General features: G+C 32.5%; 4 protein-coding genes, 1 long non-coding RNA gene and 1 other non-coding gene across 14 annotated transcripts in view; 5 read left to right on the top strand and 1 right to left on the bottom strand.

The window, feature by feature from the left end:
• The window catches only part of LOC144569869 (uncharacterized), a 7,710-nt gene extending 331 nt beyond the window's left edge, over positions 1-7,379 (top strand). For 2 of the 6 annotated variants that reach the window (XM_078320341.1, XM_078320343.1), the window contains exons 2-14: positions 603-863; positions 1,306-1,480; positions 2,143-2,226; positions 2,759-3,000; positions 3,501-3,741; positions 4,557-4,636; positions 4,741-4,825; positions 5,284-5,415; positions 5,681-5,794; positions 5,879-5,926; positions 6,129-6,213; positions 6,349-6,405; positions 6,803-7,379. In XM_078320341.1, coding sequence (XP_078176467.1) covers positions 607-863; positions 1,306-1,480; positions 2,143-2,226; positions 2,759-3,000; positions 3,501-3,741; positions 4,557-4,636; positions 4,741-4,825; positions 5,284-5,415; positions 5,681-5,794; positions 5,879-5,926; positions 6,129-6,213; positions 6,349-6,405; positions 6,803-6,945 — 1,743 coding nt within the window. In that variant the 5' untranslated portion in view covers positions 603-606 and the 3' untranslated portion in view covers positions 6,946-7,379. Of the gene's footprint in view, positions 1-536; positions 864-1,305; positions 1,481-2,142; positions 2,227-2,758; positions 3,001-3,500; positions 3,742-4,556; positions 4,637-4,740; positions 4,826-5,283; positions 5,416-5,680; positions 5,795-5,878; positions 5,927-6,037; positions 6,214-6,348; positions 6,406-6,802 lie in introns of those variants that run through there. The other 4 variants (XR_013516171.1, XR_013516170.1, XM_078320342.1 and 1 more) reach the window with 4 other exon arrangements.
• A 747-nt stretch (positions 7,380-8,126) lies between these two features.
• On the top strand, positions 8,127-8,199 carry TRNAR-CCG (transfer RNA arginine (anticodon CCG)). Its single transcript has one exon. It is a non-coding gene; the product is annotated as a tRNA-Arg (tRNA).
• A 3,971-nt stretch (positions 8,200-12,170) lies between these two features.
• Positions 12,171-17,786, bottom strand: MEE22 (maternal effect embryo arrest 22). Its single transcript, XM_078320340.1, has 8 exons — positions 17,566-17,786; positions 17,369-17,441; positions 15,842-16,767; positions 14,506-15,383; positions 14,028-14,158; positions 13,218-13,831; positions 12,766-12,878; positions 12,171-12,615 (listed from the first exon to the last, which is right to left on the bottom strand). The coding sequence occupies exons 1-8, from the start codon at positions 17,617-17,619 to the stop codon at positions 12,327-12,329; spliced, it is 3,078 nt and encodes a 1,025-aa protein (XP_078176466.1). The 5' UTR covers positions 17,620-17,786; the 3' UTR covers positions 12,171-12,326.
• Positions 17,787-21,426: 3,640 nt separating this feature from the next.
• Positions 21,427-72,144, top strand: LOC144569228 (uncharacterized). Of its 2 annotated transcripts, none has more exons than XM_078319474.1 (18): positions 21,427-21,595; positions 21,775-21,847; positions 21,951-21,994; positions 22,189-22,231; positions 22,303-22,488; positions 22,881-22,970; positions 23,410-23,475; positions 24,489-24,533; positions 24,636-24,709; positions 24,816-24,880; positions 25,078-25,144; positions 25,515-25,628; positions 25,990-26,063; positions 26,159-26,256; positions 26,603-26,659; positions 26,735-26,803; positions 71,501-71,554; positions 71,793-72,144. In XM_078319474.1, the coding sequence occupies exons 1-18, from the start codon at positions 21,516-21,518 to the stop codon at positions 71,856-71,858; spliced, it is 1,365 nt and encodes a 454-aa protein (XP_078175600.1). In that variant the 5' UTR covers positions 21,427-21,515; the 3' UTR covers positions 71,859-72,144. The 2 variants fall into 2 exon arrangements, with proteins under 2 accessions (XP_078175600.1, XP_078175599.1); XM_078319473.1 differs by lacking the exons at positions 71,501-71,554; positions 71,793-72,144 and adding exons at positions 26,924-26,977; positions 27,217-27,636.
• On the top strand, positions 67,229-70,236 carry LOC144569556 (uncharacterized). Its single transcript, XR_013516085.1, has 4 exons — positions 67,229-67,361; positions 67,451-67,529; positions 67,891-68,544; positions 68,755-70,236. It is a non-coding gene; the product is annotated as an uncharacterized LOC144569556 (long non-coding RNA).
• Positions 72,145-111,052: 38,908 nt separating the features above from the next.
• LOC144569380 (interactor of constitutive active ROPs protein) lies at positions 111,053-116,029 on the top strand. Of its 3 annotated transcripts, none has more exons than XM_078319702.1 (10): positions 111,053-111,483; positions 111,766-111,834; positions 113,011-113,064; positions 113,156-113,219; positions 113,681-113,749; positions 113,971-114,222; positions 114,714-114,759; positions 114,870-114,948; positions 115,455-115,564; positions 115,653-116,029. In XM_078319702.1, exons 1-9 carry the CDS (start codon positions 111,169-111,171, stop codon positions 115,545-115,547), a joined length of 1,041 nt encoding a protein of 346 aa, XP_078175828.1. In that variant the 5' UTR covers positions 111,053-111,168; the 3' UTR covers positions 115,548-115,564; positions 115,653-116,029. The 3 variants fall into 3 exon arrangements, with proteins under 3 accessions (XP_078175828.1, XP_078175829.1, XP_078175830.1); XM_078319703.1 differs by having other exon boundaries at positions 111,081-111,483; positions 115,663-116,029; XM_078319704.1 differs by having other exon boundaries at positions 111,081-111,483; positions 115,660-116,029.
• Positions 116,030-119,488: the final 3,459 nt, after the last annotated feature.

Here is a 119,488-nt window from a genome sequence, read left to right as displayed (position 1 = left end):
TCCTAATTTTGGCCATCCCCTCTCTCGTCTCTGGTTTACCGATCGTTTGATTTTTTTGCTAAATTTGACCTTTTTATCTGGAAGTAATAAATTTTACACAAGTGAGGGTCAACTGGGTGTCTCATTGATCCACAGTCTAGTTCAATTTACTTAATATCTTAAATGCTATTTGGAGCATTTTTACCCTTTATAATTTTACTCAAGGAATTAAATTACTCTCTCCCTTCCCTACTTATGCATTAGTACAGTTAATGTACTACCAAGAGTTTATTTTTTGTGCAAAATTAATTTGGTTCAGTAGATGGTTTTGTGAATTTTGAATTTTGCTTAAGCTTTGAGGACAAGTATTTGGTATTCAAAGGTTGCTTTATTCATAAATTAGAGCTGCTATAATGATTCTGTTTTCTCTTTGGATCTTGTGCTGTGTCTGTTTTGTAGCTGGTCGGCTCATTTTTGAACTGACTGGCCACATTAACTGCAAGAGCACCATGAGAATTTCCCCATCAATCTGCTACTGATGCAATTTAGTAATGCAGGCTTGATCAAGTGAAATTAAATCAATATTTCTCTTCCTAAAAGTTGTAATGGATTCATCATCGTAGAAGGATGGATTCGGCAAGGAGTTGGTTTCATAAATTTCAACCGAGAGACAAGACTCCAGCTGGGGATAAATCAAAATCACCGACAAAGAAAAAGGACGAAGGAAATGGAACGGGAAACAGCAATGGGAAGGAGCTGGGGAAGCCACCGACTAATGATGAGGCACCGTCTAATGTTACAAAGCAGAAAGTGGCAGCTGCAAAGCAATATATTGAAAATCACTATAAGACACAGATGAAGTCGTTGCAAGAAAGGAAAGAGAGGTAATATTGAATTGAAAAACTATAAGATGTGTTGTCCTTTTTCACGGTACACAGAAATTAGTTACATGGTCCTACATGACAATTTCTTTGAAGCTTACGTGAAATGCGGGGAATAATCTAAGGGTATTATATAAGTATATAACTACTATTTTTTACATGAAACATCTCCAATGTAATAATCCTTTCTATGATGAAGAATAAAGGGGAAGGTTGAATGAAACCAAAGTATCTTTAAACAAGGGGGCAGACCATGGTGCAAAAAAGTGATCTTTTCCATGCATAATTCCATCCATCTTTAACAACTTCTATCCTTGCTCCTCCCATTAAGTAAGCATGTGTTTAATTTAAGTGGCAAATGTGTTGATCTGTAAAATATCTTGCCTAATTTAATTTATGTAATGGTTAGGTGCTTTTGTCACATACTTTGATATTTTTCTAATAGGCGCTGGGTTTTGGAAAGGAAACTAGCTGATGCAGAGGTATCAAAGGAAGAGAAAAATGATATTCTGAAAAATTTAGAGAAAAAGGAAACGGAATACATGCGCCTGCAAAGACACAAAATGGGAGTTGACGATTTTGACCTCCTGACGATTATAGGTAGAGGTGCCTTTGGGGAGGTAAGTCTAAGGGTGTTCTAGATAACTCTATTGATTTACTGTACTTGTTGATATACCCAACATGTCTCAGTTTCAGAAAGGGGACTAATTTGCCCCTGATGTTTTGATCTAAGCTCAAACCAAACTGCCCAGATCTTGCCATTAAGACATAACTGACAAATTCAAGTTTAAGATTTAGAAAGTTGGTTGCTAATCAGTTCCATTGAATTCAGAATCAAGTGCTAAACCTTCTATTAAGGGCATGCATGTTACTTTTTAAGGCATGTGAATATTTGATCTTCATTGCACTAACTTAATGGTTAGGTGTTATCTTCATTTTATTTTTTTATCGGGCGTTGTGAATATGATAAACGTTTGATGCTAATTGCAAGTAACTGAGAATATTGTTTGCAAACGTATGCAATTTTTTTTCAGTAGACATATTCATACTTCATTTTATTGACATAACTTTCATTATCCATGTACATTCAGGTGCTTTGTTAGACTTAAAATAAAGGGACAATAAAACAAAAGTCACTAGGCAATAAGGACTCCAATGCACACTCTTGAATCTTACTATCTTATATTGAATCAATCTGTAGGGATCTAGATTTGTATATATTTATCTTATTCTAATCAGTGGCCCTTTTATTTTTTCCCTTTAATTTGGTTATATTTTTCAGGTGCGAATTTGTAAAGAAAAAACTTCAGGAAATGTATATGCTATGAAAAAGCTCAAAAAGTCAGAAATGCTTCGTAGGGGACAGGTAATATGCTGTCTATCCTTCTTAAGTTTGTGTTCATCTTTCTGCATGGATTAGTAATTTTGCACACTCCAAACGTTCATGGCCTGTTGTTAGTTTTTAGAATGAATGGCCAATTTTATTTTATTTTTATTTAGTTTATTGGAACATAACCTAAAAACAAAAATACCCCTCACTATTCCGTCCCTACTCTTTTGCATAAATACTATAACCAAATTATCGACTGTATGAGAAAGGGGAGGTAGCACAATTGGCTAGGAAAATGTCCTAGAGTTGTTGTACCCAAAGGTTGAGAGTTCGATTCCCCTTCACGACTTCGCAGCCTCTACAAAGGTTTTCAAAAAAAATATCGACTGTATTCTACATCCTGAAATAAACTATATCATGAGGAAGTAAGGATAATGTGAGTATTTTATTGGCCGATGGGGCAATTGGGGTCATTTCAATGTGAGCTACCCTTTTTTTAGTTGAAATGTCGTGACATCTATACATTCCAAATGCCTTCCTTTGATCATACAAATTAAATAAATTTTAGGTGGAGCATGTAAAAGCTGAGAGAAACCTTCTAGCTGAGGTGGATAGTGCATACATAGTGAAGCTCTGTTACTCCTTTCAAGACGAAGAATTCCTTTACTTAATCATGGAATATTTACCAGGCGGTGACATGATGACTTTGCTTATGCGTAAAGATACATTGACCGAGGAGGAGGCAAGGTTTTATGTAGCAGAGACAGTGTTGGCTATTGAGTCCATACACAAACATAATTACATCCATCGGTACTTAGTTTACATTTATGTTTCTTTGGTTTGTGAATTTATTATAAAGGTTAATTAAGGATTCCTTCTTAATTGGTACGGTACTAGTATTAGAGCCCGGAACTATTCCTTTAAACACTAATCTTTGGTTAACCTCATCTTTTTTAGTCTTTTGTTTACTTTTATTATTTTTATTCTGTTTGTACATTCCAGATGGAACATAAATGTCTAGGACCTTGTTTTCGGTAATGGTGTTTTACCCTGCAAGAGTTATTAGCGAGGATGTTTCAAAAATTCACAATGCTTTTTCTTAGTTGCAATAACTAGCAATTGCAATTATATACATTTTTTCTTGGGTTGGAATCTGATTGCTGTACACCTTTGCAACTTTAACATGTAAACCTGGCGGGTATTAGTTTTATTAGATTAAATAGTGGGATTAATTTTCAAAGGACTTGGCAAATGAATAATAGCGATACTGATTCATATTTTTGCTATTTCCTCCTGATCCAACTTTTTAGGGATATAAAGCCGGATAATCTGTTACTAGACAAGCAGGGCCATTTAAAATTGTCAGATTTTGGTCTGTGCAAACCGCTCGATAGCAATAATTTCCCTAACTTAAACGAGCCTGAGAACTCAACAGGAAAAGTTACAAGACCACCTCTGGATGGAAACCCTAATCGTGTCAGCACCTCCTCTGTGCCTAGGCGCACACAACAGGAGCAGCTTCAGCACTGGCAGAAGAACCGTCGTACCTTGGTAAGCAACGGGGTATTTTTATTTATAACCATACCCCTGCTAATTTTACTATCGATGATTAACAAGGATTGATGCCTTTATAGCCTGCTTGTACCATAAATAACATTGGTGGGTTTGTTTGTTAGCAAGTAGCTAAGATTATGTACTGGTTGACCCCTAATTTGTAATTGCCTCGTTCTGTTTAATTTATTAGTTGACCTCCCAGCCGAACAGTTAATTCAAAAGGGAAAAAAAGGACATGATCTGGTCGATATCTTGACTTGATAGTCTGACTACCTTTTCCAAAACAAGTATAGGGGATTTTAAAAACTATTTGGATTTGTCATGGGGATATGCATAGCTTACCTTTTAAATTTTATGCAAGCTGAGTATTTTTCAGAAACCAGCTAAGGATGATAAACACATAATTTGCAAATTTCAAATATTCGATGCACTGTAAACATGCGTTGGATCTAAATCTAATGTTCCTTATGTGCATGATACTTAATATCGTATATATATTACATCAGAACATCAGCATTGTAAGTGAGCCCATTGTCAAGATTGTCAAGTTAAAAATGGATTGTGAACACAAAAAGCAAAGGATAGTTCTTAATGGAACTTGTCATGCACTGTTTGAGGCAAGCAACTCTGATATTATCATTTTGGGTGACTTTTACCAGTTTCATGAGATTCATTCTCAAGACTGTAGGAATCACTATGTGCTAAGCTGTCCTGTTGAGATTGTTTCTTTCTTCATAATTTATTTTATCCTGTACTAGAGGCATCCATTTAATATCATCATTTCTTTTGCTTTTGGTTTTTGGTAATAACAGGCTTACTCTACTGTGGGCACACCTGATTATATTGCTCCAGAAGTTTTACTTAAGAAAGGATATGGGATGGAGTGCGATTGGTACGTGCTGCTAATCTTTGTTGCTTGTTTTGCATCTGCACCCTCATATCTGTTTCTTGTACGTTTATATGGGAGAAGCCTAATTATTTTTGTTTTGTTATCAGGTGGTCGCTTGGAGCAATAATGTACGAAATGCTTGTGGGTTATCCTCCATTTTATTCAGAGGATCCTATGTCTACTTGTAGGAAGGTTTGCATAACTTTTAGTATGCTTTCAAGTTCGCTGAGAGCTATCATATTTAGTTGGTCTGAAACATTTTCCAATTGCAAGTTTTGATTTGTACACCAAACATTGAAAAGGACTTTTTATCTTATTAAGAAATTGCAGAACACATTTTCTCACCTTTGTTGTTGAACTATCGATAGGTCTGGAAAAAGAATTTACTGTAATGGGACCTCTATTTACCAGTCATAAAGTTGAATGAGTACTGTAGTTAAGACTTCGGTACAGTATATTTGTGTTGTAATGTTTGTTTTCTTGTTTATTATAGTCAACTAGTTACTAACTATATAATGGAAAATGGTATATTTAGAAACTGACTTGCAGCACCTTTCAGTTCAAAATAAAGCAGATTACAATTAACCAGAGGGAGAGTTGCAGCTTATATTCTACCTTTTTTCATTTTAAGACTTGCTTCTTCATGCCAGATTGTAAATTGGAGAATGCATCTTAAGTTCCCTGAAGAGGCAAAACTTTCCCCAGAAGCGAAAGACCTTATCTGCAAGCTTTTGTGTAATGTGGAGCAGCGGCTTGGGACAAGAGGTGCCCATGAAATTAAGGTAACATATAAGCAGTACAGGTGAATTTCATGCATGCCCTGCAAAATTTCAAGATTCAAAGTGAGTATAGGTGGGTTATTTGGGTACTTTTGGAAGAAGTCAGAGTAGCAATGGTATAGGTTGACTTCTCGAGGTTTTTACAGAGCTTTATCAATATTTTTCGTTGTGTAGGACGGGAATGGTATTTCTAGGGTGTGTCATATACATGCATATTACTTCTCATAATATTTCATATTTCTCTCATGTTTACATGTTGAAATAATAGGCGCATCCATGGTTTAGAGGGATGCAATGGGAAAAACTATACCAGATGGAAGCTGCCTTCATACCAGAGGTCAATGGCGAGTTGGATACTCAAAATTTTGAGAAGTTTGAGGAGGTGACTTATATTATCTTTTTGCTTATACTTTGACCATTTAATCAGCACAATTTGTTAAGTTTGAAATTTTTTGTTCTAATGCAGGCAGGAACACCTGGGCAATCCTCTTCAAAATCTGGTCCTTGGAGAAAGGTATTGGGACTTCCAGTACTGTTTGTATTTGGTTCTATAATTATTAATAGCATTATTTATTATATTTTTTTTTGCATCAACATGGACTTTATTTGCACTAAACCCTTTTAGGAAAACACTCTCAAGTACTTTTTGATGATGCTTTTGTTGACTATCTGTTTATTTGCTCTGGATGATTTTAAAGACACTTCCAATGTAACAGATGCTTCCGTCCAAGGATGTCAACTTCGTTGGTTACACCTACAAGAACTTTGAAATCGTGACTGATCATGAAATCCCTGGAATAGGTTTGCACAAACAAATATTCATTCAGGATTGTTTAACTCAAATATTTGGAAGTTAATGGCTTGTGCTTTTAACAAACTCACACAAATTTTAAACACATGATATTTAACATTGCTTTCTTTTGTAATAATTTGCAGCTGAGTTGAGGAAAAAAAACAACAAACCAAAGAGGCCAACCATCAAGTCGTTGTTTGGTAATGAATCACCAATTTCATTTTTAGTTATTTCAATTTGTTTTGGTTTAATTTATGGTTAGATAATAATTACACGAAGACTGCCTACCTTCTTGTTGCTTGGGCCTAATATGTATAGGCTGATTGGATACATATGTTGACCTATTCTCCTCATCTGAATCATCTAAATGCACACGTACATGTGCAAGCACACAGCTGAGAAAGTGACATTCAAAATAAAAATTCAACTATGAAAATCAATTTTTGTTGTTACTGACCAGGGTATAGTTAAGGGACTTGCTTATATTAAAAACCGGCACTGCTTGTGTTTACAGAATGGGACTTGCTAATATCCTTGTGATATGAATACCATGTAATCTTAGATATATGAAGTATGCTTATTTTTACATTGGTGCAGAGAGTGCAGATTCCGATGAGGTGCCTTCACAAGGAAGCTTCCTAAACCTATTGCCTACACACAGAGAGGTACCAGAAAGCCTCGAGCCATCGCCTCATTCAAGTATTTCTTCTCCTGATCATCCCCTCACTAGGCATAAATAGCCCATTTGGTGGGGTCCTACAAGAAAAATACTTTATCATAGAAAAAGATAAAATAATCTGAGAAAATAGAAAAAAGGGAATTTTTAGCCTTTGTAATTCGACTGTATGGTTAATTCCTCCTTACCCCCAAGTTTTTTGTAAACAATAACCTAACGGCTGCATGCATTGGAGTTGATTTGTTTGTTGTTTTTTGTTGTATATTTAATTCTGATATTTGTTGGATGGGAATTATAGGTGTAGCTAGTATGCAGCCTGTGTGGCGTAGTGTTCTTTTTCCTCTTTTCTTATTGGTTATTTGTATCTTAAGTTCATGTAGAGTTCTTCTTGCAAAAGGTTATTGTATTCATCAAAGTCGAACTATTGGGTGCCTACTGCATGCAAGTACTTTGTCCAAAGAGTGTATATGATATCTTTATGGAAATATATTATATCTTAATGCATTCTGAATGTATGTTCTTTTTTTGAGTAAAGATTGGAGGTCGAGCCACCCAACTATTTAATATCCGTGTAATACAACAAATGATTTCTTCTATTCGGGTTTTAAACCGATGACCTCTTATGTAGAGATCATGTGCTTTTGTCATTAGATTAAATGCTAGTTCTTTTGCATTCAAAGGAGAAACCTGACCAGTGTATGGTCTTAATATCTGTTAATATCCGCTTGAAGGAGAAACCGAATTAGTCTAAGAGATATTTGATCTTGTTCAGTGGTGGAATTTTATTCATTCGAGATCATTCTTTGAGTGGATTAAATCTCTTTAAAATATGCCTTTGTGGAGTTTTAGAAACCACTTGGGTGTATTAGCTTGATGATAGTCTAGCTTCTCTATAGACCTAGCAAACTATGAAAGTGAGCCTGTACCGCCTCTTCAGATTAAAAAAAATAAAAATAAAAATAAGGTTGTTTAATTATATCGCAAATCCGGAATCCTTACCATCAAAACAAATGCTCATCTCGGATCCACGGTGGATAGTGTGTCTCCTTGCGGTAGAAATAGAATGAACCAGCCCAGCTATAAAAAATTCGGACCTACTAAAAATATAGGTAGGGGTTCATTATAAGATTCGTAAAAACTCAATTCAACGGTTCGGATCCACGGTGGAGTTTTTGGTGGTATGCATATAAAATTGTAACTGAAGTATTAGTAGAATATAATATTATGTCACATGAAAACAACAAGGATCGCGTGGCCTAATGGATAAGGCGCTCGCCTCCGGAGCGGGAGATTGTGGGTTCGAGTCCCATCGCGATCGTTTTTCTATTTTAGAAAAGCATTCATCATCAATAAACTTTTCCTGGTCTATTTTGTACTGGCCGTTTTTGTGAGTTCAAAACATCCGGGTTAGTGGATCAAGCACCGAGAACAAAAGTGGATTTTGACCTCTTCTAGTATCAGTAACGTGTAATATTTTTTGTTACAGCGGTCAGGTCGTACTCGTACAGATGTGCAACAAATGGATAAACAGAGATCTCTTTCCTTAATTCAAGTACAATGGATATACACTCTCTCCGAATTTTTTATTAATAGAAATAAAATTAAAAAAATATCGAAAAACGGGGTTACTTTTGAATATTTGCGAAAAATAGATAGATCGGGTTGTCACAACCCGTCCCACCGGACGGGTCTAATTAACCCGTCCGTTAATCTGTGATTACACCAACCAAATCAACCTTCACGGAAATTAAAAAAAAAACAAAAAGCCGGACGGGTTAAGGCGTCCCGTCCCGACCGAAAAAAAAAAAAAAAAAAAAAAATCCTGGACGAGTTAAGAGGTCCCGTCCCGGATCAAAAAAAAAGAAAAGAAAAAGAAAGAATATCCGGACGGGTTAAGTAACCCCGTCCAGGATATGATCTTATAATATAATATAATATTATGTTGCAAATCCGGACGGGATATTATATTATATTATATTAGGATTTTATATATATTATATTATTTTTTATTTCTTATATTATACTATAGTATGATTTTATATATATTATATTTTTTGTTTTTTATATTATATTATTGAGTTAGGCTAATATGACACTAGTGTTATATCAAACTAAATAACACCACATCTTAAACCCTTAGATCTGCTTTAAGATTCGTACAAAATGAAGTGCTTGAACAGTAAAAGCGGATAGTACGAATCTTAAAGCAGATCTAAGGGTTTAAGATGTGGTGTTATTTAGTTTGATATAACACTAGTGTCATATTAGCCTAACTCTATATTATTATATTAATATACTTATATATATATTATATTATGAATAGAACTAGTTTAGTTGTGCTTAAGCTTACCCAAGTGTTTGGTGAGCTTAACTCCAAAACTTATTAAATCGGTTTCAAATGACGAATCCAAACCGTTAGAACCTGCCTATCTTGCAAGTGATGCGTCTACATGTGAAAATTTTAAACATTTGAATTAATTTAGTATAAAGTCAATCGGTCAAAATTAAAAGGTTAATAAATTAATTTTAGTGCATTTATTTTTTGAACGTTTTTTTACCGCTTAACTTTATACTAAATTAATTCGAACGTTTAAAATTTTCACATGTAGATGCATCACTCGTAAGATAAGCAGATTTCAACGATTCAAATTCGTCATTTGAAACCGATTTGATGAATTTTGAAGTTAAGCCCACCAAACACTTTGGTAAGCTTAAGCACAACTAAACTAGTTCTATTCATAATATAATATATATATATAAGTATATTAATATAATAATATAATATAAAAAACAAAAAATATAATATATATAAAATTATAATATAATATAATATAAAAAATAAAAAATAATATAATATATATAAAATCCTAATATAATATAATATAAAATAATATAATATAATATCCCGTCCGGATTTGCAACATAATATTATATTATATTATAAGATCATATCCTGGACGGGGTTACTTAATCCGTCCGGATATTCTTTCTTTTTTTTTTTTTTTCTGATCCGGGACGGGACCTCTTAACCCGTCCAGGATTTTTTTTTTTTTTTCGGTCGGGACGGGACGCCTTAACCCGTCCGGCTTTTTGTTTTTTTGTTTTTATTTCCGTAAAGGTTGATTAGGTTGGTGTAATCACAGATTAACGGACGGGTTAATTAGACCCGTCCGGTGGGACGGGTTGTGACAACCTGATCTACCTATTTTTTGCAAATATTCAAAAGTAACCCCGTTTTTCGATATTTATTTTATTTTATTTCTATTAATAAAAAATTCGGTACATTGTACGAATATAACTACCATATTTGCAACAGAATACGATTGTTGATCTCCGGCATAAATGCATCATGAAATTGAATGGCTGTGTAGGGTGAAAAAGGGAGGCGAAGGCCCTTTGAAGGCTACACATTTTACTAGAGAAACTTTACATAATACATTTTTTTTTTTTAAACAGAGAACAAAATATTTTCTTTTCAAAATTCTTAATAAAATATCTTTGTGGGTCTCACTATTTTCAGAGGTAGATTCAGGATTTTCGTCGGAGAGAGGAGTGGCAAAATAAATACCGAATCGGATTTAAATAACTAATTGGGTACTCAATAAAAAAAAATGCTTTGACTTATATTTTTCAATGTCTGACTTGTAATTTCTGATGTTTTAATTTATAATTCTAATTGCCAATTATAATTCAAAAAAATTATTTTGATTTTAACACTAAATTTAACCCGAATTACAAATCAAACATTCAGATGGGAGCAAAATTTTTTTCAGGAGAGATAAAGTCGATCAGTACCGATAAATCACCACTAAAATTCAAAATCTAGATAGGAACGGCTGCCCCTCGTTACATGCTGGGTCCGCCCCGGACTATTCCCCTCTCTCCCCTTCCCTCCCACTCTTCTCTTTTTACTCCTCTTTATTTTTTGTTTAAGTAAGAAATACAAATATATTGTTTTTATATGTATACACATTTGTAGACCATCTTTTATTTATTAAACTTTGTAATTAGATGCGTAAAGGGGTAAATGTGCATTATTTGTGCAAAATAAGTTATATTAATATAATATAACAGCGTTGCTTCAACAATGTACTGCACCGATCAGGGGTAAAGAAGATGGAGAACAATTTCGTTGCAAATAATTTACATTTTATTGTTTTTTTAGACAAATATTTTACATTTTTTTGTATTTAAGATGTACTGCTAACAATAGTAATTTTCTTTAAGAAAATTTCTTAATAAAAAATTCTATTTATCATTTTAAAATTGTCTTATACTATGAGATAAACAATTTGTATTTTTGCTCAAATCTAATTTCTGCACCTTGTGATAATTTTTTTTTCTCAATTTAAAATTGTTTATATATTAAGTTTTGCCCAAAAATTTATTGCATTTTCAATATAATTTGACTAAAAGGTAATTTTTTTTAGAGGGATCCACTTACACCCTTTTTTGGTGACACTGAATTATACCTTACATTTTCAAAGTTTTCGAAGTCCAAAAAGTCAATCCAAACTGTTCAACATGATGAATATATTAAAATGTGCTTGTAGATCAAATTTTACATTTTTTTTTGAATTTTTACTATTTATTAAGTATTTTTGTACTCATCTTAACAAATAGTAAAAATTTTTTTAAAAAAAATATAAGATTTGATCTACAAGCACATTCTAATATATCCATCATGTTGAATGGCTTGGATTGACTGTTTGGATTTTGAAAATGTATTGTGTAATCCGGTGTCACCAAAAAAGGTACAAGTGGATCCTCCTGAAATAAATAAAGGATGTTGAATTGTAAAAAATTGTATTGAATACGCATATAAATTACAAATGTGTATAAAAACATCACATTTTAAACATTTCAAATTCTCATTCTCATTTTCTATATCTAAAAAGATCACATTTGTATTTTTTACTGGAACAAATAATAAAGAGGAGTAGAAAGAAAGTAGTGGGAGGGAAGGGGCAAGAGAGGAATAGTGGGTCCACAAAAGCATTTTGTTATATTTTTTGGAATTTTGTTCTATATTTAAAAAAAAAATATGTTTTTGATAAAAAAGGACATTACGTATAATTTCTCCATTTTACTACAGTAAAAGATGTTACATACTTTCATGCCACAAAATAAACATTACCAAACAGCTCTGTCGTCAAACTTATTTTAATGCAGGCATGCAGCACACTTCTTTATCCAGTGTAATACTTTTCTAACACATTAAATCATACTGCGTTATAACTTTTCTTTGATGATTTCTTGACCATAATTATCATATATATGGAATCAAAATAATTGGCAAAAATGATGATAAATCATCGAGATTGACATGCAACAAAGTGTATATCAGGGTCGTTCTACCAACAAAATATTTTCTAACAAAGAAAAAAGTTATGATCAAAGATACAAGCTACAAAATTGACAATCTTTCCACCACATGACCAACTATTAAGCCCATGAAAAGGCTTGAAATGCACCCTTTTGTTCCTTGCTCAACCCAGAAAACCAGGTTTTTATTTGACAAATTTCCCGGTAGAATTGACCTTTATCAGATGAAAGATCATCTGCTTCCATCAATATCTGCTTCACATTCAATGGTATAAGATTAAGCAAGGCACTGATACATGCAAATTGAACAGCGAGTCCAAATTTATCTTTTGTTTGGATAAAATTTGACAATTTTTCTCTCAGCTCTGACACTTGGTTCTGATTGTAGCTGCCTTCATCCAAAACAGACCTGATATAAAGAAAATTAAGTTAGCGAGAGCCTAGTAGTCCTTAGTAGACCAGGCTTCTGGTCAAAAGCACCACCATTTGTACCAGTAATAATTACTGCAATTTAGTAAAATTCTGTAATATTACTTGTTAATTTTGCCTGAAAGGTTACCTTGACAAATGGCCAATTAGCACCAAAATAGAAGCTGCTGATTCTTCATGCCCACACGACTCTAGTATCTTCCAAAGACGATGAACGACCTTCTTGTATGCACACTCCCATGCCTAACAATAGTATCCAAAAAATAAAAGAGATCATTGGTTAGGAGCCATGTCACAGTAGCTAAATATAAAAATAACATGAAATTCCTGCCTTCACACATAAACTCCCCCATAAAGATAAAAGCAGCAAAATTATCTCCAGATTCACAGCAGTCTCTTAGGTCATCTATGTTATAGCAGGTATCTTTATAATTTTTTCTGATTTTCAATCATTGAAACAATAAATGGCTCAAAGAGTTGGTCAAAACTCAAAAAGAAGCTCTTCAAAGTTTCCACATAAAGAGACTAAGAGAGTACATTTCCATTTTTCCTAAAATTAAGGAGTGCAAAAGAAGTACATACCATGTAACTCCCGACAAGCTCAAGCAAAGAAACAATCTCTGTGAAATAGCACAGATTATTTCTCTCAGCCATATATGTACTACAATGCTCACCACACATAAAATGTGGTTCTTGATTCTTCAGTAGAGAACAAGCTTCTAATTCATCCAACAGAAAATCCACGAACCCCTCAGCACCAGCTGCCTCCATTTTAAAAGGACACTGCTGACATGGTGCAAACCCTAAATCCTGGGTACCACCCTGCTCAATACGGTACACAACCCAGCATAATGCATTTTGAAGAAGTCTCTCTTCATTATCGCCAAACAATCTCTCTCCGCAAATGCTTGCAAAAATGTGGGTAGATATTAAAGCATGGGAAATATCACTTTTACCCTCGAGAAGAATTTTATAGGCTGTACCACGAATAAGATCTAATTGGTTTGTTTTTGCACAAATCAAGGCGAATATGATGCAACTTGAAATGAACTGACTTTTTGTTGAGATGGTAGAGCACAAATCTCCACTTTTGTAAACAAGAACTTGCTTGAAAATGAGAAAATCCTGGAGGAGGGAGGTGATATTTTCTAGGAGATTATTCTTTATGAAAAACTGAAGCATTTCTTCTGATAGAACTGCACAAAAAAAAACCATTCAGTTAGCACAAGTAAATAGAAATACCTAAAAAACCGTTAATTTAAACAAAGAACTTTATGCTACAAAAGACAAACAAGCCAGTGCCTATACTAGTACTTGAATTATTAAAAAAAGGAGGTTTTCAACAGTTACATGGAACTGCAAAAATCATAAATAAAAAAAGTGAAGAGTAACCTGAGCAAGTTTCTTCTGCAACGGTGCTCATATATTTATCAACATCAAAATTGGAAACACCTATTGAATGTGATATCAGTACCCGGCATACTTCAGATGCTAACAATGAGCAGATGACATAGATTTTGTCCCTACATAAAATTCCCATGAAAATAAGAACTTGATGAAAAATAATCACACTAAAATCATATAAAGGAAGCTATCGACTAAGGAAGAACACAAAATGAGAATTAGGATTAACTGGCTCCAACTATTTATTTGGTCTGCGTTGTCGGGGAAAGTTAAAACATTTTTAGAAATGAATAGATGTTCTATAAAAAAATTCTCTCCCAAGAGTTCTGTAAAAAGATCTTCACAAATTCCTAAAAGAATTCCAAATTGGAGCAACAAGAGCAGAGGATTTATTCCAACCAAATACCCAACCAAATTGTTCCTGAAAAGGTAAAATCAAAAATAGATAAAAGAAATGAAAACATACTCTGGTGTAACTTCAGATTTTGAGGCATGTTGTAACACCCTAGCAGAAAAATCATTCATCTGAGAAACACCTGAATCTTCACCAATTATCTCTTTCCATAATCTTCCAATTCTTGCTATGGTATTTTCACTCAAGTTTGAGAATACAATCAAGAAGTAATGAGAATGCTTCTCATTTGCACCCTTAATTTTTTTTCCATTTCCATTTAAACACCGAGATCTCTCATGTCTTTCTTCATCTGCTTTCATGGTCTCCATCAAATTCAATCTGCTCTTCAAATCAAATTGTGGTATCAAATGCTCATCTTCATCTTTACCTTCCAAATTATCTCTATCCCCTTTATAAGACACTTTAACATTTTTACGAGGGGCAATTCGAGGCAAATTTGGTGAGAGGAACCCCTCCATTGCAGACCTAAATCTTTTCTCCAGGTCTTCATTTTCAAATTCAAGCAATTTCAAAACACCACCTTCACGAACCTTCTTCTCAAACTCTACAACTTCAGAATTCAAATGATTGTTTACATTTTGAATTTTCACCTTTTTTATTGGATCCGAGCTCTCCTTCCTCTTTCTTTTACGGCTCAAGGGTTCAAGTGAACTTTTTGTACATGCCTCTGTGTTCTTCTGATTTTGAAACAGAAGGGGGGATGAAACTGAAGCATCTCTTTCTCTGTCCTGTGGGCCCATGAGGAGCTTTTTGTCAGAACTTAATGCAAAACTTTGTTGATTTGGTAGCAATGACTCAGAGCTAATACCTGAGACTGGCCTAGACTGGCTCTGTCTCGACATGTAGTGGGCCACACCTTGTCTTAAGAAAACATGAGGGTCAGTTGAAACTGCAAGTGGGGCAGCTGGCTCAGAAAGTTTAAAGATGACCTGAGTAAGGTTGAATAAAAACTTGTTAACAGCTAAGATCTAATAGACCAATCATAATTTAAAAATAAATGAAAACACATGCACACTGACAGAGACGAAGCACAGGCACTCCATTTTGACCTTTCACAAAATCACCTGAGGCTCTTTACATTTTAAATTCCCTGCTTTATCAATATATATGTGTGTGTATTGGATTATGATAGGTACTTAGGTAGTAACCATATTAGAGACCTACAAAACCTTTCTAAGCTTAATTGTGCATATATATGACAAGGCTGACCGCAATTCAAGTCTAGTTTATTTCAAGATGCTTGTGATCAAACCTCTGACAAATTTTTGCACTCCTTCAATATACTAAAATAAAGACCAAAACACTTTATCTAGTGAAAAAATGAGCTTAAGCTGAAGATTTTGCAAAATAAAAATAAAAAATAAAATAAGATGGTAAAAATACAAACCTTTGCCAAGTCACCAGTACCTCCAATGTTGAGATGTGAATCAAGTACCTTAAACCGGCTTGATATTTGTATAAAATCTTGCTTAAGGAGGCTGACCTCTTGCTTAATTATATTATTCTTTGATTTCTCCAACTTCAAAATCTTTTTTACATGTTTTAATTGTGCTTTTCTGAGCTTAAGTTTCTCTTTCAAAAGCTTAACATTGAGATCTTCCTTTTTGACAGACACACCACCTTTCGGTTTCTGGGAACTTCCCTTTGCAAGTTTGGCTTTAAAATCTTTCCTTCCTTTTCTCTCTTCCTCTAACTTCTTCGATAAATCTTTGGTCCTCTCTCTTTCCTCTTCTAACTTCTTCAATAAATCTTTGGTTGTTTCTCTTTCCTCTTCTAACTTCTTCAACAAACTGTCAGCACGGCTTTTCTCTTCAAATGCTCTTTTCTTCTCCCCCTCAGCATATTTCTTCTGTTCTTCTAATTTGGCCTTTTCACTATCAGCTCGTCTCTTCTCTCTATTTGCCTTTTGCTTTTCTTCTTCAACCCTTTTTGCTGATTGGCCCCTTAATTCTCCAAATTCACGTTTTACCTTTTCTGCTGAAGCACTCAACTCAGCTGCCCTTGCTCTTTCCATCTGCACAAGCCCTCTCTCTTTTTCAACCTTACCTTTTTCTATCTGTAGCAAGTTCCATGCATTTGCTGCATTCATCTTCTCAGAAAGTGTCCTCTTTCTCTCTTCCTCTAAAAGCTCTTTAACTCTCTCGACTTGGTCTCCAGATTTGTCTGCCCCTGGTAGGTTTTTATTTTCTTGAGAAAGAGAGGCTATCTGAGCTTTCAATTCACGAATATCATTTTCAAGAGTTTTTCTGATGACTATCTCCTTTTTCTTAGCCTCTTTCTCTAATTTAGTTTTCAATTTCTCTTCTTTAGTCGCTGATAAAAGATAAACCAAAGAACAGAATAATTAGACACAGAATGGTTAAGGGAACAAAAATTGTACTACATCCGACTAGTAAATATAATACCGACTATTTTACCCACATAATCCATTTATACCGTACTTGGATCAGATTGTATCGGTACGTTAAAAAAAAATCCTCGCTATTCGGTCCAAAGTACTCACTTGAGGGCTCACAACTGATTCAATTATCAGTCCGAAAGAAATCCTCCTTATCCGATAGAAATTATTTTACTCAGATAATCCATTTATACCATAATCCGATAATATATGTATTGGATACGTCCAAAACAAACCCTCCCTATCAGATCCAATGTACTCACTCAAGGTCTCAGACCTAATTCAGTTGTGGAGGACTGACCATAGGTCCCAATTTAAAAAGACTGTACTACAAACTTTCCTCGGATGCAGGATATTATTGTAACTCAGTGCACATACAAATCTATCCTTACACAGTCCCAAAATATACTGTACCACAGAAGTTGTACCACTTTTGACATGTAACAGGATATTGCACATCTAATCTAATTAATCACAATGAAAAAAAAAAAAAATACATAAAAAAATTGGGCATACAATTTTGTTCACGCTCAATCAGCTCCAAAAGCCGCTTCAAATCTGCCTTCTGCTTTTCATACTTCTTTTTCACCTAACAACGCAAATAATTAAAAAAAAAGAAACAAAAGTTACCGCAATTTGTACCAAATTCAGCTATGTTTTTTTCAAATATAAAAAAATCGAAGCAGAAAGCAGCAGTAGTAGTAGAGTGGTACCTCGGCGCAGCAAGGGTTAGAGGGACCAGAGGGAACTGACACGTCAGCAGCCATGAGGAGAGATCGAGATTTTGGAAATGGGGGCAATGGTCCGAATTAGGGTTTAAGAGAGGTTCTCCAGTCTGCCATCGGTCGAAGAGGAGAAGGAGGTCGGCTGGTTAGGATTTAGGGAAGTCGGGTCGGTGGAGCCGTCGATGTAGTATTGGCGAGGGTTCTATTCCCACGTGGCAGACCACTTCTACGCAGATACATTCTAGCACCTCAATCATACTTGGGCCTTCTAGTTTGGGCTAGTTAAAACAACCGGGCCTATAATGGGCAAAACTTTTACCAGGGTACTAGTGGAGATTTTAATTTTGATAATTGAAAGGTCTTTCAGTTTCTATTAAATATTGATAAATGATGAAATATTGCTGTCAGTTTTACATTTATTGAACTTCATTAATTAATTAAGCACTGCATATTTTTATAGCTTGGATTTCGAAAGATAGATATTCATTCAAAATTTTAACCGTTTAAATTTTTTGTACAAACACAATGATAGTGGTCTTGTGCATTCTGAATATGCACTGAAAAAAGAGTGAGTCTGTGGTACTATGCATATCACGGATTGTTACCGTGCTACGGCTCTATATTCGAGTTTTCAAATCCTAACGGTCGATCCGAACCGTTCATCTTGTTCTCCATATTAATATGTGTTTGGAGACCAAATTTTACATTTTTTGAAAATTTTTTACTATTTTTTTTAGATATTTAGAAAATCACTTGATCTGAAAATTCTGGACCATCCAAAAACAGTGATTTTCAATAAATCTAAAAAAATAGTAAAAAAATTTCAAAAAATAAAAAATTTGGTCTCCAAACACATATTAATATGGAGAACAAGATGAACGGTTCGGATCGACTGTTAGGATTTGAAAACTCGAATATAGAGCCGTAGCACGATAACAAATCATAATATGCATAGTACCATAGACTCACTCCTGAAAAAAAAGTTGGCACCGGTTTAAATTACACTCTAATCGGAATAAAAACTAACAAGGATAGAATTCAATTTAATAGAAAAGAGAAGAGAAGATTTAATTCGAAACTGTTTTTTTTTTTATCGGAAGCTTCAAGCTTTCAAGTATTGATTGAGAATTCATTGTTTAGAAGCACATAAAAAAGTCTACGTTTTTACTTAATTTACAAAAACTGCCATTAAATCTAGCAACTAGGATTATAAATTAATATGAAAAATTTATAATAGAGTACACTATTGATAGTAATACAAAATAATGCAAAGTTGAGAAGATGAGGGATATCCAATTGAATTTTTTTTTCTCCTCTTAAGTGCATATGAGCACCTTTACTCTGTCTGTCGGAGTGGTCAAACACATCGATAAAATAAGAAGAAAATTCTTGTGGAAAGGTAATAAGTTATGTAAAAGTATAAATTGCTTGGTAAATTGAGAAAAAATGTGCTCCCTAAAGGAAAATGAGGGGTTGGGATCATGGATCTCGCCTGCCAGAACCAAGCTTTGCTTGTCAAATGGTTGTGGATAGTAGAAAACAAGTAGGACAGCTTATGGTCTCAAACTGTGAAAGCCTTATATGGCTGACAGGTACCCGCGAGTATAGAATCTTTGAGAATGGACAAATCGTTTTTCCTCAGAGATCTGACTAACTTACTGCCATTCTACAAGTACTCCGTGGAAAAGCTAGGACTGGACATGGTGTGAAAGTGGACACCCTCGAGGGCATTCTCCTGTTCTTCGGCGTACATAACCTTGCACCACACGGGAGTTATTTCGGTGACTCACAAAAGGCTATGGAGAATCAAGTTGCCTGTGAAGGTTAGGATATTCATCTTGCTAATGCTCGATCGGAAAATCCTAACGTAGAGGGTCCTAATGTCGAGAGGTTGTACGGTGCCAACGGGTTGCCACCTATGTCATATGGCTATGGTGGAGAACATGGACCATATAATGTGGAACTATGTATACACGGCACGTTTTTGGAGAGGGTTGCTGGCGCATTACAACATCTCACCACACAGAGGAGATGTAATAGGTAGAGTTTGGGTGGCCACAGGTAAAACCCTAGCCACAGAATTTGGGCGGCAGAGACATGGGCCTTATGGAGAGAGAAAAATAGAAGGTTGTTCTCAAATAAACAAAAGCAGGTGGGCCGCCTGATTTATGATACTACTACTAGAGATTGACAGATGAATAGCCACACAATGAGATGTAAATAAATATGAGAGATGCCAATGGTTGACTCAGTGTATAGGAAATTAGAGTGATCAACTGTTACATCTATTTGGCTTATGTTTTTCTTCTTCGTTATTTAGATCTTGTAATTAATTTTTTTTATCAATATAATTGTTGCCGGCTAAGCCAGCAACCATAAAAAAAAGTGCATATGAGCACTATATCTTAATTATGTATGAAAAAAAGTACGAAGAAAAAAGAATTCAGAGTTATTGAGTCTTAAACACAGTTTAAAATCAATTCTCGTCAAATATCTCCACTTTTCATATGATTTCACCAAGTCATTTTTTCGTCCTCAAATTCTATCAAATCGAATTTCTTACCTTTAATCTTTACTACGGATCACAAATGCCATGCAAATTTCTTTTCCATTTCACGTTTGTGAATTCACGCTGCCATTCTGATCAGAGGTAAATTAACTCAATGTTCGAGATATCTCAGAGATACGGACTCGAGTTTGAGGAGATGCGATGGTAATTGGTAATGATACTCGATTAGAAGTTTCTAAATTTTTCCAGTAAAACATGCAGCACAGAGATCTGCTATACGAATTTACACACTATCAAGTGGCTTAAACAATCAGAACAACAGAGAACGATGCACGGTCATCAAATTTGGGCGTTCCTGGAATCCTGGCACATGAACCGCGGATCAGAGTCCGCTCCTCTTGGTAACATAATATTTGGGTTTAGATCCGGACCTTCCGGATTGGTCCGGCGGCCCTGGTCCGAAGTGGAAAGCACCGGATGCCCTTAATATTCGTGCAAAGCAGATTGAACAGTCCAGATCAAAAATTTAACTTTATGTTACCTCAGGTGAATGGATTTCTCGGATCCAAAAAGAAAAAAAACAAAAAAATTTCTCGGATCACGACGAGAAGGCCTCCCCTCCCCCCGAATTCGTATCCTCTGAGATATCTCGTATCTTGCGTGATTTAATGGAAAATCTTAACCGTTCAAATGCGTATGCACGAATCTCAAAGTTAAATAATACTGGCCCCATGCACTATCCCCGAATAGGCACCGGACACGTCGGTCACACAAAATATAAGATATCTCAGAGGATACGCACTCCCCCCGGATCTGAGGAGCGCGTATCATCTGAGATATCTCAACTTTTGCATGACCGACGTGTTCGGTGCCTATTCGGGGGTGATGTAGGGGGTCAGTGTCATGTGGGCTTTGAGATTCGTGCAAAACGTCTTTAAACAGTTAGGATTTTCCATAAAGTCACGCAAAGTTTGAGATATCTCAGAGGATACGAATTCGGGTCTGAGTGCGTAGATATCTCAAACTTTTGCGTGACTGACGTGTCTGGTGCCTATTCGGGGGCGGTGTAGGGTCAGTATTATGTGTGCTTTGAGATTTGTGCAGAGCGTATTTAAACGGCTGGGATTTTTCATAAAGTCACGCAAAGTTTGAGATATCTCAGAGGATACGAATTCCCTGGGTCTCCGGTGTCGGAGAGTATCCTCTGCTGAGAATTTTCTGCGGAGCTTTTAATCTGGGCCGTTCGTTTTGATCGAACGGACCAGATCAATTTTGAGATCTGATCTGGTCCGTCCGATCAAAACGAACGGACTCCACACAGCTCCGCAGAGGATAGCGTTCCGACTGCCTCTCCCCAAATTGAACAACAGAGAGGGGCAAAAGACAGACCGAGACAGAGAGAGAGAGAGAGGAGATAGAGACGGAGAGAATGGGGGAGCGTGAATACACTAAGGAAGAAGAAGAACTTGAAATCCAATCCCTTGGTCGTATAATCAGCGCCTATCTGAAGTATAGCGTCTCTGATTCCTATCTCTCAGTATTTAACTGGAATACTTCTAGCGAGGATTAACTGTTGTGTCACCATTCTACTTCAAAAGAAGATATTAAGAAAACAATAGAAAACAATTTCTCGTATCTCTTTTCCGAATATATTTCTTTTTGATTTTATACTTTGCAAATACTGTTAGTTACCCGGATGCTGCTGAAAAGGATGTCAGGAGGTACGAAAGATCATTCAAGAGGCTCCCACCAGCTCATAAGGTAAAACAACATAAAATTTGGTTCAAGAAATGGTTTTCTAAATTCTTTCCTTCTTTTGTGGGGGTTGAACTGATAAATTTCATTTCCTGCTGTTGCTGTGCAGGCTCTTCTCGTCCATCTTCCCCTAAAGTTTCAGAGAATTAGATGGTATGCAATGCTTTTGTACTGGCACTTTCTTTTTATCTATTGTAAAAAAAAAATACCACCCTAAAAGTACCAAATTATTATTAACATTGGGGAAAGTTTTTAGCACTGTTATTGTAGCACTAATGGTATTAATAAACAAAGGACACTGTTTTGGTGCATTAATATTATTATCTAAGTAGCTTTATACTTTTCAGGTGTATAAACATGAATACATCTTTCATCATGAATATGCTTCAGGTATGTAGTACATAATATTATGCATATCTTGTTCTTCAATTATTTTGCTGATTTCAATCATGACTATGTAGGCATTTGAGCCTCCATTTGAAATGAGCCAAGATATTGAACCAGATCATGTCAACAATACAAGGGATACACATGAACATTCTCCCTCTGATATTTCTCCTATTGGCGAGAGGAGAAACATCACTATTAGTGTAAGCGAATCATCAAACTTTCCTAATGAGCCGGAAGCTTCATGTCTTGATAAAGAGGTGTTTGTTCTTTTTACTATTAAACTTAATTCTTGTGAATTTTTTTTGGTGTTATTTTCAGTTCGGGATTTGGGGTCGATTTTGTTGTGGAAATTAATTTGTTATTTGGGCTCTAATTGGAATTCTTACTACAGCACAAACGTGAAACCTGTTGAGGTCTTTTCCAACTGAACATGTAGTGATGCTGCACTACTTAACAAATTGAAAATCAGGATTTATTGATAGTGATTTGTTGAGGTGCGGGAATTAAGGGAGGCCCAATTGAGTTTTAGTTGTCCATTGTCATCCATAATTAGGGATTTTAATTGAGGGTCAAATGAGGCTAGTTTGGATCAATTTGAACTCAGTTGCACACTTTTGTTTGTTAAGTTGATCTTGGGTGAAGTAAACAGGAAACACATGCGGAGTGCTCGTTGAAGTCTGTTACACGTAGATGTGTAGGTCTGACCTGTGATGATAAATCATGTAACGAGGGTGAAAAAGTAAGTCAGTTTATATTTTCCAATCTTTTTTTTTTTTTTCAACCTTTTCTAACTTCATCAAAAGTGCGGTGCATAGTTTTACTACATTGGCCATGTCAATATTTTGGAAAATTTAATCTGGCCCCCCAGTGAAACCTCAAAATATCATTTAATGAGAAATATCTTATATAGTACCCCCATCCTCTCATTACCTTCTATTTTTTTTTTCCCAAAAAAGATACCAATACTACTCCACTATCTCTTTTCAAAGTAGAGAGAATAGTAAAGAAGCTCGGGGCATTTTCTTTAATTGTTGGAAACTTCGGTTATAAGGAACACCTGTGGTGCTTTACCTGTGCATATAGATTTTTCTTCTTTTGCTAGCAATATATGATGTTTTGCGAATTTTCAGGTCTTTTCGTATCTTGATGTTCTAATGAACTTTCTAATATCTAAACAGGCTAGATCATGTGATCGGAAGAGTCACACTTCATTGTTCAGTGTCCCTCTAGTTGATGTTGACAAGGTAAAATATAACCTCTGATAATAACAGTGACAGGTAGTTTGTTATAGTAATATCCAAGGTTCTAAATAGCGTTTATCGCGTCATAGCGGGAAGCCGAAAAAAAAAGCTATAGCGAATAGCGTCGCTATAGCGAAAGCTATGCCACATAGCGTTTTTTTATTTTTATAAAAATTATATCATATATTTGTACTAAATATCAACATTATATAAGTCTCATAAAATAATAAATAACATCAAATTGATTAAAAAATTATAGTATTCATATTGAACCAATACAAAGTCCAAATTGCGACTCAAAATATCCATAGTATTACTAATATCATAAACTATCGATCTTTTTCTATTCAAAATATATTTAGCATCATGACATAATCTATCTTTTTTCTATTTAAATTTCAAAATAACCTAGACATCATGGCATAATTAATTATCTTAATCTATTCAAAATATTCAAACTACCATATAGTAAGTATCATTTTGTTACTTCAAGAAATATCTTAATATATTTAATTTGAGCCTTTATTTAAAGCCCATATAAATTAAAAAAAGAAAAAAAAAACAGCTCATGTTGCATAGCGCGCTGTAGCTTCCTTATTTGATCTCATTTAATAATTAATAATTTTTTTTATTAAAATAATAATTAATAATTTAATATAAAGCTTAGTATGTCAATTATAAAAAAAAATCACGATTAAAATCCAATCTGAGCCTTTATTTAAAGCCCATATAAATTGAAAAGAAAAAAAAAACAGCATGTTGCATAGCGGGCGCTATTTGCGCTACACGCTATGCGCTATAGCGGACCGCTATTACCGCTATAGCGTCTGTAGCTCAAATAGCGTGTTTTAATTGTATAGCTTAGCGTTTTGGGTCCAAAAACGCTATAGCGCCGCTATAGCGCACTATTTAGAACACTGGTAATATCTATGATAATAATTTCATGGAAGTATTTAATGATACAAGAAACATCATCACCCCCCATTCTTGGTGTTGAGAATTTTTTTTGTTTTCAGGTTAGATGTATCATAAGGAACATTGTGAGAGACTGGGCACAAGAGGTGCTAGATAAGTTCAAATTCACCAAATGATTAGTTTCTGTTACGCCCCTGTTATGATGCTTTATTTAAACTGGCAGATTTTTATTAAATTATGAATTTTAGGGGCAAAGGGAACGTGATGAGTGTTATAAGCCTATTTTAGAGGAACTGAATCGTCTTTTTCCAAATCGCACTCGGTTTGATATCTAATCCTCCATTCATTTATCTTATTCACAAGATTTATTTCCTGTTGATTAATCACAATTTGAGTGCATATTTTCTAATAACTGGAAAATTCTACAGCCCCCCTTCTTGTTTAGTGCCAGGTGCTGGATTGGGAAGGCTAGCTCTGGATATTTCTTCTCTTGGTAAAAAATAAATGACAAAAAGGGATATTTATTTAATTTTTTGAAAATTACACAGTTTGTAGCATCCTTACAAACCTGGAATTATTGATTTAAAACCCTGGAAAAATGAAGAAAATAATTTCCATATGATAATCTTCAGATTTTTCATGGCATGGGAGATCCTCTTAAATATTGTCTGTTTCTTCCTTTGCCTATAGGGTTTGTGAGCCAAGGAAATGAGTTCTCCTATTACATGATGATTTGCTCGAGTTTTATTCTGAATGAGTAAGTCATTGCATAACAGTTCCCAACTGGTTTTCCTTTTTTGAAGAAGCATCTGCTCTTGCTGATGCATAGATTTAACATATCATGTACACTCCTGTAAAATTATAGATGGCTTATGTTTTCTTCTAAGATGGGAAGTATAACACATGCCCTACTCTCCTAAATTATATAAACCATAAACATACAAACCCTTGTCCTTGCCTTGTTTTATGACTTGAGAAACAGCAAAGGACCTTCATGACAATTCTCCTTGTAGATTTATATTATTTAAGGTTTTTCAGTTTCCATATGACATTCAGCCCTTTTTGGTAATTTCCTCTGTTTCATTTTGCAAAGATTGTTTTTAACAAAAATTTAACATACAAATCAGTGCTAGAGAGGCCTGCCAATGGACAATATATCCATGGATCCATTCTAATTGCAACAGTCTTTCTGACGACGACCAACTTCGACCTGTTTCATTTCCTGACATACATCCCGCCAGGTTCCTCTTTGTCTTGGAATCTCTGCTGTTTCATTATTTATCATAGATATTGTATCTTCATGATATGCTACTTTTTTGCTGTATGGTAATCCATGCTACCCAGAGCAAACCTAAAATAGGCATAATATAAATGGAAATTTTGTGAGCTATTAGTATATAGTGTACTTATAATTCTAAAATCTGGTTAGTATTCTGCCCTTGGTATGGGTGATACTATATCATAGCTTGGGAGACCTGTATTTTATCTAGAATTATGTGAAATTACAAAATGATTATATTTGTTGATGTTGACTCTTTAGACATCTAATTTTTGTATTAAAAATGCATTAACCATTATTGCTCCCTTTTCCTTATCAAGCAGTGCAGGGATCACCGAGGGATTTTCTATGTGTGGTGGCGATTTTGTTGAAGTATATAATGATGAAAGCCAAGAGGGTATATTTTGAGAGGATGGAAAAAAGGAATAAAAAAAATTCTGCATTTCTAATGATAATATCAGTTTCAGTCATAGTTTTTGGTTTTCAATATAGGTTCATGGGATGCTGTTGTCACCTGCTTCTTCCTTGACACAGCTCATAACATTGTTGAATATATTGAGATAATATCAAAAATTTTAAAAGATGGCGGGGTAAGTTTTGTTAAATTCTCCTTCGTCTTCATTTAGGATTTGCATCTTTCTCCTAGCAGTGAATAATAGAAATCCCAAGGAGGTATCTACACTGGCACCAGATACTGGCACCTGGTGTTTTTTACTGGCATACATCTCAAGTTGGATTAACACAAATTAAACAAAACAGACAAAACAAAAAAACATAATAATTACTTCAACATCTGTGCACTACCATGATGTTATGCACCATTACCGGCACATTGCTGGTGCTAGATACTGTAATCCACAATAGCTCATTATTCCTTTCTGAAAAATTTGTATCTGTAGCATTGAACTTTTTTAATATGAAAAACTTAAAATTCAGGTATGGATAAACTTGGGGCCCCTTCTATATCATTTTGCCGATTCCTACGGTGAAGATGTATGTAATTCCTTCCATTAATCTATAATAGGCTGCCTTTTTTTTGTTTGTTTTTAATAGTATTTGTTGTATCAGGAAATGTCAATTGAGCTCAGCTTAGAGGATGTGAAAAAGGTTGCTTTCAACTATGGTTTTGAACTGGAGGTGTGGGCTTTTAGTTTCAACTCTATTTGTTCTTATTCTATTAATAATTATTGTGTAAATATACTTTGAAATGTTTCTATTAATATTTATTGAGTGTTTATATTTTGAAATGCTCTGTAGGTCGAAAAAATGATAGAGACTACTTTTAGTGCAAATACCCGTTCATTGATGCAAGTAAGCATAAGTTTTGAATAACTTGTTATATGTACATGATATAATGTTATATGTTGTTATTATTTTTTCTAATTAGCCTAAGATTACTTGCAATTTCTAGTATTCTGTACCATACATCTTGGATGATATAGTGCATCCAAGTAAAAGAAATTTATTTCTCCTGAATTTGTGAACAAAAGATATTGCAGTAGTTACTGTCTTATCTTCTTTTTGCCTTTTCTTTTGTTGTTAATTTGCAGACTCGGTATTTTGCGGCCTTCTGGACTATGAAGAAAAAATCAGGAAAGCAAAGCAGTACAGACTGACAAGTAACTGACAGGCTTCATCAGCTTTTCTGCGTGTTCATTAAAACTCATATTTTAGCATTGATGTGATTTTGTTAATTTTTGTTTGGCGAAGATCTTTTCTAGTTTAGCGTCTATATCAAGATGACAAATTGTGTGCGCTGAAACTGGCATTTTACCATGATATCATTATACATGTCAGCATGTGCTTAATGGCATGGGAATTTTTAGGGATTAGGAACTCATGCTAGACTTTTCTTGTTTTCTTTTCAAATTTGTGATCTGACCTGAACAGGGCGCTTTAACATCCCCTTTTCAGTTTGGTGAGAATGTGAAAGGCTTATTGGTCTCGTCAATAAAAAATATTTTTATTGATTTGCTTGTAGTCAAGAAAGAATTTCCATAAAGGTAGGAGGATAAATTCCCCTTTTCAGTTTTAAAGACAATAGAGTCAGGTACTTGTTTACTCCTTGCATCTCTCTGATGCAGATTTTCTTGGAAATAAATCTGCTGCGATTCCAAGGAATTGTAGGTCCCTGTTATTCAAAATTTAACCTTTCATTTATTTTACGATTTATGTATAAAAACAATTTTTCAATAGATTCGTACATTCTAAAATATGGAAAATTGGATTTGGAATAACAGGGTCCTGCATTTCCTTTGGATCACAGCATATTTATTTCCGATTTTCTTTCTTTTGCTTATCCGTTTCAAGTTAATTTGCTTCTCTCGTTCGTGATGTATTTGAGAAGGAACCAATGGAGGAAGAGGAAAAGGTCGAAATGTCTTGATAATCTGAGTCTGATCACATGCAACGTCACAAGCGAGGTTCTGCGAAAGAACTGCGAAAATATCCAAACAAAGCATCACGGCGGTAGAGAAAAATAAGACCTATAGGATTTAATATGGGAAGTGATTTAAGGATCATGTTTGGTTGTTGTGAAGTCAAAATGTAGAGTAATCTATTCACTTTACATTTAAACTGTTAAATGAAGAATATAATAAAATCAAGATGAAATAAAATTTGAGTTAATATAAAGTACGTTGCTTTATCTTTTGAGATGGATTAATTTATTATGCACTTATTTTGTATGTAGGATCTATTATATCTTGAGGTGTCAATAATCTGAATTTATTTTAAATACCATAATAAAAGAATAAACCAAAACACCTCCGTTTTGAGGGAATTTCATGAATACTCATGACGTAGAGTCAATATGCGGTCCCAATTAATGGGGCCCCAAGACTTAGATCCACAGATTAAATCTGCGGTCCCATAACCTTTTTTTTTACACAAAATTTATTAAAAAAATAAAACAAAAAGTTCGATTTCTATGCCATAAAATACAAAGGGAAATCTTGATGCCAGAAATAGATATCGATGCTAGAGCGTCTCACGCGCCTAGCGCCCTTTTATTCAACGAATCTTGATCCTCTAGAATTCATACTCTGTAATTCACTAACAGGCGAGTTTGCCAAACCTCTGAGCTGGCCTCTCTTTTCAACGATAGTTGTAGCTTGTGACATACAATGTTGTAATAATTATGTTGCAGAAAATCGATAGAGTACTTCTCCAGTCCTTTCCATACCAGCAACATCTCCATTTATGCAATTTCTTTTGAAAGATAGAGATGACTGAAATTTATAATAACACAACTTGTCTAACTGTCTTCAGTAAGATATTTGTCGGAGAATATAAATTAGGATATTAATTTGTACTTTATGGCATTGAAATCGATATTTTCTGTTTTATTAGTAATAAGTTTTCTAAATTGTTTTTGTTGGGGCCGCAGATTCAATCTGCGGACTCCAGTCTGGGACCACATATTGTCTGTGTGGACCCCAGTAATTGAGTCCGTAGATTAGATTTGCAGCCCGGGTATTTTTCGAATTCCTCCAAAATGGAGGTGATTTTTTTATTTTTTTTATTATTATGATATTTAAAAAAAATCCGGGCCAATAATTTTTTGTAACCGTTTATCCGATTTGTATCGTATTCGATAAGGTGTGTATGGGTAAGATATTTTCGATTAATTTATTAGGTATGAGTGTGGATAAGACTTTTTTTATTAGCTCATTGAATAAGAATACAAGTAAGAGCTATTTTGTATATGTCATCTTATAGGATAATTCAAAAATATAAAATTACACATGATATTTTATTTATACATATAACTATATAATTTTATTATTATAATCATATTGATTTATGTCACACCCCAATCGGGTATAACAGCCTGCCACGTATATTTATTAAAACATATACGTAAGGCAGTAGATCTTTTATATGCATTACCAATAACACCATTACATATTAACCACAATCCCAATATTTATGAAATTATCTGACATAATACGGCAAACTATATATTTTAGAAATGTCTCCCGCATCCTGTCAGTTATAACAACCCAAAACCTCAGTATTATGTGGTTATGCTGTCAGATGCAATCCAAAACCGTCTCTCCGTATCCGTGTAATAAACCTGAAAATAACCCAAAGGGTGGGGGTGAGAAATAATATAAATATTATCTCCCAGTGCGAATTTGCCAAAATCAGGCCACCGGACTTGCAATCAATCCATATCTAGAATTAAATCCTTGCAACTTAACATTAACAGTTCAGTTTATATATAAGTGAATGCAAATGCTCAATCACAGTATTCAATCGAATCTCAACTCACAGAATCTCAAATGAAGCTCAACAGAGATATATTTGGCTTAAACTCAGATTATTAGGTCTGGTAGCACAAACAGATGATCCACCAACTTGTCACACAGGTGGCCACGCTAAACCCACACCTGCCGGTACTCAATACCATCCACTGACCCTCATCTGATGTGCTTAGGCTTATACCGTTAATTAAAGTCTGGTTCATAGTCAGATAATATTTCATATGCAATAAACTCAGAATCGGTAATTCTCAACACATTAAACAAACCTGTCATTCCGGTCCCAGACTGGATATGACATCAATCAGACGTCTATTTATAGTCACCCATAATCATCGTCAGAATCAGAATCAGATTTCCCCCTCCCAACCGGTACTGGGATTAGCGAGGGCCGTTCACCATATGCGCATAAGGATTCCGTAACCAAAGTCTAGTCTATAGCTCCTAGACTTTGCAGAGCTCAACAGATTTCCATAAACATAAACTTGTGGTGACTCATTCATAATTCAGAATAGGAGAATCATACAAACGGTAAACCGTACAAAATGATAGGTCAACAATATCACACAAAATTCAGTTATAATTTGATTGGGATATGCACATGATTCACACATCTCAAATAATGCAGCAAACAATCATTCGACATGACAAAGGAATAACAATTTAATTCTTAAAAATGTAATATCAAACAAGTCCAGTAACCCCGCACCTGATAACGTAGGGTCCAAGGTCAATTGAAGCCAAGTTACCGTTCAGTATGCACATCCGGTGAGCCAATTCGATTTGAATTCTCAAGTTCATATTCTACGTCTAAAAGAATTTCCAATTCAAAATTAATAACTTATAATCATCATTCCTTTTATGAAAGTAAAGAACTTTTAGTATGCACTGATACTATTAAGAAGAAAAACATAAAGAGCAAATAAAATAAGGCACAGGCCATGTATTGACCATCATAGCACATGATATCATATCAGATTATATTTTCCCGAAATTAACCTCATTTCTAGTTAATAAAGAAGAGGTCTATTTGTTTAACTCAAGGATTTGTATTTATCTTCAAAGTGCTCTCTTTTACTATATATCTCAATTCGTCTTTATACCTAAGGTTCAATTTATCTAGGTTGCCATTGAAAACCACTGCAAGAAATCTACTTAAGTGGTGATGCTAAGTAGAACATATAAATCAAAACTGTATTGTTGTAGTCAAAAGTTAAATTAAGTTTATATATGTATATCTTCCAATATGCCAAGAAATTATCATTAAGGTATTTTGCTCTAAGGTCTTCTGCCATGGTTAAATTATTAGCTTATCTAATTTAAAAGAGCATACTAGTAAATTACTTTCTTCATAAATAAATTCCTATAATTAAAAATAGTATACCAATAACTAGACTATATTGGTACCAAAAGCTTACCACTGATCAAATTGCATTAAGAACCCTCAACTTACTTATAAATACATTATAAAGGTAATTAACAGTAACAGTAACAAAGAAAGTTACTACACAATTACAAGGTTGTTTTTATATATGTGGTACATAACAAACAGTCAAGGTTTGACTTCTAAACCATAAATTGGAACCTCAATCAGTGATATAAGTTCCTTACAGCTCAACAAAGACAATTCAATCCTGTATATACTATACCTTGATATTCATAGTCTTACATGTATATAATATATACCTATATAATAGATAGTACCCATACAACTGAACATCAAAAGTTTTCTTAAATTAATCTTTACTCAAGTAATAGTAATTAAGTCACTATTGATTTATTTCAAAGAAACTCAAATTAACCAAAAGATTAAGGACTTCTCATACCATGGGTCTTACAAAACAAGGAGAGGGTCAACCATCACTGTTTTCCAAGGCCAACTTTCTTCGCCTCATATATATTTCCTTCTTGTGTCGCCTTCTTTAAAGTTTACACTCAGCAAGAGAGAGAGAGAGTGATCATACACAGTCAATGATTTAGTTTGTAAGAGCCCAGTCAACGAGAAAGAGGAATTGAAATGTTAAGTCGGTTAGAGAAATACAAAATATTGGAGAGGAATGAGAGTTTCCCATAGGGTAAGTGAGAAGAGGCTAGGCGGTACAGGAGAGAAGGTTGAGCGGTACAGGGTGAGAAGTTTCCAGAGAAAAATATAATAATATATATATAAGGAAATAATAGAATAAAGAAAATGGATAAGAATGGAAAACGTGGGTCCCATGTGTAATAAAAGAACGGTCCATTAGAAATCTTAATCACTCATTTATAATATTGTAATTATTTTATTATGGTTTAATTATTCATTAATGAATCTCAGTATTTTGTACTAAGGTTTCGTTTCTAATTTCTTGTACAAATACTTGTATATATATGCTTGGACAAAAATAATTTCTAAATAATTTGAAACTATGAAATTGACATTATATATTTATTTCCGTCAAATAAATTTTGAATGACACATTTTCTTGTAAGTGAAAATAGAATATTTGAAATACCTCACTAATATGTTTAAATAAAATATGATATATATTATTGAAAAGTTCCAGGTATTCATTTTAATGTGAAATTTTCACATATACATTTTACTATATGTAACAATTTATATTACATTTATACATAATTTTTGTTTTTTAGTAATCAATGATAAATTAGTTTATCTAACGTTTCATATAGTTTTTTAATTAGTAATTTATGATAAAATTTATTAAAACAATTTTTAATCATTTAATTAATTAAAATTTATATCTTCTAAAATAATGGGATAAATAAATATAAATGGGTTAAAATAATTATAATTTTTTATATTTTGTGAAATTAGGTACATGATGGGTAAGAGTAGCACCACTAATTTTAAGTGAGTATGGGTATAAAAATGTCTTCACTCGACCCATATCGTATATTATTTGAGTACCCATAATTAAACAAAGACTCATTTTTCAATATTTTACTGTTACAAGTGAATTAATTTAAGTCATGACTTAAACTGTCAAATGATATATAAAATATGAAGAGTAAAATATAGCGAGTATACGACTTAATTCTCTTTAGATTTAATTAAGTAGAGCAACCAAACATAACCTAAAAAGTTTAAAGTCTAACAAAATGGAGCTTCAAAGTCATTGCACGCGCTACATTTACTACGAAAGTATGATACTGGGCGACGTCGGCTACAATAACACATGCTTATTTACAAAGCAAAGAAAGAAAACATAAAACAATGAAAAGTAGAACTACAATCTAAGTTGTTTCTTCTCGTCATCCTTCTAGCTAGTATGCCTTTTCATTTTTCTTGTTTTCATAGCTAGAAAACAATAAAAATGAAAACTTGAGAGCTAGTTATCTCTTGATGCTGATGGTATCCCGAAAATAATCGGCATCACAAAGGATTCTTAGAATCCCTTCATGCCGATAACCGAACTCGTCAGCGGCCAACTCTAGCAACACCCTCATACTAGGATTGTTCAGCTGTTTTACATGCACGAGAAATTTCTCCTCGACTGCCTCTTTTCCGACCAGTACCAGTACATATCCTTTTCGAGCTGATCTTACTACCATTCTTTCATACGGAAAAGGTAGCTTCCCTATCTTGCCACCCATTCTATATAATAAGAACTGCACGTGCAAGCTAGGTTTTTTTTTCTTTTTTTCTTTTGGGCTGATGAGAATTCTCTGGTGATTAGGTATCGCTATTTATACATGCAAGAGGAAGATTGAAGCTTGCTGACAACGGGTACAGTGACTTGGAGAAAAATGTCAACGATGAGGATTGAATTTTTCGATACATGAATGTATATGTAACCCTGCAAGTGGATATGTGATTTTTTTTTGTTCTAAAGAATAAGTCATGATGTCAGATGTATGCATGTGCACTTGTGCAGTAACTATTCGGTGATGGGTTTTATTGGGGAGACAACATCCGGACTTCTCTCTTTTCTTAAATAATACTACGAAGATAAAGTCACTGAATTTCAATAGACACATACAGAAAAAGTTAACCAAAACGACTAAAAGCGGTCTTCAAAAGCACAATTATACTATGAATGGGACAGTATCTCCAAAAGTATAAAGTGATTATCCACGAGGATATAACAATAGAACCGTACTTTTTCTATTAGTGACAGTTCATGAGGATATGCCGACAGTATTCCTCATGGATATTGTCTCATTCTTACAAATAATTACCAGTCTAAATCTCCTTCAATCTCATTGGATATATGATCGGTTTTGAAATACCCTGATGGAAATCCATGCACACTGATTAATTGGAAGAGATGTTGAGAAATTAATGCTAGAGAATTTTTATATATTAATCTGACAAAAGTTTATTAAGTGTAAGAGAAGTATTTGAATGTGTAACCTTTGACCCATGCTCACTGATTTATATATTAATTATCCATGCACACTGATTAAGTAAGACAAAAGTTTATTCAGTCCAATTAGATATCTATATTATTTTATTTTATGGTTATTTTTCACAAATACTCTAGAGGTTTATTCGCCGATATTGTCAAATTTATTTTTATTACAAAAAAGTCTAATAATATTATATATTATTGTATTTTTTTTATCATTTTTCTCAGAAGACCCTTAAACTTCTAGATTCTTCGGTGAAAAATAACTATAAAATATATATATATAGAGAGAGAGAGAGAAATGGGCTACGGTGAGTTGCGAAGTAAAATGCATTTCTACTTCACGCCGTATTTTTATTTGAAAGTCCAAACGACCGATCCGAACCGTTAGATGTTTAATCCATATTGAAATGTGCTTGGAGACCAAATTTTACATTTTTTGGAATTTTTTTACTGTTTATTAAGCATTTTTGAAAATTGCTGTTTTGCTGTGAACAGTAAAATTTTCTGGACCATCAGATCAGCGACTTTCAAAATTGCTTAATAAATAGTAAAAAAATTCCAAAAAATGTAAAATTTGGTCTCCAAGCACATTTCAATATGGAGAACAAGATGAACGCGCGGTTCGGATCGACGTTTTGAACTTAAAAATCGCAAAATATGAGCATGAAGTAAAATAGTCGCTTTACTTCTCAACTCACCGTAGCCCATCTCATATATATATATATATATATATATATATAGAGAGAGAGAGAGAGAGAGAGAGAGAGTAAGGCTTGGGTGCTATGGATAGCATAGAGGACTACGGTGCTACAGCTCAATATTCGAGTTTTTAAAATCCTAATGGTCAATCTGAACCGTTCATCTTGTTTTCCATATTAATATGTGTTTGGAGACCAAATTTTACATTTTTTGAAAATTTTTTATTATTGTTTTAGCTAGGTAGAAAATCACTTGATCTAAAATATATATATATATATATATATAGAGAGAGAGAGAGAGAGAGAGAGATAGGCTAATATACAATCGATTGCACCACGTCACTCGTGCAACCAAGTGGTTTTCCGATTTTTAAAGTCCAAATGATCGATCCGAACCGTTAGATGTGTTCTCCATATTAAAATCTGCTTGGAGACCAAATTTTACATTTTTTGGAATTTTTTTACTATTTATTAAGCCACTTTGAAAATCGCTGATCCAACGGTGGCTTGCCAAACAGTAAAAATCAGAAGCTACCGTTGGATCAGCGATTTTCAAAGTGGCTTAATAAATAGTAAAAAAATTCCAAAAAATGTAAAATTTGGTCTCCAAGCAGATTTTAATATGGAGAACACATCTAACGGTTCGGATTGATCATTTGGACTTTAAAAATCGGAAAACCACTTGGTTGCACGAGAGGCGTGGTGCAATCGATTGTATATTAGCCTATCTCTCTCTCTATATATATATATATATATTTAATTAGACTTCTTTGTAATAAAAATTAATTTAGGATTATCGGAAAATAAACTTCTAGGGTCTTCGGTGAATAATAATTATAAAATAAAATAATCAATTTAATTTATAATATATTCAAATTCCAACTTTTATATTCGTATAGAAAAAAAAATGAATTCATATTAAAAGTTCAAAGTTTGAAAGAAAAAATAATGGGGCCACATCTAGAGGATGCGGACTCCAATAATGATCCGCATTCCCTAGTTGCGGTCCCCAGTGAATGGAGCTGAATTTTAAGGATGCATCAAAATTCGAATTTTTTAGAAATAGTGATTTTTTTGGTTTGTCTTTTTTTTTTTGGAAATGGTATTTTTAAAAATTTCGGGATAAGCATATGAATTTTTTTGTACATGTACCTTCATCTAATTTAGAAGCTAGCTAACAAAACTATCTTATTCAGACTGCAGCTAAAGTTAAGTAAGAAAGTTTTTATTGTGGGTAATAAATTCATTTTACTAAATATCTGCAAATGTATATATGTTTGAAGATTTAATCTCCAAAATCACTAGAGAGAATTTAATTAAGTTGGGCCTAATTGGGACTTTGTATTTTTAATTTAGGTATCCATTATTAATTAGTACATTCTAATTTATTTTATTAGTAAACACAATTAATTAAATAAGTGATTATTTAAGGACAATGTTATACTATATTGTTTGTTATAATGTGATCATCACTGCTATAAAATAATTTGAGAAGTAAAATATTTTATTTTGACCAGTCATCAACATTGTAAACAATCAACTAATTAAATGCTTTAATTAGTGTGTACATACATGTGCTTTATTGTTTCAGTATTCACTTCGTAATAAGTTTTAGGAAGATGATAATTAACCCCGCACCTCCCACCCCGCAATTAACCCCGCACAAAATGTCAAAAACTCCAGTTGTCATTTTTTTTCATAAGGTATTAATACTTACGTACAAAAGTATTTATATCTAAGAACAAAAATATTTATCCCTAAGCACGAAAGTATTTAGGGGACCATGCACGTTTTTTTCATGGAGGGTGGGGGGGGGGGGGGGGGGGGAATCTCAAATCACATGGGGGACCATGCACGTTTTTAGAGGTGAGTTTTTTTTTTATCTCATTTCAATCTCGTTCACATTTATCACAATCTATGAGAAATTTTGCGAATCTAAAACCACGAACGTTTTCTACGTAATTTTCTCTTTCAAATGAGATCCATGATGACATACTTTCGGGCAAGTCGTTACAGAAGTATTTATCCCTCATCATGCAAGTATTGATACCTATACTTGAAAGTATTTTTTTGCATATAATACTTGATATTAATACTTTCATATGTCAGTATAAATACTTATAATACATGATATTAATACTTTCATATATCAGTATAAATACTTATAATACTTGATATTAATACTTTCATATATCAGTATAAATACTTATAATAATTGATAGTAATACTTTCATATGCCTGTATAGGTATAAATACTTGCACGATGAGGGATAAATACTTCTGTAACGATTTGTCCGAAAGTATGTTATTATGGATCTCATTTGAAATAGAAAATTACGTAGAAAATATTCGTGATTTTAGATTCGCAAAATTTTTCATAGATCGTGAGATATGTAAATGAGATTGAAATGAGATAAAAATAATTTGGAGAGATGGTGCGGGAATGGAATGGGGGGGTAATATAATTGTTCTAAGTTTTAACGTTCAGTTTAAATGCTTAATTAATTATGTCCGTGTTTCACTGAACTACTGAAGTGATGCATGAATTAATTCGTTGAAACTTTCAAGTGGCGACGTCATGCGTGAGATAGGCTGTTTAAAGTATAAATTAATTAGTCAAACCGAAAAAAATAATGACCAATTCATTTGGGACTTCACATCCCTTCAGGTTACTTGACTGAGTACAATTAAATCGGACGGCCCAAGATTGAAAATTTTAACTTGGCACGAATCTCAAAGCACAAATAATACTGCCCCCTCTATCATTCAGTACCGGCAACGGTTGATATTATATATATCTGGGCCGTCCGTTTCAATTTTGTTAAGTCAGGTACCTGGGAGGATACGGATCCTTCAATTGGTAGCATTAATTAGCAACAATAGTACTATTGATATGTCAGCTCCAAAACTAATTAAATATTTAAGTTTTCTATGTTGCCTTGAACTAATTGAATGACTAATTTCACCAAATTCTAAAGTTTCCTTCTTTTTAAAAAATAGCTAATAATAAAGCAAAATTATTATTTATTTATTTCGATAATATTATATAATTTATCATTTTATTTAATATTAAATTACAAATATGTGTAATAATATTTAACACATAAGAATGGATTACGAATAAAATTAGATTTTAGAAGTTATGAATATGAAATACTTCATATCCATAACCTATATGTTGTTTGAGCATTAAGGTTTCCAGAGGCAGTGAATTGCAACACATGCTTCTGTACGTGTCAATTAGGTCTGTTGCATGAATGGGTGGATCTAGGATTTTTATCAGAAGAGGAACAAAAAAATATTGAACCGATTTTAAATAGCTAATTAAGTTTAAATTCATTTACTAATTAGGTACTCGATAAAAAATATTACTTTAACTTATACTTTTCAATACTCTGACTTATAATTTATGATTCTCTAACTTATAATTCTAATTATCAATCATAATTCAAAATAATTATTTTAATTTTATCTCTAAATTTAACCCGAATTACAATTCAAACATTCAGAGGGGGGAGGGGTGATTTCCAGGGGAGGGCAAAGTCGATCAAAACATCCCGATCTCCACTAAAACTCAAAATCCAGGGGTGTAAACAGGTCAGATATTATTTGATTTTGTCCTGACCCAAATCTAAAAAATTACCTACATTATCCGATCCGTATCCGTATCTGTATCCGAAAAATTATAACGGATAAGAATACGGTAAGATTTTTAACTATCTGTATCCGACCGTTTACACTCTTAAACCACAACAAATTTACTATAGGGTGCGTTTGGATGGAGCAAGACAAGCACTAACCCACTATTCTTTGTTTGTCTTATATGAGTTAGCTCACTATTCTACTAACCCAACCAAAAATTGAATTAGCTACTATTCTCAAAACTTAAGATTAGCTCTATTCTTACTCTATTCCTTGTTTCATACCAATGATTTATTAAATCACATATAAATATATATTTTGATGAACAATATAACATTATGACACAATTAGTGACTAATATTTTAATAATATAATAGATGTTTTGTAACCAACAAAGTAATTATGAAAAATATATGTATCCGTTCGATATTCGATCCGTATTTGTAATGCTTAATATCTGATATGTATCAATATCCGAAACTATCCGTATCCGAAAAATTATAATTGATAAGACCACTATTCAATCTATATCCAACCGTTGACACCCTTACCTGAAACACTTTAGGTCCGCCCTTGGTTGCATGTGCCCTGCATGCACGTGTAATAAGATTTTAGACACGTCATACTAAAAGGTTCATAATTAAGACACGACACATTTAAAAATACAGTACGCGCGCGCAGACGTGCCCTAAACATATACACTTGTTATTTAATTTAAACTCAAAAATAATATTTACAAATCAGATTTTATTCTCACCACAAGCGGGCGTTTATGTAGTGTTTTTGTGCTTGCTTCTAGCTCAATTCACACACGAGGAAGAATTCACGGTTGAATATACTATTTTTGGAGATTTCGAATTCCAATATTTATAAAATTGTGTTAGTAAATACGATTTAATTTCTAATAATATATACAACCGGGTTAGATTGTCTCCTTTACCGAATCTATGGCTTTTTTTTTTCTTCTCTTTTACGACTTCTGACTTTTGTTGGGGTCTCCATCATTGCATCCCGCAGACAATCTACTATTTTCTAACAAACTCTTGAGCTAAATTTCCTAATCAACGCACGCGCGTTTGTCAACTTAAATTTTCGCCAAATTAAAGCAGTCCATTTCGTTTATGACTTTATGGTATGGGGTTGCAGAAATCAAATCGTCTGCCCCCGGGGGCAGGAATTTCCTGCCCCCAGAGTCTCTGCGCGGTGGGACCGGGATGAGACCGGTTACTGTTTAAGGGTTTAATTATTGTTACTGTTTTTAAATGGTGTCCCACCCGCAGAGACTCTGGGGGCAGGAATTTCCTGCCCCCCGGAGGCAGACGATTCGGTCTCTGGGGTTGCATGGCGTGTGATTTAATTTTTTACTGTTAGCAACATCTTGGCTACAGTGTGTGTTCACATGCATCCCCCCCTTAGAAATTGATTGGAGGGCTTATTGTGAGGTGTTTGAAATCTGAAATTTTTTCAAAGGGACCCTAGCTACTTAATTTTATGTGTTTTCATGTTCCAAGAGGCCAAAATTCTTTGGCTGATTATCTAGCAAAGAAGGGTAGACTTGGAGAGGCTGGAGATAGAGAGGATATATACATACCCAACTTTTATTCCATAGGATAGCTGCAGTTGGAGACTTGGAGTAATTGATTTTTGTAATATCTGGAATGGGTGTCCAATTTTCATTTTATAGGATAGCTGCAGTTGAAGTGAGTTGCAAAATTAATGTGAGACATTTTATTAGAGATGAAATCATTTGTTTATATATGATATGAACATGAGGGGCTGAGAGATTGCTTGATTCAGCAGCCGTATATATAATTTTGTAATACTTATTTTTAAATAATGAATTTGGTCGTTTACAAGCTAGTTCGTCTCTTTTTGCAGTAGACCCGGATGAACCGTTTTAATCTTGGCATATCTTATTGTTTTTTGTGGTATCTCTAGGGGTGTCAATGGGTATGGTATGGATCGGATGGAAACATTTTTATACACGTATCTGTTACAAATTGTCCTTGTCTATATCTTACATCTACATGCTACAAATTATCTTACTTGTACTCTATCCTTATCAGTTATAGTTATCAAATAATGAAACAGTAGCGGGTAAATAACGGGTAATACTAATATCATAATTATTTTTTTTATCCACACATGTATAGTACTTTTTTGAAAAAAAAAAATTTAACCATGCTAAGCGCAAGTAACCCAATTAAAGTACATTTTTCTAATTGATCATGCTAGACCGTTTCATTAAAGAAACATATATATAGAGAGTGTCATTCCTAGTTCTTATTTTATTATATACATTTATTTTTCGATGTATGTTCTCATTTGTTCTCTCTGCCGCCTTCTGGTCTCCATTTCATGACCTCTTCATCTCAACTTAGAAAGCACTCCTCAAAGAAAGCGAGGAATTCTAACCATTTAAATACGTTCTGCACGAATCTCAAAGCACACATAATACTGACCCCCTATATCACCCCTGAATAGGCACCGGACACGTCGGTCAGGCAAAAGTTGAGATATCTCAGAGGATACGCACTCGGAAGCGAGCGGAGGAGGACCAGGAACACAAAAAATTATATGCAAAATAAAGATTTTGCTAACAGTTAACAGCGGTTGCTCACTACAGCAAAATAGTTTTTCAGCGATCGTTATCAGCGACCGGTGCTGACGACGGTCTCTGATAGTCATTTTTTTTTCAAACAAAAGGAAAAAAGAAAAATCAGTGGCGACCAGCACTTTCAGCGATCGTATCAGCGACCGGCGATGTAGCCGGTCGCTGAAAGTTTTGTTAAAAAAAAAATAATAACGCGCGCCGTCTCTCCGCGCCAGAACAATAACCCTAGCCTCCTTCTACGCGCGCAGCTGCTTCCCGTCCGCCCTCAACTCTGCCCAGACCATCTCGCCGCTCTCAACTCCACTCTCTCTGACCAAACCTAATCCCTCTTCTCTCTTCTCTTACCCGCCATCTTCCCTCTTCTCTCAAGTCCGTGACGATCTCTGACCCGCCCGACAGCTGGCCCTAATCCAGCGACCCATTGGAGCTCTTCCGGGTAAGCCAAAGCTAATCTGGAATTTTTGTTTCCTTTGCTCTGTGTTGAGCTTGTTGTTGTATGTGGGTTGAGCCACTCTTTCTTGTACGCTGTGAATTGCTTGATCTATTGTAAGCGAACGCTGATCGCTTGTACCAATTTGAGACGTCCTTGTGAAATTTAACAATGAATTGAACCCCCTTTTTCTCTTGACTGTGAACCAAATTGATGGTTGCACTGTTGAATTGAACAATGAATTGATGCTTGAACTGTTTAATTGAACCCCTTTTTCTGTTGCTTGTACCAATTTTCTGTTCTGACACTAGTGCTGGCAGCTACCAGTGCATTCTGGTTACTGGTACACTGGATTCTGGTTACTAGTACACTGGTTACTGGTACACTGCATTCTGGTTACTGGTACACTGGGTACTGTACAAATTTTACTTAATTTATTTGCTTGATTTTATTTAATTTTTACTGTTTAGTTACGCTTTGTTAATTCGTACAAGTTGCATAATTGTGCAGTCAGAAGATGATTTCTATGTTGGGTATTATACACTTCAGCTTCTAACTGCTCTTATTACAAATTCACCCAAAAGGTAATATATGACTTTTTGATTCTTATCTCCATTATTTAATTTAATTTAGGCACCTCATATGTATTTTTTTTCTTTCTGTTTATCTTCCTCCTGGTAATAACTATAGATTGCAAGAAGCCATTCTTTCAATACCCCGTGGTATCACTGTTTTGATGGATATGCTCATGGATCGTGAGGTCTGCTCTTATTACAGTTTGTAAGCTTGTAACTTTGTAAAAAAATATCAATGTGTATATATATGCGATGGCTTTTTATTTATGTTATATGATATCATGTTGTATGTCAATATTGAATTGTTGTATGATATTTGATATTAAATTCGAATCGAGCTATTATGTATGTTATGATTATTTGATATTATATTCGAATCGAGCTATTATTTGATATTATTGTTTGATCGATGTGAATGTTTGGTACGTGTGGTACCAATTATTAAATGGTGCAAATTTAAATAATAAAAAATATCCCAAAAACCTGACAAGAGGGTATCAGCGACCGGTTTTAAGTATCAGTGACCGGAAATTTTGGTCTCTGATACATTTTCATGACGTCAGCAAAAAACAACAGCGACAAAACAAATTGGTTGCAGAAAAAGAATCAGCGACCGGATGACATCATTCAGCGACCGGTGACGTCATCTGTTGAGTATCTGCGACAAGGCTTTCAGCGACCGGGTTATCAGCGACCGGAATTGGCTTACAGCGACCGGGTGAACTTTCAGCGACCGGAAAACCGGTCGCAGAAAGTAGCTTCTGCTGTAATGGCTAGGCGTACAGCTAAGGAGGCCTAAATTATTCATGTTTGGTTGAGGTCTAAAGTTAAATCATAGCTTAAACTATTCCTTGTTTGGTTAGAGTTGGTGGAGGACTAAAGTTTTGAAAGCCTAAATTAATTATTTACAAGCTTCTAAATAGCTAGCTATAGCGGTTTTGGACCCAGAAAGCTAAGCTACGGGCTAAAACTGCGCTAATCAAGCTACGACCGCTATAGCGGTAATAGCGGTCCACTATGCTATATGGGTTATGATTTTGCAATTTTTTTTTTTCTGAAAACATGATTTTGCAATTTTAATGGGCCTTAATATCTAGATTGGTTTTTTTTTTTACTTTATTAAGCTATATCAATACAATGGAACATGTGCAGGCTATACCGCTATATCAATTAAATTTTGTATAATGCACTAATATATGGTAGTGGTATATTTTGAATATAAAATATATCGATAGTTTTTGAATTAGGGATATTTTGAATGACAATTTGAACTTTGTATTGGTTTAATATGAATATTAGAACTTCTTAATTAATTTGATATTTTTTTTCTTGATGAGACATTTTTACTATTAGTAGAAATATAAAATATAATTTTTGAAATAAAAAAACGCTATTTATAATAACTTTCGCTATAGCTCCGCTATTCGCTAAAGCTTTTTTTTTTGCCTCCCCGCTATACCGCTATAAACGCTATTTAGAAGCTTGATTATTTATAATAAGATAATAATTATATAATATTAATATATTAATAATAACTGTAATATATTATATATTATTATAAAATTTATTTAATATATTAATAATATAAAATATTAATTATATATTAATAATAATAATTAATAATAAAATACTAATTATATAATTATTAAAAAGATACTAATTATATAATCTTATTAAAATAATTATTTAATATATTAACAATATAAAATATTAATTATATAATTATATATTAATAATAATTATTAATAATAATATACTAATTATATAATATTAACATATCAATAACAACTATAATATATTATAATATTACTATAATAATGATTTACTATATTAACAATATTAATTATTAATTATAAAATTATAAATTAATAATAATTATTAATAATAAGATACTAATTATATAATATTAATATATTAATAGCAACTATAATATATTGTAATATTATTATAATAATTATTTAATATATTAATAATATAACATATTAATTACATATTAATAATAATTATGAATAAAAAAATATTAATTATATAATATTAATATATTATAATATTAGTATAATAATTATTTAATATATTAACAATATAACATATTAATTATATAGTTATATATCGTTAATAAGATACTAATTACACGATATTAATATATTAATAATAACTATAATATATTATAATATTATATAATAATTATTTAATATATTAACAACATAACATAATAATTATTATTAATAATAATATACTAATTATATACAAATAAAATATTATTAAAATCAGTCAAGTCAGACCACAAGGTGAAATAAAAATTAAACCATCATGTGAGGTGATTTAATTTAGGCCGGCCTAAAAATTGACTTATGCCATCTTAGTCCGGCTTAATTAAGGTACGTTTGGTGGAATAATGAGACCTAAACTCCTTATTCCACCCTTTAGGCCACAACCAAATACGGTGAAAAGGTAAAGATTTCAATTAATGCTGGGGACTAGCTTGGAAGAAAATTTAAGTCACAAGGACTCATATCAAAATCAATTTAAATGGTTCCCAATTCTCAAGTCGTCCCTTCTAACCAAAAGAGCGGTCAACTCAAAATTGTGCATCAAATGTTGGATTAACAAGGACCAACTTTTTCAAAAAAGTACAGTGATTGTGAATTTGTGATTCAACTTTCTCTGTATATGATAATACCCTTAATTTATGATGATTGTCATCAACCACCATCATTAAAAAAGAACCATTAAATTAAATCAGCAGCTCAGATTAAAAATTTCTAGGTATCATCAACTCGCTTCCCCTCTTTCTTCCATATGTTGTCTTTTTCTAGCCAAATCCTTGAACTTAATATTTTATGTACAGTACTCTGTAGTACTATACTATTGGAAGGGGGTAGTATTTACTATTTAGACCATTTAAAACTAATTAAAAATATTATTTATATATCTCTCATGCATGGCCTCTCATTGACTCAATATTTTAAAACGTGGTTCTAAGTATGTGTAGAAGATGTGATCAATGTGTGGTCATATTTATACTGATTTATACACGGCGTGTCTCATGTCATACTAAAAAAAAGAAGAAGTGATTTTCGTAGTTGTGATGTTGTTATTGTTTGAATACTAGAAAAAAAAAATGTGTAGAAGATGTGATCAATGTGTGGTCATATATATACTGATTTATACACGGCGTGTCTCATGTCATACCAAAAAGAAGAAGAAGTGATTTACGAAGTTGTGATGTTGTTATTGTTTGAATATTTAAACGGTTAAAATTTGAGTGTCACTCAGCTTGTTTTTTCATTGAATTTTGCTCTCTAGATAATGGGTTATTACTTACTAGGCCATTTGCGGTGAGCACGGTGAGTCGTAATAATATTAGTACTGATATGTATAATTAAATAAGAATATGTACTGTGTGTGGAAGGTCGTAGGTTTAAAATCTTATTAAAAAAATTATTTTCATTTTTGACCAAAACGGATGCTGTCTTTTTTCTAGCCAAATTCTTGGACTTAATATTTTATGTACAGTACTGTAGTACTATACTATTGGAAGGGGTACTATTTACTATTTAGACCATTTCAAAACAAATTAAATATATTATTTATCTCCCATGCATGGTCTCTCATTGACTTAATATTTTATGTACAGTACTGTAGTGCTATACTATTGGAAGGGGGTAGTACTCACTATTTAGACCATTCAAAACAAATTAAAAATATTATTTATATATCTCCCATGCATGGCCTCTCATTGACTCAATATTTTAAAACGTGGTTCTAAATATGTGTAGAAGATGTGATCAATGTGTGGTCATCTATATACTGATTTATACATGGCATGTCTCATGTCATACAAAAATAAAAATGATTTTCGTAATTGTGATGTTGTTATTGTTTGAATACTAGAAAAAAAAATGTGTAGAAGATGTGGTCAATATGTGGTCATATATATACTGATTTATACACGGCGTCTCATGTCATACCCAAAAAAAAGAAAAGAAAAAAGTGATTTTCGAAGTTGTGATGTTGTTATTGTTTGAATACTTGAACGGTTCAAATTTGAGTCTCACTCAGCTTGTTTAATTTCTCATTGAATTTTGCTCTCTAGATAATGGGTTATTACTAACTAGGCCATTTGCGGTGAGCACGGTGGTTCGTAATAATATTAGTACTGAAAAATGTGCAATTAAATAAGAATATGCACTGTGTGGAAGGTCGCAGGTTTAAAATATTATTAAAAAAATTATTGTGAATATCAAAATTATTGTTAAAATAAAAAATCTCATTTTTGTTGTACAATTATACATGTTGAGTAACCTAAACCGTTTGCCCTTAATTGTGCTAAGCACAAATTTATAAAAAATTGGCACAATTAGATACATCTTTTTGTAGAGAGATGAAGCAGTCACCATATAACTATATAGATCTACTATTTTATTAGCTTTACGTACGTACATTATCTTATCTTCAACACAAATTTGTTCATAAAGGGAAAAAATTCAAATTTTTGAAGAGACGTGAATCTTGACGTTACCTTTTCCATACGTAAAATCCGAGTGCCGCGTTGCAGCACGACAGAGGATTTAAATCAAGGAAAGTGATAAGGGGAGGAACAAAGAGAGAAGAAAAGAAAGCTCTGTGTGAGGAACTAATTAAGATAATGTATATAGAGAAAATTAAATGATATAGATTAATATTTAATAATTTTGTATGATTTTAAATAAAGGCATAATAATAATATTATAAAAAAAATGTAGACATATGAATTCTCTTCAGATATTTTTTTAAAAAATTAATTAATTTATTGATACCCATTCAACTGCATAAATTTGAATTCTTCTTCATTGTATATTAAAATTTTATCAAGTAGCTAGGTATATAAAGCAATGACGAACTTTGGCGGAAAAGCGAGAGGCAATCAATAGAGTCCGCATCGTCTGCATTAACTCAAAGGAGCATATTAATTTTTAGTTAATACATTTCAGCTGTCTGATTTTAAACGGAGTCAATTTGACCTCTATCTATAACACAGAAACTCTTTAATATTAGTGTGGATCAAACGGTCCAGATGCATTTAACTCAAAAGATTCTTTCCTGAGTTAATGCAGAGGATACTAATATATATTCCAATCAATATGTGATTGAACCGCTCCTTGAACATAGTTTTCGGAGGGATAAAATTTGGTTCCATTTTCTAACCGCCTTTTGAATTGTTGGCAAGGCTGCCAAAAGAAAACTCGTGTCGTTTTCTATTTTTCCTTGATATAGAAGTGCAGCCGATGGCTGCTAAAGCCTCTGACGGATACTGTTTAATGCTTAATGACGCTATACCGTCGCTATCAGGTCTTATTTCACTGTTTAATGCTTTAATGTTATTTTAAACACTGCAAGAATGTAACAAGAATGGAACAGTATCTGCGAGGGATATTGTCGGTATACCGTCACGCGCGGATACTACCGTCGCTAATAGAAAAAACACCTTTATGTTGGTATACCCTCGATAGTCACTTTTTTCTCTCGCGGATACTGTTTTATCGATCTTGTAAATATTTTTTTTTGAGCTGATTAAAGAAGTCCATATCCGTTGTTTGAATTATTGGGAAATAAATCTGATCTGCTGTGATTCCAAGGAATAACAGGGAGCCTGCAATTTCAAATCCAACCATTCATCTGTTTTGAAATTCGTGCAAAAAAACTATCTTTTTTTTAGATTCAAGCATAAAGAGCAATGAATGGTTGGATTTGGAATTGTAGGCTCCTTGTTATTCCTTGGAATCACAGCAGATTTGTTTCCGAATTATTGACCATCAATTCACTATATATAACAGGATGTGTAATATATATTTCACTCGGATTAGACACTATAAGGGACACAAGGACCCCCTCTAACAGATGTTTTGTAAGGTTAAGTATATTATCTGCATTTTTTATATCGATCTTTATACTTTATTGTAGTTTCAATTATGGAATTTTGTAGAGATTGGTTACTAAAATCGTTCGTATTGTCTCACAAGCTATGTCATGGCTGCCGTCTAAAAAATGAACTGGTAATTTTGTGAACGAAAAAAGTGTAGTTTAAGAGAAAAAGACATAATTCAGTAATTAAACTTACCTATAAAAAATAATGAATATGGAAGATCAGGAACTAAAGCCACTGTCAAAAATAAAATAAACAGGAAAAAATAATATTCAGTAAGCCAAGTCAAAGAGACCTTTTGAATCTGTGTTAAAGAAAACATATATAATTTCTGATATTTGTTATGAATATAATAGTGGATGGTCCATTCATTTTGTAACTCCCAATATTAATCCTCAATTTATTCACTACTACTCTATGCACTACTATTGAAATTGATAGCCACTACTATTGGAATTTATTTCTCCATTTATTTAGATGGTTTTTTATTTACAATTTGTAACTTATAAATAGAGGTTTTGTAAGCTTGTATTGTATACACATGAGAAATGTACGAATAAAGAGATTGTCATCTTTTCCTCTCTATCTTGTTTATTCTTTTTATGATTGTTTATATTTATTTTATAACACGTTATCAGCACGAAAGCTCTACTAGTTGATTCGAGGTAACTTTGATATATTTTATTTCAATTCCATTTAAATAAATAATGCTTATAGTAAGTAATTTTTAAATGGAATAAGTTATCAATTTATGTACATTTTTTTTTAAAGATTTTTAGTATGGTTCATATAATTTTATATGAAGTGCAATTTTTTTTAATCTTTCGGAAGAAGATTTAAAGAAATCTTCCTGAAGAAGATATATATGATATAGGAAACTAATATGAGAAGATTTTAAATAAATCTTTCTGAAGAAAAATTATATGATATAAAAAATTTGTATGATGTTCATTTTGTTATTTTTTTGTTCTCAATAATTTAATATTCTCGAAGAAAAATTTCAAAATATATTAAGAAGGTCTTCCTGAAAAAGATTTCAATATATCTTCCTGAAGAAGAATTCAATAAGGTTTATATGATGCGAATTTTTTTTAATAATTTAATCTTTCCGAAGAAGATTTTAAGAAACATAATTTATTCAAGAAAATCTAAAGAAATTTTCCTGAAGAAAATCTAAAGAAATTTTCAATAATTTAATCTTCTTGAAGAAGATTCAAAAATATTCTGAGTTGATTTATTATCTCTTTATGGATGAACAATATAACAAGTTGTTGAGAAAAATATTCCAATTGGTTCTACATCATTTTTTGAAGTGAATGTAGCAATATATAATGATTTTGGATAAATTCGTCACGTGGACAAAATCAAGGGTACTATCATGGTGATAATTCCAAAAACATACATTTCCACAAGAAGTGGAAAGATAATGAAGAAAATAATGAGAAAGAGAAAATAATAATAATAATAACAATAAAAAAAAATAATAATAATAATAATAAACTGGAATATTTATGTTATCGTTTGTCACGTACCTGTAGTACGTTAAAACATCATGTTCATCTATTGCAAGCATCATTAAAAAAAAAGGAAAAAGGAAAAAAAATTGAGACAATTTTTTTTGTGTGAATATGATCTCAATTTAACAAAAATGATATTACTCATTTGATGATGTTGATTTTCTAACGAAGAAATTAATATATTAGATGAATGTCTAAACTTCCCACATATGATATTGTAATTCGTATTGTATTTGTATATTAAAGACATTCATTTTTGTTTATTTTTTATTTTGTTGCTTATCTCATTTTTTTTTTAAGAAAAGGGATAACTATGTTCTTATTTCAAAATATTCTTATTGAAATAAAATGTATTAATTTATTGTTTGTATTTCTTCTTTTCTATTTTTTAAGACTTTTATAAATATTGAAAAAGAAATAACTTAACAATATAACATCAGTAAATAAAAGACTTTGTATATCCTTCCAATAAAATAAGATCGTCTATAAGATTTTGTATATATATTTCATGATTGACACGCGTACGGTGAGATTTTGTATGGTCGGCATTTAAAAAAAAAGTTTTGCATTTCTGTTCTTATCGTTTAAATTTAGAATTTATTATCATTAATGTGTTTGCATTATACTATTATTTATTATAAGATAAGGCTTGTACTCAATAATTTACATTAACCGTAAGTATGACTTACCAAAAGAGAAATGCATAAATATGTATGTTTTTGCTTCTATATTTGTATATATGAACAATCTATTAATGTGCATGAACGATGGAAAATTGATTGAAGACTTCGGAAGAGCAATATTGTTGTTATATGGAGGAATACAAATTTATATTGATGTTGCATTAAGAATACCCACCGAAATGGATATTATGCTGAGACAACTAATGTTGAATATACGTAAAAAAAAAACAATGCTTAATGAAAAAAAATTGTATATGTTTTCCTCCGACTTGTACTGCTCATATATTAGTACAATTGAAGCACATGTTATTGTAAACCAGCAGTTTATATATAAGAATATACTAATAGTTTGGCATGACCGGTTGGGCCATTCCGGATCAATAAAGATGCGAAAAATAATAGAGAATTAATGTGAACATTCATCAAAGAACCATAAGATTTTTTAATCTGATGATTTTTTGATGTGTTGATTTTATTTTTAGAGCGTATATAATGTGATATTTGTGGAACATTATATCCACTATGTGAACCATTTGAATATTTTATGATTTTAATTGATGCATCAACAAGATGGTCACATTATCAAATCGCAACCTGGCGTTTGCGAGATTACTTGCTCAATTGTTTGATTAAAGAGCATAATTTTATGATTATCCAATTATGAAAATATGTCTAGACAATGTCAAAATTAATGTTCAACATCCTGTAAATGTTCATATATAAAAATAAGACATGATATTTTATAAGTAACACCACTAATTCGCATCATGCCAACTAGCTATTATAAAACTTTCCCAATATAATTGATTTTTGGTCACATATAATATTTCCCATATAAGAATTTTTGAATGTGCAGTATATGTTCTAATTGCTCCACTACAACGCACTAAAATGGGATATCAAAGAAAGTTGGGAATTTATATTGAATTTGAATCTTCATATGTAATAGAGTAGTTAGAACAATTGATAGGAGATTTATTCATGGCTAATTTTGCCGATTGTGATTTTGATGAATAAAATATTCCCAACCTTAGGGGGTGAAAACTATCAGCTAGAAATAATATATTAGTATGAATTATCATTGTTTTATTTTGATCCTCGTGCTAAAGAATGTGAACTAAATGTTTAAAAGATAATTCATTTGCAAAGATTAGTGAATCAATTGCCAGACACATTCACAGACTCAAAGAAAGTGACCAAATCACATGTACCAGCTGCTAATGCTCCAATTAAAGTCGGTGTCCCTGTTAGACAGACAAATTATAACACGCATGAAGCGTGAAAAAGCAATCGGTTTCAAAGATTAAAAATATAAAAATCTTTGAAAAAGAAAAGGAGCAAAGAATGAAAATGGTCAAGTCGAGGATCTGATCATTTCAGATAAAACTACAGAAGAGAATGAAATTATAAATAATATTGGAGTTCCAGCAGAAACTCAGGTATCTGAAATTTATGAAAATAAAGAGATCTCGATAAATTATATCATGAATGGAAGAAGATGGAACCAAGATAAAATTTGATATCAATATTATTTTTTTTGTATATAATATAGCGCTAAATATAATAAATATTGAGGATCATGACTAGAAGTCTATTAAAGAATGTCGACAAAGGAATGATTGGGCAAAATAGAAAGGTGCAATTGAGGTAGAGGTAAACTCTCTTGAAAAATGAAAAGTTTTTGGACTTGTAGTCCTTGTACCTCAAGGTATAAAATCAGTAGGATATAAATGAATATTTATGAGAAAATAAAATGAGAAAGGTGAAATTTTGAGATATACTCACCTATGGTGGATGCAACAACTTTTTGATATATAATTAGTCTGGCAGTTCATGAAGGACTTAATTTGCACCTAATGGATATTGTTACAGCCTATTTAAATGGTCGCTTGATAATGATATTTATATGAAAATCTCTGAAAGATTTAAGATGCATAAAGCATGTAATTTAGATTCTCGAGAACATTATTCAGTTAAATTGAATAAATTTTTATATCGATTAAAGCAATATGGACGCATATGCTATAATTGTTTAAGTGAATATTTATTGAAACATGGATATAAGAATGATACGACCTGTCCATGTATTTTCATGAAAAGATATAGAAATGATTTTATTATAATTGCAGTTTATGTTGACGATTTAAGTATCATTAGAACTCCTGAAGAGTTTCCAAAAGAATAAATTATTTAAAGAAAAAATTTGAGATGAAAGATTTTGGAAGAACAAAATTTTACATTGGATTGCAAATTGAACATTTAAAAATAATATTTTTATGCATCAAGAAAATTTTATTTCAAGAGTGTTGAAATAATTTTATATGGATAAATTGTTAGTGTTGGTGTCCTAGACCCAGATCATATCTATGATATGTTTAGTTTATTAGTGAATGATTATATCATTTTGTACCTTGAGTATTCATATTAGTGAATCATTTGAGTTGATGACTTAAATTGTAGAACTTCACAATGAATAAATTTGTTTACTCTTAAATGTTCCTTATCTTGGCAATCAGCAAAGGTACACTGGTTGACCATATAAGATAAGTGTGGTGATTAGATGATGGCCATGTTCTATAGGTTATACGATAAGGAGTTATCGATCTAATCACACATGTGCATACATGGAGATGTATGGCACTGGACAGACCCAAGAATGAAATATCATATGGATTGTGTTCTGTGTCATTGATATTTCATTGTGTCTAGAATTCTTTGGTTGAGATATTTATTTTTCTTACATAAGGGATGTGTATTGTTGGTACTGTCCAACGCTCTCTTTAACCAGGAGTTATAAAGGCAGTTACTGCAGTGCATATAACTTATGCGGAAGAACGATACGTATCAAGAAACCATTGTCCCTTATATGTTAATATAAGTGATGATATCTCTGGGCCCCTTGATAAAGTTTATATTATGTGCATGCAATATGATTATATGATAATCATATCATAATTAAACTTCAGGAAATCAAGAAAGAATAATTGGTAAGGATGACACATTCCTACCTTACGATTATTTGGATATCATGTGGCAAGGAATTGACACAACAACATTTTTAATGTTACAGGGATCGTGATTTTGCATTGTGCTTTTTCATCCACGTCATTTGGGTAATCAATATACCATGGCTAGTTGTATCATTGATTTATAGAATTAAAATGTTTAATTCTATTGCCATAATGATGGGATCCCATAGGGTCACACCATATGAAAGATTAAAAGAAAATATATTAATAAATCATATGTGATATGTATATAATATGTGCTATGTTAATTATAAGAAGTTATAATTAATTTGTACAAATTATATGTTATTAATATATGAACAATTTTATGACATGGAGATGTTATAAAATAATCATAGTAATATTTAAAGTATGTGTGACATATTTTAAATAGCTTTTGACACATGAGATATGCATATAAATTAACATGGAATATTAATTTATATGTTGGCCTCTTTTAATGTATGGGATTATGGACTTAATTAAATATTAATATGATTAATATGTTTAAGCCCAAATCCCAAATATATGCTGGGGAGAATTGATTAGTAATGGCATGATTTAAGGAATATTTAAATATGTCATAAAATCTAATCAATCTCATTAAAGAGCAAAGAGATTTCTGGACAGATTTTTTAGGTAACTTTGAACTGAAATTTGAAAGGGCAAATACTAATCATTCTGGACGCATGACCTATGTAATCTGTAGCCCTTGGAGTCTAGAATCCAATGGTGAAGATTTCAAGTCGTTTGGAGTTACCTAGAAAAAGATATAAGGATTTTAGTACTGAAAGGTCAGAAATTCTGGAAAATATATCTTGGCCGAAATTTGCTCTTTTCTCCTCTCTTCCAATTTTTCTCATGTGTTGAGATCTAGAAATCCTCTAATAAGTTTTCAGAAATTAAGAAGAGGGTGAAACTAGGATTAAGGTTCTACTTGTTAATCTCTTACTAGCCTTAGAGATACAAGTATTTCTTTAATCTCTCGGTGGATACCTAAGGAGGCTCGTCATTTGAGGGGCTAAAGCACAACCACCATTGAAGGAGGAAGGGAATAAGAAGTTACTAAGCAAGACAACTCTTCTTGATTTGATTTGGAGATCAAATCTAAGGTATTATGTTATTCCATTCTTGATTAGGCTAAGTAAGATTGTTTCTTGCACTTACAATAACTAGATCGTTTGTTTTGAGTTGAATAAAATTTTGTTTTATTCCTTGCTATCTAAGCATCAAAACTTTCATAAATAACATTCATTAAGCACTCCGATGGTTGTAAAATCATTGGATGCGAATAAAGATCCTTTTAGAACTCGAGAAAATGATGAAGAACTATTTGGTCCTGAAGTACGATGCCTTAGTGTAATATGAGCACTTAAGTGAATATTTATTAGCAAGATATAGTTATTCTCCCACGCGAAGATATTGACATATAATTAAACATATACTTCGCTACCTATGAGAAAATTTAGCAATACACAAAAGCAAGCCGAGTATGTGTTTGGTTAAGATATGTGATCCAACACATTTGTTAGACATACAGCTTGTTTTTAGAGAAATGATCCCGACGATCATATATGAATATAATATTGTATGTATTTCTCAATGAAAGAAATGATACATTAAAGGAGATAGAACAAAACATATTTTACCAAAATTATTTTCACACATGATCTCCAAAAGAATAATGTTATTAATGTTCAGCAAATCTGTTCAAGTGAAAAAATCCAGCAGATTTATTCACTAAGGCGCTCTCTACTGCAATATTCAAAAAATTAGTTTGTAATATTGGAGTTCGCTGACTTAAAGACGTTGATTGATGCTGTCATGAGGGGGAGTTAATATGCACTATATTTTTCTTAACCATGGTTTTTCCCACTGGGTTTTCCTGGTAAGGCTGTAGTTGCCTATTTAGAAGAATATTGTACTATTTTTCCTTCACTGGGTTTTTATCCCATAAGATTTTTCCTAGTAAGGTTTTAATGAGGCATATTCTTATGAAATGACCATCCAAGGGGGAGTGTTATGAATATAATAGTGGATGGTCCATTCATTTTGTAACTTCCAATATTAATCCTCAATTTATTCACCACTACTCCATGCACTACTATTGAAATTGATGGCCACTAGTCCACTACTATTGGAATTTATTTCTCCATTTATTTAGATGATTTTTTATTTACAATTTGTAGCATATAAATAGAGGCTTTGTAATCTTGTATTGTATACACATGAGAAATGTACGAATAAAGATATTGTCATCTTTTTCTCTCTATCTTGTTTATTCTTCTTATGATTGTTTATATTTATTTTATAACAATATTTAATTTTTCTACACTTGCAGTTAGAATGGGCATGTATATTATCCTCTGTATGATTAATTACTTTAATTAAGTGTGTTTTGATATTTAGCTGCAGTGGGTTAGGGTTTTTGTTTTAATTTACGTCGATGTAAGCGCATGCAGCTTGTTGCATGGGGGTTAGCTGGTGCACATGATACTAGTTGTTGTAATATTATTTATTTAATGCAAAAAAAAAAAAAAATCTACCTTTAATTGCTCCTCTCGGCGTCTCCAATAGGATCCATATTCTCTCAAATATAGTAGTGCTGGGATAAATTTTCAGAATAATTTAGATAGTATATAAATTAATTAAAATAAAAAATCAAATTGAAATAATGTTATCCGGATTGTATACGAGACACTGTCCTTAAACGTATTCTGTTTTTATCTTGCAAGACTTGAAATTGTCACCAAGATGATTGGGGATGGCACTTCTTAGAATATGACCATAAAAGCAACTGACAATAACTCTGCAATATCCAGCAGGGAGCATATTAATTGAATCAATTGATGATTAATGGAAAGCGGAGAATCAATCAAAATTGATTTATTTTATGTGAAATAAATTAACCAAGAGAAAACGAAGTTTAATCTGAGGGGTTTTACCAGAACAGACGAGAGAGAGTGTTATATATAACCATGAAGGGTTAGCTCTAGCACCTCTTGATAACAAATATTTCATATTAAAACAAAACAGAGAGAGTTTTAAGAGAATTAATTAAATAAAACGTTATCGGACAGAAAGAGGTCTGCTACCAGTAGGCACCTCCTCAATTATTTAGAATTTTTCAGTTTAGTCCCTACAAAATATAAATATTATAGAGTAGAACTAGGGTGTTCTTAAGTTCTCAAGTCTAAAACCCATCAAATTGCCTTCAAATGATGAATCCGAACTGTTGAAAGCCGTCTACCTTACAAGCGATGCGTCTACATATGAAAATTTTAAACATTTGAATTAATTTAGTATAAAGTCAAGCGGTCAAAATTAGAAGATTAATATATTAATTTTAATGCATTCATTTTTTGAAATTTTTTTGATCACTTGATTTTATGCAAAATTAATTGTTTTTACATGTAGACACATCACTCGTAAAGTAAGCGGGTTTCAACAGTTCGGATTCATCATTTGAAGCCGATTTAAGCAAGGAGGTTGGTGAACTTAAGAACACCCTAGTTCTACTCAATATTATAAATGGCGATTTAAGCAAATATATTGAACTGGTTTTAAGTTGCCAAACTAAAGTTTTAACAAGTAGGAGGTAGAAGACTGAAACGACAACTCATCAGATCTAATTCTACACAGCCAGGTATAGCACCGAATCTGAACTCTCTCCATTCTCCCCTTCTGATGGAAACAAAATATTAATTAGCATCTTAATTTGTTTCGATGTTCTTTAATTGGAGGCTTAATTTGTGGTTTATCTGCCTTTTCGTTTTCTGTGTAGTACTGTAGGATAGCTATATTAATTGTTGGTTTCCCCTGGAATTTCAAGTGTAATTGTGTAAAGGGTTGAGATGCTTAACCTAATCCTTTATTTTGGAGACCATCGGTAAATTGTATAAGCTCATGAACAATTAATGTTAGTGCATTCATCTTTGGACTTTTTGATCCTGTATAAATGAATTCAAATCCTCTAATTTTTTTTACTACATATGTATTGGTCGTGAACAGCATAAAATTAATAATTTATATTTGTAAATATTAATATAATAAAATACTAAATTTAACTAGATTTTAAATATACTTTTACATACGGATATGGAACTAACATTTTCTGATTTTTTTTTTGTTGCACCATTATATCCGTGTGCAATTAACTATAATGCAAATAAAATAGCATGCATGTATCATTAGTTTATAGTGTTGGATTTATTTTATGCAGAACTGTATTACATATATAAATCCTAAATTGCTATGATCCTCTAGTAAACTCTAATATGAAATTTAAAGTTACCTTGATCCGTAGCTATGGTCTTCCAGGGATGCACAATCACCGTTGATCACCGAAAGCCTTTCCTTTCCAAGTAATCCCTCTCAAGTCCGATGGAGAGAGCGAGAGAGGCGGCAGCGGCAACACTCCGTTCTTTACAAGGAAAGATATCCGAATCACAAGTTCTTTACCGAAAATCCCCTTCTTAATCACAATATATTAATCTCTATTCTCCTTTTTTTTTTTCGGTAGAGAGAATCAAAGAGACAGAAATATATGTATATCTAGATCTGTATGTTTTTTAATTTGATTAAATAGGCTCCACTTGAAAACTGAATAGGCGCGCCCTTTAATCAATTGAATAGGCATAACAGTAATACGATTAATTAATTAACCAATTAATTAATTAATCATTTCACTTATTGGATCTGCGGGTCTGAATTCAGAACTTATCTTATTGGATATCTCCTTATTAACAGAATATTGCCATATTTGATTGTGTTCCCCAGGGACCAATAGCATAATTGTATTATTATCAAACTTTATATAATTTAGACCATCACTAAATCATAAAGTTATTAATATGCATTCTACACATTAAAGACCCCACTTCTTATGACACATATTGAACCCGATAAATAATACTTAATTTGATCACTTCATAACGGGTCGAATTTTGACAGTCTATTATTCAATATATATTTATATTACATATAAGCCCGCATATGTTGTAGAATTGAAATTAATTCCAACATATAGAACTATGGATGTGATTTTGGAATCATCTGCTCCTATAATTCGCTCGGCTATTCATGTCACCTATATACAAAATCGGAAATAAATCTGCTGCGATTCCAATGGGATTGCAGGGACGACCCTGCTTTTCCAAATCCATATAAAATCATAGCACGTGAACAATCCACTTCAACTTCAAACCGAGACACTTTTGACTAATGTGAGGTCTCTGTTACATCTATATTTATGAAGTGAAATAATATTGTAGACATTTTAGGTGTTAAGATTGATTGAGATTTGAGAGCGACTTTTTCCTATTTCAGTGCATGCTTCCTAATAATAACCTTTTTCGACGTTGTTAATCGGATACTGTGTGAAATGCTATCCCGAAAGTCCAAATCGTCGATCCAAACCGTTCGATATGATCTCCACAATAAAAGGTCAAGATTTGTTTTTGTTATCATAACGGGTATGGATATGAAAATAAATACCTCCACCCGATCCGTATCGTACTGGTTGACACCCCTAGGCGCTAGGCCATATATAGTTTTTAATTAGGCTATATATTCACCGATCTTAGAAGTAAGAAGTTTCATTAATTGCTTGTAGCTAGGTTGTAGCCATATATAGAAAGTAAATAACAAAATATTGTAGCTAGGTTGTAGCCATATATAGTTTCCGAAATGCATATTGGGGAGACTCATGAAGAGCTCTAAAATTCATATTGCTTTCGGAAATGAGAGAGAGGGAAGGGATGGTGAAAAGAAAACAATTAATTACAGTGTGAAACTGACAAAGGACACAGTGAGCAGGGTGTTTGTTTGGAAATGCATGCGGCAAGTGGTCGTTCTCTATGTTTTTCTTCTTCTTCTCTCTCTCTCTTGAATTGATGTCAGTCAATTCATTTCTTTATATATACATTTTTTTTTCATATAAAAGCAATAAAAATAAAAAACTTAAGAGCTAGTTATCTGTTGTTGCTGATCGTCTCCTGAAAATAATCGGCATCACAGAGGATTCTTAGAATCCCTTCATGCCGGTAACCGAGCTCGTCTGCAGCCAACTCCAGCAATATCATCATACTAGGATTTTTTAGCTGTTTTACATGCACGAGAAATTCCTCTGCGTCTGCCTCTTTTCCGACCAGTACCGGTACATATCCTTTTCGAGCTGACCTTGCTACCAATCTTTCATATGGCAAACGTAGCTTCCCTATCTTGCCACCCATTCTATATAATAAGAACTGAACGTGCAAGTTTTACGAGTTAGCTAGCTAGGGATTTTTTTTTCTTTCTTTTTTTGGAGTGATGAGAAGTCTCTGGTGTTTAGGTATCGTTATTTATACATGCAAGAGGAAGCTTGTAGTTGTTGGGAACGGATACAGTGACTTGAAGAAAAATGTCTACTATTCCTGAGGTATAAATTTCGATATTATATTTGTATATGTAACCCTGCAAGTGAACAAGTTGTATATTTGTGTTGTTCTAAGAAGATGCTAGTCATGTCAGATGCGCGCCGCATGCAGTAACTATTTGGTGATCGGTTTTATTGGGGAGGCAACATCCAGACTTTCTCTTTCTTTCTTTTTTTTTCTACTGATAAACTACGAGGATAAAGTTGAATTTCATAAGACAGATAGAAAAGAAGTTAACCAAAACGACCAATTAAAAGCGATCTTCAAAAGCACAAATAATTACCAGTTTGAATCTCCTTTAATCTGATTGATTAGAATTCCTTTGGCAAATTAAGACAGCGTTTTTGTTAGAAAGAATAAAGTTAAGGTTATTGTCAGTGAAATCCATTTATTTGATTCTGTGATTCGTACTAAGATGATTTACAAATAAAGAATTCTGCTTCAATATACTTATATACACCACACCTTTTAAACAGAAAAATAATTAAATTAATTTTAGCTGATTGATTGACCATAGGCAATATGAAAATATATATTCAATATTTATTTTTTACTTTATAACAAATGACCACAACATTTTTGTAACATTACCAAATTTAATGAAACTCGCCTTTATTAATTAAGATAATTACTATATATTGCTAAATGGTTGTGTCTATGTTGCTAATGATGATAGCAAATATTAGTGTATGTCAATTCCAAAACCAAAAATATTTAATTTTTCTGTGTTGCCTTTAACCAATTGAATGACTAATTAAACCAAGTTCGATCTAATAATGTTTTTCCTTCTTTTCATAGAGTAGTTTATTAAAGAAAAAACATTATATTATTTTGATAAGATTATATACTTTATCATTTTTTAATATTAAACTACAAATAAATGTAATAATTTATTTTATTTTACTCAATACAATTCACTATATAGATATATCCAGATTGCAATTGAAGAGTACTGCTGTTAAGCGTTGATAATTAGGAAATTTTTAGCTTAAGAGTTTGTTAGCAAATAGTATTGTTAGAGGAATTCAATAACGGAGACCACACAACAAAAGTCAGAAGTCGTAAAAGTGAAAAAAAGAAAAGAAAAAGAAAATGTATTTGCATGCTACAAGAATGTAATACTATTCTCGCCGTAAAAAGTGATTGTTCCTTTTTTGTCTCTCTTCTCTTGTCCATTCACCTCTTCATCTCAACTATAGAGTCTAGAGAACAGCCCCTCTAAGAAGGAAAACGAAAAAAAGAAAAACTGCTTTCCACATAAAATTAGAAGCAACATAAAGAATTTGCTAATAGTTAACAGCGACTGGCGGCTGCTGGCTGCCAGCACGTATCCTCTGCATTAACTCAAAAAACAATATTTTGAGTTAAAATCCGGCCATCTGATTTTAACACAGAAGCTCTTTATTATTAGTGTGGATCTAGTTAGCACGAATATTAAAGCGTATCGAATGGTCTAGATGTATTAACTCAAAAGATTCCCTTTCGAGTTAATGCAGAGGATACGATTTTTTTTTTTTTTTTTTGACATTAGCTACAGTGCTTGGCACGGAGGATACGAATTCGCTGGGGGGTGACGATATTAGCACTACTGCTTTTTATACTAACACAACATTCTTAAATATTTAATTGTGTGGACAGTTTTACCCTTCACTAATCTTTTTTATTTAAAGCTAAATCTTTTTCTTTATTAGTATGGATCATGATTGCTTTATATATATGTCATTCTTCTTTTAGTTAAAGATTGCTAATTTACCATACATGACCGATGATCTTATATGTCTTTAGGTGTAATGGACATGAATCATATTTCAAACCTTTTACTACCGATAAATGTTCCACCATATAATTAGTAATTTATCAAACATGAAGCAGAAACAATTTTTTAACTCAAACCCCACTAAGGGTTTATGCATTCTTATTTATTTTCTAATGCATCTTAAAAGTTGATTACCTTAATAAGAAGAAAAAAACTTGTATTATAATGTAAAATCACAAAATGACCTGATTAAGAGTTATGAATAGTCATTACATTATTCCGACAGAAAATTTAATGACTACAACAAATAACTCATTCAATTTTTGGACGTTGAATAAAGACATAGATTTTTTTCATTCTACTCATTCAACACTTGATTTTGTGAATTTTCACTAAGATAATTTTTTCATCTGTTCAATTAATAAATAATTACAAAACATAAATATATTATATTTTTTTTATTTAATTAAGAAGATGGATCCACTTAACAATGGTTATATTATAAGCATAATCTATTTTATCCATATATATTATAAGCATAATCTATTTTATCCATATATGAAATATGATGTATGTTTTATCGTAAATCAAGTGACTTCAAAAATTTAATACATATATTGTTTATAAATAATATAACTGAAAGTAACAAAAATAATTTAGAAAAGTCATATTTTTCTCCATTTAATATATAAATAAATGTATCTTGTTGTCCAAATTGTACTAGATTTTAATTATTAAATTTATTAAAAAAATGCAGAAGTAGAAAACTTGTATTTTTAGTCAGACGATCTCCTACAAGATTATTTTTTCTCATATTTGAAAAAAATGAAGATTTAGAGAATATAAGATCTAATAATTATGGAAATGAAGTAAAAGATGGTCATTTTTAGAGCGAAATTTAAGGAGGGCAAATTTGTCCACACAATTAAGATATTTAGAGATGTTGTGTTAATAGAAAAAAATATTAATGTTAATATCAGTCCCCTTCGCTGGGTGCTGGCTGCTGGGCCCAAAAGGCAAAAGCATGTAGCCAACTTAAATTTCAATGCTCCGGATTTGGAAGTGAATTTAAGTAGCAAGTTGATTGTAACTAGTTTTATTTGTTGGAATTAATTAATTAACGCATGTGATGTACGCACTATCTAATTCATTGCACAACTTGACCGCAGCAGTCAAGCTTTCAAAAGAAAAAAAAAGAAAAGAAAAGAATTTAAGTCACAAGGGACTCATGCATATAGGGGTGTCAATGGTACCATTTTAGTCGTTTATCCGATCCATATTGTATTTGATAAGGCGGGTATGGGTAAATTTATTCGTTAGCTTATTGGGTATGGATATATAGGTAAACAAAAAATTTCATTAACTAAATGGGTAAGGGTGTGGATAATGACTATTTTGTATCCGTTACTGTATAGGTAATTATAAAATCTAAAATTATATATATTCAATTCAATTTCCAATGCATCTAGATTTACTCTTCCATTTCAATGCCTTAAACTGTATCCAATGCACCAAGTTTGTATCTTTGATATATTTTTCCTTCCCTCTTTGTTAAATGTTGTAAGAATCTGGTTCATCCAGAGCAAACCTAAAATAGGTATAATGGAAATGGAAATTATAGTGAGCTATTTGTTAGATATGTACTAACAAGCCATAATATTTTAGGTCTTAATTAATTTTTAATTAAGCATGGATTAAGTCGTTTTGGGCTGCATCAATTATGGGCCCGAAATGATCTATTTTTCTAATATAATATGATTTGATATAATTGGATAGATATATTTGAATAGGTGCGAATTGAAGATAAGTTCTTCTGAATAGGTTTGATCAAGAGATACGATTAACAGATGTATTGTATTATTTATTTATTTATATACAATACATATTTATTTTCAGAACTGATCTCTCTCTCTCTATTTTTCGGAACAGTGCTCTCTCTCTCTCTCTGTTGTATTTTCGGACATAACTAAAAACATGAAAAATAAAAAAAATAGAAGATATTTTCGGATAAGAAAAGAGACAGAAAATAGATGAATAGGGATTTTCAGATTTATTGGATGAAACCGAAAATCTGATCTATCTGATTCGCACTTAGTCAGAAACAAAAATGAAAAACAGATAGAGAAGAAGGGGACTGCAAGTTGGTGCTAGCACTTCGACTTGCAGTTGTTCGTCAACCTGTTCGTGTGGATACTGATAGAGGCGTGACTGCGGTTACTGTTGCGTGGATTGATACAAGGTGTACAAACCGAAGAAGATACTGCTAGGACTTGAAGTTTCCGCTGCGCATCTAGTGATAAACTCTGTTTTAATCTTGGAATTAGTTTTATACATGGATTCTGGTTTTCAGGTAGTGAACAAATTGATGAACTGAATTGAATTGTTGCACTTTAACCTACCCGAAATTTCCAACAGTGGTATCAGAGCCACTTGTGTAGAATTAATTATGGATATTTGATTGTTAATTAGATTAACGTTTCAATTTAATCAATTGGATTGGTTAAAATTATACGAATTAATTTGGCAATTTATGTGAGGGTTAAGGAATAATTAAATAATCATATCAATTAGATTGTTCTGACAGAATTGAATCAGTTGGGTTGATTCAAATTTTAGGTTAATTAAAATTAATCTGAAAGTTCTATTTTATGAAAACTGAATCAGTTAGACTAGTTTTGGTATATGATTATGTTATGAATCTGAAGAGAAATTTTTTTGTAATATGTACGGTATTACATAAAAAAAATCCCTCGTATATATTGTTTTATATACGAGCCCATATTTAGAATTAGATTCTATGTCTAACTTTGTTTTGCAGTTATGGAATATGTGACTAGTATGATCCTGTTGCCTTGTGTGTATATGTTGTAATGAATGAATGAATGATGTATGTAAATGCGGCCTAAGGTCCCCCGTGAATTAATTTATTTATATAATTAAAAGTGACTTGCATGTCACTTATTATATATCATTTATGCGGTCTGCGAAACGTTAAGATTAGGACATGTATGTATTTTTTTTTATTACCATTAGAATAGTTATTTGGGTAGAATAAAGAAGATTACATGAAAGATAGATGGTGACTATTGTCAAGTGGAGTCTTGCAATGGAGAGTATCATGCCATGGATCATACTATTCCACTCATGAAATAGGCTCATGTTATTAATTTAATTATTTATTACTTAGAATGTTTTTCAAAATAAACAACAAAGTCCCTTAAAGAAAAATTAAGTTTCATGCCTTTCCAAAATCTCTAATCTATCAAGGTTTCGATTGCTAATTGATGGGCTTGCCAAAGCAAGGTATCGTTAGTTATCTTAATGAGGTAGGATATAAGTGTTGGATACTTATATTTGGAGAATTGGTTTCACTTAACTAGGCTATCAAAATATTTTTGGGCTTTGAGGCATAGGTTTGAGGAGCCGGGACATAGAATGTCACCTCAAACAAACCAAAAGTTATATTAGATGTAATTAGCATGGGTGTGCTTACCTAACTAACTAAATTCAAGCAGTGATGCCAAAGCTCACTTGGATTTGGTGAAATGTGGATCTTGGTCCGCTATGTGATTTTTATATGGGACATCAGTTTTAAAACACATAGTGAGAGTAAAACTTTTTGTTAAAAGGTTTTTCTAAAACATAAAACTTTAAGTCTAAATTTTATGCATATTTTATTTTTTTGTATATAATGGCAAGTTTTATGATGATTCAATCTCTCCTTGTAAAAGTTAAATTAGAATCAGATGGATCTAATTTTGTGGATTGGCTCCACATATTGATTATGGTTATTGAAAAGAATAATAAGGATTATATTGTCAAAACTCTTCCTAAAGTTCCTGATGGAACAAATGAAGATTAGGTCTCAAAGTATTTGGAATACGTACAAGATGAGCTCAATGTAAGTAATCTCATACTTACAACAATCAATATCGAATGGCAAAATCAATTAAAAGGTGGGTCTCAAAGTATTGTGAATAAGCTCAAGAAAATATTTCAAGAGCAAGTTCGTGTTGCAAAGTATATTGTGATCAAGGATCTTATGAACTACAAATTGAGCGAGAATGACTCTTTAAGCGAGCATTTAGACAAAATGTTCAGTTGTTTGGAACAGCTGGAAAATCTGGATTCTCCTATCGACGAAGAGTTGGCAAAGAGCATGGTGCTCTGTTCTCTTCCTCCTTGCTACGATAGATATGTAGCAAATCTCAGGAAGATGGAGATAAGTTTAACAGATCTTTATGAGTTGCTCAAAGATGCAAAGGTTGAACTTTGAAAGATATAGTTCAATCAAGTATATGCTAAACTGACTTCTATGTCTCCTTGCAGGATATACTTTCAACTGTAGTTTTTCTCTAAAATAAAAGAAATAGAATTGATACCATATGGGATATGGAATGGGAAATATTATAATATATTTATATAAGATTTATTATTGTAAAGCTTATAGATTAATTAATATCTGATAAGTTTACTCCTAAATTATATATATATATATATATATATAGAGAGAGAGAGAGAGAGAGAGAGATGGGCTATGGTGCATTGCAATGCATGTAGGGGGTTTGTGCATTGGACCATAAATTTAAAATTCAAAATCTAAATGACCGATCCAAACCGTTCATCTTGTTCTCCATATTAATATATGCTTGAAGACCAAATTTTACATTTTTATGAATTTTTTTACTATTTATTAAGTATTTTACAAAATTATTGATCCAACGGTGGCTTAACAAAACAGTAAAATCAGCAGCCACCGTTGGATCAACAATTTTGTAAAATACTTAATAAATAGTAAAAAAATTCAGAAAAATGTAAAATTTGGTCTCCAAGCACATATAAATATGGAGAACAAGATGAACGGTTTGGATCGGCCATTTGGATTTTGAATTTTAGATTTATGGTCCAATGCACAAACCCTCCATGCATTGCAATGCACCATAGTCCATCCCTCTCTCTCTCTCTCTCTCTCTCTCTCTCTCTATATATATATAGGGTAAGGCTACGGTGCTATGGGTTGCATAGAGGGCTACGGTGCTACGGCTCAATATTCGAGTTTTCAAAATCCTAACGGTCGATCCGAACCGTTCATCTTGTTCTCCATATTAATATGTTTTTGGAGACCAAATTTTACATTTTTTGAAAATTTTTTACTATTTTTTTAGATAGGTAGAAAAACAAATATCTGAATGATGCAGAATTTTTTAGATCAACTGATTTGAAATTTTTTTACTATTTTTTAGCTAGTTAGTAAATAATAACAATATATAACATTATATCAGGTAAATATAACAAGTTATTCAAAACTTATGCTTACTTGCATCAATGAATGGGTATTTGCAGTATAAGTAGTCTCTATCATTTTTTCGACCTATAGAGCATATCACTCATCCTTATTAAGGAGCTTAATGTCTAGATCTTCTAAGAGTTCCGATTAACTGTTTTTTTTTGTTGATTGAATCTGAGCCATCTAAACAAATAATCTGTCTTCTTTTGATTAAATACATCATTTTTCTGTGTAGAAGTCCAAATTTAGTTAAAACTGGACCCGCCACTTGTATTGGCACACGTATTACCACATGTTCTTTAGTTCTGCACCGTCGGATCTGAATCAAAAATCGTGCATTCTCTGATGTGCAATTTTTTTTCGCTGGAGGCGCCTCTCTCCCAACAAATTATTTTTTGTTTACTGTCCCCCTCCCCGATGGCCCGATTCCTTCTTCCCAAAGAACACAAAAAGGAACCCTAATCGTCTCCCAGCGCTCTATGCCATCTCTCTCTCGCTCTCTCGCCTCAGACTCGCTCCCAAGCTCTCCACCATCTCTATCTCGGTCATTCGCCATCTCCCGCTCTCTCTCTCGCTCTCTCGCCTTAGATCTGCGCCCCTCATTTGATGCATTTTTTATGTTGTTTGAATCAGGCTTTTCAACTGGGGATTCTGGAGGGACTTACTCGATATCTCCCCCACTCTAACCGACGTCGCTGGTTCCATCGTTGATGTGAGTTTCTGACATCTTTCTCCTATAATTTTTCTATCCTCTTATCAGTTCAAATTGATTTCATGCATTTTTTTTCTTCTCTTCTAAATCATTTTTGTTAAAATTGTTATTGCTTGCTTTCTAATATTAAGCTTTAGTTAAATTTCTACATGGGGGGTTGACTTATTAGAAATTGGGTTAGTACCACTGTATCAGTCTCAAGTGCTAAATCTGTACCAAAAAGTAAGGACGTTTTTTACTTCCATTCAGTACCATGCATTCAGTTTCTGGGATCTGTTTCAGCCTGATCCTAAGCCCAAATGCATGGTACGGGTTATTTAGTCTATCTGGACGAATTTAACCTCTTCTCATACTCTACTAGGTGCTTTGTACTTGTCAATTAGGAAAGCCACCCCTTAGGCCTAGGGCAGGTCAAGAAAGGGATTCGACCATGGATTCATCGTCCCATCTAAGGCTTTCCTTCTCAGATGGGGCGGCCTAAGGACTGGTACTTTAATAGACAGGTTTCAAGTAAGGCGAGTAAGAGAAGGTTAGAGAGAAGCGTTGCTTTGACATGAAAAAAGAGGACTACTTTACTATGAATGGTAAAATATGAATTTAAATGTTTGTGGCGTGTCCACTAAAACATGAAGTCGCTACTGAAATTGAACTTAAATGATGTAAATATAGAAAATTTAGGTAAATTTACTGTTGTTCTTGTATCCAATATTCATTTAAACTGTGTTTATAAAATAGACCTTGATTTTTAGACTGGTAAGAACTTGCTTGTACATAGACCGGTAAGAAACAATTCAACAGTGGAGTGCACCTGGTCAGTAGTATCAGATATTGAATGCCATTTTTATAATTTTATTACTTATAAATTTTGAATCATTATAACAACAAAGGACATAGTGCTTGCTGGCGTAAATCAGTAATACTACATGATGAGGGGAAGTGGAGGTGTGGGACCTATCTGCCAAGTTGCCAAAGGTGCCATTGTGGAGTTGCAGAGTTGCATCCAGATGTAATCTTTGTCATTTGTGAAAATAAGTTAAATTTCTTGAGACATAAAAATGCATGCTTGTACAGGTGCTCTGTTGTACCAGAATCTGTACAAGTAAAGAACTAGACAATACATGGCTGAAACCATCCAAATACCATCATTTACATTTTCTATAATCATTTTTCACAACTTATTCTTGAATATTTTTGTTTTTGTTTTTATCTGCAAACAAGACATAAGAAAGCAAGAAGTAAAAGGGCATCTAACCTGGCATCAGATTTGAGTTTAAACAATTTATTATGCATTGGGAAGTTTTTAATTGCCATTGAGATATGGTTTAAAGTGTTATTTTTTTGGGTTAATTTCTCATGTACCCTTCAAGAGTTCTTCAATTTCTTATTTACCCCTATACTCTTTATTATATTCAATATGTCCTTTAACTTTGTCTTTTCTTTCTTATTTGCCCATTGCACAATAATTTGAACTTAACCTTAATTAAAAGACAAAAATAACCCTTTAGAAATTCTTCTTTAAAAATTTAATGAGTCTCCTTGTTTTCTATTACGAACACAACTCAATTTGGAAAAATAAAAGAAAAGAAGATAGGAGTGAGACCAGAAAATGAGAAGGAGACTTGGGCTATTAAGGAAGAGACGCAGTCAGCAAATTAAAGGAGAATAAGAGGTGGTTGGGTAGATCCACTCAAGAAGTTTGGTGCATTAACGAGTGGGGAGTGCGTATCCTCTGAGATATCTCAACTTCGTGTTTGCAGAACAGCCATTGGTTTTTTTTTTTTTTTTTGAGGAAAAGTAGAAGTCAAGCTTCCATTTCATTGACATAAATAACGGTTACATAAGTTTTGTAACTTCAGAAAATAAATAGGACTCAAGAGTGCCGAGTCTTACCTACAAAATAAAGAAAAAAGAAATAGAAGAAAAGAAGAAAGGAACATAGAGCAACAAAGAGAAAATAAAAAGAAAGAAAGAGGAAATAAACTAAAAGTCCAATTAAGATAAATAAAAGAAAAAAACTGAAAAACTATCCTAGTAATGCTCCAGTACCAATACCGATTTCATCCTTCTTGTTGCATGGTACTGTTCCTATGTTGTGGCTTATATGCTCCACCAGTTCCAGAAACATCTTGGTTTCTTCTTAAAAAATTTCTTAATATTCTAATTAAAGCTTGGGAGCAGTCAGAAACAGATTACCTCTGTACCAGAGCTGGTGTTGTGCCTCGTACCAACTGGTACCGTACCAACTATAGTCACAAATTGAATTGTGTTCGTAATAGAAAACAAGGAGACCCATTAAATTTTTAAAGAAGAATTTCGAAAGGGTTATTTTTGTCTTTTAATTAAGGTTAAGTTCAAATTATTGTGTAATGGGCAAATAAGAAAGAAAAGACAAAGTTAAAGGACATATTGAATATAATAAAGAGTATAGGGGTAAATAAGAAATTGAAGAACTTTTGAAGGGTACATGAGAAATTAACCCTATTTTTTTTTATTTGATAGGATACTACTAGAGGCGTAATTAGTGTGGAAAAGCAACATATATAGCAGTCTTTAATTTTCTTTTTAATTTTATAATTGTTTATGATTACTTAATCTGTGTTTTGTTCATACAAACTCGATCTGACCGGCCACTCTTATCACTCACAGCTTTGCTTGGGTTAGACTTGAATTGTCTAATTTTGCTTTTGTTTATTTTTACTGGAATTTTTTGATAAATCAATCGAGTAATTGAATTATATCAATTGTTTCTTTGATCCTTTTACATTTTTAATTTAACAAATGAATTATTATTTATTCTAATCAATTTGTATTGAACAATAGTGCAAAGGGCTTTTCAAGAACTTGCTATTAATGTATTTAACTTGAAATTAGTACACATGTAGGTAATAAATTCTTCATTCGTAGTTTTCCGAGTAAAGCAACGCAGTAACATACATGCCATCCACCTGCTCGCAAGTTAATGTGATATACCAGCTTTATTTGTGCTAGACTAACCTTCTACTGGTAAAATTCGTCCAGACAGACTAAATAACCCGTACCATGCATTTGGGCTTAGGATACGGCTGAAACAGATCCCAGAAACTGAATGCATGGTACTGAATGGAAGTAAAAACCGTCCTTACTTTTTGGTACAGATTTAGCACTTGAGACTGATACAGTGGTACTAACCCAATTTCTAATAAGTCAACCCCCCATGTAGAAATTTAACTAAAGCTTAATATTAGAAAGCAAGCAATAACAATTTTAACAAAAATGATTTAGAAGAGAAGAAAAAAATGCATGAAATCAATTTGAACTGATAAAAGGATGGAAAAATTATAGGAGATAGATGTCAGAAACTCACATCAACGATGGAACCAGCGGCGTCGGTTAGAGTGGGGGAGATATCGAGTAAGTCCCTCCAGAATCCCCAGTTGAAAAGCCTGATTCAAACAACATAAAAAATGCATCAAATGAGGGGCGCAGATCTAAGGCGAGAGAGCGAGAGAGAGAGCGAGAGATGGCGAATGACCGAGATAGAGATGGGGGAGAGCTTGGGAGCGAGTCTGAGGCGAGAGAGCGAGAGAGAGATGGCAGAGAGCGCTGGGAGACGATTAGGGTTCCTTTTTATGTTCTTTGGGAAGAAGGAATCGGGCCATCGGGGAGGGGGACAGTAAACAAAAAATAATTTGGTGGGAGAGAGGCGCCTCCAGCGAAAAAAAATTGCACATCAGAGAATGCACGATTTTTGATTCAGATCCGACGGTGCAGAACTAAAAAACATGTGGTAATACGTGTGCCAATACGTGTGGCGGGTTCAGTTTTAACTAAATTTGGACTTTTACACAGAAAAATGATGTATTTAATCAAAAGAAGACAGATTATTTGTTTAGATGACTCAGATTCAATCAACAAAAAAAAACAGTAAATCAAGACTCTTGCAGAATCTAGACAATAAGCTCCTTAATAAGGATGAGAGGTATGCTCTGTAGGTCGAAAAAATGATAGAGACTACTTATACTGCAAATACCCGTTCATTGATGCAAGTAAGTATAAGTTTTGAATAACTTGTTATATTTACCTGGTATAATGTTATATATTGTTATTATTTTTCTAATTAGCCTAAGATTACTTGCAATTTCTAGTATTCTGTACCATACATCTTGGATGATATAGTGCATCCAAGTAAAAGAAATTTATTTCTCCTGAATTTGTGAACAAAAGATATTGTAGTAGTTACTGTCTTATGTTCTTTTTGCCTTTTCTTTTGTTGTTAATTTGCAGACTCGGTATTTTGCGGCCTTCTGGACTATGAAGAAAAAATCAGGAAAACAAAGCAGTACAGACTGACAAGTAACTGACAGGCTTCATTAGCTTTTCTGCGTGTTCATTAAAACTCATATTTTAGCATTGATGTGATTTTGTTAATTTTTGTTAGGCGAAGATCTTTTCGAGTTTAGCGTCTATATCAAGATGACAAATTGTGTGGGCTGAAACTGGCATTTTACCATGATATCATTATGCATGTCAGCATGTGCTTAATGGCATGGGAATTTTTAGGGATTAGGAACTCATACTAGACTTTTCTTGTTTGCTTTGCAAATTTGTGATCTGACCTGAACAGGGCACTTTAACACCCCTTTTTTAGTTTGGTGAGAATGTGAAAGGCTTCTTGGTCTCGTCAATATTTTTATTGATTTGCTTGTAGTCAAGAAAGAATTTCCATAAAGATAGGAGGATAAATTCCCCTTTTCAGTTTGAAAGACAATAGAGTCAGTTCGAGTGAGCTACTTTTGACCAAATTAATTATATACTTCCCGTCACATCAACAGGTACTTGTTTGCTCCTTGCATCTCTCTGATGCAGATTTTCTTGGCAATAAATCTGCTGCGATTAGAAGGAATTGTAAGTCGCTGTTATTCTAAATTCAACCTTTCATTTATTTTAAGATTTATGTATAAAAACAACTTTTCAATAGATTCGTACATTCTAAAATATGGAAAATTGGATTTGGAATAACAGGGTCCTACAATTCCTTCGGATCACAGCATATTTATTTCCGATTTTCTTTCTTTTGCTTATCCGTTTCAAGTTAATTTGCTTCTCTCGTTCGTGATGTATTTGAGAAGGGACCAATGGAGGAAGAGGAAAAGATCGAAATATCTTAATAATCTGAGTCTGACATGCAACGTCACAAGCGAGCTTCTGCGAAAGAACTGAAAAATATCTAAACAAAGATATGAAGTTGTGTTACCGCGATGAAAAGTATAATAAGATCGCGATGAAGTAAAATTTGATTTAATATAATGTAAGTTGCTCTATCTTTTGAGATAATTAATTTATTCTACACTTATTTTGTACGTGATCTATTATATCTTGAGGTATCAATAATTCCTTGTAACCTTTTATCCGATTTGTACCGTATTCGATCGAATATGTGAGTATAGGTAAGAATTTTTTGATTAAATTATTGGATATGAGTGATGTGGGTAAGAACTTTTTTATTAGCTTAATAATGAGTAAGAATATGAATAAGAGCTATTTCGTATCTATTACCCTATAGAATAATGAGTAAGAATATGAATAAGAGCTAATATTTAATGGGTAAGAGTAGCACCACTAATTTAAGTGAGTATGGGTATGAAAATGTTTCCTCCGTCCCGTATATCATTTGAGTACCCATAATTATATCATAAACAAAGACTCATTTTTCAATATTTTACTGTTACATGTGGATTAATTTAAGTCGTGATTTAAACTCTGAAACGATATATAAAATATGGAGTAGAACTAGGGTGTTCTTAAGTTCACCAAGCCTCTTGGTGAACTCAAGTCTAAAACCCGTCAAATTGGCTTCAAATAATGAATCTGAACCGTTGAAACCCGCCTACCTAACGAGTGATGCATCTACATATGAAAATTTTAAGGGGGAATTTCATGTATACCCCTCAAAAACTTCGAAATTACGTATTTCCTCCTCTAAAATTCATAATATCATACATACCCTTCTAAATTTCAGAAACTCACAAATTTACCCAACTTATGAATTTTTCTATTACAACTCATTTTAAATTTAAAATTTCCCATTTTACCCTTATAAAAAACTCCTCTCCCCCATCTCTCTCCCCGGCAGGATAAACATAAAAAGTATTCTTATAATTAAGTGGATTCTTTGTAAAGATTCTTTCTGTATACATGCTTAACACCAGCAGACATATAAGTGGGTTCTATGTAAAAGATTGTTTTCTTATCCAAGGACTCGTTTGGAGCAGTATATATATTGTAATTTCCAATCTTCCTTGCAAACAAAGTTGCATAGCTCAAAGAAACAGCTGCCGTGTACAAGTAAATTTGTTTCTCTTGCGTAACTCAAAATTAAATTGTTTGAGTTTGTCATTGTGGAATTGAATTTTGAAAGTATAATGCCGGAGCAGGTTTGATATGAGGATCCAAATCCAAAACACAAAAGCATTGTTGGCTATGCTTGGCTCTCTTTGATTAATGTGTTCTTTTGGAACAGAAAAATCAAAGCTATTCGTCAATTCGTGTTCTATCTTTTGTTTAATCTTTCCTAATATCTAATACTTGTTAAAAAATGTCCTAAAATAACCATGATAAAATAAGCATTTTATTGATATTGAATTCTTCCTCCTCACTTTGATTACTCACTTAGTCTTATATTCTACATTTAGTACTTGTTGAACAGATAGGTTTCCTCCTATCATGGCATGGTTAAAAATAACAAGTATGGGTCTCAAAGCAAATAAATTATCAATTTCATGATTTTGTAAAGATAAACAACTAAATATATTTTGACAGAAGGAAGCAGGAATTGCAGTTCGATCACACGCCTGCAAAAAAAATTTAGCACGGGGAAATAAAATTATTAGAGTGTGATTTGCATTATTAAACTAAATTAAAAGATAGATGTGGCCAATACTCATGAAACAATTGTGCAAGAAATAGATTGTAAAGTGCAAACCTTTTCTACATACATCATCTTAAGAACTCAACTCAAAGCTAGTTCTTGGTACAGACTCTACAAACAGTGCCAAAAGAGACATGCCTGTACCAGATACGTATGTACATGCCATGAATAAGACGTACAGTTCCAACATTAGTTCTATATATCACTATGGAGGAGTAAGTGTTTGTACGACATTACAAAATCCTAAATTGAAATTTTATCAAAGTGGAACTTTTTGCCCCCAACACCCATACCAAGCTCAGAATCCCCCTCCCCCCCCCCCCAACACAGAACATAGAAACCCCTTCGTCTCTTCAGCACTGTAGCATATGAATTGCCTCTTGTACTTGAGTGTTCATGTGATCTTATTTGTTAACTTTTATTTATTAATTGGTCATGTAGCAATTTGAATTAACTCTTAGATTAGGAGTGTTTTTGGTCAATTTGTTAGATTGGTGTGTGCATACCATTACCAAATAAAGGTCAAATAACCAAGTTAAATCAATTGGATCAAAATCAAATTATGTAATCTATCAAATATTCTAAGGCAAGTCAGCAAAAGAGGCGATTAGAGAGGGGGAGGGGGATTTCTTAATAAGGCTCAAATGGGTAATTTATTATTTTAAAATGAGTTGTAATAGAAAAGTTAATAAGTTGGGTAAATTTGTGATTTTTGAAATTTAGAAGGGTAAATATGATATTATGAATTTTAGAGGGAGAATATGTAATTTCGAAGTTTTTGAGGGGTATACATGAAATCCCCCCAAATTTTAAACGTTCAAATTAATTTATTATAAAGTCAAGCGGTCAAAATTAGAAGATTAATAAATTAATTTTAATGCATTCATGTTTTGAACGTTTTTTGACCACTTGATTCTATGCAAAATTAATTTCAAAATTAAAATTTTGTACATGTAGATGCATCACTCGTAAAGTAGGCGGGCTTTAACGGTTTAGATTCGTCGTTTAAAGCCGATTCGATAAGTTTTAGACTTGAGTTCACCAAGGGGCTTGGTGAACTTAAGAACACCCTAGTTCTACTCATAAAATATGAAGAGTAAAATATATAGATGATACGACTTAATTCTCTTTAGATTTAAGTAGAGCAACCAAACATAACCTAAGAAGTTTAAAGTCTAACAAAATGGAGCTTCAAATTCATTGCATGCGCTACATTAACTATGAAAGTATGATACTGGGCGACGGCTACAATAACACATGCTTATTTACAAAGCAAAGAAAGAAAACAGAAAATGAAAAGTAGAACTACAATCTAAGTTATTTCTTCTCGTCATCCTTCTAGGTAGTATGCCTTTTCATTTTTCTTGTTTTCATAGCTAGAAAACAATAAAAATGAAAACTTAAGAGCTAGTTATCTCTTGATGCATGCTGATGGTATCCCGAAAATAATCGGCATCACAAAGGATTCTTAGAATCCCTTCATGCCGATAACCGAGCTCGTCAGCGGCCAACTCTAGCAATACCCTCATACTAGGATTGTTCAGCTGTTTTACATGCACGAGAAATTTCTCCTCGACTGCCTCTTTTCCGACCAGTACCGGTACATATCCTTTTCGAGCTGATCTTGCTACCAATCTTTCATACGGAAAATGTAGCTTCCCTATCTTGCCACCCATTGTATATAATAAGAACTGCACCTGCAAGCTTTACGAGCTAGCTATTTTTTTTATTTTTTATATTTGGGCTGATGAGAATTCTCTGGTGATTAGGTGTCGCTATTTATACATGCAAGACGAAGCTTGAAGCTTGCTGATAACGGGTACAGTGACTTCAAGAAAAATGTCAACCATGTGGATTGAATTTTTCGATATATGTATATGTAACCCTACAAGTGGATATGTGATTTCTTTTGTTCTAAAGAATAAGTCATGATGTCAGATGTATGCATGTGCACTTGTGCAGTAACTATTCGGTGATGGGTTTTATTGGGGAGGCAACATCCGGACTTCTCTCTTTTCTTAAATAATACTACGAAGATAAATTCACTGAATTTCATCAGACACATACAGAAAAAGTTAACCAAAACGACTAAAAGCGGTCTTCAAAAGCACAATTATACTATGAATGGGACAGTATCTGCAAAAGTATAAAGTGATTATCCACGAGGATATACCAATAGCTAGAACCGTACTTTTTATATTAGTGACGGTTCATGACGGTATGCCGACAGTATTCCTCACAGATATTGTCTCATTCTTGCAAATAATTACCAGTCTAAATCTCCTTCAATCTCATTGGATATATGATCGGTTTTGAAATACCCTGATGGAAATCCATGCACACTGATTAATTGGAAGAGATGTTGAGAAATTAATGCTAGAGGATTTATATATTAATCTGACAAAAGTTTATTAAGTAAGAGAAGTATTTGAATGTGTAACCTTTGACCCATGCATACTGATTTATATATTAATCCATGCACACTGATTAAGTAAGACAAAAGTTTATTCAGTCCAATTAGATATCTTTATCCGTACCTACCCATATCCGATCGATAGTAGATTGTCCGAGGGATGCAATGATGGAGACCCCAACAAAAGTCAGAAGTCGTAAAAGGAAAAAAAAAAAGAAGAAGCCATATATAGAGTCGGTAAAGGAGACAATCTAACACGGTTGAATATATTATTAGAAATCGTATCTACCAACACAATTTTATATATATTGGAATTCGAAATCGCCAAAAATAGTACTAATTAATCAACGCACGTTTGTCAACTTAAATATTCGCTAAAGCAGTCCATTTCGTTTATGGTATGGGGTTGCATGGCGTGTGACTTTTTTACTGTTAGCAAAATCTTGGCTACAGTGTGTGTTCACATGCATCCCCCCTTAGAAATTGATTGGAGGCCGGGCTTATTGTGAGGTGTTTGAAATCTGGAAAATTTTCAAAGGGACCTCTAGCTACTTAATTTTATGTGTTTTCATGTTCCAAGAGGCCAAAATTCTTTGGCTGGTTATCTAGCAAAGAAGGGTAGACTTGGAGAGGCTGGAGATAGAGAGGATATATTCATACCCAACTTTTATTCCATAGGATAGCTGCAGTTGGAGACTTGGAGTAATTGATTTTTGTAATATCTGGAATGGGTGTCCAATTTTCATTTTATAGGATAGCTACAGTTGAAGTGAGTTGCAAAATTAATGTGAGACATTTTATTAGAGATGAAATCATTAATTTGTTTATATATGAACATGAGGGGCTGAGAGATGGCTTGATTCAGCAGCCGTACGTATATATAATTTTGTAATACTTATTTTTAGATAATGAGTTTAGTCGTCTACTAGTTCGTCTCTTTTTGGAGTAGACCCGGATGAACCGTTTTAATCTTGGTATATATATCTTGAGGAGGGATCAAGTTACAACACTTGAAAGTTACAACAAAGTTACAACATCATTTTTTTTCATTTTCAAAGTCCAAATCGTCAATCCAAACCATTAGATATTCAATCTATATTAAAATGTGCTTGCAGACCAAATTTTACATTTTTTGAAATTTTTTTGCTATTTATTAAGATGGGTACAAAATCGCTGTTTTTATTAAAATTCTGCACCATTAAAAACAGCAATTTTGTACCCATCTTAATAAATAGCAAAAAAATTTCAAAAAATGTAAAATTTGGTCTGTAAGCACATTTTAATATAGATTGAATATCTAACGGTTTGGATCGACGATTTGGACTTTGAAAATGAAAAAAAATGATGTTGTAACTTTGTTGTAACTTTTAAGTGTTGTAACTTGATCCCTCCTCATATATCTTATTGTTTTTTGTTGTATCTCTAGAGGTGTCAACCGATACGGTATGGATGGGGTGGAAACATTTTTATATCTGTACTTGTTACAAATTATTTTTATCCATATCCAATTCTTATCCTCTACAAATTGTCATACATGTAACCTACCCTTACTCGTTATGGTCGTCGAATAATGAAACGGTAGCGGATAAATAATGGCTAATATTAATATAATAATTATTTTTATTATTTATTAATAAAATATTAAAACATATACATTTATAAAACTTTTTTGAAAAAAAAAATATCATGCTAAGCACAAGTAAACCAATTATATTATTTTCAATGTTAATTAATATATATAATTTATTTTTATAATTATTCGATCAGGTAACAGGTATAAAATAAACTTTATCCGTATTCTTACCCATTTTGACAATGATTTTTTTTTACCCATACTCGTACCTAATAAATTTACAGAAAAAAAAATCTTACTCGTACCCGTCTTATTGGATACAATACAGGGTTGGGTAAAAGGATAAAAGGGTGCCATTTACACCCCTAGGTATCTCTCTTGAGTCTTGACTGATCTCATTATTGTTCCTAGTGTTTTTTTTTTTGGTTAAGAAAAGGCATATAGAGTATAGACCGTTTCATTAAAGAAATATAGAGTGTCATTCCCAGTTCTTATTTTAATATATAGATTTATTTTTTGATGTATGTTCTCATTTGGTCTCTCTGCCGCCTTCTGGTCTCCATTCATGACCTCTTCATCTCAACTTAGAAAGCACTACTCTATGAAAGCGAGCGGAGGAGGACCAGGAACACAAAAATTATATATATGCAAAATAAAGATTTTGCTAACAGTTAACAGCGGCTGCTGGGCCCAAAAGGCAAAGATTTCAATTAAAGCTGGGGACTAGCTTGGAAGAAAATTTAAGTCACAAGGACTCGTATTAAAATCAATTTAAATGGTCAAAATGGTGCCAATTCTCAAATTGTCCCTTCTAATTAACCATAAGAGCGGTCAACTCAAAATTGTGCATCAAATGTTGGATTTACAAGGACCAACTTTTTCAAAAAAGTACTGTGATTGTGAACCTGTTATTCGATCGGTTTTCTCTGTGTATGATAATACCCTTAATTTATGATGGTTGTCATCAACCACCATCATTAAAAACCAGCCATTAAATTAAATCAGCAGCTCAGATTAAAAATTTCTAGGTATCATCAACTCGCTTCCCCTCTTTCTTCCATATTATTTTCATTTTTGACGCTGTCTTTTTTCTAGCCAAATTCTTGGACTTAATTTGGAAGAATGTACAAATTGCCCTTTATTTTTAAATCAACAAATAAAATACATTTCTTCATAAATTATTAACAAAATGCTCTTGTGGGCTCCACTTTCTCTTCCTTTTTCTCTCCCTCTCACTTCTCCTCATTTACTCTCCATTATTTTTTATTTAAAATGAAGGGTTATGCAACATACCAACAAATATAAACACATTTCCTTGTTGCATAATTTGTCGTGTTTTATTTAAGAAACCAATCTCCTTATGCAATTTTTTATTTCAAATGGAGGATTATACAACAGATAATAAAATATAAAATGCATCAAGATTGGTTTATTATTTAATGTTGGTCATTAAATTGCTTTCAATTTAAAAACTGTAATAAAATTATTTATTATTATGTTATTAATATTTTCTACTAGATGTGTTAAATTAGTTTATTATTTTTGTAGCAAATATGAATTTTTTTGTCGCAAATATTTTGTACTTCATCGCATCAAGATTAGTTTATTATTTTTGTTATATCATTTTTCAAGTTTGCGTATAGAGCAGGAACAGATGCGTTTTATATCATTATTTATAATGTTTTTAATTATCCTTTTAACTATTGTTGTTATGTTAAATTTCAATTGTCGTTTCTGGTAAAATATTTTTTTTCTATCGCACATTTCAAACTAGTACAAAGAATGTATGGGGGTGTCAATGATTTTAATTCATGTCATGGAGCTAATTTAACACATCATGAAATAATCTCAATGCAATTTAATCAGCAACAAAAAAAATTAATAAATATCTGCTACATCCTACAAACTTTATGGATAAAGTACAAAATATTAAGAAAATAATATTTGCTACAGATTCCATGGATCTAGTAGAAAATATTAATAACATAATAATAAATAATTTTATTATAATTTTTACATTGAAAGCAATTTAATCACCAACATTAAATAATAAATCAATCTTGATGTGTTTTATATTTTATGGTCTACTGTATAATCTTCCATTTGAAATAAAAAAATTGCATAAGGAGATTGGTTCCTTAAATAAAACACAACATATTATACAACAATGAAATGTGTTTTATATTTGTTGGTATGTTGCATAACCCTCCATTTTAAATAAAAAATGATGGAGAGTAAATGAGAAGAAGTGAGAGGGAGAGAAAAGGGAAGAAAAAGTGGAGCCCACAAAGGCATTTTGTTAATAATTTATGAAGAGGAGTATTTTGTTTGTTGGTTTGAAAATGAAGAGCAATTTGTACATTCTCCCCTTAATATTTTATGTACAGTATTGTAGTACTATACTATTGGAAGGGGTAGTATTTACTATTTAGACCATTTCAAAACAAAAAAAGAAGAAGAAGAAGAAGAAGAAGTGATTTTCGTAGTTGTGATGTTGTTATTGTTTGAATACTTGAACGTTTCAAATTTGAGTCTCACTCAGCTTATTTTCTCATTGAATTTTGCTCTCTAGATAATGGGTTATTACTTACTAGGCCATTTGCGGTGAGCACGGTGACTCGGTAATAATATTAGTACTGAAAAATGTATAAATAAATAAAAATATGCACTGTGTGGAAGGTCGCAGGTTTAAAATCTTATTAAAAAATTTATTGTGAATATCAAATTTTTTGTACAATTATACATATTGAGTAGCCTAAACCATTTGCCCTTAATTGTGCTAAGCACAAATTTATAAAAAAAATTGGCACAATTACATACATCTTTTCGTAGAGAGATGAAGCACTCACCATATAATTATAATAGATCTACTATTTTATTAAGTTTACGTACATTATCTTATCTTCAACACAAATTTGTTCATAAAGGAAAAAAAAAATTCAATTTTGAAGAGACGTGAATCTTGAAGTTACCTTCTCCATATGTAAAATCCGGGTGCCGCGTTGCAGCACGATAGAGGATTTAAATCAAGGAAAGTGCTAATGGGAGGAACAAAGAGAGAAGAAAGGAAAACTGTGTGAGGAACTAAGATAATGTATATAGAGAAAATGATATAGATTAATATTTAATAATTTTGTATGATTTTAAATAAAAGCATGATAATAATATTATAAAAAAGGTAGACATTTGAATTCTCTTCAGAATTTTTTTTATTAACAATTAATATTTAATTTATTGACACCCATTCAACTGTATAAATTTGAATTCTTCTTCATTATATATTAAAATTTTATCAAGTAGCTAGGTATATAAAGCAGTGATGAACTTTGGCGGAAAAGCGATAGGTAATCAATAGAGTCCGCATCGTCTGCATTAACTCAAAGGAGCATATTTTGATTTAAAACATCTCAGCTGTCTAATTTTAAACGGAGTCAATCTGACTTCTACCTATAACGCAGGAACTTTTTAATACTAATGTGGATCGAACGGTCCAGATGCATTTAACTCAAAAGATTCTTTCCTGAGTTAATGCAGAGGATACTAATATATATTCCAATCAATATGTGATTGAACCGCTCCTTGAACGTAGTTTTCGGAGGGATAAAATTTGGTTCCATTTTCTAACCTTTTGAATTGTTGGCAAGGCTGCCAAAGAAAACTTGTGTCGTTTTTTATTTTTACTTGATATAGAAGTGCAGCCAATGGCTGCTAAAGCCTAAGATAATACCAAATGCCAAATGACGCTATCAGGTCTTATTTCACGCACTGTTTAACTTTAATGTGTGTAGACCCATGTAGCGTTTAGGGGGGAAAACAGAGCGGATATGGAGAGGAGGATAGTGATAAAATTATATCTATTTTTTTTTTCAGATTACGTACGGATACGGAGCGGATATCAGACATATTAGACAGATACAAATACGGATCTGGATCCAAATCAGATTGAATATTTATTAAAAAAAATTAAAAAAAAAATTCATAATATTTATCTGGTGAATAATATTTTTTTAATATATATATAAAAATAGATGGTATATATATATACTATATGGATAATTGAAACATAAAATCATATCAGTATCCTTATCCACACGGATATTCAGATATCCACATTTAAATTTTCGAATACGGATCTATATCGTTTAATTTCACCTAAGCAGGTAGTACTACAATTTAATTATGTTATTATTTTTTTTTGATCGGATTAAAGCAGTCCGATCCGTATCCGTTGTTTGAATTATTGACCATATCAATTCACTATAACATGATGTGTACTGTACATACATGAAATTGAGTTTGTAATATATATTTCATTCGGATGAGACACACTATAAGGGACACAAGGACCCCCTCCAACAGATGCTTTGTAAGGTTAAGTATATTGATCTGCATTATTTATATCGATCTTTATACTTTATTGTAGTTTCAATTACGGAATTTTGTAGAGATTGGTTACTAAAATCGTTCGTATTGTGTCACAAGCTATGTCAGCTACTTCAGTTACAATCTCATGGCTGCCTTCTAAAAAATGAACAAGAAAAAAGTGTAGTTAAAGAGAAAAAGATATAATTCAGTAATTAACTTACCTATAAAAAATAATGAATATGGAAGATCAGCAACTAAACCGTAAAGCCACTGTAAAAAATAAAATAAATTAACAAGAAAAAAGAATATTCAGTAAGCCAAGTCAAAGAGACATCTTGAATCTGAGTTAAAGAAAACATAATTGCTGATATTTATTTTTTCTACACTTGCAGTTAGAATGGGCATGGTGTACGTGTTATTTATAACAGAGGCATGCATATTATCCTCTGTATGATTAATTACTTTAATTAAGTGTGTTTTGATATTTAGCTGTAGTGGGTTAGGGTTTTGTTTTAATTTACGTGGATAAGCACATGCAGCTTGTTGCATGGGGGTTCGCTGGTACGTACACATGATACTAGCTGTTGTAATGTTATTTATTTAATGCAAAAAAAAAAAAATTAACTACCTTTGCTCCTCTCGGTCTCTCCAATAGGATCCATATATATTCTCTCAAATATAGTAGTGTTGGGATAAATTTTCAAAACAATTTAGATAGTAAATAATTAATTAAAATAAAATAAATCAAATTGAAACAATGTTATCTGAATTGTGTACGAGACACTACTGTCCTTAAATATATTCCGTTTCTATCTTGCAAGATTTGAAATTGTCACCAAAATGATTGGGGGATGTCACTTTTTAGAATACGATCATGAAAGTGATTGGTGATAACTCTGCAATATCCAGCATAGAACATACTAATTGAATTAATTGGTGATTGAATGGAAAGCGGAGAATCAATCAAAATTGATTTGAAATAAATCAAGAGAAAACAAAGTTTAGCCTGAGGGGTTTTACCAAAACAGAGGAGAGAGAGAGAGTGTTATATATAACCATGAAGGAGCTAGCACCTCTTGATAACAAATATTTCATATTAAAACAAAACAGAGAGAGTTTTAAGAGAATTAAATAAAACGTTATCGGACAGAAAGAGGTCTGCTACCAGTTGGCACCTCTTCAATTATTTAGAATTTTTTAGTTTAGTCCCTAAAAATATAAATATTATAAATGGAGATTTATGCAAATATATTGAACTGGAAATTTTGAGTTTCCACACTAAAGTTTAACAAGTAGAGGTAGAAGACTGAAACAACGACTCAGATCTCATGCTACACAGTCAAGTATAAAATGGAATACATTTAAGGACAGTATCCGCGAGGGTATACCGATATAAAGGTATTTTTTCTATTATCAATGATAGTATTTGCGAGGGTATTCCAACAGTATTGCTCACGAATACTGTTCCATTTTTATAATAAAATTAATCTGAACTCTCTCCATTCTCCCCTCTTGTCTGATGGAAACAAAACATTAGCATCTTAATTTGTTTCTATGTTCTTTGGAGGCTTTGTAGTTTATCTGCCTTTTCGTTTTCTGTGTAGTACTGTAGGATAGCTATATTGTTGGTTTCCCCTGGAATCAAGTGTAAAGGATTGAGAAGTTTAACCTAATCCTTTATTTTGGAGACCGTCAGTAAATTGTATAACACATAAATAAGAATGATACTGTTGGTATACTGTGGCGAATACTACTGTCGCTAATAGGAAAAAAAATATCTTTATGTCGTTATACCCTTGCGGATACTGTCGCATTTCTGTAGTTACAGCCACAGGAAGTTTAAATATCATAAATTGTTGACAAATATTTTAATATAATAAAATTAATTGTTGACAAATTATTTTAAAATTAAGATTAGAGAGGACAAAATAAGTTATTATCATGTAATTAATATTATTTTACGAGGGGAACTAATTGTACTTGTATGTTTTCAATTATAATTTTTAAAGGACAAAAATAGAAAGAAAAAAAAAAATATATATATATATATATATATATATATAGAAAGTGCGATCAGCACCCCTTTGCTTGTACATCCTCCGCACTTATATGTGATAATTGGTGTTGTAAAGATAATTTCCTTTAAAAAAATCATATTTGACCCTCACAAAAATATATAATTGTTTTGTTCTTCACAGTCAGAGTTAAATGTAACTAATACTTTTAATGCGGTTACTACATTGATATTAATATTTGTCATGATACTTGACTTATATTCAGAAATTTGTACCTTTCAATCTGATGGTTGAGCGTTTTTGATGCAGGAGCATCCGAATCAGAAGATTAATTTCAGCAAGCAAAATCAGAAAAAAAATATTTATTTAATTTAGCTTTATGGTAGTCTCTTCTATTTAGATTTTTATTTCTGAATTAAGCCTATGGACAGCAGGTCCCTGTTGTCTAATTTCTGTTTTAGTAATTCAAATCATTTCTATAATATGTTACCAAATATTAGTAGCTTTCCTAATTATTTTCTGCATAGAGTAATAGCTATATAACCCGGCTTGTGGGTGAGAAAGAAAAACAATTTTTCTGGATATTTTCTATAAAATCAAGGAGAGACAATCACTAGTGGAAAATATGGAATCAGGATCGGTAATATACACATATCAGTATCGGAATCCAACCGATCATGTTGAAGGCGATACTGATACTATCAGGATCGGTTTTATATTTTTTAAAGAACCGATCCAAATAGAATCTATTAGGATCGGTTTTTTAACAAAACCGATCTTAATAGTTGTTATCTAGATCGGTTTTTGACTAAGAACCGATCCCGATACATACTATCAAGATCGGTTTTTAGATAAAAACCGATCTTGATAGTATTTTCGAATTTTTTTAAAAAAAATTACATAACAACCGATTCAGATACATACTATCAAGATCGGTTTTTATATATAAACTTGCGTAGAAAACATTTATGGTTTTAAATTCGCAAAATTTCTTATAGATCATGAAAAATATGAACGAGATTGAACAAATAAAATTAAAAGAATAATGGAGGAATGAGAATGAGAGACAATTATGAGGGTCCATATATAAAATAGCACGCGAACAAAACAATCCACTTCAACAGAGACACTTTTGACTAATGTGAGTTTTGTGTTACATCCATATTTATGAAGCGATATGACATTTTAGGTGTTAAGTTTGATTGAGATTTGAGAACGACTTTTTTCTATTTCAGTGCTTCCTAATCAGGGTGTAAACGGTCGGATACGGATTAAATAGTTGTCAAATGTATTTTTATATGTTATAATTTTTCGGATATGAATACCAATACAGATAGTCTCGAATACAGATCGGATATTAAACGGATACAGATACAGATCAGATATCAGTAGGGGTGTAAACGATCGGATACGAATCGGATAGTGGCTTTACGTACCGTATCCGTATCCGTTATAATTTTTCGGATATGGATACGGATACAGATAGTCTCGGATATGGATATGGATATTTTTAATAATTAGCTTGTTGATTACAAAACATCTATTATATAATTAAAATATTAGTCACTAATTATGCCATAGTGTTATATTGTTAATCAAAATATATATCTATATGCAATTTAATAAATCAATTTAAGAACATATAGCACATTTGTTGTGATTTAAAAGTGTAAACGGTCGGATACGGATAGTGAAAAGTCTTACCGTATCCTTATCCGTTATAATTTTTCGGATACAGATATGGATACGGATACGGATCAGATAATTTAAGTGATTTTTTGGATTCGGATCCAGATGAAATCGGATAATATCCAATCCGTTTACACCCCTAGATATCGGACATATATGAATACAGATATGAATATAATTCGGATAATTAAAAATAAATTACTAATGTACATTATAGTAAAGAATAACATCTAAATAAAATTTTCTTATTCATAAATTAGATTTAGTATTTTTCATAATAATTTTGTTGGTTACAAAATATATATCATATTATCAAAATATTTGTCACTAATAATGTCATAGTGTTGTATTGTTCATCAGAATATATATGTATATACATTTTAATAAATCATTAGTAATATGTATATGCAATTTATTAAATCAATTTAAGAACATAGAGTACATTAATTTGTTGTGGTTTAGGGGCATAAACGGTCGGATACGGATAGTTAAAATATTTACTGTATCCTTATCCGTTATAATTTTTCAGATAGGGATCTGGATATAGATAGTCTCAGATATAGATATGAATCGAATAATTTAAGTAATTTACCGGATACAGATCCACAGGGGCAGAGCCAGACTTTCTGACTATGAGGGTCAATCATGAATGAGAATCAATCATATAAAGTTTTTATGCTGCGAATGGGATCAATTTACCGTATCCGTAGTATTTTGCTCTAGATTATATAGCAAACTGTGTATAATACAAAATTAAAAAAAAAAATGGAGATCAATCTCGATTGACTCTTACTCCCTCCACCTCTGCAGATTCAGACGAAATCAGATAATATCCGATCCGTTTACAGTACCCCTATTCCTAGTAACCTTTTTCGACGTTGTGAATCTATCCCGAAAGCATCAATCTCAATATCCGCAATTTTGTTCTCTATATGAAGGTGCTTATGCATCTACATGCAGCTAGCTAGATCCGTTGATACTCATGTTATTAGTGAATACATCAAGTTTTAATTATGGACATGAAATTTAGAAAGCTCTTTAAATCATCAAGTAAAATGTACGAGGCCATATTAGGAGTGTCAATGGCATTTTTTTTATTCGTTTATCCGATCCGTATCGTATCCTCAAACACTCATAAGAATAATTTTTTTTCTTTTTTTCATTTAGTTTATCGGATACGAATAAGGATAACAATTTTTTTTGTTATCTTACCCGTAATTTTTAAAAATAAATTATATATATAGATATATATTTGTGTGAAGATGATACATAATACAATAAACTTTTATATTTAATTAAAATTGTATAATACAAATTAGTTGTATTCATTATTATTTTTTTTCCTTTTTTTCATTGTTTTGAAAAATATTTTATCGAAAGTATAAATCGGATGTCAATGGTACTTTTTTATTTGTTTATCTGATCCGCACCCATTCGAAAGACATGTAAGGGTAAAGATTTGTTTTCGTTATTATAACGGGTACAGGTATAAAAATAAATACCTCCACCCGACCCGTATTGTACTGGTTCACACCCGTAGGCGCTAGGCCATATATAGTTTTTAATTAGGCTATATATTCACCAATCTTAGAAGTAAGAGGTAGAATGCATATTAGAAGTAAAAAAGAGTTTTTTCATTAATTGCTTGTAGCTAGGTTGTAGCCATATATAGAAAGTAAATAACAAAATATTGAAATTTGAAATTACTCAACGCATAAATTGCTTTCGGAAATGCATATTGGGGAGACTGAAGAGCGCTAAAATTCATATTGCTTTCGGAAATGAGAGAGAGAGGGAAGGAATGGTGAAAAGAAAACAATTAATTACAGTGTGAAACTGACAAAGGACACAGTGGGCAAGTGGTGGCCGCGTTCTCTCTGTTTCTCTTACTTCTTCTTCTTCTCTTTCTCTCTTGAATTGATGTCAGTCAATTCATTTCTTTATATATACATTTTTTTTTCCATATAAAGCAATAAAAAAAAAAAAAACATAAGAGCTAGCTAGTTATCTGTTGTTACTGATCGTCTCCCGAAAATAATCGGCATCACAAAGGATTCTTAGAATCCCTTCATGCCGGTAACCGAGCTCGTCTGCAGCCAACTCCAGCAATACCATCATACTAGGATTTTTTAGCTGTTTTACATGCACGAGAAATTCCTCTGCGGCTGCCTCTTTTCCGACCAGTACCGGTACATATCCTTTTCGAGCTGACCTTCCTACCAATCTTTCATATGGCAAAGGTAGCTTGACTAGCTTCCCTATCTTGCCACCCATTCTATATGATAAGAACTGAACGTGCAAGTTTTACGAGGTAGCTAGCTAGGGAATTTTTTTTTTTCTTTTTTTTTGGAGTGATGAGAAGTGTCTGGTGTTTAATTAGGTATCGCTATTTATACATGCAAGAGGAAGCTTGTTGGGAACGGATACAGTGACTCGAAGAAAAATGTCTACCATTCCTGAGGTATAAATTTCGATATTTGTATATCTGACCCTGCAAGTGAACATGCAAGTTGTATATTTGTGTTGTTCTAAGAAGAAGTCGTGTCAGATGCGCGCCGCAGTAACTATTTGGTGATCGGTTTTATTGGGGAGGCAATATCCAGACTCTCTCTCTTTTCTACTGATAAACAACGAGGATAAAGTCGTTGAATTTCATAAGACAGATAGAAAAGAAGATAACCAAAACGACCAAAAGAGATCTTATTCAAAAGCACAAATAATTACCAGTCTAAATCTCCATCTCATTGGATCATCGCTTAGAAGAATGTTTTGGAAATATATACCCTGATTGGAATTTGGAAGAGATGTTTTTGAGAATTAAATTAAATTAATGGTAGAGGAGGCGGCTAGGAGCAGCATTAATCTGACAATTGTTAATTTAGTCAGAGCAGTTAATATATTTTAACATTTGTAAAACTGATTGATTAGAATTCCTTTGGCAAATTAAGAGCATCTACAACCGTAATTATTTTAGATTGCTATAATATAATTGCTAGGGTGTACTACAGTTTTTCTAAATTAGCAAATTTGTTTTAAAAAGGAAACGTTTGTTTAAGGACATGCTGACTAATTAATTGGCTCAATTTTTTTTAATGTTCTCTCTTCAATTAAAATGAAAGATGTACTGATGTGGACATAAAAAGAAATTAAAATTAATTGCACCAATGCAGCAGATGAATTGCTAAAATTTCTATAGCCGTTATTTAGAAACTAATTTTTATTGTTGGATTGGAGATGCTCTTAGAGCATTTTTGTTAGAAAGAATACAGTATAAGGTTATGTCAATGAAATCCAATTCGTGTCTAAAAGAACTCATTTCTCGTCAGCGCCAGTGTTCCAATCTGAAAATTTCGAAATATGTACGTCAATTCTATTTCTCATTTAATGAGAAAGTGTCGGTTCCGATCACACAGTGTAAGATGATTTAATTTACAAATAAAGAATTCTACTTCAATATATATACACCACACCTTTTAAACAGAAAAAAATAATTAAATTAATTCTAGCTGATTGATTGACCAAAGGCAATGCAATATGAAAATATATTCAATATTTATTTGAATAAAGATTTTTATCTCCCAGTTGTTTTCTCCCGATCGTCCTCCGAACTCAATTCTCTAACTAATATTTCTAACGGTCAAAGCTGCTCTCTTTGATGTTCTCACAGCCAATTTTTTTTCCCAAAAGTTAATGGGAAGTGTAGTCTATTAATCTTGTTTTATCTCTGTCTATTTGTCGATTCATTTCATCCATCAAAAGTTCGCTCAAAAAATACTCTACAGACTAGTGTGGGAAAACTAGCACGGCGGAGCCGGCTCCGTCACGGAACGACACGGTTACGTCACGTATTACTGTTTCGTGCCGTGACTCGTGTGTCGCATGCCGTGACCACCCCTTGATATTTTGGTCACGGCACGGCACGTAATCACGCGAGTCGCGTATAATTAGGACCGTTAGGTCTTAATCAAATAGTGAATCATGAATAAACTAACTTAAATTATGAAGAATAGTTAAACGTGAGAAATGTTATCAATTACGTTTGGACACGGCACACGAATCACGGCGTGACTCGCGTGCGTGACTATTCGCATGCTGTGACTATCCCTTGACATTTTGGTCACGGCACGGATCACTATTCACTTGGTCACAGCACGACACGAGACCAAAATCACAGCGTATTAACCATGACACGACATATTTTTTCCACACTACTTCAGACCAACAAATAATTCATTACGAAGTGGTTGTTGTTATTTCTCAGTCTTTTATTCATCATAAACTCATATGGGTCAAACTGAAACATGATGCAATTTTTTTTTTTATTAATTAATTACACTATAATTTTTTAAAGAACTTTAGTTCTAAATTATAGGTTGTACGAGTTAATATTTGTGTTTCTCTCTATGTTATTATTATGTTTTCTATTATTTTGGTTATTTGATATTTTAGATATGAATACTTGATTTTCTATATATTAATATTTGCACGCATAGGCATCCATACTTGCATCCAGTTATATTAGAACTATGTTAGATACCTTAGGTATGAATATTTGCATTACAAATGTATAAATATTTTCTCGATGTGGTATGATTACTTGTATTTTAGATTTTTGAAAATTGTCGTATCGTCGTATCTGTATCATATCTGATATGGTATCTATACCTGTAGCCATGCAACATGGTTTACAACATAAATATTAGTACATAAATGCACAGGTATAAAAACTTTTCATATTACGTATTAATACAATCAAGCACCAAACAGAATAATTTGTAAAAAAAATTAAATTAAAATAATTTTCAACGTAACTATTCATACTTCATATATAAGTATTAATAATTACATTACAAGATATGAATATTTACAATACTTGATATTAATACTTTCAAACGTCATCTAGTACCATCAGAAGAAAAAAAAAAAAAGATAAAAAATGTATTAGATACAAACACTTGATACATGAACTATTCACACTTGCATGACGATGTACGAATATTTGCAATATTTGATATTAATACTTTCATACATCATCCAGTGTCATGTGAAAAAAAAATTGATATAATTTGTTAGATACAAACACTTGATACATGAACTGCTTACACTTGCATGAGGAGATATGAATACTTGCAATACTTTATATTAATACATTTAGATATCATACAGTGCCATATAGGAAAAAAATTAACAGAATTTGTTAGATACATACACTTGATACATGAACTATTTACACTTACATGAAGAGGTATAAATACTTACATACTTTATATTACTTTCAAACGTTATCTGATGCTATATGAAAAAAAAAACTATTGATAAAATCTTTTAGATAAAAAAAACCTGATACAGAAACTACATTTGCATGACGAGGTATGAATACTTGCAATATTTGAAATTAATACTTTCATACATCATCCCGTGCCATATGGAAATAAAAAAAATCATAAATTTTATTATAAGTTACTAACACTTGCATGACAATGTATAAATACTTGCACTACTTAATATTAATATTTTTAGACGGCATCCAGTGTCATATGGAAAAAAAATTAATAAAATATGTTAAGTACAAACACTCAGACATGAATTATATACACATGCATTACGAAATATGAATACTTGAATGAGGAGGTATGAATATTTGCTCAACAAGATATGAATACTTACATGACAAGGTATTCACAACGATGTATGAATACTTGCATGACGAGGTATAAATACTTGTACGACGGACAACCCGAAAGTACGTCATCATAGATCTCATTTGAAATAAAAAATTACATAGAAGGCGTTCATAGTTTTAGATTTGCAAATTTCCTCACAGGTCGTTAGAAATATTGACGAGATTGAACGGAGAAAAAAACCCAACTCTAAAAACGTTGTGTGTATGATCGATGTATCCATTTTTTCGAAATACTTGGTATTTTAGGTATGAATACTTGATATATTATATATTAACACGCGTCAGTTATAAAATCTATCAAATATTATATGGTCCTCCAAGTAATTAATGAAGTTCAGTTAGTTAACGGTCCCCACAAATAGTTATTGACTGAGAAATTAATGGAAAAAAATTGACTGGGGAATAATTAGTCGATCCCTATTTATTTTTGACTTTATAACAAACAACCACAACATTTTTATAATATTACCAAAATTGGGTCCGGAACTTGTCCAAATGGCTTTGGACAGAAACTTATCCAAAGCCTTTTTAGCTTAAGAGTTTGTTAGCAAATAGTAGATTGTTAGAGGAATTCAATAACGGAGACCACAACAAAAGTCAAGAAGTTGTAAAAGTGAAAAAAAGAAAAAAAAAATGTATTTGCATACTACAAGAAATCGCATTTGCTAACACAATTTTATATATATTGAAATGCCTCCACCATCCCTCTATTTTTTAAAACTTTAACAATTCAAAATTTAAAACTTAAAAGTCAAAATAAAACCATTGGATGTGATCTACATCATTTTATTTATGCATGTGCAAAAAATTATAGCATGTCAATTTTATTTTGATTGTCATCAAGAGCTTGTAAAAAATGCACTAATGTGGATGATTTCTAGACGTTGATTTTTGAGCTTATTGATTCACATAAAAACAAAATTGGAATGTAATTATTTTTTTATGAGCACATAGAGAAAATAATATAGATCACATCTAACGGTTTTATTTTGACTTCTAAGTTTTAAATTTTGAGTTATTAAAGTTTTAAAAAATGGAGGCATGGTGGAGGCACAAAAAATGGAAGCATTTGAACCCTCCTCATCTATATATATATTACCTATTATTTTAGTAATACTCTAAAAAATAAAGAAAATATCAAATCTGCTCTCTGAAATTCTTTTTTTTCTATAAAATGCCATGACCGCTCAAACATGGGGCGGTCAATTTTTTCTACCAAACCGTCCCGCGTTGGAGTGGTCAACTTCTTTTTTTTTTGGACCAAACTGTTCAGGGGCGGGGCAGTCAGCTACAGTAATTTTTTTTATTTTTTTAGAAATCTTGATATTTTTCACTCCAAATTCTCATAAGCAAAAAATGTTTTTATCAATTAATTTTAGATATTATTAATTAATTCTGGAAATATAAATTATATTTTTTTTGCTATGGCGATATTTTTTTTTATTTTTCTAATTTCATTATGTTATCCGCAATTGGCTTCGATCTTCTTATTCTTTTTGCTCTTATCTCTCTTTCTTTTTTTTCTTTGTTCCTTTTTGAAAAGTTAATTAGGACTTACGTACTCCTCTCAATTGGCCATAAAGATGCTGTATGTGGCGTGCTAAAGTAAATAATCAGTGGAGGATTCAGAACTTTCATCCAGAAGGCAAAAAATATCAAATTGGGTTTAAATAGCTTATTAGATTTAAACTCATTAACTAATTAGGTACTCAATAAAGAAACAATGTTTGACTTATATTTTTCAATACTCTGACTTATAATTTCTGATGCTTTAACTTATAATTCTAATTACCAATTATAATTCAAAAAAATTATTTTGATTTTAACACTAAATTTAACCTGAATTACAAATCAAATATCTAGAATGGGGCAAAAAAAAATTCCAGTGAGAGGTGAAGTCAATCGGTACCAATAGATCACCACTAAAACTTGAAATTCAAGAGAAATGGCTGCCTCCCCTTGTTCTATACTGGGTCTGTCCCTGTAAATAATTAACCTGGATATTATAGGTACCATTTCATGAAAGTAAAAGTTTGCACACCTAATTAATCTCCCTGTAAATTAACCTCTGTTACAATTTATCATTTATGGATTCAAATAAGTGGTCTAAGATTAAAAACCAAAGAGAAAGTTAGAAAGCAACACTAATTAAAACCCTAGTAGAGAAAAGCTCTGTTAAGATGCGTGATCTGATAGAGAACAGATCAACTCTATTGTCTACTTCAGTTAGGTTTTGAATGATTCTCCTTTGAAATTCATTTCCGCATGCAAGACCGCACATATTCTTCTCTTCTCGCATTTAAATCACTTGCATATCTAACATGCACAAAAATGGCTTCCATTGATTTTAACAGAACAAGCACCTTATGCGGGATTTTTATAAAAATAGCCTCCATCGATTTCTAGGATCGGTGTAGCAAGAAAACTATTTTCTCTACCGATCCTAGAGATCGGTGGAGCCATTTTTGCACCCGATCCTAGAGATAAATGTGAAGTTTATAATAAAAATGGCTCCACCGATCCTAGACATCAGTGGGAGCTATTTTATAAAAAATCCCGCATAAGATGCTTGTTCCGTTAAAAGGGTTAAAAAGAGTTCTATTTAAAAAAAAAAATCCACAAAAAATGTCGTTGAACTAGTTAATTTCTTGTATTCCAATTCAGTAGAAAAACCCTGTTAAACATAAATAATGGATACAACTTTCTTTAGGTGGAGAGAAGGAAATAACAAACAAACTTCTTTCTATTATAAACTCTCAATATATTCACTTACATACAACATAATATTATAACTTTAAACATTAAAAGAAAACTTTAGAAATTCGTACAACATCAAAAAAAAAAAAAAGAACTAGAAAGTAGAAACAACTAGAGTATTAACAATACCCTTAACGGATATACCCTACCCTACCCGCCTGTGCTCGCCGCCCAGGGTACCCGTGCCCGAGCCCGGGTATGGGTCAGGTAAGCGGGTACGCGGGTAGGGGCAAAAACCGGACCGGACTCACATTTTTGGACCCATACCCGACCTTACCCTACCCGACCTTACCCGTACCCGACTATACCCGTACCCGAGTACCCCTACCCGATACCCGAGTATTGTTCACTTTAATTCAAAATTAAAAAAACCGGTTCCCTCCCACCCGCCCACCCGGTGCCATCCCATCCGGACTCGACCCATACCTGGAAAAAAAATAAAATAAATACCCATACCCGCCCTACCCGTCAAGGGTACACGGGTACGGGTATAGGACGGGTAGGGTATGGTTTTTGAAAAATATTCCCGACCATACCCGTACCCGAATACCCTTGTACCCGTCCTACCCGTACCCGAGACGTACCCGTACCCGCCCGACCATTAATACCCTAGAAACAACACAGTTAATTCTGACCTTCACTAAAATTAATACCCATAATTCTCTATATGAACTTTAAATGACTTGAAACCTTCACCATTAAAACTATAATTAAATACCTTTAATAATATAGGTCATACACTCCGATTGACCAACGTTCTCTTTTTCAAAATCCATGTTTAATTAGCCTCAAATTCAGTCCACCGTAAAATCCAAGGAGTTTTATTCAAATCTAATTTTATTACATCCAAACGTTGAACTGATACCTATATTAAAATGTATTTGGAGATTCAATTTTATATTTTTCAATTTTCAATTTTTTTTATTATTTATTAAGTATTTTACAAAACTGTTGTTTTTAGATAATTAATAAATAGTAAAAATATTCAAAAAAGTACTCATTTACAAGGATTTACTCTTTTACAAGGACCAATTTCAAAAAAGTACTGTTGTGATTTGGTTTTCTCTGTAGATGATAATACCCACGTTCATTCAATTTATATCGACAGCTTCAGATTAAATTTTTTTTAAACTAAATTCCATTATAAAAATTATTGAAATTTATTGAAATTCTTTTAACGAGCCAATAAATTTTTGGGTATCCTTTCATAATATATATTTTCATTTTTGACCAAACGAATGTTGTCTTTTTCTAGCCAAATCCTTGGACTTCGTATTTTATGTACAGTGCACTACATTCAAAACAAATAAAAAACTATATTATCTCCCATGCATGGTCTCTCATTGACTCAATATTTTAAAATGTGGTTCTAAATATGGGTAGAAGATGTCATCAATGTGCGGTCATAAAATATTAAATTAAATTTCTATCGTGACGGTGATGTTATTGTTTGAGTAAATAATTGAGCGTTTCAAATTTGAGCCCCACTGAGCTTATTTTCTCATTGAATTTTGTTCTCTATACCCACATATATGGCAATTCTACGTATTTATGTCATATATGACGTCACTCGTATGCGACCGTATATACGATTCATATTATTTTTAGAGTAAGGCTTGGGTGCTATAGATAGCATAAGGTAATTTATGTTACGGTCTCAAAAATCTATCATATAAACTTCAATGTAAGTAATTCAATAAATTGGTTATATGATAAGTTTATAAGTTACTATTTTTTATGATTTATGAAAGATGGTTAAATATAGCCTAAAAATAAAAAAAAATTGTCAATATTTTAGGTCATTTTTTGCCATCTTTCATAAATCATAAGAAATATTAAAAAAAATTCAAAAATAGTAAAAATTAGTAATCTACAGATTTATTATATACCCAATTTATTGAGCTACTTAAATCGAAGTTTTAAGTTTATACAATACGTTTTTGAGACCGTAACACGAATAACCATATACTATCCATAGCACCCAAGCCTTACTCTCATTTTTAACTACACAATTAAGTTCATAACTTGTGGTTTTGTTCCTAATGGTATTACTGAAAATGTGTAATTTAATAAATAAATAAATAAAAAGAGCTCTCATTTTTGTCGTACAAGTAACCAAACCTTTCACCCTTAATTTTGGCAACACGAATTTGAAATAATAAGTTTCACAATTAATTAATCCTATCTGATATATACTTGATTTGGTAAACCGTAAACCAACAGAGTTTGGGTCAACTCAAATATAGTAGGTGTCAATTAAACAATTATTGGTGTGTGCATCAATAATGGTGTTAAAATATACATGGACTTTATTCAATTCCGATATCCATATTTTTAAATGTTTAAAAATAAATCTGCATCTTTTCATAAAGAGACAAAGCCTTCACCGCATACTAGATCTATGAGAAAAGTGATAATGAGAGGAGAGGAGGGAAAGAATTAAGCTATGTATGAGGAGTTAAAAAAATATACATAGAAAAAAATAATATAGATCAATATTTTATAATTTTATAATACTTTTAAATAATGACGTAATAATAATAATAATAATAATATAACAAATAGAAGTATTTGGACTCTCTTTACAAAAAGATTGTTATTAGAAAATTATATTTTTATTGATACTTATTCATCAACATAAGTTTGGATTCTTATTTTGTTTATATATTAAAATTTTATCAAGTGAGAATTAATTTTTGATCTAGTGATCAAGGCAATACTTTCTGCATAAAAAGTCATATGTTTGAAATCTAACTAAATAATTCTTTATAAATATTAAAATAATTGATTGACTTGACTTCTAACTTTATTCAGAAAAAAAATATATATATATCAAGTAGCTGGGTATATAAAACAGCGACGAACTTTCGCAAGAAAAGTGAGGCAATAGATTTGTGATTGAACCGCTCCTGGAAAGTAGTTTTCACAGGGATAAAGTTGGGTTCTTTTTCTGAGAGAGATGCGAAGAAAATTGTAGGCGTTCTTTTTGTTACCTTTTGAATTGTTGGCAAGGCAGCCTAAGAAATTATCTGTCATTTTCTATTTTTCCTTGATATTGACGTGTGGCCGATGGCTGCTACTAGATAGTACCAAATGCCAAATGACGCTATCAGGTTTTATTTAATTTTATACACCGTTTAAAGTGTGTAGACCCGTGTAGCAGGTTTCAGTTAAGTTTATGTCACTTTTTTTAGTGGATTAAAGCAGTCCGTTGTTTGAATTATTGGCCACCTACTTATACAGGGTTGTTTATCGATTTGGTTCGATTAAAATTAAAACAAAATAGACAAATTAAATTGTTATTCTTGGCCACCTAGGTATACAGGGGTGTTTATCCGTTCGGTTCGATAAAAATCAAAACAAAATAGACAAATTAATTTTTTATTCGGTTTTCAAAAATATAACCGAACCGACTGAAATAAACCAATTAACCAAATTAAAACAGAACCAAACAAACTAAATTACAAATTTTTGGTTTGTTAGATTGAACCGAAATAATTAAGAAGATTAATCATAAAAATAAATATTTTTTGTTAATTTTTTTATTTTTTTAAGATGGATTTAAAAATTTTGTTCGGTTCAATCTGACCAGTTTTATGTTTTTTATATAAAATCAAACAATATACATTATATCGTAATTTTAGAAATTTTTAAATGTTTGGTTCAAATGGAAGACGAGTTTAAAAAATTTGGTTGGTTCGATTTAACCGATTTTAAAAATTTATAAATCAAATCGAACTAAACTGTACCAAATAATTAAATCGGTTTTAAAAATGAAATAACCCGTTTAATCATAGCTCTCTTGGTTCTGTTTAAAACCGATTAAACCAAACCCGAAGAACACCCCTAGAGGTATGTGCATAAAATTGAGATACAAGTTTTGTTTCTCATCAAGGGACACAGGGAGCAACCACCACCACCACCCCCGGAAGCGTATCCTCTGCGGAGTCGTAAGCTGCAGAGCTGTGCGGAGCTTTTAATCTGATTCGTTCATTTTGAATCAAGCAGGCAGGAAGCGTATCCTCTGAGGGCAGGGCAAATTTTGAGAATTTTTTTTTCAATTCGGGCAAGATCTGATCTAGTCCACTGATTCAAAACGAACGAACCAGATTAAAAGCTCTGCATCTTACGACTCCGCAGAGGATACACTTCCCACCACCCCCACCCCCAACATAATTCATATGAACTATAGTAACTCAAATTTTGAGGTCAGGTATGTACCGTTGGATCTGCTTTGGCACAATTATTATTTGGGTACATTTGGATGACACGGGAATAGCTCCAACCAAGGAATAGCAGCTATTCCTAGCGAGCTATTCTTTGTTTTTCACGTTTGGATGAAAAAAAAGCTATTCTCAACACAAGGAATAGCTCGGGTTAGCTGCTATTCTGCTATTCCTTAGAAATGTTGGGTTAGTAGCTATTCCGAAATGTCGAGTTAGCAGCTATTCCGAGCTATTCTTTGTTAAAGGATTTGTGCATCTCACCTCAAACCAATTGATCTAAATTTTAATCAGACGGTCCTGATCTAAACTCAAACTTTGAGTTACCTCAAAGGATCCGAACTCCCTCCAACAGTTATTCAGGTTTAAGTATAGTCTTAGTCTTTTCATATCTTTATACTTTATTGTAGTTCTAGCTACATAATTTTGTAGAGACTGGTTGCATCTTTTAGCAAGAGAATCAGTCTTTAGTCTAGTGATAAAAGTCGATGTTTTGTGTGATGGATTGTAATTTTGAAATTCTAGATGGGATTCTTTATGATAGGGGCAGACAAAAAAAAATTATCAGAGGTAGACAATATATAATGAGAAGAGTAATGGATTACATAGGAGAGTCAGGAAGCAGTCATCGGTTGAGCCTGAGATGAGGAGCAGCTGAACCCAAGCTTAGGAGCGGGTTGTGAAGGATAGCCGAGGAGTAGTTGCCGGTCAAGCAGAAGGGAACCGAAGAGCAGAGCATAGCCTCCCCTATATGCCTCTTTTCCGTTGTTGTGTTTCTTTCATCCGTTACAGTTAAATTGAAAAAAAATTGTAAAAAATTTCTAAAAAATGTAAATCTGGTCTCGAAGCACAATTTAATATGGAGAATACGTTGAGCACTTCAAATTGATTATTTGAACTTTGAAATCACAAAAATCCACGTAGTATAACAAATTGATCTATACCAACGTTGGTATATTAGCCAACATCCATAAATATTTGTATATTTAGCTATAGAAATGAAGTTATGAACACTTTGTTTGGATGGAGAGCAGAGGAAGGGAGGAAATGGAAATAAAATAAAAATTTCTCTCGAATTGTATTTGATTGATAAAATTATGGTAGAGATAAATAATACATGAGGGAAAAGATATAACCTTACATAATTGTAATCAATAAAATCAATTTTTCTTTTTGATTTGGAGTATAACGGATGAAAGAAATTATGTTCCAAATATTTTTAAAAAAATAACACAAATATTCAAAATAAAAAAAAATTAATATATTAAGCTTCATTTCTATTCTATTTCATTACCTTTTATTTTTCACCTTCCCTCCCTTCATCTACTCTCTATCTAAACAAGGTGTCTTTTGATATCTCTATTCTTATATTATGCACGTAGTTGTCCTGATCCGCTAACAACTAAGATTGAAAAATAAATTTTCTAATTGAATATCAGGTCTCCAATCACATAATATGTCTTTTTTTTATTAAATACATTTATTTTATGTGTAGAAGTCTAAATTTAGTTAAAACATACTCACCATACAAACTACTACATGGTTTGTCACAATTAAAATTGAATGAATCTCTAGCAATCCGTTTCCTTATTTATTTTATCTCTAATTCTTGCAATTAAATTATTTTCTTATTTTTCCGTTTCCTCCATTTTTCCTCTTTCTCTATAATTTCGACAATGAAAATGGAAACAAACATATATTTCCGAATTTTGCTTAGGGCTATTGCATCTTTGTGAATAGATGAATAACAGATCTTGTGCTGATATTTGCATTAAAAAAAAAAAAATCTTGTGCTGATGGAAACAATCATATATGTCCGGTCTGGAGAGAAAATGAAGAGTATCTAGAACTTTCGTGTAGAAAAATGATATGTAGAGAAATTTTCATTGTTAAAATAATTTTCATCAAGAATATATATGTGAGAAAATCCTTATTTTAATCATTTAATCATATCTTTTCCAATTTTTGTTTCTTTACATATCATTTCTCTTTTAAATTGTTTAATGATCTATTTTACTTGTGAAGAAAATTAGATATTAAATTGCAATTATACTTCAAGAATTTTTTTCATATTATATTTGATCTTTTTTTTCGTTTGTTGTTGTTTCTTTTATTGTTATTTATCATTTGTGTCTTTTATTTATTTAAATATATTTTTTTCTTAATATTGTGTGAATGTCAAATAAAAAGATCTCTTCATATCTTATTCAATTGTATAGTATATCCCATTGCAACGCACAGACACGATCCTAATAATTTGTCAATCTACCTTTGCCTTTGGCGGCCTCTTTATTCAAATTAATATCCTCATTTCATCAAAAAAAAATTAATGTCCTCACGCATCTGAACTCTGGAGGGATAAAATATTCCCAGTCAAAACTAATATAATGTTTATTCAGAATAGGATACAAATATGTTGTTATTTTTCAAAGAATAGCAGTTTTCTACTTTTTATTTATGTCTGATGTCTCTATCTCTCTCTTTAAAAGGAGAGAAGAAAAAAGGTTGAGAGATAGAAAGGATAGCAAGGAGAGTAGAAAATTTGAATAGGAGCGAATTTCATTCCTTCAGAATATGAGGACGTACTGGAAGGGTGGTCCCTTTGAAGATTTGTGCGAGGCTGAAAATAGGACTGATCAGATCTGATTCTGCACGGTCAGGTATTGCGGTGGATCTGAATTCTCTCCATTCTCCTCTCCTGTCTGATGGAAACAAAATAGGCGGCGCACCTTAGTTTCTCTGTTCTACGGAGGCTTTATAGCTTGTCTACCTTTTAGTCGTCTATGTAGCAATGTAGGATAGCTATGTTGGTCCCCTGAAATCATGCACAAAGGATTGAGAGGTTCAACCTTATCCTTTATTTACACCCTGTTTGGATGGAGACCGGAGAGTAGAGGAAGAGAGGGTTGGTGAAAAATAGAAAGAAATATTAATATATTTAACTTTTTCGTGTTTGGATAATATGTGAGAGAAAATAAATTTAACTTTTTTTAATTTCCGTCTTATTTTTTGTTTGACTGATTAAAATTTAGAAGGTTAATGAGAAATTCGTGGTTGTTGTAGGTTTGTGGCAAAATACTTGTATGAGAATTATATTGGTAAAATATAGGATTGGACAATTGTGTTTTTTTTTTTTAAATATATTTGCAACAAAATTTCTTTCCATCCGTTACATCTCAAATTGAGAAGAAAACTGATTCTATTAAATATAATGATATAAGGTTAAACCTTTCACCTCATGTACCCTTCTCTTCCGACATAATTTTATAAACCAAACACCATTTGATGGAAAGTTTTCTTTTCATTCCATTTCCTCCCTTCCTCTACTCTCCATCCAAACAAGGTGTTAGAGACTATGGGTAATTAAATTGTATACACACATACATATACATGTAAGTTTAACTATCATAAATTGTTGAGAAATAATTTTATGTTACATGGTTCATTTTTTTCTACAAATTAAATTAATCATATAATATTTTCGCTTTTGAGAAAAAAAAATGATCGTTATGATCTCTTACTTGTAAAAATAATATATTAAAGTTTAGACTGACAAAATTGAAGATTTGAAACATTGACCCACATTTATGTTCTGTCTTCATCACTGATTCACACCATCAAATTTTATACTTTTATGCTAGTAGAAATTTTGATGTCTATTGTAGATATAGGAGGTCCGGTTTGAAATACGTATCAGAGTTAAAAAAATATATATATATATTTATTTTCTAATTATACCCTAACTAAGGTGTTACCTGAGGGGATACGAATTTTCATAGTTTTTGGTTGGTTGTCGCTGTAGATCACCTCATTTTAATGGCCCTACTTATATGTGATAATTGAACGGATCAAGTCAATTTTGTCAAATTTAATGTTAGTGCATTCATCTTTGGATCTTTTGATCCTGTATTGATTGAATTAAGAAACCTATAAAAAAAATTGACGACACATATATAGCTCATGAAACAGAATAAGATTGGATTTTAAAATATTAAATATAATTAGATTCTAAATATAGTTTTATATATGGATACCAATATCCTATGGTGGAACTAACATTTTTTATATATTTTTTTTTTCAACACTATATCCGTGTGCAATTATTTATAAAGCAAAAACATAGCATGTATCATTAGTTTTGGGAACTATCAACTGGAACTATGGTATATGGATGTGATTTTGGTATCATGTGCTCCTGTCTCCTGATTCATTCGGCTATTCATGTCACCTATAAAATAGCACGCAAACAATCCACTCCAATAGAGACACTTCTGACTAATGTTAGGTCTCTGTTACATATTTATGAGTTGATATGATACGATACAGGTAGGGCTGCTAATGATTAAGATTCGGCTCAAACTCAACTCGGCTCGTCAATTGTGGCTCAATGATTCGGCTCTTAACTCGGCTCATTTTTGAAAGAAAAAACTCAGCTCGACTCGGCTCATGAAAAAAAAAAGCTCGACTCGGCTCAAGAACTCGCGAGCCAGCTCACGAGCCGATTCATATTTTTAATACATGTATATCTTCGTTTGCTATGAGGCCTACCTTCATGCTCATGTTTAATTAATTTACATGTAGAGATGAATTTTTTCAAATTTGTAATACATGTATATCTTCATTTGCCATGAGGCCTACCTTCAAATTTTTTCAGATTTCAAATTTTTTTCAGATTTCAAAATTTTGAGATTTCAAAATTTTTCAGATTTCATATTTTTTTCAGATTTCAAATTTTTTTCAGATTTCAAATTTTTTCAGATTTCAAATTTTTTCAGATTTCAAAATTTTCAGATTTCAAATTTTTTTCAGATTTCAAATTTTTTCAGATTTCAATTTTTTCAGATTTCAAATTTTTTTTAGATTTCAAAATTTTCAGATTTCAAAATTTTTCAGATTCAAATTTTTTTCAGATTTCAAATTTTTTTCAGATTTCAAATTTTTTTCAGATTTCAAATTTTTTCAGATTTCAAAATTTTCAGATTTCAAATTTTTCATATTTCAAAATTTTTCATATTTCAATTTTTTCATATTTCAAATTTTTCATTTTTCAAATTTTTCAAATTTTTCAAATTTCAAATTTTTTTCAGATTTCAATTTTTTCAGATTTCAAAATTTTTCAGATTTCAAAATTTTTCCGATTTCAAATTTTTTCAGATTTCAAATTTTTTAGATTTCAAAATTTTTCAGATTTCAAATTTTTCAGATTTCAAATTTTTTCAGATTTCAATTTTTTCAGATTTCAAAATTTTTGAGATTTCAAATTTTTTCAGATTTCAAATTTTTTTCAGATTTCAAAAATTTCAGATTTCAAAATTTTTCAGATTTCAAATTTTTTTCAGATTTCAAATTTTTTTCAGATTTCAAATTTTTTCAGATTTCAAATTTTTCAGATTTCAATTTTTTTTCAGATTTCAAATTTCAAATTTTTCCGATTTCAATTTTTTTCAGATTTCAAATTTTTTTCAGATTTCAAATTTTTCATATTTCAAATTTTTTTCAGATTTCAAATTTCAAATTTTTTCTTTTTCAAATTTCAAAGTTTTCAACATGTAATATGAGCCGGCATTTTGAAATTATTTTTAAAAAATGATATTTTTTTCAAATTTCTTTAGATCATTTCTTTAAAAAATAATCAAAGTTTTTCAACATGTAATTTAAAGTCACAAGAATATCTTTATCCTACTTCAATCATTTCTTTAAAATAATTAAATGATCATTTTTTTAACATGTAATATGAGCCGGCTCACGAGCCGAGTCGAGCCAAGTGTTTACATGAGTCGAGCCGAGCCGAGCTTTTTTCTTTCAAAAGTGAGCCGAGTCGAGTTAGGGCATTTTTTAGTTTCGAGTCCGATTCATTATGAAATATTAAGCCGCTCAACTCATTGATTCGCGAGCCGGCTCGACTCATTAGCAGCCCTAGATACAGGAGACAGGTACCTTTGGATGGAACAAGAATAGTACTATTTTTTTGAGCTATTCGATATTTGAATAAAGCAAAAATAGTACTAATGCACTATTCTTTGTTTGTCTTATATCAGTTAGCTCACTATTCTACTAGCCTAATTAAAAATTGAATTAGCTACTATTTTCAAATTTGAAATTAGTTTTATTCCTTGTTTCATCCAAATGTATTGGGTTTTAAGTTTGATTGAGATTTCAGAATGACTTCTTCCTATTTGAGTATTTCCTAATTGCCTTTTACGACTCGAATCGAATACACTGTGTGAAATGCTATCAAGGATATATTGAAAATAAAAAGTGGTTCAATACAACATCTCTTTCAACTTACAATGACATAGAAATGAGAAAAGACAAACAATCAAAAAGAAAAATCAAGTAACCTCCTGTGCGGTCGCAACTTGATTGCCGACACGAAATTGAGTGTCCACAACGTTAAATGGCGGACACATACTCTTTTTTTTTTTTGCTGCTTTGACCATTTTTCTGGTTTTCATGCTCTGATTGGTCAAAGCAACAGCAGCTTTGGTTTATTTTCATATTTAATCGAGCTTTGATTGGTTAAAGAAGTTTCTGGGGCCCACAAAATCAATGCAAACAGCTTTGATCTGAATGCGGTACGTTCATACAGGTCCAAATTAGGATGAGAAACAAACTACTTTTTGAATAAAGTTATACAAAAGGAAATGCAAGGCGGCGGATCCACGATTTTGCTCCGGATAGGTAAAAAATATTGACAAAAGGATAATAATTTTTTTCATGATTAATCGAAGCAGAGTAGTGATAGAGATCTAAAAAGTCATGTTACGATCGGATATATCACGATACGACATGACATGTGTGCAGGTCACGTGTTGTAATTCGCATGTCTCGTGCTGTGACTATTCATGTAAATGGTCATATATATATATATATATATATATCTTTCAAAAATTTGACATGACACGGCACATCACGCGAAAGATTTGATCACAGCACGACACATGATCACATGTAATTAGGACCATTAGATTTTGATTAAATGACAAATCTTAAATAAACTAACCTAAATTATGAAAAAAAAAGTTAAACGTGATCAGTCACGTTTGAATACGTCATATAAGGTTAAGGCGTGGCTAACATGTCATGACCATCCTTCCTAATTTGGTCACCGCATGGCACAACAAAGATAAATCTAACTTGTCATTGCATAACACGTGATCCAAGTCATGATGTGACTAGTCACGCCATGGTATGCGGACCTATTTTTTCTCCTGGCGAATCAACGATTTTTCTGAGTGAAGCAGGAAATCAGACTGCTTTTTTTTTATTTCTTTCTTTTACACAAATCAATCTGACCTGACTTTCTTTTTTCGTGTAATTTTCTTCTACTGAGTCATGAATTGAATTCAGTGGTAGACATTATTTCAATCCAGGAGTAGATACAAGTATAAAATAACACTGGGTCTAAAAAAAAAATTTGAATCTAGGGATAGGCACTTGCCTAAGTGCCTACCTCGGCCTCTCTTTGGGTTCGCCACTGACATAAGCATTCAAGCATATAGGTTCACAACAGCATAAATTCACAAAAACTTTTATTAGTACAGTAAATTTTACTTGCTTGGTACATCAATACATTGATCTTATGGTAATGCTATCCATCGGAACCAGTGGCGGAACCAGGAATAATCGGTAGGGGGGGCCTAACCAGAAAACCCATGGTGGGAACAGTGGCGTAGCCAAGATTTTTATCAGGGGTAGTCAGAAAAAATATTATTAATTTATTATTAATATTATTAATTTATTTATTAATTTTTTGATTGAAGCTATGGTAATTTTTTAATTGAACAAAGTGTTGCCGTAAACTCAGTGTAAATCTAAACTTGGTGAAATCAATAATGTACACAATACTGAGCTCTTACAGTAGTGTAAATAAGTATATTAACCTGCTTTAAGTATAATATTAACGTTCAAAATTTTATTTTTTAAATTAGGATGAAAGATTTTACTAATAAAATATACTAATATAGTAATTACAATCATTAAAAAAATAATAAAAAGCTCTTGCATTATAAACTGTTTAAATTAAATAAATTAAAAGGCAAATTCAAATTGTAATTGAAACAAAAAAAACAGTAGTCAAAGTATGGCTAAAATTTAAAATGAAAACGTAAATTAAATAGTAAATAAGAAAAGGCCCAATTATCAATTGCAAGCTTCAACAAAAAAAATATGAGATCTTAGCAAATTCGGCCCATTCAATTGAATTACATATTTTTTTACTATTTTTTTTATTGTGGTCCCATCATGTCATACCTTTCTCCCCCCACATCTCTTTTCGTTCTATTTTCAAAACAGTACTCCATAAAATAAAAACTCACAGCCAAGTAGCCAACACAAATGAATGTTCCAAATCTTACAAAACTCACGAAATTAGACTGCGCTTCGACAGGGGTAGCCTGTAGCTCCGCCCCTGGGCACGGAGAGAGACGGAGTCGGGGGTGCCAAGGGGGGCAATACAACATAATAAATAGGAAAATGCTAATGGAGCTCTGTATATTTTTCTAGGTCAAGGGGGGCCCAGGCTGGGCCAGGCCTTGGTTCCGCCACTGATCGGAACCAAAATAGGTCTAATGGGCATTGGGCCTAAGCAGAAGCAGAGCCAGACTTTCGAACAATGTAGGTCAAACACGTATGTTATCAATTATATAAAAAAATTCGAACTATAGGAATCAATTGTATACAAACTTTATGTAGAGAATGAAGATCAATTTTATTATACCATGACATTTTACGCTAAATTATATAAAAAATTAAACATAAATACAAAAATACAAAAATTTGAAAAATTAAATTGGGTCAATTGACCCATTAGATTTTCTTAGATCCGCATCTGGACCCAAGCTGCCCCCCTGAAATATGAATTGTTTGCGGAACTTAGCAAATAGCTGGGTCTGTTTGAACTCGGCTGAAAAATTGAATAAAATGAACTTTGAGTTAGGCCGTGAAGTAGCAAATAGCTGGGTCTGGGCTCGGTTTTGTATTGTGATAAGTGTTGTCATTTTAAGACTGAACTCTATACTTAAGCCTGGGGCCGAAAATTTGAAAGGATGAATTAGCAAGATCTGGACTCGATTTTAATGTTAAGTGGATCATTAAATGATTAATAAGGATGCTATTAATTATAATGGGAACTTTATAAAGAGTATGGCTAATATAATATTAATGTCATTTCAGTCTATAAAACACTAACTCCAAAATCTATTAAATCGAGTTCAAATGGTAAATCCAAACCGTTCAAACTAATTTACTTTATGAGTGATGTGTTTTCATGCAAATTTTTTATATTTTCGAGTTATTTTAGTATCAAATCAAGCAACAAAAAAATTAAAAAATTAATGTATTAAAATTAACTTAAAAACTCATACATTTGACCGCTTGACTTGATACCAAATAAATTCAAAAACTTGTAAATTTTACATGTAAACGCACAACTAATGAAGTAGATCGGTTTGAACGGTTTGGATTCACCATTTGAACTCGATTTGATAGGTTTTGAAGTTTGTGTTATATAGACTAAAATAACACTGATGTTATATTAGCCATACTCCTTTATAAAATAATGGAGTTTACTACATGTAGATTTGCATATTTAGACTATTAAATAACTCAACCTCCGAACCAAAAAAATGAACAACCACCACACAACAAAATATAAACAAAACTCTGTCAATTTTTTACAGAAATTCTATATAAAGAATTTAAATTTAAATTGATTATGGATACACGCGTATAGGACTTAAATACCGGTGCATTGTTTGAACTATAAAAATTGTCATTTTGATACATTTTTACAGATCTGTCTTTTTTTTTTTGTTCGAATAATTGATTGAAACTGCAGTAACCGATTTTACTGAATACTACAAAGTCCAGAGTTCTAAATAGCTAGCTATAGTGGCGCTATAGCTTTTCCGGACCATAAACGCTAAGCTATGAGATAAAATTGCGCTAACTCAGCTACGACCGCTATGCTACATGGTTTTTTTTTTTGCAATTTATATGGACTTCGGTACTTCTATTATTATTTCTAATGCTACATGGTCTTCTACGATAAGTGTACTAAACCAAACTATATGCTTCTATTTTTATTTGTGATTTATTCTATCATTCTATATCGAGAAATATTCAAATACTAATTCTTCATTTTGATTACTCTTTTTATAGTATTCATTTGTAAAATTATTATCGTTTGTTTCAATTGAAAGCTGATTTTTATTATTATTATAATTATAAAATGTTTAAATATGTATATTGACTTCATTTACCTTATAAAATTAATTGCTCTTTGTCTATTATAATATGTAATACCATGAAGTATAAACTATTAAGTAATGTTACTTTTTAGATTTTTTTCCTTCTTATTTGCGTAATTGATAAAAAGTATAGACTTAAATTAGTTGTCATTTAGTTGTTACATCAATTTTCTAATATTGATTATGTTGATAATTAGTAGAAATATAAAATATAAAGTTTGAAAAGGGAAAATCGCTATGTGTGATAGCTTCCGCTATAGCTACGCTATTCGCAATAGCTTTTTTTTTTTGGTCTCCCCGCTATGCCGCTATAATCGCTATTTACAACCTTGACAAAGTCTAAAATCTTGATTTGTCTGTTACATAATCCTTAACGTGCATTCGATGAATGTCTCCACTGAATTTATAAAGAGGTACAATATACTCTCCTATTTATAGACGGCCCAGATTAACTTTATCCATATCAAACTCAATCCGGTGCCTGTTGAGGTTGAAGGGGATCTGCTTTGAGATTCGTGTCAAGTAAAATGAACGGTCCAGATTCACCACTTGGGAGGTACATGGGATAATACGGATTCTTCAGATATAGAGGCCCATGTCTGCAGAAGCCCAAGTTTACAATTGAAAATGCTAGCAACGGTACAGACACAAGCCATACGACACGGTCCATGAGAACCAGGTTCAGATGTCTCTTTTAAGGTTTCCCAGAGAGCCGAAAACTCCAATCTCCGAAGCGCGTACCTTTTCCCCAAATTCAAATTTCTCGACAGTTTTCTTGGATGGCATCGTCTCGCTGAGTCGCTGTTTCCCATCCAGTTCGTTCGTCCAGTTCAAATTGACGACTGGACCAGTTGTCACACAAATCCGATCCTACATATTTTGGAAAATTAGGCGCCTGAACTTTGAAACCGGAGAAGATTTGGCCACGAGTTTTAATTAATGTTCTCCGGTCTTGGCAAGTTTAATAAAGCTCATTTCATTAAGAGGAGGGTTCAAATGCTTTTATTTTTTGTACTTTACTATATTTTTATTTTTAAAACTTTAATAATTCAAAATTTAAAAGTTAAAATAAAACCGTTGAATATGATTTACACTATTTTATTTATGTACGTGTAAAAAATTATGGCATTTTCATTTTATTTTGATTGTCATTAAGAGCTTGTAAAAAATACATTAATGAGGATGATTTGTAGACGTTGATTTTTGAACTTATTAATTCACATAAAAGCAAAATTAAAATTTGATAATTTTTTATGAGTACATAGAGAAAATAATATAAGTCAAGTCTAATAATTTTATTTTTACTTCTAAGTTTTAAATTTTGAGTTATTAAAGTTAAAAAAAAAATGAGAGTAGTTGAACCCTCCTCTTTCATTAATACTGTTGCTTAAATCAACTAATTTTCTGGCTGATCAAGTTAAGGACGGAACGTTCAATCGGAACTGGACCAAAATCTTTCCAATGTCCATCGTAGCCGTCCGATTTACTTGCAGAATCATGCGTACTAAACGATTTGAGTGCATGAAGTTCACACGAATCATAACATGAATTGAACGACTTTGGATGGAAAAGGACAGATTTTGTCCGACGCATAGAGGACTGATTTAATATGCATTAATCAACTGGAGAGGATTACGGTCGCTGTTCCTCGATTCTCACGAATGATAGAATAGTCGAATAGGACCGAAACGAAAAACCTCAGTAGTCACTACACAGAGTAGACTCCAAAGGGGGAAACTGTTTAGTCTTCCTATCGATCTGACAATGACCCAAACCACCACCGCCACTTCGGGCGGAGCCGCAGCCTCAGGCGCCGCGTCTCCGTCGGAGCACCGGATCTCCGAAGAGGTAATGGCGGTGCTACCGTCGGATCCTTACGAACAGCTAGACCTGGCGAGAAGGATCACCTCACTCGCCATCGCTTCTAGGGTTTCGCGACTGGAGTCTGAAACGCGAATTTTAAAGAAAAATTTGTCGGAGAAGGACTCGCTTTTGTCAGAGTTGCAGGAGCAGATCTTGCAAATAAATCATGCCCGCGAAGAAGCCGAGGCTAGACTACGGATTGCACTTGAAGAAAATGTAACTAATTCGTATTTTCTGAAACTTATATTATTTCCTTATTTTGTACCGTAGTCTGCGGTTGAATAGTAACATCTCAAAGCTTATTTTTTGTGCTGAAGCAATACTTACGTTAATATCCTCTTAAGATTGCAATACTACTGATTGTGTGGTTCATTTTATGATAATTGTATGATACATTGCTCAGTTTGTGGACCTTTGGAAGAATTATTTGACTGTGTCTTCTCGGAAAGTTTTGATGATTGCCTTTTTTATTCATCTATATTTTTTTGTCATGATTAGGTCAAGCTGACCACGGAACGTGATACATTAGCTCATACTTCAAATAAATTATCTCGTGATTTGACTAAGGTATCAACATTTTGGAATTATGTTCAGAGAATATTGCTTTCAAAGAAAATTTACATGACTGGCATGTGGCATTTTCATTTTTGCCGCTTTTGCCAGTGAGATATGAAGTACGCCACTGGAAATATTCAGAGGATGTCACAGTTCTTCTCATTTTTTCTTCTATTTCTTTGTATATAAGCAGTGAGAATACTGCCAGTATCTATTGAAACCAAATAATAACAGCAATCTGTTTGACAAAAAACAATCAAAACATATCAATAAACCCTTGAATAGAAATGCTCTAGTAAGTAGACTCCCAATTTTACCAAGATGTACAATACATAGGTTCAAACACAAGCTTCGCACAAAATCATACCCTAGTTTACTAGTGAACTCATACTCACCATAACTGGTACTGCATGACCTTCAGAGTAATACAGGTACCATTTGAAAACTGCACTGAATCCATGTACATGAGGTCTGATCAGTATAGAAGGCATACTATAAAATAGCAGCAGGCTTTTGATTTACAATTAGTCACAGCTTGCTCTGCATTCATTGGATTTCATAACTAGGTCCCTAACAAAGTGCAAAACGCCTTGAAGTCCTTCAAACACCATGTCCATGTTAATATGTATTCCCACCCAGTTGTAAAGGAAGTTTGTCCATGCTCACTGGCAACATGCTCAGCACCTTATCTTTTGTGCTTTCCATTATTCCACTTGTTCAAAAATTCAATTAAAGTAGCAATACCTGTAAAGGTTTTAATATGATCTTGTTGAAAAATCTCAAGGTTTTCTATTCTTCGAAATTACCCATTAACTACGAGTATTGTCAAAAGCAGCTCATAGTTCATGCCTAATCTACCTCTAACAGTTCCTCTTATTTTTCTAACCCTTATTGTTCGCCTCTTCATAAATAATGGAACTAAAGAAGTTGGTCGATGTGAAAATAATGTGACCAGGGTCTTCACATTTGGACCCCAATTGAATTCTCATGCGGAAGTATTTAACTTCGGGCCTCATTTGAGCCCTTTAACTCAAAATTGGACCCAGTTCAACTATTTTTGCATTAACTTGAGTTTTTTTTTCAAGGCATACATTTGTGCTGGTACAGACCAAACAGCACAGAGATCTGTCATGCCTTATTTTGGACAGGTTGATAATTTTTGACATTCTGTTTGGATAACTTTTGTAGCTAGAGACTTTGAAGAGGCAACTGATGCAATCTCTTAATGATGAGAACTCTCCTGTAAGTTCCTTTAAAGTTATTTACTGTTCGAATAATCAATAGGATTTGTTCTGAACACAGTTTCTGCTCTTTTTTCTGTGACTTAAATCAGCATCAGGAGATAGTTGATATAAGGACTTGTGACCAATCAATTGCAAAAGTATCTTCTTGGAAAGGTCTTTTTTCCTTTTTTGTTTATTTTTTTGCGCAAGTTATTTTCCTCTAGGACACTTTTATCTTTTGTGTGCAAGTTTTGTGTACATTTTTGTAGATATTCCAAGTAATACCCAAAATTCTGTATTAACAATGAACAATACCTAACTCTATTAGCAATTCCAAGTCAAGCAAACATACTTCCTCCGCTGAAATTTTTGTTTTTACTCAATATTTGATCTGTGAACAGTTTATATGAACTTGGCACCTAGAATCTAAATTTTTGGCTTGATGTACTGCATAACAAGCAAAGCAGCTAGAGTAAAAATGGTATCAAGTAAGAAAATATGCCTTTTCAACGACATGCCTACTGTGTATTCAATGCTAGAAGTCTGTGTTGTGTGGATTTGTTGAGCTTATTAGAAAAAGAAAACAAAGTTTTTCAGATTACTGATGCAAGCACTTAATTGTTACATTGTTTCAGATGGAATTGCACTTGCACATTCGGTGTCAAGTTTGAGATCTACAGATAATAAAAGTGTCACTCAGGAAGGTGCGATCTTTTATCAGCACTAATTTGTCATATTAGTCAATATGATATTGACCAATATTCAGCATTACAATATTTTAATAGTGATTGGCACCAAACCAAAACTAATCAAATTAAACAAAATGATAAATAAATAGCAATAATTGAACCATAGACTGAGATCTTGTACGAACCTGGTATGATTTATCTTGTATGGATTACATAAGTCTTTTGCTCCAATACAGCTCCAAGACCAAGTACACAACAATTTCCAGTCACCCGTGTAACTTCAAGATTGCCACCTGGTTCCACCCCGAAGATAACATCGACAGCTGGATCACCACGAACTTATTCAACCGCAGTGTCTCCCAAGATGGCATCTGGTGCCACATCACCAAAACCTAAACCTAAACCTATAATTCCTTTGTCTCCTTGGATCCCTTCCAGCAAGCAATCTTCTGCTGCTAACTCCCCTCCACGCAATCGGAATTTACCAGGTTTGTTTTGTCTTGTGTGTTTTTGTTGGCTTGTTTGGTCTTTAGTTGCATTTTTTATGATTATTTAACCCCTTACAGTGAGGTTTATATCAGCAACAGGAGACCTTGATTAAAATGACCTCTAACTGTCTTCTGAGTGTTTGTTTGCTTGTTTGGTCTTTAATAATATACTTTCTGGCTCGTTAGGTTCTCCGTTGCAAATTTAGAGGTCCCATCTGCTTAAAATAAGGCTCAGTTTATTGTTTGTGTGTGCACATGTTCCTTTTCATGATCTGGTGCTCAATTGTGCATTTACCCTGAGGGAGGCTTCATTAAACAAATTGTGGTATGGAAACAATGTTGTGTTAGTAACAGCAGCAATGATATGATGAAATATACCTTTGCATAGTCTGTACTTACCAAACCAGCACTAACTTTGCATTAAAAGATAAGAAAAATAAACTAACAATACAAGTTGTACAATAAACTGTTTTTTCTGTTTTGGAAAACAGGACAAACTCCTAGAGTTGATGGAAAGGAGTTCTTTCGCCAAGCCAGGTGTGTGCTTCCAATTCTAGTTTTGTTAGTTATGAAGTACTACAGAATTGTGGAATACTCATTTTTGTTCGTATCCCAACTTTTCTTGTTAATTTCTCTTTTTTCTTCAGGAGTCGTTTGTCATACGAACAATTTGCGGCATTTCTGGCTAACATAAAGGAGCTAAATGCTCATCAGCAATCCCGTGATGTTAGTTTTATTACTAATTTACTTATTTTAAGGATTACCCTAGAGATTTGATTTTACTTGTTAACTGTTCGAGTATCTTTGGGGTTATTGCCTTTATTCAATTTTGTTCATATATTTTATTAAATAAGAGCAAGCCTAGGAAGTTTTTTAAAATAAGAGAAGTTATGAATTTCAGAAATAAATCTGAAGGAATAACAGGAACCTGTTATTCCGATCTCAACTGTTGATCTTCATTGAGATTTGTGCACGTATAACTTTGTTGAGATTCACGCATGGAAAAGTTTGAATTGGTAGGATCGGAATAACAGGTTCCTGTTATTCCCAAACAATAATAGCAAATTTATTTCCATGAATTTCAGGATCAGTTAATTATTGATTAATTTGTAAAATATATATTTATTTATTTACTGTTGAACTGCTAAAAGTGGCTTGGATTGGTTTTTCTTGGTTAACATGCAAAACTAAAATTAGAAAACATAAGAAAAAGTCTTTCTGTGTCCATGCAGGAAACCCTAAGGAAGGCTGATGAGATATTTGGTCCCCATAACAAGGATCTTTTTGCATCTTTTCAAAGCCTTCTCAACCGTAACTTGGCATAGAGAATTTGCGCCTCCTGGTATATCTTTGTTATATCTTTCTACTTCATACATCATCTTACCTGGAATGCTTCATTTTAACTACAGAAATTCTTTTACTTTTTTAAGTCTTTAGCAGGTTGCCTAGGAAATTGATGCTAGTTACTGGAGTACTCATTTTTTTTAATGAGTCTGTAGAGCATGTTGTGATGTTTGCCCAGAGTTATTTGCTATCTATTATCTTTTGCGGTAAATTAAATAGTCAACTGAGCTGTTGTCATAGATTGTCTATAGTTGGTGATGAGCAGTCTGCTGCAATTTGTTTGCTGTAATAAACTTCTCTATATTAGCTCAAAACCATGCCAGAAAAAATTGAGCACTTGCTAAGTGGAACAATGTAATGTTATATGAGTTAACTTTTGTTGGGTTGCACTTTTTACTGGAACTTCTTAGCTTTTGTTTTGTTCCGATGGTATTTCCCCGTATTTTTCATTTTGTGATATTCATTCATTTTTTAGCTACCCCAACATTTTGGGTAAAAATTTTGTTCGTATGGATTGTATATCCACTAACTTCATGGCTAATACGGAATGAGTACAGTAATAGCTAATATTTTTATATTTTTAACTGGTATTTATTTTCTTGCACAATTCATCTTAATATTTAATCAAGCATCGTAATTTTCCATTAGTTCCCTTATAATTTCTGAAAATAATGTATATATTTTATTTTTATAAGCACAATATTTAGGCCATCTTTAATGAAATAAAAATTAGTGCATTTTAATTTATTCCAAAATTATGCTTCATGAGCAAGTTATTTGGTATGAATGGAAAATAAGAAAAAAAATAATTAATTTGGTAATTTTAGATTGTTAATATTGTATTTGGAATAATTAAGTCATTTTAGAATATTAATTAACTTGGTAAATTAACAATCGAACATGTGTCATTAACTACTTGGTGAATATATTTTCATTAAAATTTATCAATTAGTTTAATTTATCATTAATCAATTTCCGAGTTTTTGGATCCCAATTAACCCTTCTTTTTTCATCATTAAACTGTGATCTATGAAAAAAAAAATGACCCAACTCGTCATTCTTTTCTTTCTTTTCTTTCTTTTCTGTCTGAACTGAGCCAACATGCTCTACCGGTACAATTGTGGGTTCGAGCCGGTACCGAACCAACATCCTCGTAACCTTTTTTTTTGTTAATCTAAGGCCTTCAATTTTAAATGCATATCGATGTTTTTCCCATAATACACAAAATACCCATAGTTTTAGGTAACGATAGAAATGTGATGGAGAGCACGACGGAAGCTCGAAATTAGATCTTGGCAGAGATGTCGGTGTTGAGAAGAGCTCAGAAGACTTGCGAAGAGGAGCAAATGAGAACTCTATTGATGAGGAGAGCGCAGTGTCAGGGTCAACAGTGGTAGGCAGAGTTAAAAAAAAGATAGCTATATAGTTTAGTATCTTCTTTCAGTCCAATTAGCAATTTCCATATGGCAAATAGGGGATGGAACGACATACAAAGTCTTTGGTCAACCTTGATTTGAAAGGGCACTGCAATTCCAGCCTATGGATGAAGAACATAAAAAGATGACATTATGTGACTTGGTAGAGGAGCAAACGGATATGTGGGATGCACAGCAACTCATTAGCATGTTTGGCTACCACAAATGCATGCTAATTGTCACCAATCTGCAGCCACCGGTACCGGGTAGGTGAAGGGACAGACTAATTTTTACTAAGACAACAAATGGGTTTTTTGCAGTCAAAACATTATGCTGAAGAGAATTCCAACTACAGGACTGGGGACGGGATTGAAGGCAACATGGGAGGCAATCTGGAGGAAAGGTCACATAATGCCACGAGTCAAACTATTCATTTGGAAGGCGATGCACACAGGTCAGCCACTGGCCCATGTCATTGCAAGCAGAACCGACAGAGGGGATGGAAGATGCACAATATGTGATATGGAATAGAAGATGTCTCGCATTTGTTTACAAGATGCAGTTTTGCAAGGTCATGTTGGCTAGCCGCACCGGTACTGGTACGATCAGATCTCTTACCAGATGATTTTTGTCAAACAATGAGATATTTCTATGAATCTTGCGATGAGGAGCAGTGGGTAAGCGTCGCCAACTATCTCTGGGCCATCTGGCGTTGCAGGAATGAATTTGTCTATGCTGGTTCTATACCTTCACATCAAAAATGGGCAAAATTCAATGCTGCAATTACAAGGGAATCGGTTCTGAGAATAAAAAAATACCGGCAACAATCAGTCCAGTACCACATGTGGTTCGGAGAGAGGAGTCACAGGCAGAGTTTACCTGCTATGTTGATGGTGCATGTCACACCCCCGGACAACCCGCCGCGCATTTATGCGCTAGGCGTTAAGCACATCACATACATCATCAATAAAAACATTCAACAAGCCACTTTATTTAAAAATAAATGGAGTTCACAAACAAACAGAAAAGGGGCAATATGTCAGACATGGCTAGTCAAACAGTCACTGCCATGTCCACACAATATATTGTTCATACAAATATAAAATAAACAGAGAGTGGCTATCTTAACAACTTCCGCTAATTTCCTCACCCGCGGCCTTCCTCCATGCTTTCTTCTTCGTTTCCTGGAACCCACATAACAGGTGGTACGGTGAGAGATCGAACTAACTCTCAGTGCGGGATTTAGTTCCAGCCCGGTGCTTTTACAAATCAATGCATTTAATTCCCCAAATAACATAAAAAGAAGGTTTTTGAATTTTTCCCCATGTCCCTATCAATTCGGATATGCAAATCACTTTAAAATAACAAGTTTTTATTCCCGCCTCTTTTTAACTCATTTCAAAAGGTTTTAAAATTCCACACTCTGGGAATCCATGCCCGTACATGAAAACCCGGCGAAACGCCACGCAAGGACGACCCGATTATCACACTCTAGATGGGCCATTTCGGGGACCCATCCGGCGAACCGCCGCGAATTTGGCGACCCGTTCTGTTCTGTTCTGTTCTGTTCTGTCCTGTTCACACACTGGGCTGCCACACATGGACAGCCTGTTTTTCAAAAAACACATGCAGAGCCGCCTCACACGGACGGCCCCAATTTAAAACGATTCATTCAAGTTCCCCATTCTCAAATTCACAATTCAATTCCTATCAATTCAATTTCATGCATCAAGAGTTCCTATCATGCAATTCTACACAAATTCAAACGATTGTTCGACATTCACAACATGCAGTTTATCCACCAGATTAAGAAAAAAGGACTACTTACCTCAATCCATGCATTTTTTTTGTATTATTTGTAAAAAGACCAGGAACCCGCACCTGCTATTGTGGTGTGGTTCGCTACCGCTTCTTCGTCACTCTTTACTTCAGAACTCAGACCTAGACCATGTAACACGATTCTCAAATTAATATCTATACATTTTCTTTTATTTTCATTTATCTGTTACTAAACCGTCAGTTGAGTACATATGTCCGATTATACACTTAGGTATAAACCGTATAATTTTTACCCTAAGATCATATACATTAAAATTGGTTCTGACAAAACGTTTGTACCTATATAAATATAACAGAATTTATTTCTCATGTCACATTAAAGTGTATATAATGGAGTTTATGACCAGAACGTATGTAGATATATCAAAGTTGATTTAAGATTATACATAAAATGGAATTTATTTCTCCAGATAAAAAGTATATATTATTTATAAGTTTTAGACTATAGTTCTTTGTAAATAAATAAAATAGTTATAGGATTATCGGTGAATAAATTTCTAGGATTATCGGTGAAAAATTACAATCCAATAAAATAATTTTATAAGTTTGATGTAACTCGGTGTGGTTTCAGAAACATCTAAACCATCAACTTCTAAAGATATAATATAATTAATTATCATTCAACGGAAAAATTACAATTTGACACATCATGAAACCTTAGGAACTCA

The sequence above is a fragment of the Carex rostrata genome, chromosome 18 (genome assembly GCF_964058835.1).
Source record: "Carex rostrata chromosome 18, lpCarRost1.2, whole genome shotgun sequence".
NCBI lineage: Eukaryota > Viridiplantae > Streptophyta > Magnoliopsida > Poales > Cyperaceae > Carex > Carex rostrata.
This window is presented reverse-complemented; position numbering and strand designations above follow the sequence as displayed.

Bases quoted from the DNA above. Each gene is read 5' to 3' on its own strand.
- MEE22 (XM_078320340.1), bottom strand. From the start codon at position 17,619: ATGGCTGCTGACGTGTCAGTTCCCTCTGGTCCCTCTAACCCTTGCTGC. The intron at 15,384-15,841 runs GTTTGTATTTTT...AACCTTACTCAG, and splicing joins GTACTGGTGACTTGGCAAAG to GTCATCTTTAAACTTTCTGA. The intron at 12,616-12,765 runs GTAACCTTTCAG...TCTTTATATCAG, and splicing joins CTAATTGGCCATTTGTCAAG to GTCTGTTTTGGATGAAGGCA.
- LOC144569228 (XM_078319474.1), top strand. From the start codon at position 21,516: ATGGGGGAGCGTGAATACACTAAGGAAGAAGAAGAACTTGAAATCCAA. The intron at 24,534-24,635 runs GTGCTAGATAAG...TATGAATTTTAG, and splicing joins TGAGAGACTGGGCACAAGAG to GGGCAAAGGGAACGTGATGA. The intron at 71,555-71,792 runs GTAAGTATAAGT...GTTAATTTGCAG, and splicing joins ATACCCGTTCATTGATGCAA to ACTCGGTATTTTGCGGCCTT.
- LOC144569380 (XM_078319702.1), top strand. From the start codon at position 111,169: ATGACCCAAACCACCACCGCCACTTCGGGCGGAGCCGCAGCCTCAGGC. The intron at 113,750-113,970 runs GTGCGATCTTTT...GCTCCAATACAG, and splicing joins TAAAAGTGTCACTCAGGAAG to CTCCAAGACCAAGTACACAA. The intron at 114,760-114,869 runs GTGTGTGCTTCC...TTTTTTCTTCAG, and splicing joins GAGTTCTTTCGCCAAGCCAG to GAGTCGTTTGTCATACGAAC.